At 43.5% G+C, this 142,942-nt stretch overlaps 4 protein-coding genes across 6 annotated transcripts; 2 read left to right on the top strand and 2 right to left on the bottom strand.

Annotated features, from left to right (window-relative positions):
• The first annotated feature begins 41,841 nt into the window (after positions 1-41,841).
• Positions 41,842-81,293, top strand: LOC121433280 (integral membrane protein GPR155-like). 2 transcript variants are annotated; one of them, XM_041631646.1, is made up of 17 exons: positions 41,842-42,032; positions 45,520-45,669; positions 46,153-46,637; positions 54,363-54,762; positions 57,026-57,191; positions 58,009-58,164; positions 59,880-59,963; positions 60,706-60,823; positions 64,361-64,445; positions 64,536-64,626; positions 65,838-66,048; positions 70,045-70,149; positions 71,081-71,217; positions 72,851-72,946; positions 75,087-75,151; positions 76,365-76,502; positions 78,993-81,293. In XM_041631646.1, the coding sequence occupies exons 3-17, from the start codon at positions 46,184-46,186 to the stop codon at positions 79,291-79,293; spliced, it is 2,607 nt and encodes an 868-aa protein (XP_041487580.1). In that variant the 5' UTR covers positions 41,842-42,032; positions 45,520-45,669; positions 46,153-46,183; the 3' UTR covers positions 79,294-81,293. The 2 variants fall into 2 exon arrangements, with proteins under 2 accessions (XP_041487580.1, XP_041487581.1); XM_041631647.1 differs by lacking the exon at positions 78,993-81,293 and adding an exon at positions 78,940-78,985.
• A 693-nt stretch (positions 81,294-81,986) lies between these two features.
• On the bottom strand, positions 81,987-106,787 carry LOC121433219 (secernin-3). 2 transcript variants are annotated; one of them, XM_041631563.1, is made up of 8 exons: positions 106,690-106,787; positions 104,193-104,353; positions 101,915-102,096; positions 100,318-100,514; positions 95,076-95,285; positions 88,631-88,793; positions 87,395-87,569; positions 81,987-84,027 (listed from the first exon to the last, which is right to left on the bottom strand). In XM_041631563.1, the coding sequence occupies exons 2-8, from the start codon at positions 104,349-104,351 to the stop codon at positions 83,857-83,859; spliced, it is 1,257 nt and encodes a 418-aa protein (XP_041487497.1). In that variant the 5' UTR covers positions 104,352-104,353; positions 106,690-106,787; the 3' UTR covers positions 81,987-83,856. The 2 variants fall into 2 exon arrangements, with proteins under 2 accessions (XP_041487497.1, XP_041487498.1); XM_041631564.1 differs by lacking the exon at positions 106,690-106,787 and adding an exon at positions 106,439-106,615.
• Positions 106,788-106,836: 49 nt separating this feature from the next.
• LOC121433218 (corepressor interacting with RBPJ 1) lies at positions 106,837-130,478 on the top strand. Its single transcript, XM_041631562.1, has 10 exons — positions 106,837-106,984; positions 108,926-109,020; positions 110,737-110,810; positions 111,346-111,356; positions 111,440-111,504; positions 111,932-111,980; positions 113,993-114,110; positions 126,996-127,102; positions 128,248-128,333; positions 129,543-130,478. Exons 1-10 carry the CDS (start codon positions 106,913-106,915, stop codon positions 130,144-130,146), a joined length of 1,281 nt encoding a protein of 426 aa, XP_041487496.1. The 5' UTR covers positions 106,837-106,912; the 3' UTR covers positions 130,147-130,478.
• Positions 130,479-139,078: 8,600 nt separating this feature from the next.
• LOC121433242 (transcription factor Sp9) lies at positions 139,079-142,667 on the bottom strand. The gene is made up of 2 exons (XM_041631602.1): positions 142,525-142,667; positions 139,079-141,528 (listed from the first exon to the last, which is right to left on the bottom strand). The coding sequence occupies exons 1-2, from the start codon at positions 142,543-142,545 to the stop codon at positions 140,092-140,094; spliced, it is 1,458 nt and encodes a 485-aa protein (XP_041487536.1). The 5' UTR covers positions 142,546-142,667; the 3' UTR covers positions 139,079-140,091.
• Between the last annotated feature and the right edge of the window lie 275 nt (positions 142,668-142,942).

The raw sequence follows: 142,942 nt of genomic DNA, 5'->3' as shown, positions 1-142,942 counted from the left end.
TGCATGCAGGCTTCTCAGCCCAGCCCAGCAACTGAGCACATAGGAAGACCTGGCCTAATCTCTTTGTTTGAAGTCGTTGCTCTAACTCCGTGCTGTAGGTACAAAGTGAGGAACTGTCTATTAACACGTGTTAGACAAGGTGAAACACTCGGTGCAGATTTACCAGAGCAATGAGGTCTCCACCCTCCACCGGCAGTGCCGAGTAGGCAGCAAGCACTTCCGCGGCGATCCGAAATTACTGGAATGCCGTCAGCTAGAGGAGGATTTACTGCTGTGACTAAAGGAAACCAACACTAGCAGAGAAATAGCTCCCACCAGGAGCACACGCTCTGGACTCACAGTTTGAGTATATGGGTCATCATGTCAGGGAAAGCCTGACAGCAGGCTGGTCCCTGTGCCTCTGCAAGCCAGAAGGGGAGAGAATCAGTACTGGTTCCCAGCTGGCTCGCTCCTTCCTGTTCAGGCTGGGAACCCGAGACCATGGAATAACGCTGCCCACAGCTAGGGTGCAACACACACATACACACACACACACACACACACACACACACACCTTAATTAAAAGACTCTAGAAACTTGACAGTCATTCCCTGAGGCTTGTCTCCTAGGTGATCCGGGTTCTGCAGACAATATTAACCATCACTATCATGTTACCAGTCAGTTGGGTTCAATCTGAAGTCACAGAAAGTCAGAGCCAGAAAGAACCTTCTAGATTAGGGCAGCCACAGAACTCAGTGTCTTCTCCAGTGGGATACTTCTGAGTAGAAAGTGACGATAGGCTTCCATGGCACAGCAGGTAGCCACTGAGGCTGCCTCACAAACTGGGCCTTGTGGTGTTCCCTCTCTGAAGTCATTCGGTCACCTCTCAGATAGGCAATTTAATGTCCATCAGATGGCATGCTGCGGACACACAGACACACCGTGGGGTGATGAAAATCCTCCCTGCCCTTACACTGGTCCATAGTCTCACATTTGTTGCCAAGGAAAGCCGATGAAGAGGCCACAGCGTCAGCATGCTTACACGCACTTGCGCATGTGCACACACACATAAGCACACACCCGTGCACAGGGCACGCGCATGCGCGCAATTGGATCCTGACTTAACCATATGCCCTGTGAGCCCAAAGGTGGGTCATTTAAACCTGTGTTCCTCCACTGTACAATGCTGACAACAATGCAGACACAAACATCAGTCAAAACAGCAGGCACTTGTTGCGCAGTAACAGTCAATTCTAGATCATTTCTGGTCCTGCAGCAAACATCACCTATAGCAGGAAAAAATCTGCCACACCAAGAGGTCTGATGGAATTTAATTCCAGAAAGGTTAGAATTAAAAATTCATTTCAAAACTGGCCTCACTTGCTAAACTGAAGTTGCTTATCTGTTTATCTATTCAGTAAGACTTCAGTGAACACTTGGTGTGTGCTAGTTCAACAAGAGCGGCCCACCATGCCTATTGTCAGTGGCGTGACCTCAGAGTGCCAGGGAGGAGGCCACCATCGGTGTTGTGACTTCACCCAGCCAGCAGGGGGCTTTCTACAATAGTAAACACTTCAGTGCCCATCGACACGCCCCATTAAGTCATGTATTTGGTTCCTTTGTTCCTGTCATATCAATGGGTAAATTACATCAATTTTCTCTTTAATTTTTAACCTACGGGAAAACTGGGAGGAAAAAAGAAGGCATTTAGTAAGATTTTTGATGGCCAATTGGTGTGGGCAGGGGTTGTTTTGATTCATTTGAAAAGTAAATTCTGGCTTTCTGGATTTATAATGTCACCCGTTCACATACAGTAGCCCTTTCTTTCCCATCATCCTCACAGCCTTGCTCTGCCCCAGTTGGGACCTGTTGCTCCATGTCTAGCTAGGGACTTATATTTAACATATTGCTGTGATTCTTTTGCTGGTGAGTATTTAGAAATGCCCTACCCCTCAGCATCACAACACAGAGCCCTTTGTCTTAAAATACTGCTTCTGTTAGTACACAGGTGTGTTTTTTCTCACAGCTAACTAAACTCAAGCTTTGAGGACCCCACATACACACGTACGGCAAGAGGAGCCCACTACTTAAGGAGGTTTTTAATGTTTGGGTTCTTGTTGTTTGTTTTGAGAACCTCACTGTGTCCACCAGTCCCGCCTTATGCTCACAGAGATCCACCTGCTCCTGCCTCCTGAGTGCTGGGATTAAAGGCGTGCATCACCAAGCCTGGCCAGGACTTTGATATCTAAGTTTTAGAAGGTATTTTATGCTTTGTGCCTGATGAGACCCAGGTCAGTCACTGAGTTGTCATTCCCCTTAGCTTCTGGTGCAGAACTCAGCCAAAGAGAATGTCCTAATAACTTTCCTAAGTTACCAGTTTCCCAGAGTGATGAGGAGGCTGGCAGACGGGAGACAGCAGCGGTTTGTCCCCTCCATACCCCCGGAAACACAGGTAATTTGCTTTCTGAGCTGCCCACATCAATTTGGGATCAAAAGCCCCACAACGTGACTTCTTTAGGGAGATGCATTTGACCTGTGAGGTGCCTGGGAAAAAGCCTGGATATTCTCAGCTTAAAGCAATGGTTCTCAGCCTTCCTAATGCTGTGACCTTTCAATGCAGTTCCCAATGTGATGATTTCCCAACCATAGTTATTTTCACTGCTACTTCATGACTGTAATTTTGCTACTGTTATGAATCATACTGTAGAGAACTGATATGTAAGATATTTGACATGTGACCCCTGAGAAAGGGTCATTTGACTTCTAAAGGGGTCTTGACCCACAGGTTGAGAAACACTGGCCTAAATTTTGAGCCTTGAACCTACTGAACACCTGGAATACACATCATAGATGTCAGTGTGCTTCAGCCAGGAGCTCCTCCCCCACTTCCTGTTTACAGTCTTTCCTAAGAGAAGTCATGCATCAAGATGGTGTCAGCTTCCAACAGACCCAGAACCAAGCAGCAGCAGGCCATATGGGAAGACCCAAGAGCTTCAAGAAGCTTTTTTATGTGTCTCCTCGCTCATTCACATCCTCCCTCACTGGGGAAGAATGATTCCTAGACCTTGGGAGTAAGAAGGCGAGTATTCTACAGTCTCGTAAGTATCGGTCTTAATATCAAGTGAACAGCCAACAAAACTTCAGCCAGTAGGCACAACCCCACTCGACCACTGGTGTGGAACATTCTTCACCATCAACACAGGGCTGTTTGGTTGACTGTGTTCATGAAAGGGCTATTTTCTCTTATGCTTGTTCCTTAATGGTTTACTCTTGGAACAAAGGCCTGAGAAGTCTCCAAATGGGGCCAGGAAGCAGGGAACACTGGAGCCCTGTAGTAAAGGCAATGACATACCATCAAATTCTGCCTACTTTATTTACCTAATAAATACTTGCATGTTGTGCTAATTTTTCATGTAATCACACTACTTATCATCTACTATATACTGTAAGCTTGAACTAGGGTCTTTGCATATTGTTATTGCTATTCTTTGAATCTTTACACATAGAAAAATCCAGGCCAGGAGACACATCTCAGTGATTCAAAGCACTTGTTGTACGAGCATGAAGACCTGAGTTTTTTAATCCCCAGCATCCACATAAACAGCTGTGCATGCCTGTAACCCCAGAGACAGGTGAATTCTGAGAGCTTGCTGGTCTGCCAGTTAGCTGAAGTAGTGAGCTTCTGGTTCAAAAAGAGAACATGTCTCAAAGCTATAACATAGAGAGCGATAAAGGAAGACACCCAGCCTCCAACCCTGACCTTTAGAATGGCAACCATAGGCCCAACTGAACTCCCACTCCACCCACACCCATACACCCACCACACACAAACAGAATCAAAAATATTTTTTCTTTTTTTTTTTTTAAAGGAGAGCAAAATCATGGCCCAAATTTGCCTCAAGACAGTTGCTTCTTGTGGATGCAGGATTCAAATGCAAAAATACTGCTATTCCATAAAGATAGGAGGTGCAGGTGACCAGCACAGCTTAACAAGAAAAGCTTTATGCTGTTCTTATTTTACTCAGTGGACCATGGATGAACTGACTCTGTCCCTATGCCAATGTTGATCACCTGAGACACATTGCTACCTCCTCCACCCCCATCTCCTCCTCCTCCATCATCATCACCCTCCTCCCCATCCTCATCCTCTTTCTCCTCCTTCTTCCTCCTCTCCAGGTATTGATACATAGCCCAAACTGGCCTGGGTACTGGGAATGCAGGCAGGGCTAATGTGCTTGCCTGGTGGCTGTTCCTTGGATGTGATCTAACTTCCAGCCCCTCTTCCATTCTTAACTCTCACAAGTGGCTATAACGCGTGCCTTGAGGTTTTAAGAGGAACATGTACACCTGTGCCTTCAGCTTCCAGCTGGCAGAGACCCGTACCATTTCAAAGTGGCCTCAGAGACGCTGTTAAAATGTAGCTATTGTTTCATTCAGTGTTCTCAGATTTCTGGAACTCTCCATGGTGGAGTCAAAGTGTAATGTGAAGAGTTAACCTCTCTTCCTTTTGACTACCCAGTACTTGTGGGGCATGTTTGTGGGGTCGAATTTATCTTCTGTTCTCCTTGGAGTTGGAAAACGATGTGGCTCAGTCAAATACCAAGTAATAGGAATCACTTTCCATAAAAGTTTAGAACAGACTCTGCTTCAGTCATACAGCCCCACACATATTCAGAGGGAAAGTAAGGTTACAGCAGAACGACAGGCTTGTGTCTGACAAGATTGAGACGGTGCCATCGGTCTCAAAGGCTTTCCCCAGGCATTACCTCACTGAACCCAGGCAGGGGGAAGAAACTCGTCCCCATTTTGCACAGAGCTAGCAGCACTGGGAAGTGGCAAGTCAGTCAGCGTTTCCTGGAGTTCTGTAGGTTGGCTGGCATAGTTGAGACCAGGACTGGTTAGGTAGCCCACACAGACCTGGAACTCATGACCCTCCTCTCTTGTATTCTGGCAAATCTCACAGCACTTGTGCTGAGTAAAAGGGGGCCAGGCCAGGTGTTGCGCTGAGCCCTGCTGTGTGGGAGGCTTCGCAAGGCCTGCCTGGGTAACTTAGCAGCACCCTGTCTTAAACTTTTAAAAAAAATTCATAAAGGCCTGAGATGTGGAGGGCTTGCTTCGCTATATATACCAAACTCTTAAGTTCAGTCCACAATACTATAAGGGAGGAGGGGGGAGGGGGCATTGCACTGCTATGACCTTTTCAGTCATACTGTCTTCTGGCATTTTTATCATAATTGTCCTAACTTATTTGGCAAATATTACTGACTGAGCACTGTTTCAATAATCAGAATATTAAGGGTCAGAGCAGCTGAAGAAGTGAGGTCTGTATTACACATACCGATGCCTCAGGGAGTCTATGGAGCAAGCCTGTAACCCCAGAACTAGGCAGGGTCCGCCACTGCTCTGAGTCCTGTGAAGCTGGGTTGAGCCATGTTGGGTCACGCTCACGTGGTTGGCCTCACCGCCCTGGCCTAGCTGCAGCCCTCCCTGTCCCAGGAGCACTGAAGAGCTTGCCAAATGCATATGCCAGGAGTCACCTGGGACTCACCAAAACAAAAGTCCTCAGAACTTAAGGGGCAAGCTTCAAGGGCATCACACAGTCGGATTTCAGAGTCACTGTCCTTTGGATTTTGCCCTTGCCTTGCGTCTTTAAAACAACATTCCGGTCTAGAAGATATCTGAAATAACAAGAAACCAAACCACCATGATAGCCTCGCTCTTTATCATAGCCACTGCCCACGCTGCACGCAGCCCCCGTGTGCTGACTCATTGGGTGGGTGATATTGTCTCTAAAACAACCACCTTAAAAGTAATATTGGGGTGGTGAGATGGTTTAGAGGGTGTCTTGGTTCCTTTTCTATTGCTGTGAAGAGACACCATGACCAAGGCAACTTATAAAAGAGAGCATTTAATTGGAGGCTTGCTCACAGTTTCAGAGGGTGAGTTCATTGTAACAGGGAGCAGGCAGCAGTCAGGCAATGTGTTTTTGAAGCAGTAGCTGAGAACTTATATGTTAAAATTTTGTTGTTTTGTTTGTTTGGTTTCTTTGTGTAGCTTTGGAGCCTGTCCTGGAACTAGCTCTTGTAGACCAGGCTGGCCTTGAACTCAGAGCTTCACCTGCCTCTGCCTCTGTGCTGGGATTAAAGGCGTGCGCCACTACTGCCCAGGTTCAAAAGCTTATATGTTAAAACAACAACATGAGGCACAAAGAGAGCCTAACTGGGAATGGCATGGGCTTTTGAAACCTTGGCGCGTACCCCCCCCCCCCAACACACCTCCTCCGTCAAGGCCATGCCTCCCAGGCCTTCACCAACATCTAAACCAACTGGGGACTAAGTATTTAAATATACGAGCCTATGGGGACCAGTCTCATTCAAACAGAAGATAAAAGGAACTTACCTAGAGAGCCTGGCAACTAGGGGACACACCCAGAACGGTGTCCTGAAAGCCTGGCTTCTACACACACACATACATACATTGTGACATGTGCGGGCACACACCACATGCACTGTTTACATGCAAGAATGATCAAACTGTCTAATGGCAGACCTAGCATGATGGGCACCCTTGTAATTTTAGCCACTTAGGAGGTAGAGACAGGCGAATCAGGAGTGTGGGCTACAATAAGACCGTGTTTAAAACAAAAACAAGATGGCTACAAGGAAATGGTCCGGTACTGAAGGGCAATGATCACCAGGTTTGTGGTGGTGTAAGTTTTTTGACATGAAGGTTATCATGGCATAATCCCCACCCCCGCCACCAGCAATGATGGACTAGCCAGTGTGAAGCACCTTCAATGGTCCTGTCTAGTACCCTAAATGCTCACGAATGTAATAATTAAACGGCTTTATTCACATTTAACTACTGTTGTCCACAGTTTCCACCAGCTTAGCCGATTAAAGGAGAAAGCCAGCCGGTCTGGCGTTGCTGTGCTCAGAAGGTAATTACACCTCACAACCAGCCCATCCGCGCTCTCTCTGACCGTTAGTCTTATTTGCTCGTCTTTCTTTCTTGTTGTTTTCCCTTTGCCCGCGTATCATGGCGCTCCTAGTGGAATCCAAAAATGTTAATAGATGTTAATTATGGATTTTTAAAAATCAAATCAAAACAGCAAAAATCATGAGAAAAGCTGACAAGCCTCCACCCTTAATCATCTCGGGGTTAAATAATGATCAGGATTCTTTCCGTTAAAGCGGCTGTGCTGCATCTCGATGCTGACTGTCATAAATATAACTGAGCTATTAGGCTCTATTTTTCATTGCAGATGAAATTGCTGCATCTTTGTGTGGTGTAGCCTGACATGGTAAAATTGTTACTCTCTAGGTAGGATATTCATAAAAATGTAATTATCGTAATCAGAACAGTCTTTAGGCTCATGAGCAGGGACTGCCAGCTTCATGATTGGCAGTTTTCAATCACCTCCCGTAGAACAGAGAAACGTCTTAAAGCAGTCTTGGGATCATTAATGTTCCGTGGAGAGACGCTATTCCAACCAAATGACCAAGGGTACCAGGGATGCTGACAAGAGCTCCAGAAAGCCTCCTCTGCTAGCCTTGGCAGAGCTGGCTCAAGGTTTTTAATGCATTCCACTGTTTCTTTACCAACAGCAGTGCTACCTGCTGGGAGAGAAGGAAGAGCTCTTTGGTGTAACTCCGGAACCATCGCTAACTACGGATACTCTGCACTTAGCATTTGCCTCCTTGAGTTAACAACTAAACCAAAGACCAGCTCGGGCACTGCGAACACACTGTGCCAGCCGAGGAGAAGGTAGCAGGCCCTGGTCTGTCAGAATGTCAGCGTACTTGCCATCCCAAATGCTAGTTCAGGCATCACACTTCCTAGATTCAGAGCTTGGTTTTATTACTTAGAGACATAGAAGTCAACAAAGTGAAGTGAATTGGCCTTTCAGCTCACAGAGAAAGCCATCCTTTCAAACGGGGCCGCCACAGCGCCTCTTTTCACAGTGCTTAGCAGGGGAGCAGCGCCCCTCTGACTCCTGCAAGAACTCTTCCAACATCCTATGACTTAGCCATCTTAGTAAGAAAAAAAATCCTACAGCCACGTTCTGTCTCCATAGTTTCCATTGGAACCTCTCTGTGTGCTCAGATGAGGCCTTCTGCTGCCAGGAAGCCAGGGAATGGGACTTGCCTGCTCTTCTTTGCCTCCAGCTTTATGCCCCACTCCATGGATGATGGTCACCTAGGGGCGCAGGTAGGAGGATCTGAATTAACCAGCCATCTCATGCAGTGGCTTCTCTCTTTCCATGCGACACTATGACAATTAAAGTTGTCCCTTCCTTGACTGGGATGATCTCATGGGTTCTTCATAGACACTGCCACCCATCATCATGACTGTTTCTGGGGTCTTGTCACCTGACACACACACCCCCATCGCCTCCCATCATCCAAACTCCCTTAGCTCTGCAGAAAAACTCTAGCTTTCCCATGATGGAGCCTCACAACCCCTCTAGGTGGCCCTATTGGACAGCAGCTGAGCTTCTCCCGTGTCCATTCCACCCAACCTGGCTTTCTTTTGCTGTTACCTGAGTAAGAAGTGTCTTTGCAGGGAAACTTCCAGACAGAGAGCACACAGTAGCCTCCAGCATTGCCTAGTTGTCCCCTCCACACGGAGGCAGACTGGAGTGGCCCTGAGCTTTTAGCCTGTCTTTAGAGAAAGACCCCTCACGTGTCATCCCTCCAGATCTCTACTCAGCTGAGGTTTGGTTGTGGAAAGGGGGTATGAAGAATCCTGTCCACGAACTACCAAACACTTAACCGACGACATTCAGTAAACACCAATACCACTTACAGAAAACACGGCCCAGCCCTTTGCTTCCTCCTCCCGGCCTGTCTCGGTTACAACCTTAGCTGTGACGCTCCACTCTGCTAAGAAGCTGGCTAGCCTAAACCTAAAGCACAGCCAACACTCCTCTGGGTTGGCACACCAAGCCTGACCTTCACCTTGGTCTCACTCAGTAATAAAGATAATATTTATTTTGCCCTACCTGCTATCTTTCATTTCCTTTTCCAATTTGCTTCTTTTTATGATTATTTTATTTTTATTTTTATTTTTGTGTGCATCAGTGTTTTGCCTGTGTGTCTGTGTAAGGGTGTCAGGTCTCCTGGAACTGGAGTTACAGACAGTTGTGAGTGGCCATGTGGGTGCTGGGAATTGAACCCCAGATCCTGTGGAAGAGCAGTTCGTGCTCTTGACCACTGAGCCCCTCCTTTTTTGATCTGTTTAAAACCAGAAATGGGAAGAGACATCTCCTCAGAAGTCCAGCATCTTCTCACCTTGAAGAAGGCAGGGAAGCCAGGCATGGTGGGAGCACTGGGGGGTGGAGGAAGGAGGATCCTTGGCTACATAGCAAGGCCAGTCTGGGTAATAGGAGACCCTGTTGAGGAGGAGGAGGAAAGGGAGAAAGGGGAGGGGAGCAAAGAGGAGAGTAGGCAAGAAAGATTTGAGTCATGTTTTTTTTTTCATTCTTTTTATACCTTCTTTTTTAAAGTGTTCTTTTTCTGATCCTCTTTTTGGCTTGTCATGTATGTCCTACCTTGGTAACGCCATGAGAATGTCTTACTTAATATTCTGACATGTGTCATATGGAAAATAACTAGCTAAAAGCTTCTAGAGTTTTCTTGAGAAGGAACTGATTATGACAACTATCTGAGGACATATATAGCAATGAAATGAGGACATTTTAGATAAAATTTGAAAATATTTCAAAGAGAAAAAATTACTTTCAAAAAGATGCAATTTTTTTGTCTCGGCTTTGCCAGAGACTAGTAAACCCCTTCATTTGGTCAGACCCTCGTTTTGTCATTTATGATATAAAGGGTTTAGCCTAAATAATCCCTCAGGTCCCTTTCCATCCCTTTCATGACTGTGTAAGACCTGGAAAGGAAGCAGGAGTCTGTTTCCGTCCAAAACTGGACAAGGCTGCTGATACGGGCACCAAGACCAACACTACTTGACCCCGTTAACACGCAGGAACATGGGCCTTCCTCCGCACCAATGTTCAGCATCTCGGTTAAGGGTATGAATGTTTGCATAGTAAGAACACCTGAGGACACGAGAGGTAACACTTGGCCCAAGGAACTCGGAAACAGGAAGAAGGCAGACATCATAAATATTGCTATTGCTAACTAAGCAGGATGCTTTGTTTACCCAGCAAACATTTTGGAAGCTCTCCCATTCTGTGCACAAACCACTGTGGAAGGGCCACTGGAATTGGGCCTGGGGTGAGGTGGGTATAGCAGCTATGGGACAGTTCTAAACAGAACTCACCACTGGGAGGGTGGAAAGCACAGAGGATAGATACCGTGTGACAGTCAACGTACCAAAGAAGTTCCTGTATCCACGGCCCCGTGCATCTGAAAACAACAGGCATTTCTGTTGGAAAATGATGGTTCTATTTTTCTTCCACTTTCTGTCTATCTTTCCTTTTTTTTTAAGATGCTATTATCTATCAGGATTCCTTATTTATAGTTTGACTGCTTCATAGAAAACCATGTCTGTAACACACCTGGTAGCTGTAAAAAGGCTTGGGTAAGACCCAGAGAGCCAGATAAATATACAGTATTTATTCAGCTGGTCCAGGTCAAATTCCTTACACCTTACATTGTCAAATCTGCTCTCTCATCAATTTTGTACCTCACACCATTCCTACAAGGTTAGAAAAGAAAACACCCAGAAAAATCAAAGCCCTGTCCTCATGAAAATTATCCTCAAAGACAAACACTCTTCCTGGCATTGAAGACATGCCTTCCACTGGGCTAGAGACGGTGCAAACGCACTGATCACGTGCCATCTGCCAAAATGGGTCCACAAGGACCACCTGACTTCCATGGTGCCCGTGCATACCTACCTGCACTTAGCGGCATTAGAAAACACCGGTGATGCTGGCACATTGTCCACACTTGGCCTCGGAGCCACAGTAACAGTGAGCTTACCACCGGCAGAGAGCAAGCTGCCCCAGTGGGCTCCGAAGTTACTCTTTACATTTCTCTGTTCTCCCAGGCTGAACCTAACCTGCCACCTTCTTTTCAATGGCTTTCCCAAGACAAGCGTAATCCATCTGCGTGAGTACATCACTCTATGCATTTGTAAAGACTTTAAACTGCGTTATGACCACAGACATGTCTTTCATTCAGAACTCTGATCCGGTAGCTTTTCATAAGGAGTTTGACTCCTGGCTTACTTTGTCTAATTTTAATATCTAATATTGACTAAGTTGGAATCCCTTCTCGTCAGGATCCCTGAAGTGGAGGTCTTTCTACTAAAGACACAAAGGGAACTTTGCCTGTAGGACTCAGGAGACGGCTTCCTCCTGCAGAGATTTCCAAAGCCATGAGCATGTGGGGGACCCTACAAGGGAGTAGAGAAGCTGGGAGTCTCAGTACTATAGTCATGTGGGGAGACCCTCCAAGGGAGTAGAGAAGCTGGGAGTCTCAGACTTTCCGAATGAGACTCCAGGGCAGGTGGGTTGACCCACAGTTTGACAGTAGGGCAGATCGTTCGATATCTGGAGTTTCTGGTCACCTTCTTCACAGTGAATGAAGGCAGCAAGCGCCAGTAAGTGTTCAGAGTGAAAGTCACCAACAATGGGTCTTTGTGAAGGAGCAGAGGGGCGGGTGGGGGCCTCACTGATGTCATCCGTTTATGAGCCAGTGCTTCCTCGCCCCACACAAAGAGGGTTTGTTACCAAGGGTTTCCTGGAACCAGTGCTGTCATCGGCTTGCTATCTGCAGGGACAGAGGTGTAATCTACTGACCGCAGTACAATGAAGCTTTGCTTCCAGACAGCTCAGCTCAGGAAGGCAAAACTCAAGAAACCAGAGCAAGAATGGGCAGATAGATCATCAGCTGTGCTAGTCGTGTTTGACTCTAAGGCTGCTTTTAGAGTCCAAACCTCACACCACACACACACACACACACCATACACCATACACACACACACACACACCACACCACACCATACACACACACACACACACATCACACCATACACCACACACACACACACCACACCACACACACACACACCACACCACACACACACCACACCACACACACACCACACCATACACACACCACACCATACACACACACACACCACACCACACACACCACACCACACACACACCACACCACACACACACCACACCATACACACACCACACCATACACACACACACACCACACCACACCATACTCATACACACACACACCACACCATACACACACACACCACACCACACACACACACACACACCACACCATACTCACACACACACACCATACACCATACACAGTTACACACACAGAGAGATACACACACATACTCACACATACACACACACCACACCATACACCATACACAGTTACACACACAGAGAGATACACACACATACACACACAGATACATACACAGAGATGCACACACACACACACCACATACAACCACACATATACACCACACACATACACCACACACACACATACACACAGATACACACACCACACATATATACCACACACAGAGATACACACACACACCATACACCATACACAGTTACACACACACACACACCATACACAGTTACACACACACACACACACCACACCACACCATACTCATACACACACCATACACCATACACAGTTACACACACAGAGAGATACACACACATACTCACACAGATACATACACAGATACATACACAGAGATGCACACACACACACCACATACAACCACAAATATACACCACACACACACACAGAGATACACACACACACCAAATACACACCACACATATACACCACACACATACACCACACACACACATACACACAGATACCACACACACCATACACACACCACACCATACACACACACACACCACACCACACCATACTCATACACACACACACCACACCATACACACACACACCACACCACACACACACACACACACCACACCATACTCACACACACACACCATACACCATACACAGTTACCACACATATATACCACACACAGAGATACACACACACACCACCTACACACCACACATATACACCACACACATACACCACACACACACATACACACAGATACACACACCACACATATATACCACACACAGAGATACACACACACACCACCTACACACCACACATATACACCACACACATACACCACACACACACATACACACAGATACACACACCACACATATTATATACCACACACAGAGATACACACACACACCACCTACACACCACACATATACACCACACACACAGATACACACAGACACACATAGACACAGATACACACACACCATACACACACACAGAAACACATAGACACAGATACACACACATACTCATACATACACAGACACACATATGTGCATCCAAGGCTCCATCACTGAGTTGCATGCAAAGCCCACACCATGTACTTTCTAATTAAGTCTTCATCTCTCAGTGACTCTTGAGCATTTGGTTTAAAACTCAGGCTGCTTCATTACAAAGGAGATTCAGAAAGTCGCCTACTCAACGAGGACATTTGTCCAGCCGAATGCAACTGGACAGAGTTTTCCCATCCTCACCAACACTCAAATACAGCTCTGTGATGTACTTGGAGAAAAATCCTTGAAAATATTTTGATTCTAATATTTATTGCCTAACATAGAAAATGATGTTAAGCTGCCATCTTTACTTAAGTTCCTATGTATTTTGAAATCTGTATTTCACTCAAAGCTGATTTTATTAATATAAGTATCACAAGGTTAATTGTGATAATTCAATACTTGATTATAATAGGAAGCTTTCTTTTTTTCCCATGTGTAGGGGTATGCATCCATGTGGATACTCTGTGTATGTGTTCTTTCAATGTGCATGTGCAGTGTGCATGCAACAGTACATGCGCATCCATGTGGAGGCCCACAGTTGATATTAAGAATCTTTCTTGATTACTCTTCCATCTTATTCTTTGAGGAAGGGCCTCTCAGCCAAACCTAGAGCTCACCAGTATGGCCAGTCTCACTCGCCAGCTTGCTCTGGGGATATGGTCTCCACTTTCTAAGTCTGGGATTACTGGAGGGAGCATTTATGTGGCTTACACCCTCACAGCATTTATGTGGGTTCTAGACTACAGCCTTCTTGCTTGTGTAGAAAGCACTTTAACCACTGAACCATCTCCCCAGCCTGCTTGCTTCTTTTTGCAGAGCTGGTGACTGAACCCACGGCCTTGGGCAAGTTAGGCAAATACTCTCTCCATCAGTTACTTAGAAACTCCAAAGAAATATCCATGGACTTTCTCTTCAAGTGCTCAGGTTTCACTAAGGTTCAACACTAAAGAGATGTATTTGAGACAGGCAGTAGTGGCGCACACCTTTAATCCCTGCACTCCGTACGCAGAGACAGGCAGGTCTCTGAGTTCAAGGTCAGCCTGGTCTAGAGAGCTAGTTCCAGGACATTAGGGATACAAAGAGAAACTCTGTCTCGAAAATCGAAGAGAGAGAAATTTGGATATCCCTCCTCATGTGTTTGTTGGTTTGGTTGTGTCCATGGGTGATCACCTAAAATTGGATTAAACTCATAATATTCCTCAATACAAAGAGGTGTTTGCAGGCTGGTGCTGCCTGGTAATCTTGTAAAAGCAATTTGCAATCTGGAGACTATTTTTTCACAAAGGGGACTTGGGCCCAGAAGTCTGAACAATCTTAATTTGCAATTTTGTTTGTTTGTTGTTTGGGGGTTTTGTTTGTTTGAGACAGGGTTTCTCTGTGTACCCTTTATTGTCTCGGAACTTGCTCTGTAGACCAGGCTGATCTAGAATTCAGAGATCCACCGGCCCCTGCCCCTGTCTTTGTAGCTCTGGGGTTAAAGGTGTGTGCCATCTCCACCACCGAGTTTTAACAATCGTAGTTAATAATTCTATCTTTTCACGTCACCATCCTGACACATTGATTTCAATCCTCAAGTTTGCCCACTATGGTCAAGATGGCTGCTGCACCTCCAGATTTTCCCCACAGACCATCTACACTACATGGACAAGATTTGTATACTCCTGATAAGAACAGGGGAGGCTTTCTGGAAACCATCAGGGCTTCAAAGAGCGAGAACTGGGGGACCAGGCTGGGAAATGGGATTTTCCAGAAAAAAAAAAAATGTGTGGGGGAGAGCAGGGAGTAGTTAAATAAACACAACTAACAACATCTACCTGGAGTAGGAACTTAGACAAATTCTACTTAGATAAATGAAGGGTTAAAAAAGCCTTCTTACTGTTTTCCAATGAGATTATCTGGAAAACAAGCTTACTAACCCAGGAACCATTTTCTCCTGTTACAATACAAGAAGAAGGTGTGTGAGAAAAGGCGGACTGGGGAGGGGGCTGTGATTGATCAGACTGAAGGTGGGCAGCAGGAAAGGAAGAATATGTGATGCTAATTAGTTGTGGCAAACATCACACAAGACAAGTATGCAAATGCCATTTGCTGTTGTGTGAAAGCCCAACATGTCACCTGTGAAGGACTCTTGCCAAGCCCCACCCCATCCCCAATCAGATGAAACTTCTACATCTTTGCAAAGCCAGCCTAGAGGCAGCATAGGAAACAAGGGAACTCACTAAACAGCATCCCAGAGACAGTGAGCGAAGGTCAAACTCCACATGAGCCGCGCCTGACAGAGGCCATCACGCCTCTCTTCCCAGACCCTGTGCTGGTCAGGTGTTTGCTGGTCTACAGAAGCAGGGGAGGCCTCCAGTGCAGGAGAATGGAAAACGGGAAACACAGTTAGGATTCTAAGCGTGGCAAATAGCTAACTTTGTCTGCCATAAGGTTGGTAGCAAGTCTGGGCTGACTTGGCTAGAGAAACTAGTCTTTGATTCCTTGTGGTGATGTTAGAGGGTAGCAGTGGGCCCCAGTGTGTGGGACAGGGGCAGTAACCAGTGTCCCTGCTTTTATTCTATGGGACACTTATTGATAGAAGGGAAATGTGATTTCCTCTTCTTTTTCTTACTGGAAAGAAGCCTTAGCCCCATTCACATGCTTAGACAGAAGGATTTCAAGTGTGTCTATGCTCCAAGACCTATCTTGGAAAAGCCTGAACTAGGAACTGTGAAAGTTCTTGGATCTTCTTAAAAACAAACGAACAAAAAACAAAAAATCCTAAGAAGGAAGATACAGCAGTCAACTACAATGCTTCCATGGGGAGGGGGGGGCAAGAAACAGACACACCCCAGAAAAGGGATCCCTAAGTGTGCAGGGAGGCATAGACTTCCTGCACCCAGCATGTAAGGCAACCTAGGCGTGTTCCCTTCTCCACAGCTGCACAGGGCTGAGGAAAGAGCCACCCTTGCTCGGCTCCAGCCAGTGGTCATCCCAGCTTACAATCTGACTCATGGGAACCACAGCAAGACAAAGGGTGCACCCAATCCCCGCACACCTGTAATGTTCCACAGTACTGCTTTCCCCGGGGCCTGGGAGTCCCCAGAACTTCTGGGGGTGTCAAGCAGATGACAGCCCTGCCCAGTCTGGTTTTTCTCCCTGTCTCCATCTGTCACTGACGGCCAAGAGGCACTTGAATCCAGTGTCTTTGGGGTCAACACTAGCGGGTCTTAGCTCTTTATTCCAGGGTTTGGTCATCTGTTAACATATTGCTGGCCTGTTGAGCCTTGTAAATAAGAAAACAAAACATGCCAGGATGAGTGAAAGAAACCAAACAGGAAGCAGCATAAACTCTGTTCCACTTACATAAAGTCTGAAAACAAACTAAACCCAGGGCTGGAGGGTAGCTCAGCAATTGAGAGAACTTGCTCTTGCCGAGGACCTGGGTTGAATTCCCAGCACCCACATGATGGTTCACAGCCATCTGTAATGGCAATTCCAGGGGATTCAATGCCCTCTTCTGGCCTCTGAGGGCACCGAGCACGCAATAGTACACATATATACACACAGTCAAAATGCACATAAAATAAAATGAATATATCTTAAAAATAAAACAAACTAAATTCGTCTTTGCCTGAGTATTGAGTGAGAGCAGGCCCAAGGGAGCCTTGCGAGGAAGTTTTATCTCATGACTATGGATACCTCAGACCAGGTATCCTTAGGTTACTACCTGGGAACATCCCATCTTGGACTTGTCAGGAAAAAGAGGGACATTTTTAAATTTACGAGGCAGCCACGCTTGAGGAGATACATCCAAGACCTGAATCCCTTCTCCCCACAGTCTGGGGTTGTTTATGGGACGGAGTAAACACAGTGGTCAAGGTATGAGAAAAGGTTATTAGAGGTGAGGTGGTATAGCCGGTGGTCTGTCAGCGTAAACAATGTGGCTCTCCACTTCAGAAAACCGCAGCATTAACGTGATTGACCAGCGTATTCTTGCCCCTCTGACATCAGAGTGTTACCCACAGAACACGCTCTGCTCTGTGGTTTCAACCGGTTTGAACCATCCAAGGCCTGTTCCCTGAGTTGCTTTCAAAAGGCCTAAGACAAGTCTCACACTACAGGCCTGGAGTTACAGCTGAGGCAGGAGGATGACTTGGGCTCAAGAGTGCGCAGCCCACCTGGGGAGCATGTTCGGACTGCACCTGAGAAAGCAGGCAGTTGCTACCCAGGTGAGCACCCCTCTGAGCTGGCAGGGTCCACTCTGGTGCTTCCTGGGTTGGTGTTTGCTTTGGCTTTGTTGAGTCGAGAGTCTTGGCCTTGAGCTTCGGTCCTTCTGCCATGGCCTCCCAATGCTGGGGTTGCAGGCACGGCCACCGTGGCAACTCCCTGACTTAATTTTAAAAGCAAGGATACAATGAAAAAGAAATTTTTTTAACTGGGAAGGGAGAATGACTGGAGCCTCTTGAAATAGGAAAAAGCAGGGCTGGAGAGATGGCTCAGCTGTTAAGAGCACTGCCTTGTCTGCTCTTCCAGAGGATCTGGGTTCAATTCTCAGCACGCACAAGACAGCTCACAAAGGAGGATCTGACACCCTCACACAGATATACAGGAAGGCAAAATGCAAATGCACATAAAATATAAATAAATCATAAAAAAGAAAAATGTAAACTTCATTATAGGAACAGTCGCACAGGTGCACGCATGTGTGAGAATCCATTGAGCTCACCCACACTTAAGATCTGTTCTCCTTGGTGTTATGGAAATGTTACCTTCGCTAAAGCAAACATATCGTAAAAGAAAGCAAAACAATGACCAAACACAGACTCTAACTAGCAACAGACCTGCTGGCTCCAGCTTGCCCACTCGTGGGGCCACTTATCCCCCTCTGCTGATTCGATTTCATTTCAACTCTGGAGATGAATCTGGCAATGCCCTGCAAAAACTGCATGGGAAAATGGCTGGAGGAGCACACTTAGCAGGAGAGGGCTCCTGCACAGGGAGAGGAGCAGGCCGCATGGTGATAGTGTGCAGAAACGACAGCCAGGCTCCTGGGGTCCAAGTTCCTGCCACTAACAGCCCTAATGCTAAGCAGCTTACTTCACTCTCCCCTCTTCAATGTCCTGAGCTATGTAATAGGATTAATGATGAGGATTAAACAAAATGAATCCATGTAAGTGCTCTCGGGAAACATCCAAGAACAATATATGTCAAGCTGGTGTGGCACTTGCTGGTATCGACTCTGTCATCCTTGCAGGTGACCTGATAGATGCCGTCACCGCCACCCCCCCCCCAATCCCACAGTTGGAGAAACTGAAGCTCAGAGCCCAAGCATACATAGTTGACAATGGGCAAAAATCAAGATTTGAACTCAAATCCATCTTGTCTTTTCCTCTTGAAAGGCTTCGCTGGTACTAGAGAGGTGGCTCAGTTGCCAAAATGCTTGTCACAAAAGCACGTGGACCTGAGTTCAGAGGCCTCAAATCCATGTAAGAGCCAAGTATGGTGGTTTGTACCTATAATCCCAGCACTGGAGATGTAAAGACAGGAGAATCCCTGGGGTTTGCTCGGCACCAGTCTGGCTGAGTCAATGAGCTCCCGGGTCAAAAACTGAAGTGGAGAACGTATTGTATATCAACCCCTGGCCTCCATACACACATGCACATGAACACAGCACACAACCCTCACATAAACACACAAAGGCTTCCCGAAGGAGAACTCAGATCCTCCCAAACCTCTGCTTCCTTTGGTTGCCCCAGTGCTAGCTGGTTGACTGAGACCAGCTCACAAGATCCACTCTGGTGGCAATGGTCTATTCCTTCACATCTGTATGAGAACAAGCAGTTTGAATAACAAACAGTTGCCTCAAGATAGTGAACCAAGATTGTGTCCCCTTCCATCCTCAGGTTTTTTTTTTTTTTGTTGTTTTGTTTTGTTTTAAAGTGATATGGGGGAAAGAGTTGGTTTTAAATCCCAGCACTGGGGAACAGGAATGAGTGTCGCTACCAGGAAAATTTGAAGTATCTGGTAGATAAAAGTTAAATGCAGCCAACATCAGCAACAGTGGAGGGAAAGAAACCTACATCCGAGGCTCAACAGACGAAAATGGGTCTAATGAATGATTACCCTAACCCCAGCACTCAGGAGGCGGAGGCAGGAGGATTATGAGTTTGAAGCCACCTTACACAATGAGACTCTGTCTTTAAAAGGAAAATAAAAGGGAAAAAAGATTAAGCTAATGGGAAGTAAAAACAGATCCAGAGTGGATCCAAACTCAGAAAGGTCCTTCTAGGGACCCGAAGAAGGGTCTGGCTCAGCCAGGGGAGCATTAGTATGAGGAGTTTGTGTCCATGATCTCCTAAACCAGGTAGATGACGTCTGAGCAGGGAAAGAGGCCTTGGGAGGCAAAACACAAGAAGGAATATTTGGAGAAGCCAAGGGTAGTTCGCAAGTAAGGGCATGCGCGGTGGGCTCTTCAGCATCCCGGCCAGGGAAGCCCACAGATGCGCCAACGTTCACTATCTGTCACTGCAGGGACGAGTGTAGGGGCTTTCAACAACACAATTTGTTTTCTTTTTTTTTTTCTTTTTGGTTTTTCAAGACAGGGTTTCTCTGTGGCTTTGGAGCCTGTCCTGGAACTAGCTCTTGTAGACCAGGCTGGTCTCGAACTCACAGAGATCCGCCCGCCTCTGCCTCCCGAGTGCTGGGATTAAAGGCGTGCGCCACCACCACCCAGCTCACAATTTGTTTTCTTATAGCCCGGGAGGCTAGAATCGGCATCAGAAAGAGCATTCTTCCCTGAAGTTTCCAAGAGACTTTTCCATGCGCCACTTCTCTTCTTGCCCCAAACCCAGCAGCCCTGTGGTTCTCTGATGCTCTCCCTGGTCAGCTGGGGAAGTCCTCTGTACTTGTATAACCACGGATATTCTCTTCGTCTCAAATTCTTCAACAGTCACATCTTCAAAATCCCTTTACCAAGCATAGGAATGTCTTTACAGGCTTATGGGCTTAGGGCCATTACCTCGCCCAGCTTCTGTGGTGGCGGGTGTCGTACCGAGGACCCCACATCGCGGCTCGGAGGCTGTTTCTGTACAGCAGCCTGACTGGTTTCTTTGGCTCTTGCTCAGTGGTTCTCTTCGACCTCTTTGGGGTTCACATGTCAGATATTGACATTCTGGGTCATAACAGTAGCAAAATTAGAGTTACAAAGTAGCAATGAAATCATTTTATGACTGGGAGTCACCACAACATGAAGAACTGGATTAAAGGGCTTCAGCATTAGGAAGGCTGGGAACCACTCTTCTTAACGGTTTTCTAAGCCTGATTCTCCACCTTCCGGTCAAGTTGGTGACCAACCCAAAACCTGCCAACAAATTGTCTGCATAAACTAACAGGAATCAGTTTCTGTTGCTTATTACCGAGAATTCTGACTAATCTTCTGTTTGTTCCACACCTATTTATCTGTACATGAATCCTTCCTATGGGCATCCCCATACACCCTCTGCTGGAAACCTGCTTACAGACAGAAGGTTACACACCCACAGGATATAAAAAGTCTCTGACACTGATCTCCAATCTTCAGCCTGTCTTTATTTGCAAATCTAGCTCTTCATTTGTAGTCAGGATTACCAGATACTCTGTGTGTGTGTGTGTGTGTGTGTGTGTGTGTGTGTGTGTGTGTGTGTGTAGGGGACCAAAACCCAAAAGCAGCTCCATGAGCATCGTGGAACAGACAACCTGACTTGGTAGGAAAAAAAAAGAATCAAAACAAAAACCTTATCTTAACAATAACAAAAAACCCAGGTGCACCAAGCAGATTTTGTCCACATTCAAAAATACATAGGTCATAAGAAAGTTCTGTAGCTCAGTGAGAGAGCAATTGCATAGCAAATGAGGCCCTGGGGAGGAAGGAGGGAAGAGGTGGCAAGGGAATTTTTTTTAGAAAATAAAAACCCAATAAGAAAACCTTGTTCACCACCAAATATCCACTGTAATGGTAAAAATAAAATGGCGCCGTTCCCCGAGGGGCAGCAGGCAGCAGGCCACGAGAGGCAGGTGGTGGCACCAGGCAGTGAGCCACACAGTTGGAGAGAGACCTTGGTGGGTAAGAGACAGAGACAGATAGGCATGCCATGCCGAGTGGGCGGGGCTTGTCTGTTAAAGGGACAGGACGGACCATTACAGCCATACTTGAAATTATATTTGGCCTGTCACTTATCAGAAGCTCACTAGGTATTTGTTGAATGAATGAATGAAGAATAGATCTTATACAACTGAAAGCTCAATTGGTGATCTGAAAAAATAAAGACAAGAAACTCACAAAACTTAAAAGAAGGGAAAAGCAAATGGGAAATGTAAGAAAACCCTTAAGTGAAATGGAGAATTAACCCAGATAAACATGTATCTCCTAGCAGCTCAAGAAAGAACACACAGAACGTTAAACGCTTTAGATAAAACATCCTGGAGTCGAAGAAATAATGCATTTCATCTTATTTTATTGACTCTTATTTCTTTGAGACAGGGTTTTAAGTAGTCCAGACTGACCTCAAAGTCACTACATAGCTAAAGATGACCTTGAACTTCTGAGTCACCTGTCCGGACCCCTGTCGTCCCCACCTCCCCCTCCCCCCCTCCCCCCGCCCCTTCCTAGTGCTAGATTACAGGTGAGAGTCACCACAGCTGGTTTACACGGTGCTGGAGATCCAGTCCAGGGCTTTGTGTATACTAGCAAGCACTCTACAAGGCAAATACATCTCCCTGAAAGGAAAAAATGGATTGAAAGGGTCCTTTGACATATCCTACTGAAATTTAAAAATCTAACCCCCATAAATAAATAAATGAACTCTAACCCCTGATGGGAAACAAAGGGAACAAACCCAAACTTATCAATTTTTTAAAAAAGGAAAAATGAAAAAGAAACAAAAGAAAATTGAATGGAAAATATGTATCAACAGAAATATATTTAAACATACTCAGTAAAAAAAAAAAAAGGTGCAATGAATTAAGTTCCCTAGTTTGAGTTTAAAAGGGCCTAGCTATATGCTGCTAATTAAATAGGCACCTAAAATGTCCAAAGGAAAGCTGGCTATTTCCAAATGATAAAGCCAGCCACAAGTCACCAAGATATGAAAATCAAGAGCGTATACTGAATGCAATGGTACATATCTACACATACCTACACATAGTGGCACATGTAATTCTAGCAGTCAAGGGGAAAATGTAGTCAATTTTTTCTTTGGGCCAGGGAAAGCTTGTCACACAAAGAGGCTGTTACCGTGGTCCATGGTGATGAGGCAACCATGTACCTGTGTGGAAACACAAATAGCACAGGGTTCTGAAGGGCTTTGTTATGCCAAGGACTCTTCGACCTTTGTTCATTATGTAAATGAAAGGAGAGAGAACCAAGATCCTGTTCTGCTGTGACTGCTCAATACCGCCCTGTTGATGTCTCTTGGCAACTTAAGAGGTAGCTCCAACGTCACTGCCAGGCAACAAGTCAGCAACCTTGCATCAGAATGGCAGGAGTCACTAAGGGTTGCGCTCGCACGCCACCACAGCCGTTTCTAAAACTGCCATAGTCCAAGAGCCTCAACTGTACCCGGCTTTTTCTTTTGGGTTACCAACCGGCTCCCAAATCATGACTCAGAGACTTATTATTAATTATGAATACTCAGCCTTAGCTTAGGCTTGGTTCTTGCTTGCTCTTATAACCTATTTCTCTTCATCTCTGTTTTGCCTTGGGGCTTTTATACCTTTCTTTCCTTCTGTATTTTCACTGATCCTTGTGTATGGCTGGCAGGTGGCTTCTGGCCCCAGGCATGTCCCTCTCTTTCTCCCTCATTCTCTCCTCCTTCTCTCTCATTCTCTTTTTTTTCTCCTACTTATTCTCTCTGCCTGCCAACCCTGCCTATCCCTTTGCCATTCAGCTTTTTATTAGTCCAATCAGGTGCCTTAGGCAGGCAAGGCGAAACAGACGCAACACATAGTTACATAAGTAAATGCACATCCTTATGTGGTTAAACAAATTCAGCATAAATAAATAAATGTAACACATCTTTACATAGTTAAAGTAATTTCCACAACACTCACATGTTCATCTCAGTGGTGGACACCCAGACTAGAAGGAGCTGGTATCAGCTGTGAATAGTTGCACAAGACTCCCTAACACGGGGGAAATAAGGCCAGTGTGTGTGTGGGGGGGGGAGGTGAGCCTTCACGCCTATCTCACTGGGCGCTTCTCTAAGCCTGAAGATGCAGAAGGAGCTCTCTCCGCACATTCTGTGGAGAGGGAACTCCACCTCCTCCGCCTCTCTATTAAACTTGAATAAAATAGTGAAGTTCTGTATTTTCAGAGCCAGGTTCTGAAATGTCATTCATTAACATTAAAAATAGAATGTTGGGGGTGGGGCTTAATTTTAGAAACAGAAAATGGAGTGTTTGGCTTTGACTTGGTAAAATAGAAATCGTCTCCTGGCTTCTGAAAAGGCAGTCTGATGGCCTCCAGGAGTGGACCAGAGCCGAGGGTTGAAGCCCTCCACTGTTGAACAGCCTGCTGGTAACCAGAACAGTCGGTGGATAAAGGGCTTCAGACGCATGCCCATTTGAGGAAGTTGCTTGAAAGGATTGTGCAGCAAAACACAAGAAACCTCAGAAGGGGGAAGAGAAGTGGGCCAGGAAACAGCTAAGCAAACCACAAAGCAAGAAGTTCTGGCCTGATTTAATGTGTGGAGAGAGGAAACAGTCCCCAGTGGAGCTTGGTGGCAACTGGGATACCTCTAGGTAAGAAAGGGAGCCCGGAGAAGAACGGTAGGGACAGGATGACGAGGTGCAAAGAAACGCCTGGAAAATGGTAGAGGTGTTATCAAAGAAAATGGCCCAAAGATACAGGAAAACAAAAAAAACCAAACAACCAACCAAACAAACAAACAAAAAACACTACCCAAAACAAAATGTAAAAAACACCAGAAGGAGCAGGGCGGTGGTGGCACATGTCTTTAATTCTAGAAGTCGGAGGTAGAGGCAGGTGGGTCTCTATGAGTTTGAGACCATCCTCTACGGGACAGCCGGGTGTGTTACATAGAGAAACATGTCTCAACACACCAAAACCAAACAACAAAACAACAAGAAGGAAATCCCCCCAATTTAAAACAGAAATGAAAGCTTGTCTCTAGTGTCTCTAAGTGTAAGGCTTAGTCTTGGAAGGGGGTGGGTGTGGTGAGAGACCTGGCCGAGACCAGCGGGGATGAACAGTTTGAGTGGTGGTGGGAGGTCCCGAGAGTCAGATTCCAACCCCTAGACACCGTCTGATGAGCCCTGAGAGCTCACAAGTTCTTCAGGAAAAGGAAAAAAAACTGAAGGCAGCTTTAGAGTCAGCCTGTGGTGGGAGAGGGCCAGGGAACCGACAACAGTCCCGGAGGCGTCTGCGGAAGGGTGGGGATGTGCCCAAAGATGGGGCGAAGATTTATCTGGTCCCGTCATACATAGCAGAGAGACTAAAGCTCGTGCGCCTTTTTTCACCGCCGTACCCGTCCTGCAGCAGGCACCGCCTAGTGCTGCTGAGTTGTTTCTGTGCGGTAACCAGGCGGAGCTCCACGCAAAACAGTGATGGAGCTCGCTGGCTGGAAGAAATTCTGAAAGGGCTACCGACATCTTCCTCCACCCACCAAACACCCTGCAGGCTTCTTCCTTCAACATCCTCTATGTAGCGCAGACCCCAGCAGAACTGGGAGGGCTGAGTGGACTCAAGTTAGATCACGTGTACGTTCTGGTCCGAAGCTTCTTTGACGGGAAACAAACATCCGCTTTTAGAAAATGACTGCTCAACCCCTCTCTGGTCTGGGAGTCTTCAACTTTCCGAAGGGGGAAAATGTCATTTTCAAAGAAAGCACTAGATGGCAGTTGTGATGTGTTCAATAGTTGCCTCTGCTCCCTTTTGGAAAAGGCTTGATGGGGGGGGGGGGGGGGGATGCAATAAATATTAAAATGGGAAAATCATCATTACAATAATGAAGATCAGTATCTTATGATTGTGTTTACCATGTTACTATGTATGAGCGGTATCTTTATGCAGTGTTTGCATTTAAAATCTGGGCTCCACTTTATGAGACCTTCAAGAGGAAACTAACATCTCTATAATATATGGAAGCCCTTCATCACTAAAATAATAAAGTGAAAATAATGTTTGATTTATAAGGAGATTCACTACTGGGTGGTTGTGTTTTTAGTGGCTGCCCCCCTCCACTTGTAATATTTCAATTTGTAAAAATGAGTTACAAAATGTGTTTCCCATGTCCATCTACCGTGGAAAGCAAAATAAGTTATCGTTACCATTAATTTAAAATAAGGCATTGCAGTTGAAAGGATCTCTGGGTACTATTAACAAAAAGAAAAGAAGGGGGAAGAGAGGGGAAGGGAAGGGAAACAGCAGATGCCTCCCAAGCTTCCCCATCCTTTCGGCACTAACAAAGGCTCGAGGCAGATCATTCTTTTGTGTAGTTCTTACTCAGTTCACTAGGCCGGTTACTTAATGATCTCATGGTCCCACTTTAATGTAGCGATCGTAAGCTTTTAACACAAATGCAGGTGGAAATGGTTCCTATTTAAAGTACAAAATGTTGCCAGATACCATGGCAACAAGTGTAGCCTGCAGCCCCCATTGTGGCATCTTGCCTCTACCTGTTGTGGAGCCTTTGCAGACTCTGGTGGCTCTTTCTTGCTTTTCTAGCCTTATTTTCCCTGTGTCTTCATTTTGTGGTGGTTGTTTCTTATTTTAAATGTCCTTTATCTTGCTATAGCATTGGAGGATGATTCGATACAATGAAATTCTTTGGAAGCAAGATGGGTCCTAAATGAATTAATAATTGTGATGATGTGGTTTGTAATTGCATTAATTTGTAGGTCCGGGAAGACACTGACATCCTGAAAGTGGTATCTCATGTCATAGTAAACTCAAGGTGTCAGAACTCAGAGCTAAATATGCAAAGCGGTGACAAGGCTGAAAAACACTTTAGGTTTGAGAAAATCAATTTCTTTGGATACAGGTGACAGAAATGGGTTCTGGATAACTTAGGCACAAAGGGACTTCACTTGTGTGCTAGCAAGAAAGGCATGGGAGAGATGGGATCCTGGGTCCAAGGTTAGACCCGCCTGAATTCCAGGCAGCAAGAGCAACTCCAGGATCCTGTCTGGACACTGTTGCCCCAGGTCCCCAACCTTGTGTGCCTCTCTTCAAGATGAAGAGTGTGGCCACAGAGATGCTTCTGAAATGGCTTAAGAAAGATCAATCTGCCCTGACCCCACACTGCCTCGCCTGGCCTTTCTTATGCTAGTTAAGCCACTTCAGTGAATTCTGTTTATTCACAGGTTTACAGTCCCCTCCCCCAAATATAGGGGATTTGTTACCAAATAAGAGGCATCTCTTGAAAGGTTGCCAAGCTTAAAGTAATACAAATCTATAAAAAGAAACAACCCCAAAGGTCCATTGTCTTAAGTTGTGAGATGCAACTCTTTAACCGTACAATGAGAAATACCAACTTTCACACACATCAAGTCTACCTGTAAAAGGGAAAGGGAATTGAAAGCCACTGAAAAAGGTTTGGGGAGTTCTGTTACCCTAAAAACAGCTATGGGCACAGGCGCACCAGGGTAGGTTGCATGCTTCTGTGCTGAGCTGCAGAGCTAGAGTGATCGCACACACACCCTGAAGACTTGGCACTGCGGTGTGGTTTCGTTTGGAAAGAGCTCCCGCAGATGTAATCAGTCCAGGTTCAAAATGAGCTCTTACCGTATCAAGCAAGGGGAACAGCAGATCCTGTGCACATCCAGGAAGAGACAAGAGCACACACATAGACACCTGGAGGAACGAGCTACTGAAGCTGAGTGGAGACTGGAGCAAGTTATCTTAAGCTAAGGAGTACCAAGGATGGCTGGCAGCCACTAGAAGCTAAGAGGAAGGTGAGTCACTGTTTCCCTGAGAGTCTACAAAGTAACTAACTCCCCCGCTCACTCTTTGGTTTTAGACTTCCCGTCTCTTGAGTGGTAAGAGAATATTTATCATTTAACCTACCCAGTCTATGGGTTTTCATTGTTGTCATCCTGGATAACTAATACAACTGTTAAGAGGTTTCTTTGTGTAAAGCCCTAACTGATAAATCCATGGAAATAGGCACTTGAATCTTAGTACATTTTAGGTGCTGTAACCAAATGAATCTTGGAAGTTTAATATTTAGAGACTCCCTATTCTCACGGCTGAGGGTCTGGTAAGGACAGTTCCATCCCATCCCATCCCCTAGACTACATCACATCATGAGATAGAAATAAAAAAGGAAATGGCCACATATGGAAGAGCCGAGCTTGTTGAGTGGCCTCACTTTGTAACATCATGTTTTGCAAAGAGCTACCAGTTACATAGTCCCTGTCCCACTCCTGCAAGATGGCATCGATCCATTCCCGAGGATGGCCCTCGTGATTTGGCCCCGTGTTTGCAAGATTCCTTCACCTAGCACAGCCGCCATGCTGGGGACCATATTTCTAACACATAGTCATATCCAAACCATCATACTTAAGTGTACTTTTATGAAAGCAGGAAGTTTTTCTATTTCAAAGAAAGTAACTATGGATCATTTAATTCATTTATTCCACAAGGGCTCTTGAGATCTCCTTGGACCTGGACACACAGTGTGAGCACAGTGTGGACCAGGTAGCTGCTCTCATGGAAGAGGCAAGTGAGATGCATTGAGGTTGAGATGGGGTCTTTGGAAAAGCATAAGAGGTGATGTGATCTAGAGTCACAGAGCGTGGGGAAGTCTGTCTGGAGCGAGAGGTAAAACAAAGAGACGAGAGATGAGCTCTGAGTCATGAGGAGACATTCATGACCTGGGGGAAGAACATTCCAGGCAGCGGAAACTCAGAGGACCAGAGTGAAGACGGAGAAGGGAAGGAGCCACTCTGAGATTTAAGGAGAGGCAGGCCATTGTGTGCATTTGGAGGAGGGTAAGCAGGAGAGCAGACATGTTGTCTGGTTTGAACGTGGTGTCAGTGATACTGTTCAGGCAAAGGGGGGCAGAGAGGTACAGGGTGCTTAGGCCAGATGGCAGGAAGTACAGATGTGATGCTTTTGGTGCAGCTGTGGAGAAGTGGGTAGTTTTGGTATGTGGGAGGCAGAGTTTGACAGGACTAGTAGGTGTTAGATATGAGCCCTCTCTTGGTTCATTGTTATTCAAAATTTTACTAAAGCAACACACACACACACATGCATGTGCGCACACGCTTCTCTAACAAAGGTGCTTGGGCCCAGGAACATTGCACTCAACAGAGAAGCTGCTGTCATGTGCTTCTAACACAGATTCACAGTGCCTCCTAATACCAATAGAGGATGAATGTAGGAAACGAAGACCCAGCGCTGTGAACATGGGGAAGTCTCTGCGAGCAGGAGGAGGGTCTTTGGAGATACATAGGGTTGGAGAGCTGCACTCCAGGTTGTATAAAGAAAGCCTGTTTATTCAGAGAAAGCTGGATGAGGAAGTACAATATTTACATGACTAAACTCATCTGAATGGATTATAGCGTGAACATAAAGTGAAAATGTCCATCAAGTTATTAGCTCAGCAAAGTCAATGTGGATGGATGGATGATAGAGGACTTCAAAGTCCAACGTTGTTTGTTTGTCTTCTGAAACAGGGTCTTACCGTGTAACCCAGGCTAGCTTTGAATGCACAGGGATCCACTTACCTCTGCTTCCTGAGTGCTGGGATTAAAGGTCTGAAACACAGGCCAGCAAACATTTCCTGAATGGGTCAGAAAGCTTAAGGGTTTTGTTCTGTTCTGTTCCATTGAGACAAAGTCTCACTCTAGCCCTAGAAGTCACTACATAGCCTAGGCTAACTTTTAGCTACGGAACCGGGCAGTGGTGGCGCACGCCTTTAATCCCAGCACTCAGGAGGCAGAGCAGGCAGATCTCTGTGAGTTCGAGGCCAGTCTGGTCTACAGAGTGAGTTCTAGACCTGGATCCATAGCTACTGAGAAACCCTGTCTCGAAAAACAAACAAACAAACCAACCCAAACTTTCAGCTACAGCAATCCTCCTGCCTCATGGAGGATTAAGATTATAGGTGTGTACTACCACACTGGCTGTAAAAAGTTTTACAGACATGCACATTCTCGAGTTATTCATTGTATCACGAAAGCATAATATGTATTATGAAATACATAATACTCTTAGAATGAGCATAGTTGTTTCATTTAAACTTTATAAGAACATGAGCAGACTGGATTTGGACCTGAGGCAAGACAAGTCGGACAACCCAATAAACGTCTTGCTAGGGTTTATGAAGAAGCCGGGGACAGGCAGTGTGCTTTGTCTGACTCCTCAGCCCAGCTCCACATCCCTGTTCTGCCTCCTTCTGAGTTACAGGCTTTCAGTCTGATACTCGCGTCTCTCATGTGAACAGGGAGGAGAAGCATCCCAGAACCAAGAGTCATCTCTGCCTGGGTCATCAGGTTCGCGGATTCTTGGCGCAGCAACTGCGCGTTCACTCTGGTCTCAGTCAGCTGCGCATGGCGTTTCTCAGGCACACACATCCATTCCGGGAAGGTATGTGGCCTGGTTCAAGTCCCAGGTTCACTGTAGCATCTAAGAAAGAGGTCTCTTCACTTTTCTTCACTTGCCTTTGAGAGCCAGTGAACAGTTCCAGAGCTTGGATTTCTGGATTCATTTTTGCTGTTTCTAGAGGAGCCGTGTTCAGCATGAAGCTTCTAAGACTGAAGGCAGAGCAGAAAATGGAAAAGCTAACATTTTTCTTTTGTTTGAACTATTGACAAACCAACGTAAGATGGTCATTTTATTTTGATTTATTTATTTTACTTTATGAGTATGAATGTTTTGCCTGCATTTATGTGTGCCACGTCTGTGCCTGGTGTCCACCAGGGTCAGTAGAGGGCAGTGGATGCTCTGGAACTGAAGTAAAGCTGGTTGTGAACTGCCATGTAGATGCTGAGAATCGAACCTGTGTCCTCTGTGAGAGCAACAAGTACTCCAAACCACGGAGCCGTCTCTCCAACCCTAAGATGTTTAGCTTTGTCAAGTTGACACAGTCTAGAATCACCCGAGAAGAGGAGGGATTGGCCAGATCAGGTTGGCCTGTGGATATGTCTGTGGGGCCTATCATGATCATGTTGATTGACGTGGGGAAACTCAGTCCACTGTGGGCATCACCATCCCCCAGACTTCAGTCCTACAATACTATGAATGGAGAAAGTGAGCTGAGTTGTAAGCACATGTGCATTAATTCTCTGTTCTTGACTGTTGGATGTAACTGGCTGTTTCAAGTTCCTGCCCTGACTTTCCCTTCGTGGTAGATTAAAACCTAGAATTATAAACAGACACCTACAACAGAAACAAAACTAAAACACATCCTCAGGGCTGAGCTGCCTCAATGGTTAAAATGGTCACCATACAAGTATGAGGACTGGTGTTTGGATCCCAAATTCTGGGTGGTTGTGGTGGCCTGTCTGTAATTCCAGCCTCTGAAGTTAAGGGATCCCTAGAGCAAGCTGGCTAGCAAGACTAGACATATTGGTGATTTCTGGGTTTAACTGAGGGACCTTACTTTAATTAATGAGGTAGAAGAGTAATTGAGGATTATTCCTAACATCAACTGCAGCCTATACATGCACACGGACATACATCCACACATACATGCCATAAAAAAAATGGAAAGGAAAACAAATATAACCCTAACACCTATCTGAACTTGGACTTTCAGTTCTGTTACTTCAAAATTAAATATTTGACTGTCCCTGAAAAATAATATGGAATGAGCAGACAGGGGGCTTGGTGAAGACTAACCAGGTCTGAAGTGAGAAGGCTGGCAGTAGGAAGAGAGAGTCTCAAAGGTCTGGATTATCAGAAAGCGAGATTTCAAGTGGGAGGCTTCCCTACATCTGTCTGGCCAGCATTTCATACACTGAAAGTGAAACAAAGGAACAGGGCATGGGGAAGTTGAGTCCACCCACAAGCAAATCTGGCTAAGAGTCAACCCAAAATGTTACAGACAAAACAGATATTTACTTGAAGGTTTATGCAATCCTAGTCCAACAGATGATCTCACACTTAGGAGGAATTGAAGTGGAATAGCTCACCACAACGTATGTAACAAGGCCCTGAAGACAGCATGTAAAATTGGAAGGATACTGAAAAGAGACAGACTAAATGTCTGTGAGGAGAGGATGGCCCGGGAGAACTTGTGGCTGATAGCTCGGGGTGGAGGAGGTACTGGATTAGAACAAGAAAGGGAGAGTGAGGGTCCTGGATGATGGATCAAGCTCTTCTCAGCGGTCATGGTTGAACTGACTGAGCCAGTTTGTGGACATGAAACTTCTGGGCATCCCAGAGGACAACCCTGCAGGGGACACAGGTGGGGGCTGCTGGAAGAAAGGCCAGCCACAGTTAACACAGACTGGTTGAGGTTCTTCTGATGTCCCTGGTAAGGAAGATGAGGATGACTGGAAAGAGGAGTGAAGATGGAAAGGGAGAGGCGAACAAATAAGGAAGAGGCAGCTGTGGAGAGGAAGAAGTCTGAAATGGCGAGAGGAAAGCCACAGATGGTTTCCAGAAGAAGTAAGGAAGATTCAGATGTGTAGGAAGGCCATTTCTCAGGATACAAGGGTGGGCGGGGACGAAATAATGGAGAGGACCTCATTTCCTGCATGTCTGTCTCTATCATATACCCAATTAGACATAGTAGATTAGTTACTTTTAAATTATCACAACTAGGCAATAAGGTATTGTTATTTTAAGAAATGGGATAACATGCATGGAATTTCACAAGTTTAGAGTATCTCAAATGTCATAATGAAAAAGTGTGGACAGAAAGAGATTAAAACCAGAAATTTTCAAATGTGAAAAGGCTATGAAGCACAAATGTGGCTGCGGGAAGCCTGAATTAACGCCCTGCTTTGAGCTTCTTTTTTTTTTTTTTTTTTGGTTTTTCGAGACAGGGTTTCTCTGTGGTTTTGGAGCCTGTCCTGGAACTAGCTCTTGTAGACCAGGCTGGTCTCGAACTCACAGAGATCCGCCTGCCTCTGCCTCCCGAGTGCTGGGATTAAAGGCGTGCGCCACCATCGCCCGGCTGCTTTGAGCTTCTGAACACAATGCAATGAGAGGTGAAACACTGATAAAAGGGCAGCTGGAGATGCCTGGTTCCTTTCAACAAATAAGTAAGGAGGTTGGAAGTCCCACCGTGAGGAGTGAAAAAAGATGCATAAACCGAAAAATGATCAACTTCACTAGATCCATCGGAGGAAGAGAGTCGTGGCAGAGACAGACAGCTGGGGACAGGAAAGAGCTTACGAGGACAGAACCCACTGTGCGTGTGTGATGAGTCTCCAGAGTTAGTGATTTACACGACAAGGTGACTCAGAAGAACGGAACGTTCTCGAAGAGGAGTGATTAAATCCGGAACCTTGAGATGGAGTGTTTGGGATGACCCAGGTGAACTCAACCTAATCACAGAAAGTGGAGAAAATGTAGAAATCACAACCACAGGAAGATAATTCCATGGAAGAAAGACCAGAGAGCTATAACCTGGCTGGTTTTGAAAATTGAGGAAGAGGGTCAAAGGCCTCTTCCCACACGTGGGTGGCTAGAACCTGGGCTGGAATGCTTCCCTAAAACCTTCGGAAGAATGCAGCCCTGCTCAGACGTTCACTTTAACCCAGATGTGGGGCGCTAACATGCAGAGCTGTAAGAGCATATGTTTAAAGTCACCATGGTCTTTGTAATCCTTCATGTCAACCACAGAAACTAAGCAAACACAATATGCCTTAAGATTTTCTTAGGACCCCACCCCCCCAACCTTGCAGCAGACCTGAAGAGTATATAGGGGCTACCTGAAGCCAACATATACAGGATATACACCATCCAGGAATCCTCAGTGGGTGCTCCGCTAGAGTTGACAAGTTTTCCAGGCAGGCAGACGGCCCGTACATCTGGGTCCTGGGCACGAGCTGGCTCCTGGCCTAAGATGTGTAAAACTACTGAAGAGGTCCCAGACTGAGTTTGCCACTCCTAAGTAATGCCATGCATCTGCTCAGGATGGACTGCAAACTGTGGCTGCAGTGACCTCAACTCGGAAAAGCGCAACTCGGGCTGGCTGGGTTCAGGTTTACCTAAAAAGAAGGGGCCCTGAGTAGTCCCCTGGGGCAGTGAAGAAAGTGGAAGAAAACTCCAGACCTACAATCAATCCTTCCTTCCTTCCTTCCTTCCTTCCTTCCTTCCTTCCTTCCACAAGGTCTTATGGTCGCTCCGTAGCCAATGATGACCTCTGAACGTCTAATCTTCCTGCCTTTGCCTCCCAACTGATGAGGTTGAAGGTGTACACCACTACACCCAATTAATGCAGTCCTGGGGATGGAACCCAGAGCTTCATGTATGTGAGTGAGGTCAAAACTACTAAATGAGTGACAGCCCTGCCCCAGCCACACAATTTTTGATGCTGTTTGAGGCACTTCTGTTGTGGTCAGGACGCTGACAGGAGGGCTCCTGACGACCTGAGAGCTTTCAGATCACAAACCTTGCCCCCGTGTAGAATACTGCTGCAAAGGGGTTCTGAGTGCAGAGGAGAGGCAGGCAGGTGTGTAGAAGCCAAGAGCCGGGGGCAGAGGAGCCCTGGGCTGGTCCCCCGTGCACAGATGGGAAGTGGCAGGAAGATGTATCAGTCTGTGCTTTAACTGAGGAAGCTGACTTGGAGAAAAGAGCACAGGTTAGAGAGGCAGGAAAGAGCCACCTGCCTTTTGCCAGCAGCCAAGGCAGCCCTTTCCACCTCAAGTTCAGGCCACTTCCTGCCCACTTCCTCTGGGAGGGGTAGAGTGGCACTTCTTATAGCAGGCAGAAGGGAAGGTGCGGGCAGGAAATCATCACTTGGGCCTACCCAGCTACCAGAGTCACCAGGAAAGAGGAAAACAGGCCCAGGGCTAGGCTGGTATTGAACATAGGTGATTTCACTTCCGGGGAGACAGCTCTTTTGCTAGGATGATTGTGGGTCAGACGGTTGAAGAGTACTGTATGCCTGGCTGTGAGGGTTTGTGATGGTCTCCAGAAGGCAATAGCCGGAAAGTTATAGCTGGCAGGTGATTTTTGCCAGCTTGAGAGGGGACGGAGGAGCTGACACAACCCTCTGCTTCTGATGGGTTGGAGCCCAGAGCGTGAGTGAGCCAAGCCAGTAACAGGTGGGCACAGCAGGGATCTGAAGCCATCCGTGGCAGAAGGTAGAAGATGGCAGGGAGAAAAAGACCACAAAGCTTTTTGAGAACCGGAGCCCCAGTCCAACAACTAACTCCAAATCTGAGCCAAATCTGGGGAGAGCAGGCGGATGTGAGATGTCAGAACAGCTGTGGGAACACCTTCCAGGAATTTCATCCAAGGATTTCATTCTGGGTGGCAGTTGTTTTCTCGTTGGATCTAAAATGGACCTGTGGAGTGGCTTGTACAAGGGCATCTTCAAGGCCCTGACAGACATTAAATATAGGGTAAGCATTATAGGAGACATTTGACAAACACATAAGTCACCTACCCTTAGTGGGAGTGATTGCTAGCCTTTGGGTCAGGCATGCTATTGGCCTTATCTTTCCAGTATGGGAGAAAATATATTGACTTTAAGAGAACTTGTATTTCCAGTAGCTGATACCACTCTGTTATCTTACTTGAATGCCTTTTGTAGATTCTTAAATCTCTTAGGTACATTTCTATTACTTGATTTTTTTTTTTTTTTGTTGCTGGACTTTGATGTAGATTGTATCAGGAGTCCTGAAGTGGCTCCTGAGTGTGAAGGAACTTTCTAAGCTTTGGGTCTCCAGTGGGGCTCCAGTGACAGATGGGAATTTGAACAATGGCACCAGGTGTAACAATTTTTAGAGGCACAACTTTAAAAGGGAAAAATAATGTAAGTGAAGGCTATTGTAACTTTATACAGAAAGAATTTCTTACATAAAACAACAAAATCACAAGCCACAAAGGAGATTAGTCAAGAGCCATATTTAAAAAAAATCTCTGGGGAAAAATAAATTATAACTATTTCTTAAAAGCCAATGCTTTCCCAGCACTCGGGAGGCAGAGGTAGGCGGATCTCTGTGAGTTCGAGACCAGCCTGGTCTACAGAGCTAGTTCCAGGACAGGCTCCAAAGCCACAGAGAAACCCTGTCTCGAAAAACCAAAAAAAAAAAAAAAAAAAAAAAAAAAAGCCAATGCTTTAAGAGCTGGCAAAGTGATTGCACTGAATTCTTGCTACATGGCCCACAGTACACCCCATGGATCAGAACATGACTTCACCCAGTTGCTTCCTGAGCGGGAGTTAGAAGTGGCACCGCAGTGAAGATGCGCTCTAGACTACAAGGACTGGGGGCAGCAGTTGTTTTGTTTTGCTTTTCCACACAAAGGAAAAACCAAACCTAAGTAGCAACAGCCACTGATACGGAATTCTGAAGGAAGGTGCCAGATTCAGTGTGCCTGCTTCCTGTCATGATAAGGTTTCTCCCCCAGAGTCTGATGCCCTAGGAAAACCTTCTACCTTCTTCTTATACAAACAGTCCTGCTTACCCATGAGCATTTTGTGATTTCTAGAATCTGCACAAGACCCATCTGTAGAAGCTCAAGTACATTATATATAAATATATGTATATGTATTATGTATGTGTGTACACATAGCACATCCTGGACATGATGTCAATGACATTGATTTAGAAAGTCTGCCTGGGGCCTTGGTATCTGCATTTTTGAGAAATTATGTTCTAAAAGTGATCTTGGTCCAAAGGCTTGGATGAGGACCAGCAGGATAGATTTTTGGGTTTCTGGCTGTGATTAAGAGTCCTGTTTAATTGTCCACCTTGATCCTTATGACTGCTCACCACCCCCACTACGTTCTTATTTCTCTTCATTAATTTGACTTTTCTAGGTGTTGATTAAACCAACACACTAGAATTGTTTCAAACAAATCATGTGGGGAACGGGTAACCTGTTTATACCAAATTGCTCCCAGCATGCAACAATAACGAAATAAGAAAACTGACATAGGGGGAACAAAGGAAGCCCCGAGGGAGTGAAGTCCTGAGTGTATTGTAGACATGGGCATTAGCCATAATGAGGACCAAGGTCTTGGGCCCATGGGGAATTGGCAAAGCCTTTCCCCATATGGGTCAAGCTCAAAATTGGTAAAGCCTTCTTCTTCTAGACCAAGTATGAATGTTTATGAACAATTGATCAGTATATGCAACCGCAGCTTCTCCCTGCCAGATGTTTATAGTCTGAGATTGCATGTCTACAGACATCTCCAATGGAGACTAGCCATGCGTGCTTTTGGTAATAAACACCACAAGGTTCCAGCTTGCTTGCCACAGTAGGTTCTCTCCATCAGAGTGCACACACTCAACCCGACCCCAGCTTTTCTGAATGTGGACCTGTGTATCTACAATTTCTTCATTCCTTCAATGTCCCTTGTCAGGGTTCCGGATCCAAGCCTTGTGGGTCACAGGACTGAGACATGAAAAAAAAAAAAAAAACCACTGAGAAAGAGAAACAATGGTAGAAAGACCGCAAGCTCATCAAGACTGAGATGTGTGGAGGAAACAACAGGAGAGCTGCTTGCTTGGGAAAGCCGTCCCTGTGAGCATGAGCTACACCCTGTCCCGGCTGGCTATTTACAGAGCTTCCTGTGGGTAGCTGCACTCCAGTGAGGCTGGCCCAAAGCTCTCTTTCCCTTTCCAGAGGCTGAGGAGACAGACTTCTCCTGCGTTGTTTTGTAATTATTTTCAATGATGTGCCCTACCCCTTGAAGTGTCTAGCTAGCTCCATGACAACTTCCTCCTCTCCAGTCTCCTCATAGGCTAGGCACCCTGTACTAGGAGACATGCGCCTTCTTGGCTTTGCTCTTCTAACAGGAGCAGAGGATTGCTACACAGACTAGAAATGTGACGCTTCTCTCTGTGATCAGAAACCTCACGCTGAATAGGTGAAGAGAAAGGGAAAGAGGAGGCCTCCTTTTTTTTTTTTAAATCGCTGCTTGTAGTTTGAAAATAAATAGCTTGCATCATCCCCAATTCTCACCATACCATGAGTGATGAACTTCCAGAACATACATAGATGGAATGCCCCGATTCAGTTAACAATCTACCTCTAGTCTCCAGCACCTTTCTCTGACTGTAAGTCAGTGCTGGATAAGATTATATGCAACTAGGGGTTGGTGTGAAGGTCCAGGGCAGGGGCATGACTGTGATCTCAGATGAAGGTCAATGACCCTTCCCTCCCCATTCCTTCCACCAGAGAATGTTGAGCTCAGCGTTGTGAAGGTTTGGGTAATCATATCTTCTCTGATTTTGAGACAGCCATGTCATACCCAGAGAACAGAGTTCCAGAGCAGATTTCTTCATCATCTGTTTTCTGTGTCACAGCCAGCGATGAGTTCTCATTTATTGTTTCAGCTATCGTGAGCTCCAGAAAACGTCTAGTTACTCTTCTGCCAAACAGAGAGTCAGGTTTGGAAAACTCCCCCTCTGTTACTCTCGTTTACAGTGAAGAAGGCAGCCCATGAGAGAGCAGGTGCTTCCGTTTTTAGATGACTAAGTATAGAGCAGCCACAGTCTTGTCTAGGTTGTACCCCATGAGTCAGAATGCAAGCGAGTATTGATCAAGTGCTATTGTATGGCAAGTACTTCCCGGTGAGAGAGATGTGGACACATCTACCTGAGAGAGAGCAGGGCCTTCCCCTTCTAGCAGAGGAGACTGGATGCCCTAAAATATATTCTTACATTTTTGTTTGTTTGATTGATTTGTTTTTCAAGACAGGGCTTCTCTGTATATAGCCCTGACTGTCCTGGAACTCACTCTGTAGACCAGACTGGCCTTGAACTCACAGAGATATGCTGGCCTCTGCCTTTCAAGTGCTGAATTAAAGGCATGCACCACCACTGCCCAGCAACATTCTTGATTAGGCAAATAATTCTGGGGTTTGAGTAAGATAAGATGGAGGTATTGAGGGTATGAAATCTCCCTCCCTCCCTCCTTCGTTTCCTGTGCTGTTTACTGAGCAGATCTACCTAGAAGCTGTCAAATAAAAAAAAAATTTTAAAATCTTACTCCAAAGTAAAGGTTAAAATCCAAAGTTTCCTCCACTGACCCTTTCTAGTATACAACGCTGGCTAGTTTTAGTGGACACCATCCAAACTTAAAGATGCTCCGCAGATTTTTTTAGAACTGCCTATTTAATTAGTTGGTGAGCCCCGTGCATGCTGGAAGAGGAGACAAGTGCATTTCTTCCTTCCTCATGTTCTTTCAAAATAAAGTGGTCAAAAGAAAACCACAATTATGGAGAAGCTAAACCTTGAAACAGATCGTCTGCACCCCCAAGGTTCTAGTTTATGATTTCTACATCCTGTCTTATCTAATTCACTGATTTTACTTGTAATTTCACACCCCAACTCTGTTTTCACGCTTGACTTGTTAAATTCTGGTCCAGACAATGGCCCCTGCTCATTTTTCCATGTTCAAACCTTACCTGTGCTCAATAACAAGATTGACAGCCAGGTGAGATGGTCAGGCTCCACGTCTTCTCATTGCTCTTGTGTGAGTGTTTCAGTTCCAGCTTGGAAGGGAGAGGGGAAAAATAGCCTCCTGGGTGCTTGTCAAAGCACACACTCCTGTAAGCATAGGCAAAGATAATTTTCAGAGCCTTAAAATGACCTGAAATTAAGTTCAGTTACAATATTACAACAAAGAAGTAAACCATTTAGACGACTCTTAAAACTAGGCTACAAAACTAAGCCAATGAAAAGCAGGGGAAAAATAAGAAATCAGTTACTGAAACAAGAAATCAGTTATTGTTTAGCTACATGGCAGTTCTTTATAGCAAAGAACTCATATTGAATAGAACATTTCAACCTCCTGGTTAGCTGGTAGGCAAGGTAGACAATTGTAATTTATTCAGTCATTCAAAACCCGTTTGTAGAATGCCTGTCATATGTCACAGAAAGCACTGGTCTAAGTTAAAAAACACAGGCCTTTGTCTTCTCTAAGTTTATATACTGCACTGTATTAATGCTCTTACGTTGTTCTAGTTTATGGTGAATTTTCATGCTTTCCTGTTTTAGCGAATAGTGGTTGAATAAAAGAGTTATTGTTGAGCCTTATGCACGATTTCCTGGTAACCAAAATACGTATCTTACGACTTATTGTAGATTTTCTTCTCTTTTTAAGTTTTATTTTAAAGTGTAATTTTAATTCAGATTGAATGAACAAGAAGAAAAGTGAGAGCAAACTATAAGAAGACACTGCTGTATCAAATGTAAATAATGGATTGTGAACATACTCATAGGCAAATGACCCTCCTCCAGCACTCTTGCACAGTCATAGGTACGTGTGCTGATGCAGCCTTGAGTACTATCAGCTCCCAAGACCATGAAGGGTTTTTCATTCTTTCACCCAGAGGTGGCATCTGAAGCCTGGGGTTCTTTAAACCGAATATCTAAACTCCCAGGGCCTCAGAGGGAAAGAAACGAGAGTATTACAGAGAATGTCTCAAGGATTCAGATTGTAGGTCTTGAACTAGATTCGCTCTGTAACTTCTTCCTCTTTTGTAAATGCATTGAAATAGTTCTTCCTTTCATCTCCAGAAAGCAGATTTTTAGAGCTGAAAAACATATTAGAAACGCTCTTTTCTGATTCCTTTTCTTTATTTCAGTGAATGAGGAAAGACTTACTATTCACCAGACTTACTTCTTTGCCACTACCAGCAATCAAGTGCCACAGTTCTTTTGAAACACTTCCCAAACCTTTACTGCCACCAGGCCAGAGTAGGTTATTCCTTATGTCTTGACCGGTCCCAAAGTCACCATACTGTTTTTCTTGCCTTTCATCTTTTAACTTATCCTGGGAAAGCATCCAGATCATATAGCATGAAATACACTGACATGTTCCCATGTGGGGAAAACGTACCAATCTTACTGTGTGGTCAAAGGATAAGGTTCAAAACCCAGATAAGGTGAGGAATTCCTACAGGTTGGCCCTAACTTACCTTTTTAGGCCTATCTTTTAGTAGTCCTCTAACAGTCAAAGTTCATTAAATACTTAACTAATGTTCATTTTTTCTAAGCAGAAGTCTAGCCTTGAGATAACTGAAGTGTTTTTTTTTTTGTAGCTAGGTTCATGCAAGGTTAAAAGTGAAAAAGACAAAAAATGAACAGAAAGAGGTGAGTAGGCTGCAATTAAAAAAATTCAATTCTGTTCACCTTCTTTTAATTTTCATATCCTTAAGCCTACTCTTGGCTCACTGTGATTTTTCCTAGTAAACCATATAGTATTGCACTTTTGCACTAAAATCGCACAGACTATAGGCGCTGTAGTTGCCAGACAAAACCGTTAAATTGGCAAAGCAAGATTTTTTTTTGTAAATTTTTTTTTTTTTTTTTTTTTTTTTTGGTTTTTCGAGACAGGGTTTCTCTGTGGTTTTGGAGCCTGTCCTGGAACTAGCTCTTGTAGACCAGGCTGGTCTCGAACTCACAGAAATCCGCCTGCCTCTGCCTCCCGAGTGCTGGGATTAAAGGCGTGCGCCACCACCGCCCGGCTAAGATTTTTTTTTTAAGGACAATGAGATCAGGCTTTAAATTTGAAATAATTTGGGCTCCAGAAAGTGGAGAGCCTCTTCAGTTTCACACACTGCCTTCAAGAAGCTTCGGGAGATTTCCTCTCAGTAAACTAAGAGAATATGCCCAGAGTTTCCTCCACAGTAGAAATAGAAGCAGTCATCGCTGACAACCTATTCTAAATCCACCACACAACTGAAGCTTACATTTTAATCTCTTGATTTAGGAGGGTCAAGGTCATGCTACTTTGGGAAAGGCAGAAGGCAGGGTTGGACTCACAGACTTAAGCCCTAACTTGTATATTCTATTCTATGAGATGACGAAACTAACCAAGAGGAGAATTGACAGGATTACTGGAGGCTGAGGTTAACCAAGAGGATGATAGGCTTCCCTGATGCCGAACAGAGGCGGAGGAAAGCAACACTGGCAAACCCCAGCCGGACGGCCATCTTGCGGGAGGAGGGAAGCCGGAAGTACCCAGTCTGGACGAGGCTTGAGGGCGGCGAAGGGGCCGTGTGGGAGGGACTCGGGAACCTGAGGGCGGGGCGGAGCGGTGTCGCCCGGGCTTGGGGGCGGGGCCTGGAGACGGGGTGGAGCCTGCCGCGAGCTTGGGGGCGGGGCCTCTGCAGGGTGGAGATCTGCATCTCCGACCTTCAGGCCAGGGGCGGGGTCTCTGCCTCGCCGACCTCCAGGCCGGGGCGGGGCCTGGGGCGGGGCGTTGCCGTGCAGCGAGTTTGGGGGCGGGGCCTCTGCAGGGTGGAGACCAGCATCACCGACCTTCAGGCCGGGGGCGGGGCCTGAGGGCGGGGCCGAGGCGGGGCGGAGACCCCCGGCTGCGGACGGCCAAGGTAGCTGACAGGGCGGCAGCGGCTCGCCCCTCCCTTTCTCGGAACGTGGTTGGGCAGCTGCAGCTAGCCCACGCCGCGGTGAGAAGAGGGCTGGGGGCGGGAGATGCCGGCGTTGTGCTCGCTGCTCGGCCCTCTGCGAGCACCGGCAGCCGTCTCCTCGCAGCCCGGGCTGCAGACCTAGCAGGTGAGATGAGCGCCGGTAGGATGGACCTGCTGGATCTTTCTCCTGCCCCTTCCCTGGGGTCCTGACCAGTGGGCCGCGCCAGGCTCCGGTGTCCCCGGCCTCGGCCCGTTGCAACGCCTATTCCCCTCTGCCCCGCATCGTCTACGCCTGAAACCTGCGGGGACACTCGGGATGGTCTGCGCAGAAGGGGCGACTTGTCCCATCTGCTGCCAGAGCTGCGTCCCCAGGGTGCGGAGCGCCCCGTTGCACGTGGGACCACCCTGTCATCTCGGACTTTTCACTTTATCTCAAGGGGGGGCCCAGTATCTGCCCCTCCTGAGCGTCTCTGCCGAGGTACCTGGTGCTTTGCGCCAAATTTTCTCCTTCTTTTACGGAGCACCTGACGTGACTCCTATGCCCTGGCTTTCCATTTTCACGGATGCCAGCTGCCCTCGGGGCCATCTATTCGCTTAGGGACTCTGCACTCTTTATCTTGGCGGGCCAAAGTCTGTCCCTGGCAGACAGACGGGGAAACAGGCTGTGGATAGGGTGCCTGTTGATGTTTAAGAGTTCTTTTATAGCTCCACAAGGCACTAGGTTTTTCTCATAGAGAAAGGATATTGGGTGTTTGAGAAAAGAACAGCCCAAGAGTTTAAAGCTTTCTCTTTCAAGTTAACAATGCACCACATTTTAACTCAGTAGCAATTTAATCTACAATTCCAGTGCTTTGGTGATGCTATCTAAGGCAAATATAAAGTGACTAGACGTTTGTATACTTCATTTTCAAGTGTCTGCCTCAGTATACTGGCTTGCATAGCGGCAATTCAACTTGTGTGTTCTGTAACAAGCTTTGTTTTTGTAGATTAAAGAACTGGATGTCATTTTTTTTAAACTTCCTTTGTTGTGGTTCTTGTTCATCTTAAAATGTGCCTTAGAAGCATTTTTTTGGTTTTGTTTTGTTTTTCATGTTTAAAGTGGTATGAGATAAAACTTCAGACTTATTTTTAATTTCCCCTTCCTTATTTTGGAACAAGTGCTACTGTTAAGTCCTGACTGGCTTTATTTTGTAGCTGAGGCGAGGCTTGAGCTCTTCCTGCCTCTGCCTCCCTAATGCTGGAGTTAAAGTGTGTGCCATCATGTCAGGCTAGTTTTAATTTTCATTTGCTTCGGGAACTGTTGCTTTTATAACACTGGAAAAATTAAAAGCGGGGGGAAAAACAGATTACTTTTTAAAGTTTTTTTTTTAAATTTTCAATTAATCGAAAGTTGAACCTGGGTCTTTCTTTACCTATTGGCATCACCTCGATGAAGAGGTCTTTGTTCATTGTCAGCAGCCACTTAAGATCAAACTGAATTCAACTCTTCCGTAATGGGTGGGTCTAAATCAGAGACTGGTAACTTTATGACACATCCCAAACTGGTAACTTTTTGGACTATCCAGTACTTCTGTTATTGGTGATCTGTAATGGCAGGTGTGTCTGCAGAGCTACTTAGGACAATGGATGCTCTTTACTTGGTTACCACTCTAATCCTTTCCATGAGGTCTACAATCCCTCTGCCCTCTCTCTCACCCTCTTTTGGTTTTCTTTGATGGTTAGGGATTTTTGTTTGTTTGTGTGTTTGTTTTGTTTTGATTTTTGAGACAGGCTCTCAGTGTGCAGCCCCGGCTAGCTTTGAGCTTGTGGTCCTTCTGCCTGTCTTCCAGTGCTGGGTTTCTAGCGTGGGACACCACACTTGGTACTAGGACTGTTGTTGCCATTTCTTGAAGGCCTATTCTGTGATAAGCTGTGAACTAAATATCTTTTCTATATAGTATCTCCCTCAGGACGTTTCCCTGCTCATTTTGCAGTTAAGGAAACCGACTGAGGGAGGCAAAGTATTGATCCAGGTTAAGGCTCAAAGTCTGTTAGTCTTTTCACTTAACTATTGCTAATTAAGATTGATATTTTAAAAAATATACAGCTACACTGTTGTTCTTATGTGGTCCAAATAGGGATTATGGATTATCCAAGTAAAGAAATATAGGAAACTTGGAGAAAGCATCAAAAGTCTAGGCCAGATTCTCACCGCCTTTCCAAAGTACACACTGCAAAGTACACATTTCTTAAGGGCTCCATTGTCTAATACTCAAATCTGATTGCTGATCAAATCCTTCAAGGGTTACCATGTGTAACAACCAGAATCTGTCTATGTGTCCCAACTAATACCTGGCTATGTGTCCCAACCAGAACCTGGCTATGTGTACCAACCAGAACCTGGCTATGTGACCAGCCAGAACCTGGCTATGTGTCCCAACCAGAACCTGGCATATGTACAAACTAGAACTTCTCTATGTATACCAACCAATGCCTGGCTATGTATACCAACCAGAACCTCTCTGTACCAATCAGTGTAATTCGGTAAAACTCAAAATTTGGTGAACATTGTAGGACTGATTTCTATTGATTACTCTTGTTTAATCCTGGCAGAAAAAAAGAAATGCTTGTCTTAGTCCCAGTGAGATGTAAGGTTTTTCCAAGGGTTTGGCTTATAGGGAGCAGCACAGGAAATATTCTCTTACACAACCCGGGTATCAATTGATGATCTTTGCTCTGTCACCCCAGTGTTTTGAATGTGATGTGGGTGTTCAAGAATTTAGCCAAGCTTTGTAAATTGCAGGAGACACCAGATGTTCCCCTGTCTTTACATGGGAAACCTAGAATAATCACTTAGAAATTGGCAATTACCATCATATTAATTCCAAATTACTATAAAAAAAAACGAGTCATCTGAGAATTATCTAAAGTTTGTGCGCATTGTGTCCCTGGCAGCAAGAGGAGGGGAGTCTATCAGCTGCCACCTTAGCCCACAGAAGTTGGTCCTTAAAAACCTCATGAACATCTTTATAACGTTTTAGGAAACAGTCTGTGTTCGGGGCTGTTGCTGCTGTGAAAAGCATTTATCACGTGGAAAGAGAGATTGTTCACTCATGGACTTGATAGTACCCAAGAGAGAACGGGCAATGAGAGAAGAGGTTGATGTAAGAACAGGTTGTTGTTTAATGAATTTAGTGGAATTTTCAATGAATCTAGCCCCTCTCCCCCAGTGCTTCCTATGTGCCAGATATTAGGGACACAAGAGTGTGGAGAGACATGTGTGGTCTTTGCTTCTGTGACATTTCAAGTTTGGTAAAGGAGACAGTCGTTGCGAGGCATTGGGATAAACAAGCCGAGAAAAGCAGACTAAGGGAAGGACCATGATTTTATTTGAGAAAAAAAAAATATGCCTAACTATGTTATTAAAGACACCTCACCCGACGAAATGATTCCTGAACCGTATGGTTGAGTTGGAGAGTGGTTAAGTGTTCATTATGTGGGCAGTGCAAATGTCAGAGCACATTTTAGAGCGAGCTACGTGTGTAAAGCCCCCTGTGGCCCCGAGGAACTGTAGGTCAGTGTGTGTGCTTACGTAAAACGAACTAAGGGGAGCCTGGTGCGCTGACGTCTTCTAATCACTTTCTCTCTCAAAGGTTCCCTCGTACTCTACCGAAAGTGATATTCAGCTTTGGTTAAGCGATTGCCGGATACCGGATGTGATTGGAGCCAAAGGACTCTCCTGATATTGCCGCTTCACAGATGATAAAGTGAAGTGGAAGACGTTAAGTTTCGGGTTCAAGTTGGTAAGTGCTGCCCTGCGATGATTCTCCCTAAGGCTCAAGCGGGACCACAGGTTAGAAGAGACTTCTGGTTCCAGTGTGACTCCTTCATCTACCCGTGAGGACGTCCGAAGTTTCTAGAGACTCTGGGTGCAAGTCGGTCCTTTGTAGACACTGAGTCTGCTCCTCTTGGCCACTAGATGGAGGTGGACTGTGGATGCCCGCAGAGAACCACAGGGCGTGACTGCAGCTGTAACGTTTGTGGGCACTGAAAAGCAGAATGGTAACACGAATGTTTTGAACTGACCTACCTTTGAGAGTGAAGTACCTCCCCTGCCTCTTTTCTCTTGTCTTCTCTGCCCCCCACGCATCCCGTTGGATTTGAAGAGAGTGTGGACATTTATTTGGCTATTTAATATGTAAATAAGCCCAGGTTTGCAGCGTTCCATTTCATTCTCTACTCTGGTTAGTTGTAGCACTGAATTTTCTTTTCTTTTTTCCCCCCAGAGACCTAGTTGGAGGTGAAAGGAGAGAGAAAATGGATTCTCATTTTTCAGCAGAGAACTCAACCCTTGCCATTAACGAGACTCTGTCTGCAACGGCAGCTCATGGATTCAATTCCACCAATGACCCACCTTCGATGTCAATCACAAGGCTTTTCCCAGCCTTGCTGGAATGCTTTGGCATAGTCCTTTGTGGCTACATAGCAGGGAGGGCCAATGTCATCACATCGACACAGGCCAAAGGCCTGGGAAATTTCGTCTCCAGATTTGCCCTGCCAGCTTTACTATTCAAAAATATGGTTGTACTTAATTTTTCCAATGTGGATTGGGCTTTCCTCTATAGTATCTTAATTGGAAAAGCCTCTGTGTTTTTCATCGTATGCATATTGACCTTATTGGTTGCCAGTCCCGAGAGCCGGTTTAGCAAAGCTGGACTGTTCCCTATTTTTGCTACACAAAGTAATGACTTTGCATTGGGATATCCTATAGGTAAGTTATTTTTATTCTTAAATTAAAAAAAATTCAAGCATTTTATGTGGTAACATAAGCATCTAAGCATTTGTTAGTAACATATTCTTATTCTTGTCTTTAGGAAATCTTTCATTGTTTGTTTAATTGAAATTTTTCACACAATATATTCTCATTACAATTTTCCCCTGCCACAATTCCTCACAGACCCTCCCACCAACCCACCATTTTTTTCTTAAAGCTGTCTAAAATTAGAATATTTTTTCTTTAATTTTAGAGTTTTAAGGATCACTTAATTATCTACCTAAAATAAATTGCTATATTCTAATACCGTAGGGGATAATCTTTCTAGTAGTATTCTATTTCTTCTCAATTATCTCATATAAAGAAATATAGTTTCTTGAAGGGATCGCAGTCTGATTTAAATTATGTTTTAAAAACTTCTTATTTTCCTAAAGTACTCATCACAACATGCCAGCAGTGGGGATTTATGCCGTCAGTGGCTTTCCCACACCATTCTTGTTCTTATGCTTTAGAATATATAGGTTATTTTACAGTAAAATTTGTTTTGAGTTTGTTATTTGAGTTTCCAGTATATTTATGCTGAAGTTCAATTCTTGTTTAAGGACCAAAGTGGTAAAAACACATTGAGTCTGCAGATCTGTACACAACCCAATTTTATATTGTCTGGTAAAATAGTAAGCACACTAATTTGGGATGCTGTGGTTTCTTGAGAGGAAATATATTTTGTTTTCCAGGATATACCCCCATTCCTAGACACTAGTTGTTAATATTTAAGAATGCAAGTTGCATTGCTTTTGACACGCAGCACAGCGTGGGCACTGTTGTGTCCGTATCCACTCAGTTTCTTGTGCGCGGGTGCAACACGCCAATGCTAGGAAGTGGCCTGGGAGCAAAGTTCTCAAACATGCTGAGTTCATATTTTAATGGAGAAATAAAGTTATCGTTGAAACTAAGATCATACCAAACGTTGGCAGGGACCGGCAGAATAAATAAGGGCCGGGTGTGAGGAGATTGTCCCGTGGCAGAGTGATGAGTTAAGGCTTCTCTGATGATATACCTTCAGAGCAGAGATCCAGTGGAATATTAAATTGTACAATTGAAACCTTCTGTGAACTCTCAGGTCTCAGTCATTTTACCCCATCCTCCTCCCCAAAGCCATTTCATCACTGACACCAAAAAGTCTGTAGAGAACTATACCGTTCACCTCTCCTGACTTTAGCCATGGAAAAATACCAAAGCCATCAAACATCACGGAGTAACCAGGAGCCTGAAGAGAGGTAAAACAAGACTCTTAGCCAATGGGTCTTTAAGTAGGAGCCCTATAGACATCCCTTTACAGTTACTAAAGTTTAAGTTGAAATCACACCGCAGAAGTTAATGTTTGTCCATGTCCTTCAGAGCACTAAGAATGAAGTCTGGTCACGGATTTGTAGGCTAAAGACTCCAGGAGTGGCTTGTCGCGATAGTGCTAAGTATTCGATAAATATTGTTCTTATTTTAGACATGAACTAGACGTATATAGTTTCATGCTTTTATAGACTAGTGAGTTTATAAAGAGAACTAACATTTGTAATTTTAGACTTTACAGGGGACTTTATTATTTGAAGAGGGTGGATGTTATCACTTTCAACTAAGGAGACAGGGTTACAGGATTGTTTTAAGCTGGGTCACACAGCTAACACGTGCCTGAGACCCAGCTCTAGGCTTTCTGGTTCTAAATCCCAGGCACTCTCTCATGCCACACTGTTACATAACAGGCTAAGTCTATCTTAGAAGACCTGACCAACCTTTGTAATTTAGTAGTTTCAGAACAGAATCAGATGTTTTTGCCTTTACAGTCTGTTCGGGGTGGGGGGCAGGGCTAGAGAGGTAGCTTAGTAAGAGAGCGTGCTGCAAAAGCGGGGAGACCTGAGTTCAAACCCCGAGCATCCACTCAAAGACCAGGTACGAGGGTCTAGCTTCCTATACCCTCTTCTTTGTGAAAGGTCTTCCAGTCTGTGTGCTTGCTCTATGTGTGTGTTTCCTCGCCCTTAATAAACATGATTCTTTACCAGCTTGAAGAAATAAAAAAAGTCAGACAGGACTTTCCTACCTAGAACCCCAGTGCTGGGAGGCAGGACCAGGTGGGCTCTGGAACTCACTGGCCACTCAGCCTAACTGAAAGGAGCCTCAGGTTTAGTGAGAGACCTGTCTCTAAAATATGGTGGAGAGAGATGGAGAAGGACTCCAGACTTCCTCCTCTGGTCTCTGAATGCACACACAGATACATGAACCCACAAAGGGGAAAGAAAGAGTAGACATGGAAAAAAGCTACTGGATGACTTACTTTTCCTACTAAGACGCTTTCCAAATTAAAAATATATTTACCCAGCCATTTCATTACGGCTTTTCTTACCTTCCACTTTATATAGTAAATGTGGTACTAGTGAAGTTCCTCGAAGCATAGCAGCCTGAGTTTCCTTGATGAATGTGTTGTGCAATTTGGGATTTTAATCTCTGTTTGCTTTACTCACAGATAATAGCTCTTGTAACACCAGGCTGTGGACTATAGCTTTATTAAAAACCAGTCATATAGACGTTTTCTCATCTACTTGTAAAATGGGAGATGTGTACAGAGAGAACATTACGTCATGTGTCTGCTCCCCAGTGGGGTATTTGTGAGTGCAGTCTGTATCCATCTGTCTTCCGCTCTTGTCCATGGTGAGCAGACAACAGTCACCCGGGAGACCTTTCTTCTTCTCCTAGGAATTCCCACTGTCGTGTTCAAAGAGAAGTGTTGCTAATGAATTAGATGAAACACTCTGCTTAGGGCTGCATTTGTTCCTCATCTGCCCAGTTTACAGGGGAGATGCTGGCGTGGAGAGCAGACAGATGAGTTAGTGAATAAAGAGGAGATGACTGTATCTCTTCTCTGTACAATGACCATGGTGTTTAGGAAATAAATAATGCTGTATTGCTGTGTCGTTTCTAACACTAGAGTCAAGTGGATTGGAGACGAGAAAAAGCTTACTGTCTTTTAGGACAGTTCTTTCCAAAAGTGCTCTTAAAAATCCAGGTGTGAGAAGAAACCAGGAATCCACCAAGGGGAAAGGCTGGTTCCAGCAGATCAGAATGACTCCCTGCCTCTGTCATTAAAAGATACTAATAGGGCATAGTTAAGTCCTATAATTTATTCTTCAAACAATGCTGATAGCATAAGTACCCTGACTAATCGTAATTATGCCCTGGTGCTTGAGCTGTAAACACAATGGAGATGAAGCCATTTAGCTCTACGCCATTAAATAATGGGATGGTCTTGTCAGGGTCTGTGTGTTATTTGCTAGAGATTGAAACCCTGCAGGAATCAAAATAGGAGTCACAGTGGGTGGCTAATTTTATCTTAGTTCTTCCAAGCCATATAATAACTCCTCATAATGGGATTCCCCCTCCCTCTAAGAGCCTTATTTATAATCATTAATTAATTAGGACTTAATAGTTGATGTAGTGATTATAAATCTAATTTTAGCTGCTATAGGTCACTGTATTCATGTGTATTTCCCTTTCCGATTTGAAAGATTGTCTTCAGGTTGCTAACAAAAGGTTGCTAACTGCCAGTTTGTGAAGATGGAATGTTAAGTAATTATGGAAATGAGTGGCAAAAGAGACTAAAATTCCCATGCCGAACCCCTTTCTCCTGGTAAATTAATAAGTATTGATTTAATCACGATGATTTGCTCTCCCACTAGACATTACTTCTCCTGTCCTTACACACTCATTCAGCTGAGTTAGAAGACGCTCATTGTGACCTGCTTTATAAATATTCTCAATGCGTAAAAAGGGAAAAAAAAAACATGGAATTTCAGTTAGGTAGAAGGAGTAACTTCAAGAGACCTATTGTACAACGTAGTGAATACAGTTAATAACAATATAAGAATTCACATCATTAAAAATTACGTAAGGAAATATGTATGCGGGTGAGCTTAGTTTAACCGTTCCAAAACATGTACATTTCAAAGTAACATGTATGTAACACATGTGATTTCTATTGGCCAATTTAAAATAATTTGATAATCCTGTTATTCAGGAGGCTGAAGCAAGAGGGACTGCTGGGAGTTCAAAGGCAGCATGAAAATGTACACACACCACATGCATCAAAAAAAGGCTAATTAAGGTGATAATTTTTAAAATAAAATATGGATCCACAAAGAACTAGATTATCCAACAACAGATGTAAATTGCTGTGTGATGCAAAATACGTTTTTACTGTATCTGAAACCCTTAGCATTCGTTGATGTATCAGCTAATTCTGTTCATCGGATCTGTTCAGCTCCGTGTTGGGTGGGGTATGTGTGTTATAGAACAATGCCTTCTGGCACTTTCTTGAGGTGTCGTTGATATAAAGCAGAGTATCGGAGTGTTCCGGAGAGGGTGAGATTTAATAATGTAGGTTGAAGACTTGGCAGAATGAGTCCCAGAGACTGTCCTTAAATAGAAGGCAAGAGGCATGGTCTACAAGTGAAGCTTGTGTTTATGGATATAGTGTTTGTCGACTGTACCTGTGCTATGGCTCTGGTAGATGTAGTCTTTGCTTTATGGAGTAATAAAAGATGTGTTGGTTAAGTAGGAAGACCATTATGGGGACTGGTTGTGCTCATTAAAAGAAAGCCATGATGAGTGACAGAAATGATAGAAAAATACTAATTTTTTTGAAAGCTCTGCACATTTGAGATTTATTTTTTTATATTTATTATTTATTTATTTTGTATACAATATTCTTTCTGTGTGTATGCCTGCAGGCCAGAAGAGGGCACCAGACCCCATTACAGATGGTTGTGAGCCACCATGTGGTTGCTGGGAATTGAACTCAGGACCTTTGGAAGAACAGGCAATGCTCTTAACCTCTGAGCCATCTCTCCAGCCCCCACATTTGAGATTTGATGGCACTTTCTGGAGTTAATAATATAGATGAAAGGAGTGGTTGAGAAAACACTAAAGAACACTGGTTAGTGGATATACCAATAACCTAATTTTCAGACTTTTAACTAATAGGAGTAAGAATCAAGAGGAGAGAATTCAAAAGACCCTGTAGGAAGGAAGGGCAGTAGTCCCCCGTATCTGACAGAGCATGTCAAGATTCCTCTTCCGACTCCTATATATAGTAGGCCATAAACTCCCAGCAGCAGCTCTTGCCTCAGCATCCTGAGTAATAAGATTCTCAACTATGTACATATATGTAATGTTGTCTTATCCATATCTACCTATGATCGGGTTTAATGTATAAAGTCGGCACGCCGAGAGCTTGACAGCAGCTAGTAAGACAGACTAGTCATGCCCTGTAGAAATGATGAGGTTGCTTAACTGTTCTTGTTACCCATGGATAACTGGATGGGCCTGTAAGGAGCCAGAGGAACAGAGGAAGGAAGGGGGTGCTGCTGTATTGATGGGCCTAGCAATAGCAATGGAAGATTGCTGCTCAGACTTGCATTGCATTCTTGAGAGAGAGGGAAGGATGGAGAGAGGGAGGGAGCGAGGGAGAGAAAGATGGTAGCCATCAGTGATGTGTCAGGAATGGAAATTTCTAGACATAAGCAATCAGTCAGTATAACGGGCTTTGAGTAGAGTGTGAAGCTAAAGATGGAGGTTGCCACAGAAAACACTTTTGCATTGCATTGTGGCCACTCAGGAAAAATTCTTAGACCCAGGTTGAAAGTGCAGAGCATTCTCCAAATATATACTCCTCTTAAGAAACCAAAGTGGTGGGCAGGTACGGACACCTTTTTTCTAGAGACGGGATTACCTAAGAAGTGTAGCTTCCCAAGAGTAATTATCAAGATGGGGCTTTTCACTTAAACAAGCCCCAGGAAACAGGGGAGGCAGCCTCCGAGTCGTAAACCGGCGCATCTCATATAGAAATCAGCGAAGAGAACCGATGGGGTTTTTATGCAATCAAACGCGTTTAACCTCTGCTCTATTTTGGAGACGTTCAGACCTATGTGTGTGCTTCACTGGGAGAAAAATGATTTGAGTCTTATAAAAAGTAAGTGTAGCTAATGAGATCAAGGTGAGGTTCTGTGGTTATATAATCTATTACATAACTTCAGCGGGGCATGTGTCTGACATTAACTGAACTTAGGAATGCTGAGGAGGTAAACAAATATGTTTTCCTACTTGTGTTACTTTATCTTAGTGTAAATGAAGAAACTCGATCTACGTTATTTTCACATGATTGCCTCTCTCCTTGGAATGATTGTGGCTGTTTATTTCTCAACTTCGCATCCATTAGGAATGAGCTCTTATATACTTCCAGCTGGATAGGTCCTCAGTCTTCGCCTTCTGGAACTGCTAGAAGTGTAACCTCCACCAACTTCCCCCACCAAGAAAGCATCTTCTGTGGCAGCTAAGTTCCCGAGTCATCATGTCTTCTCAGACTCTCTAAAAGCCCCTCATGTCACCCTCCAAATATAGCACGAGTTAATCTCACAGCGGGTTTTGTTTTGTTTTTGTTTTATACAGCCTCGTTCTTCAGTGAGTAACAGGCTCTTTGGGAACATGCTGAGAAAAAGTGATGCTTTGTTTTCTTAAGAATGTGTAGTTACTAGCCAGGTGGTGGTGGTACAGGCCTTTAATCCCAGCACTCAGGAGGCAGAGGCAGGTGGATCTCTGTGAGTTCAAGGCCAGCATGGTCTACAGAGTGAGTTCCAGGACTGCTCCGACCACTGAGAAACCCTGTCTCTAAAGGCAAAACCAAGCAGACAAAAACATGTACTTACACATTGTGTGGTAACCCTCCAAAAGCTTTCCAGGTCCAGCCTTCTGTCCTGGCTTTAGCGGCTTCTCTGGTCTTTCTGGAAGCATTCCCTGCTTTCATTTCCTCACAGCCTACCTGCCCCATATGGCAAGGGCATCGCTGGCTGATGTCTTGCTGACGACTGTTGAAGTGGATGTCAATCATTGCTCTCCATTCTCGTCATTCCCTCCCACCCCCTGCAGACTTTAATGTCTGACTCTCATCTCCATTACCAAGTTTGCCTTTTTCACGTGACATTAGCGTCCTCCTCGGCTACCCACTGGATTCTCTGCCCTCTCAATTCTCTGGCCTCCTCATCTCCAGGGAAGTCTTTTCTCCCTGTCAGCTGCCAGCTCACATGGCCATGTCCTAGACCACATCTGGAAAATATAAACTTGATCGTTCACATCTGACTAGAAACTTCGAACTTCCAGCTGTAATTCAGAGGTGCCTCAGGCCCCTGCCCTATTCTGTCAGCTGCCTCACGTCTCTCCATCTTTCCCCGTGGAGTGTGGACTCCAGTGCTGTGGAGTTTCTGAGCATGCTCTCTCCCCACCTACTGCCATCTGACTCCTGCCATAGCACACCAATGAAGATGCTTGCTCCACTGAGTTCAAGCAAATACCTTATACAGATTTATCTTTGCATTGCTCTTTTAAAAATTTTACAGCTCTTGCCTTAGAGATTCATTTTAAATCCCTGTATTGAAAAATAGTTAAGTTTTTATAAAACATAATTTAAAGTTGTTATTTTATAAACTGGATGGTACTTAATGTAGTGAGTTTTTCTTCCTTGTCAGTTTTATTACTAAAATTTGCCTTTCTAAAAATAAGTGAATGGGGTTGTTCATTACTATTTAGACGAATTTTCAATATAATAAACAAGCACAGAAATGATATGCGCATATTTATATAATTCTGTAGTAATATTTTAAAACCAGTATTCTTTTTTTACAGTTGAAGCTCTGTATCAAACTACATACCCAGAATATCTCCAGTACATTTATTTGGTGGCACCAATATCTCTTATGATGTTAAACCCCATAGGGTTTATCTTCTGTGAAATCCAGAAGTCAAAAGACACTCAGAATGCTTCTCAAAATAAAGTAAAAATTGTGGGACTAGGATTTCTACATGTGTTACAGAACCCGATCGTATTTATGGTCTTTGTCGGCATTGCCTTCAATTTTATTCTTGATAAAAAGATCCCTGTGTATATGGAGAACTTTCTGGATGGACTTGCCAATTCTTTCTCTGGATCGGCCTTGTTCTACCTTGGTCTGACAATGGTGGGGAAGATAAAGCGGCTGAAGAAATCGGCGTTTGTGGTGCTTACCGTTCTCATCACAGCCAAACTGTAAGTTTTGCTTATTGATTCTGGAAATTCTAGTTTGGGAACAAACAAACTCTTTAGCCAATTCATTGGGTTGTCTTGCACCTATTTTTCCCTTTAAACGTTGATTCTTACTTTTATGGTTGTGATTTAAAGGGAAATGGGCTATTTGGGTATTGTAAAAAAAATATTTCCTTCCTAAGGCATGCAGTTTATTTTTTTCTACTTTACTGTCAGAATACAAAGATTATCAGTTTTACTTTGGGCTTTTCCCCCCTGTTTTACTTTTGGGTAAGGTTTACTTAATAATTTCAATGTCTCAGTAAAATCATACTTAATCAATTTTTATAATTTCAGGACATCAAACCCAGAGCCTTGTACATGCTAGGTAACTGTTCTACCACTGGGCTGTACCACCTTCTGAGATCATGATTTCAAAATAATTTTGCAAAATTTCTAAGTCCATTAAAAATCATAAAGTAAAAGCATCTTATTGTTTAAGAATAATTTTTAACATACACCTTTTTTAAAGAATTTGGGAATCTATTCAGTAATAGTGAGTTTGATTGAATGTTCTCAGTATAGGTAAGCCAATATAAACATTTTTAGACATATTATCATTGGAACAACATTATGGTAGAAATACTTTTTAGTTAATAGTTCTTCAGTTTATTGGCTTGTCAGCCATGGAGTTGACATAATTTTACTGCAATATTACCCAAAATGCTTAGAGCATGCTTAAATTTTTTATATAAAAAACTATGAGTTGAATTCATAGGACTAGGATGATGTTATACTTTTATATTTCCAAAATAAATAAAAATAAATAGTTCTGGAAAATATTTTTGGTAGTAATATATTCTTCAGAGTATATGAGTATTTCTACTGTACTATTGTTTCAATAATGATAATATTGTAATTTCAGTGTTAATTACATTTTCAAGGTCTCTTATTCTTATTAGATATTTGATTCTTTTTGAAAATTAAAAAAAAAATTAGGAACTAGAGAGATGTCTCAGACTCTTCTTTCAGACAACCAGGGTTTGATCTCCAGGACCCACATGGTAGCCTACAACCATCTGTAACTCCAATTCCAGGGAGATCTAACTCCCTCTTCTGGACTCTGTGGGCAATGCATGCACACGATGAGCAGAAATACAAGCAGGCAATACAACCATACACATAAAATAAATACATACATATATCAATTTATAAAAAGGAATTACAGTGCCTTCGCTGCATGACAACAAACAGCTAGGGCTTATTCATGAGTTCAGTTTGTAAAGTGTTTGTTATACAAGCATGCACGAGAACATGAGTTTGGTCCTGTAGCAGGTATGTAAAAACCTACACAGCGGTTCGTGCCTGTAATTCCAGCCCTGGGAGGGTGGGAACAGGAAGATTCCCTGGGCTTCCTGGCCGGCCAGCCTAGCCAGAGTGGTGCATTGCAGGGTCAGTGAGTGATCTTTTCTCAAAAATAAGGTAGCAAGCAAATGAGGATGACAGCCAGTGTCAACCTTTGGCCTCCACAGGCACACCTGTGCACGTACACGCATGCGTAATCCCAGCGGACCTCTCTAGGCTCTGCTGTGACAATGTACCAGCTTGTTTTTTCTGAAGGCAAGCCTAGTGCCTAGGTGACTGTGCTATCTTTTCCACAGAACTGTGAGGACACTAATAATAGCGTCCCCTGCCCCCAGACCGGGCTTTCCTTTGTGTTCTGCTCCAGGGAGTTGTTTCAGTTCCCCTTCCCCCTCAGCTGAGTCTTTCCTTTTGTTTACAATCTCAAGAACTAATTATTAAGATACTTTTCTATTGATTTTTAGAATTTTATTGGGCTACATTGTTGTCATTAATTGAACCATTCAACACTCAATTACAAAGTTTAGCTTTTTTTACCCCCAAAGTTTAGAAATTTTCTTAAGGGGAGTTCCGAAGATTTTCAACCTCTTTTTCATTTCACGTTTCAATTAACCAATAGAAAAAGCAAGGAAGTAGCTATAATTAAAATGCTTTTTTTTTTGCAAAAATATTTGTAAAAATCTGTTTTCCCCTTGATATTCCCTAATGTTTGAAATATTACGGGGCATTGTTCTTGAAATGGCTCCTAGCTGAACTCCTGACTTTCAACAAAATGTCCAACAGCAATAGGATATATGCATGAAAAAATAAATGCCTTTTGGGCAGGAAGAAGATAATGACAAAATTGCAAATTCACTAGTGCAGTTACTAGCAGGGACAGACAGGCACTGATGTTTAGTACATTCTGTATCCCTTCTTTCTCCAGCCTGGTGCTGCCCCTTCTGTGCAGAGAGATGGTGGAACTCCTGGACAAGGGAGACAGTGTAGTGAACCATACGAGTTTGTCGAATTACGCCTTTCTCTATGGCGTCTTCCCCGTAGCCCCAGGCGTGGCTATCTTTGCAACCCAGTTCAACATGGAAGTAGAGATTGTATGTATGCACTGTTTTCTTCTAAGCTGGGCGGTTTCTGTGGTGAAGAGCAAAGGGAAGCTGTAAAATGCAGAAGGCAACATTCTTCTAATGAGAATTGGAGCTTTCTAAGCTGCTGCCCCGTAAATAAAGCCTATTCCGTAACATTATATAACCATAGTTATTAATATGGGAACCTTAATCATCTATGCTGTTCTTCTTTTTCTTAAACCCAGACTTTTTTTTTATTAGTCTTTGTTTTGTTTTGTTTCAAATACTTTGCAGCTATGCTTATAATTAAGCTTCAAAGTTATTTATAGGGAGTGACTTTTGGGATTTTGAGGAGAAAAAATCATTCATTGTAATCCAGTCACCACAAGAAAATATCCCACAATACACTAGAGAAAGTTGGTAAATTAATGGTGTCTATGTATATTGTATTTAGGGGTTCTGAAATGTAACATGAGGGACAGTCCCATTAATTAATTAATCAATATCATGTTTGGTAATTATTTTTTGTTGACTTTTTCCCATAGTCTGTGAAGTAGCATGGAAGAAAGCTGTTCATAGATTTAGACCATTGGAAGGGTGCTCTTTCCAGAGCCTAGAATATAATCAACAACATAAGTTATAGTATTTGAACCTAGATTAGAAAGAGGTCAATAGGGCATGTTCTTAGAAAGGAGAAGTATGGCGTCAGATGGCGTGCTGGATTCTAAAATGTCCTTACTGGTTGTCATTTTCCATTTAGGATGCGTTAGTGTATTATGGGCATTTAAATTTTTAAGTAATTTTTTAGGTAAGATTATGACTCCTCAATTTGATCTCATGTTTGCAGATAACCTCAGGAATGGTAATAAGTACATTTGTGTCTGCTCCAATCATGTATGTTTCTGCCTGGCTATTGACCTTTCCCACCATGGATGCTAAGCCGCTGGCATATGCCATTCAGAATGTCAGTTTTGATATAAGTATTATCAGCCTGGTCTCCCTGGTAAGTATGTTTCAGTGTCAGATTGAATAGAAGCCACAAGATAAGTTTGGCAATAACTACTAAATGGGAAAATCATTTTTTAAATTTTTTTAAAAGATAAAATAGAAAACTAAAGCCTATCTGAAAGAAATGCAATATTAGTTTCCTAATTAACTAAGCTTGTCTTTCCAGTGGGGAGTTTTGAGTTGTTCGGTGGGAAGGCGTGTGACTTAGTCAAGCTTGGGTTTGATTCCTTGTCTATTGCAAGTTACCGAAAAAAAAAAAAAAGAGACCAAAGTCTCTTTGGAGTTACTTAACACCCTTTCTGCTTAATTTTCTTAGCTATAATGATAATCATTTCACTTGTTTTAAGGTTTGTGATAATGAAATAAGCATCTGTGAACGATAATCACCATGCACATATTAGCTATTCTGAATCTTAAGATCAGCAAAGGTCTTTGGGAGCAAGATTAACAAGTTATTTAAATGAAACCAGATAACTGTTTGAATTTGATCCTGCCAACTCAGATATATAAGCTTTAACAACTAGAGTATCACGTAAGTCAGATTGCCTGCTGAATTCAGTCAGAATTCTAGATTGGAAAAAGAAAATGTTTATTCTTAAAAGGAATGGATGTGTATATTAACAAAAAATAAATACACAATTAATGTGATATTTAGGAAATCCCATATCTATCACATCCTCTTTTTTTTGAGACAGGGTTTCTCTGTATGTAATCTTGTAGACCATACTGGCCTGGAACTCACAGGGATCCATCTGCCTCTGCTTCCCAAGTGCTGGGATTAAATGTGTGTGCCTCCACTGCCCAGCCCACCACATACTCTTTAAAAAAAAAAAATCTATGTTCCTTAATAAGAAGGTAGTTTGGGGAGACAGAAGGTATCAACATCTATTGGCAATTAGGGACAAGAAGAAAATTAACCAGCATACTTTCCTGTGCAGTTGAAGGTAGAATAGAAACTCAGTCCTGGGGCTGGGCTGTAACCTAGTTTAAGCATGCCTGAGGCCCTGGGTTCAATCCCAGTACTAGCCAGAAAAGAAGGAAGAGGAAGAGGAGAAACTCAATCCTTGTAAATACTAGGAATACAAGATTAATCTTGGTGCAGGAGGTATGTGTTGTTTGAAATAATACCATCTGGAATTTAGACTCCTCAGAAGCTAGTGCCATAAAAATCAGAAAAGAAAACAAAATAGCAAAGCTCTTTCCCTAACCAATTGACTGTGACATTGTGTCCTACCCCAGCCACTGAAGGTAGGCGAACTTAGAATGTGGCCCTGGTCAAACCACAGCTCTTAAAGAACTAATTTGTTAACCATGGGTCTCCTTATGCTTTATTTCACCTTGGATATAGTAATTTATATTAATAACATGCAATTTCAATGAAACCTTAAAATTTCTTCTGGAATGCGGATAAAGAGAATTCTCTAAAAATACTAATCATGGGGACCAGATGTAGGGACATATACCCATTATCCTAAACCTTGGGAGGCTCAGACAGGAGGATCTGAGTTCAAGGTAAGCCTGAGTTCTACAGTAAGATCCTGTCTCAAAGAACCAGGGGCTAGGAGGCAGCGCAGTGACTGAATGCTTGTCTAGTACATACGGGGCCCTGAGTTCAATCCAGCCCCACAATAAAAAAGACTTCTAATATGCTATCTAGTAAGTAATCATAAAGACTGAGAAACGTAAATAACTTGACCTTTTATCTTCAAGATCTGGTCCCTGGCTATTCTTCTCTTGAGTAAGAAGTACAAGCAGCTTCCACATATGCTCACCACCAACTTACTCATTGCTCAGGTTAGTATACCTGTGGATACGGAAGCAGGGCTTTCCCCAGCTTTCCTGCGCTGCATGAGAGAAAATTACTTCGCTAGGCTTTGTATTCAGTTACAGAGTCAGAATTATTAGCAGTGATATCAATTATACCTTAATTCCAGCTACTTTATGCTTGATGTATTACATGCTGCAGTAGGTCTCAAGCTTTAAGATTGACAATGGCAATTAGTGATAAGCTTGCATTTTCAATTACAAACAACTGAGCCATTAAACGCTGACCTCTCACCCAGGTGTGAGTCACACTTGCAGTTCTGAGCATGTAGCAGGCTGAAGCAGGAGGGCGGCTGGGAGTTCGAAAGCAGCCCGTGTCACAGAGTAAGACTCCCATCCTGAAGAGTAAACCAATAACAAGAGGAGAGCTCCCGCGATCTGACGTTACAGTTAGGTCCTGGCATGTGAAATTTTACATTTTCTATGTAAATCATTACTAAATAAGGCTAGAATTTTATGGTCATTATTTTCTTTTAATATGTACATTGTTCAAGGCTCTATGGAAAAGAGGTTTTTAATCATAAAGCTTGAAATCTTAGTAAAGCCAGTATATAAAAGTTATGGTCAGTGGCAGTTTTGAATGGGAGATTATTTTCTGGGAATAAAGCTTCAGTGGGTATGGTTAGATTCATAGTTTTCTTCTGTTATATATAGTGAATCATACAATTTATTTTTAGCTACTTACAAAATCTCTTAATAATTTTTTCTTTAGTCTATTGTTTGTGCTGGAATGATGATATGGAATTTTGTTAAAGAAAAAAATTTTGTTGGACAAATTTTGGTGTTTGTTCTATTGTACAGCTCCCTGTACAGCACCTATTTGTGGACAGGTAAGTTGACTCGCGAAAGGACTGCTAAAGTCTGCCCCCCTCCTCTCCCTCTAAAAGACCTCAGCATCTACTGATCCATTTGAAGTGTGTTAGCACAGGTCAGGGTGTTTACTCAGTTTGTTACACACATACGCGCGCACACACACACACATGCACACACGTCTCCAAAGCTGAGTTATCTGCTGAGTACTCTGTTTCTGCCAGGCTCAAAGCCCTCCTAAGTCACATGGTCCTTTTCATTGGGGGTCGTTGGCTCTGGGCCAGTGTCAATGGAGCACCCCTTTGGAGATACCAGGTAGGAAAGGACAGAGGTTAGAGTGTCCCAGCGCTCACCTCTGGGATCCTATTGAACTGCCAACTGTTTTGCCTCATACAAATTAACTAGCTTTGGGTCTTCTGGGTTTTTTTTTGTTTGTTTGTTTGTTTTATGTTCATTGGTGTTTTGCCTGCGTGTATGTCTCTGAGGGTGTCAGGACCCCTGGAACTGGAGTTAAAGACAGTAGTGAGCTGGCATGTAGGTACTAGAAATTGAACCCGTGTCCTCTGGAAAAATAGTCAGTGCTCTTAACCTTTGAGCCACCTCTCCAGCCCCCAGGTCTTCTGTTTTATTACTTCTAAAGCTGGCTTGCAGCACATTACACAGATGTTCTGAGGATGAAGTGCAGTATAGGTGTTTACATCTGGTACACAGCAAACATTCAAGAAATGGGAATCTATTAATCGTTTATTATTATAGAGGGAGAAAGAGGCAGTAGGAGAATAAGAAAAGTGGGCAAGCGGACGTGGAGAGGCTGCGGAGATGACTTACAGTGGCTAAGAGAACTGACCTAGGTTCGATTCCCAGCACCCACATGGAGGCTCACAACCGTCTGTAGCTCTAGTTACAGGGAATCCAAAGTCCTCTCTTGGCCTCCATAGGCACCAGTCATGCCTGTAGTGCATAGACGCACGTGCGAGCACAACACCCATATAGATAAAATAAGATAATTTTAGTAGAGGACCCAATGATAAAGAATACTCTTTTAATTGACGCCGAAAACTATGACAAAATGTTTAACCTAACATTGCCAATTTGAAATGTACCATTCGTTCAGAAGCAGACATTCTGTTTGTGAAAAGTACTGTCTGGTTTGCTTGTTTCTGTGTTGGTACCGCAATTTGAAATTGTAAAATGGTTCCAGAAGGGAGTTTGCACAGTGGTTAATAAGTAAGGGCCAGTAAGAGACCATGGTGGGAAGGCCTTTGATTTCATGCCCTAAGGATCAAAAGCTGGTCCCACCTGAGTCCATAGCCTTTTGAAGAGAAGCAGCAATGTGGAGAGGAATGGCAGAATGACAGATTCACAAACACGAGATTGGTTGTGCTTCTGTGAGGCAAGCATACCTGTCATAGCATGAGCCTTGTCATGAGATGTCAAACTAAAAGAACCAAGAGACTGTAATCCCAAATATAGGTGGCCCAAACTGATGTCTGGTACCTAAGTTCATTGAGATGGGATTTACAATGGGAGTAAAGAGTAGCAAACAGACCAGTCTGTCAGAAAGCCCGGACCATCTCCAAAACCATCAAACATATATGCTGAGACCTATCTAAAGAATTCCCTGTACAATAAAGGTGCCCTGTGATCATCAGATCATTATAAATATAGCACGAATTTGCGGTTCAGTTGCCAAAGGCTAGGCTTACAACCCAAAAGAAAAATTTACAGATCCATTCGGTGTATTTTACAATCTCATGTTCGGTCATTTTCAGGTTGGTTTACAAACCGCCTTCACCATGTCTGTCCTGTTTCACAACCACTTGCTTTGCTTTTCCTTTAAAATCAATTTCTTTTTAACACGTCCGCTAAATCCAATACCAGGGAAGCCCCAAGCTTCACGTGCTAATCAAACAATTTCAAATGTACATTGATTGTGTAAATCGTCCATTTCTCTGCCTTTTTCCTGGTCCAGTTTAAATATTTCACTTTGCAAATTGTGAAAGCAAGAGCGGAATCAGCATAAGCAGATAGTCCCAGCTGTTACCTCACCGCTCTGGCTCTTCCCGGAGCAAGGGGAATCAGAATTTCAGAGCGAGGGGAATAAGAATTTCAGAGTACCAAACCCTTCTCAAGGACTCAGTATCTGTTTATGTTAATTCTAGTTTAAAGTGTTAATTATCCGTGTCCGTTTCTGTCCGTTCTGACTGAAAGTGTTAATTAGAGGGAAGGATCTTAGTTTGCTAACATAGTTCACAGCTTGCAGTGTAAACTGGAACTCCACTCCCTGTCCTCTTAGGTCATCTTCAGTTGCTCACACACAGGGTTATGATCTGCTTTATCTCATTGCCTTTCTTTCTTCAAGCCCCTGTGGAGTCTTCATTTGGCAGTAAGCTGTAACATTATGTGGCCTTCACTTGGCCCAAACTTACTATATAAACTGAAACCTAAGTTCCGCTTAATTATAAGGTGGACACAGTGATTATCATGGAAAATATGCCAAAGAGACTGGAAATTCCTTATACTATTTCCAGGTTCTAAAAATACATTGTAGGAACCCCAGAACAGTTTCAGGACTTCTCCTTATGCTCCTCAGAAGGCTGGGTCTCTCCACCACTCCGTCCCTGTCCCTGTTTCTTCCTTACCTATGGAATTCTAGTGTTAATCTGAAATAGTGGTTCCTCCCACCTGCGGTACTCAGAGCCTGTAGTCCTGTGGAGTTTATTAACTGCCACAGGTGTGAGTAACCGCATCAGGCATAAGGAAAGGCTCAAGAACTTGAAAACAAGCTGGATGTCGTGGCACCTGTCTCATTCCAGCAATCAGAAGGCTGAGGCAGGAGGATTGAGGTTTAAGGACAGCTGGGCTATGTAGCAACCCAATCTCAAAGACAAACCAAACAAAAATAACAACAAAACCCTTGAACTACTTACATCTGTATAAGGTTTGTACCACACTTGTGTTACGTTTGGGTCAGTTTTCTATGAGGCGTGAGTCCTACATTTTGGGGCATTTTCCAAAGCTAACCTGAGAAATATATATGCTTCTTAGCACCAACAAAATGGAGTCAGTCTCAGAAACGTTCTATATGCAGTTAACTTTTCCAACTCTACTTAATTCTAATCACATAAATGAAAAAAAATAAAAATAAAAATTAAGAAAAAAACCCGCTAAGGCTTTTGAAAAGAAATCCTCCAGGAAAATAAGATTTGAATAAACAAATGAGTCTAGGAAGGAAAACAAAGTGATTTTTAATTTAGAAAAAATTGTTTCAAACAACAATTGTTTATAAGGAGGAAAATTTGGAGCTAAAGCCAGACAACTATTAAACAAAAAAAAAAAAAAAAAAAAACAACTAGCAAGGTGGTGCACACATGTCACCCCAGGACTTGGGAAGCGGAGGACAGGGATCGGGGTCCTGATACGGAAAGAGTCACAAAGCAAAGCGAAACCTGGACCACTAGGGTACCAAAACAAGCTGGTGTTGGAGAAAGTGCTGCAACTCCTGTCCAATGTCAAGAGTAACCAACTCTTTTATAAACCCCGTTTCTTGTTTCTAGGCCTTCTAGCGGTTTCTTTGTTTCTTTTAAAAAAGCGGGAGAGCATGCAGATCCCTGTGGGACTCATCATAATATCCGGCTGGGGGTGAGTGGCCTTTTCCTGTTGGCTTGCGGGTTTCCACACACAGCTACTGCTGGTCACTGACGCTTTCTTTCATGATGGCATTTGCTGCAGAATCCCTGCCCTCCTTGTTGGTGTGCTTCTGATAACTGGGAAACACAATGGAGACAGCATTGACTCCGCCTTCTTTTATGGAAAAGAGCAGGTGGGAAGTTATTGGCAGTTCCCTTCTTGAGAATGTCTTGTTAGTTGATGCACCTTGATATTCTTATACTAAAGTTAAATTTAAATATATTTTCATTTACTGTATACAACTTTGGTGATTTTAACACCTAATGGCACCTCATGATACGAATGTTTTTAGCTGAAGATTTTTAAATACTTATAAATTAATTTTTATTTTGCTTTTTTAAAGATTTATTTAATTTTATTTTGTTATGAGTGTTTTGCCTGAAGGTACAGACATACAATGTGTTTGCAGATCTGTGGGGGCCAGCAGAGGGAGTTGGATCCCTGGAACTGGAGTTACAGACTGTTCTGAGCTGGCCTGGGGGATCTAGGAATCCAACCAAGTCAGGACCTCTGTAGGAGCAGAAAGTGATATCTCCGGCCTCCTTAATTGATTTTATTGAAGATATATTCATAAACTATGTTTTCTCTACTGAAGGGAAAAAAGTAAACAACTTAGCAGTAATAGTAAATGTCAAATATGTTACTCTTATGGGAAGTACGAATTCCAGAGTAAAATATATCTAAGCAAAGTAGACTTGCAAAGCTATAGACCAGGAGGCCTGTGGGACTTGCTGGATTCTTCAGGGGTAGGATCCACTTTCACCAAAGATTTTTAAATTTTTACCTTTTGTTTTGTAATTTTAAACTTAATTCAGTTTTATGAAAATAAATAAGATTATATATAAAAGGGCTTGTACAAATACATCCAGTTGGTGCTCATAAATATCAGCTATAATTTTTATAATCATTACTGTAAGAAAGTCTACATTTGCTGAAGGATGGTTGAATTACATGCAGCATTTAAAATAACTTAAGGAAACCACTTGCTGTACATGAAACATACAAGAAACTTGTGTGATTAAAGACAAACCATGATTTCTTTACAAATAAATCAATACGCCTACCCATTTTGAAGAAACATTGTTCTGCAGTGTTTAAAGCTATACGGACATATATGCTATCAAGAAAGTGGTCTTTAATTTTTTTAAAAATGACTTATTTTTATATACATTGGTGTTTTGCCTGCATATATGTCTGTGTGAGTATGTCAGATCTCCTGGAACTAATTACAGGCAGGTGTGAGCCATGTGGGTGCTGGGAATTGAACCCAGGTCCTCTGGAAGAACAGTCAGTGCTCTTAACCGCTGAGCCATCTCTCCTGATATCTGTTTCTGTCGCTGGCAGATGATCACCACAGCGGTCACCCTGTTCTGCAGCATTCTGATAGCTGGTGTGTCACTCATGTGCATGAACCGTACCACCCAAGCTGGTCACTATGAAGGTTTCGGCCAATCTCAGGACCACAAGCCAGCAGAGCCTAGAAGCACTGCATTTGAGGAGAGCCCAGCACCAACAAATGAGCCAGAACTCTTCCCAGCTTCTCTCCCAGAAACAAGTAAGGTGTGTGTGTGTGTGTGTGTGTGTGTGTGTGTGTGTGTGATTTTATTTTTGATTTTTCAAGACAGGGTTTCACTGTAGCCCTGTGCTGTCCTGGAACTCGCTTTGTAGACCAGGCTGTCCTCGAACTCACAGAGATCTGCCTGCCTCTGCCTCCTGAGTGCTGGGATTAAAGGCCTGCGCCTCCACTGTCCAACCTCCCTACATATACTTTAAAACAAACAAACAAGCAAAAACTGTCACTTGTATTCTAGATGTTTTTGTTCAATGTAAATTCACTACGCCACTCTGAATACTATAGGCATTTGTCAATCGAACAACTTGATTAACTCATTAGAACTTCATTCTCCTAAGCACTTCATCCATCAATCTGAGGTTAATGTTTTGCTGACTTCTGAGACTTCCAAGAGAAGCTGGTTAGTTGGCTGTTTGCTTGGCTGTTTTGAAACAGGGTCTTACTCTGTATCCAAGGCTGGCCTCACACTGTTGGTCCTCCTGCCTCAGCCTCATGAGCCACTATGCCAGTTTTCAGTGCTGGGGATTGAACCCAAAACCTCACACACATTCTGTACGTCCCCAGCTTTGACCTGAGAATTTTGGAAGAAGCCAAAGGGAAGGAAGGTCCATCCTCAGAAACTAAACACTTGTATTTCCTGCTTTGGCAGCATTTCATCGGGCAAGGGCCATCAATAAGATAAATTTTAAGGAGAGACCTAACTGAGTTTAAGGTTAAATCATAGAACTTATCCGTCTACAAACTATAGCCCACAAGTCTAGTCAGACTTAATACCTGATTTGTGTACAGTTTCTCAGTTCAGATCTTTTATTTTTTATGTTTTTAGAAGATTGAAGTTAAGTGGCTTTTTAAAAAAAATGATTTTAAAGTTCTGTGAAACTTGAATTTCCCATGCACAGTGTTGTAGATCACAGCTACAACCATTCACATACGTGTCATCAGTGGCTGTGTTCGTCCTGGAATGGCAGGGCTGAATCATTGCCACAGAGCCCAAATGGCTTTTATGAAAAATGCTTGGTTATTTCATCTTACAGCTTGTAGGTCATCAGCTTCCAATCACCTCAGCATCCGGTCGAGCTTATGTGAAATGGCTCAATTAACTCTCCCCAGGGAGCTGACCGCATCAGGTTCCTGCTGCAGTACAGGCCAAGACTCTCAAGTCCCTCTAATGCCGGATGGTTCCTGCTTCACCCCCGTTCTTCCGCCTCTTCCTGCCTACACTACCAGACTCTCCATGCCTTGCCCCAGACTGGCATGCATACCATCCCACCTCTCTTCTGCTTTTGCTGCCAAGCCCTTCAACGTGGGCTTGCTGCCAATTTGTGATGACATCATCAGAATTTTATTCTTTCAAGTTTCTTGACCGTGTTCCTTTTAAAATTGAAGTTCAGCAATGCCTTTGCTAAAATATTAGACTCTGCTTTCCACAAGCCCAGGATAGGTCTCAGATCCCACCTGCCCTCCTCCCTTCCTCACTGTCTGCTATACTGCAGTTATACTGTAAACCAGTCTGCTTTGCGGCAGCCGCGGGAGATCACCACCGGCAGGCAGCCTGCCCTGCCTTCCTCCCTGAATGTTTAAATGGCTGCTACAAGGGTAGCCTCTCTAGGAAGCACCGAGCAAGGGACGTGAGACCCTTGGGAGACTTCCGCATTCACCTTTCACCTGACTCTTAGAAACAGCAAAAAACTGAGCCATAGGCTTTAATCCCTCTTGATACTATCCACAGCAAGAAAGCTAGTTTGAATCAATGTTATCAACAGGACAGCTCTCTGCTTTGTCCACAAGAAACCCGAAGTATTTATGCTTTTGTCTCCTTTTTTACAACCCTAATTTCACTGCTGTTTTTTGTTTTGTTTTGTTTTGTTTTGTTTTGTTTTTGTGAGGCCGAAATTGAACCCAGGGCCTCTTGAACGCTCGGGGAGAGCTCTCCCCTTGCACTGTATCCACAGCCTCTTCCCTCAACTCGCTTTTTGATAACTGTTGTTGTTCATTTGGCCCAGAAGCCTGTAAATACCATTTCTGATTTGTCTTTTAGCCTTAGTTCCTAGTGAGGTATCAGACTTATCTTACATACTTAGTAATATTATTTTTATATGGAATATAGTTGGATGAGTGCCATGATTCTCTGATACTATCACAGAGAGTGCTTGAGTGAAATACTTAAGTCCCTGTTTACACATGTTGCGAAGGAAAAAGGTCTGGTTACATTTCTCTCCTAAATCCTGCTTTCTTCTGCTTTACTAGAAGTGAAAGTACATGACACCTCAGATGGCCATTCTGGCCTCTTCTCTAGTTTGGTAACTCAACATAGTTACTCTACCTCTGCCCCTTGTTGCACATTTGTTAGAGGTCTAGGACTTTTGTGTTATAAATACTGTGAAATTCGGATCACATTTTATTATGTGGTCAAGAGTTCAGCTAATATGGCTGGAGAGATGGCTCAGTAGTTAAGAACACTTATTACTCTCGCAGTGGGCCTAGATTCAGTTCCCAGTGCCCACATTGTGGCTCACATTCCAGGTCCAGGGGATCAGATGCCCCCTTGAGCACCAGGCACACACATGGTGCACATACACACATGTAGGTAAAACACTCGTGTACACAAAACAGAAATATATAAATCTTAAAAATAAATAAACCAGCCAGGCGGTTGTGGTGCATGCTTTTAATCCCAGCACTCTGGAGGCAGAGGCAGGCGGATCTCTGTGAGTTGGAGGCCAGCCTGGTGTACAAGAGCTAATTCCAGGACAGGCACCAAAGCTACAGAGAAACCCTGTCTCGAAACACCAAACAAATAATCTTGAAAATAAATAAAAACAGTTTGTTTAACAAAAAATGTTTGTCTAATAAAGAGAAAGCTGACAATCACTGATGAACCCTTATGTTTGAGGAAGAAACTGCCAAGTAATTTTTCCCAGAGGCCATAACTGCTTATTTGTATGCACATCCGTGCGCATGCAGGTGCTCATTCCCGGGAACTATGTTATTTGAATGTTCTGGCCTCTCATGGTTCCTTAATTTTTATGTCTTTTTATGTAATTTTATTATTTAAATTTTCATATTTCTGAAGAGAACTAGACAAGATAATTTATTTTCTGTTATTCTGTGGTTCTGTTTTTAACCTTGAGATGGCATTATTACCTTAAAATTAAAAAGACATTTGTAATGGTTTATAGATAATAGCTTTTGTACTTTGAAATCCTTTCATTTTTAAGAATATTACCTAAGAACTTAAGTACATTATCAAGGAGAGGTTAAGTCTAAGTATTACTCATATCCTAGCATGTACATTTTAATAGTTTATCACTGAAGTTATTCTTCTATTCATTTTGCAATCCATATCAGGAAGTCCCATGCCTATATAACTGTAAAAAATATTTAAAGGTCACTGTGTGCAGTTACCCGAGGAAATAAACATTTAAATAAACAAATATATAAATAAACAGCACAGAGGAAAATTACAGCTATGCAGCCTGGCTCACTGTGGCTTGAATAGAGCATCCTGCCTATAAACCAGCTGGAGGCTCAGCCGTGTGTGCTTGTAAAGAAAAAGGTAGAGCTGCTTCAGCCAAATCTTCCAGACTTGTGAGATAGAAGGGCTTGGAAGAAGGGACTGCTGAGATGAGCCTAGAAGAGGATTCTGTAGCCGTGTCCAGACGGGGCTTCCGGGAAGAAGGGGATGCCTGTTGTCCAATAGCTAGGGCAGGCAGCTAGCTAGTCCAAGTCACAGGCAAGCGGGCTCATGTAGGCCACATTTCTCCCTGTCTCATCGAGTGAGGGGACTCTAAGGGAGCTGATCACTTGTCTGACCCCGTTTACTGCTCACCGCTGTATAGGCACACGTAGATACGGGCCCGGACAGAAAACGTTTTCACGGAGACATCCTGAGTGGCTCGGGCATTGTTGGCATCGTTTGAACTTGTGCGTTTCTTCTGTGGTTGGGCTCTACCTTCATAGACTGTTTCCTCTGTCTAGGTTGCTGCTCTTGCTCCTTGGGAAATGGAGACTTACGCTGTCCATCAATAGAGCCAGTAACAGACACAAGTGCCAGTGGGCCTATGCCTTCTTCCTTCGAGAAAAGTAAGTGCCCTGGGACTATACATGGCTTGAGAATATGTTTCCAATAAGACGGGAGAAAGTGATAATAAGATCATGATGATAGAAATAGAACACTCGTTTAAAAAATAAAATTCTTAGCCGGGCGGTGGTGGCGCACGCCTTTAATCCCAGCACTCGGGAGGCAGAGGCAGGCGGATCTCTGTGAGTTCGAGACCAGCCTGGTCTACAAGAGCTAGTTCCAGGACAGGCTCCAAAACCACAGAGAAACCCTGTCTCGAAAAATCAAAAAAAAAAAAAAATAAAATAAAATAAAATTCTTAAAGATAGTATTAAAATAGATTTCCCAATAAATTTAACCCACATGCCTGAGGGTATAGCTCGGTGGTACTTGCCCAACATCATGAAACGCTAGGTTCAATCCTGAATACTTTTCAAAATAAAAAACAAAGGTTAATTGAAGTGGGAAATTCATGAAACACTGAACTTTGGCCTTTTTTCTTCTTCTAAAAGCTGAGACTGTTCCCCCTAGCTTTGTTCTCTAGAATCAGGACTAATTAATTAGTTGAGCTCTTTCATGAAATGTAAGAGGTAATAGGACATTTATTTCATGCTTTGTCAGACTAGGACACAATAGAGTCTTTGTGGCTTTAGCACAGATAAAACTTTATTAGTTCAGCCTTTAAAAGTATATGTAAACTATATGAAGTATGTCTAGATTATGTCATTATTTATTATATAACATAAATTTTGTAGACGGAAACCCTTGTTAAGTGTGTGGTAGGAACTGCCACACGCTGCTTCTGCATCCTCAGAGAGACTCTCCAACATAACGTGAGGGCCTTCTCCAGGGTCGCTGACAGTTCGATCCCGCGTCTTAACCGAGCGAGCTTCTGTGCTGTCGCTCCTGGGACGTCACCATGGAATAATTACACCTGTGCTCACTGTTTTGCAGCGGACCACTGTGTGAGTCGCTGTGACTCCCAGAGCTGCATCCTAGCCCAGGAGGAGGAGCGGTACCTGCAGACTGGAGACCCACAACTGACTCGTCATGTCCTGCTGTGTTTGCTTCTCATCATCGGCCTGTTTGCTGTAACGGCTTCTTCTGCTTCTGGCTGGGCTTGTTTCTTTAAATATTTGCCTTCTCTCAAAGGAACCTCATTGCTACTTTGCAGAAGTATGGTGGCTAGGTCATTTGAATTTTAACATTTAGCCCGATTGCTGGGCGGTGGTGGCGCACGCCTTTAATCCCAGCACTCGGGAGGCAGAGGCAGGCGGATCTCTGTGAGTTCGAGACCAGCCTGGTCTACAAGAGCTAGTTCCAGGACAGGCTCCAAAACCACAGAGAAACCCTGTATCGAAAAACCAAAAAAAAAAAAAAAAAAAAAATTTAGCTCGATGTTTGAGGCACAAGGATGAGGGACAAGGAATGAGTCGCTCGCTCTGTTGCCCAATCGCCCAGACGGTCTGTTCTCTGGTCTGTTCCCCGTATAGACTTTTGTGCTCTTGAATCTGGAGTTTGTCAGAACAAAGTATTTCCATGATGTATACAAGACCACTTACTCCTGAAAGTGGACAGATAGTTAAATTATCTCTCTAAAGATATTTTTCAAATAAACTTTTAAAAATAATTTCCCGGGGCTAGAGAGATGGCTCAGCAGTTAAGAGCACTTGCTGCCCTTGTAAAGGACAAAAGCTGCTCAGCAGCTCCAACCACCGGGGATCTGACGCCCTCTCCTGGCCTCTGTGGGCACCAGGCAAACACATACACAGGAAAACACCCAGGCTTCGATGTTGCTTTTTTTTCACCCCTGTCTAACGAGGCTACTTGACTGAAGTGTTCAAAGCCATTGTTTTAAATTACCTTCCAGTAACCACAGAAAAGCAACATCATAATTTATTCAATAAAGAACGAAGAGCACTTCCTTATGAATTGTTCATAATTTTTCAAAATGCCCTGATAAACACTTCCAGGCATTGTCTTTTCTACTGGTAGATTCCCAAAGTTGAGCAGTCCGCACCAAAGTCTAGAAGCATTTCGGTGACACAGGTGCACTCTACTGATCCTTTCCCAAAGGAGTCATGTGTATTCATATATTCATAGAGGCCTCCGGCTGCGATTCAGTATTGAAGGATTCCCAGTGTTATGATTTATAAGCTCAATACTTTTCTGTGTACATTTCTTTAACTACAGAAGGGCTTTTATTTGTTGCCCTCATTTGTGTGTTATCAGTTGTTCCACTTAATCCCTAAGATGGTTCAAGTGTGCCTCCCTAGAGATGGGAGAGGGGCCAACAGCCTCTGCGGTCTTTGTGCACTTGGATGCTCGCAACATTTAATGGCCATCCAAGAGCAAAAGTCGAAAAATAAGACCTGCTGCCAAGAACTGCTGCTTAGTGATATAATTGTTTTATTGTGTCAAGCTAATTTTAAAATCCATGCTGTGTAGGCTAGTCGGCAGTCCTGATACATTATGTAAGCTCCTGTATTATGGCTCCTGTCTTCCTGCTGTGGATTTGTTCAGAATAGACAGTTTGAATGGCATCTGTCAAGAGGAGAGGTGGAAACCTCTTGTTGGAAAGACAAGTGTAGATTCTCTCCGTGTTTTTCTCCTTTAATCTTTTTTCCCCTAATTATCAGCTAGAGAAGTTATCATAGCGTGTGCTGGATGGAGAGAAATGATTCTCATGCTTAATTTTGAAGTACCTGTCTCTTCCCTTTACAGAATCTCTCTAGCTGTTTGTGGTGGCTGTTCAACCACGAGACGGGGCGGCTCTATATTGAACTGCAGTTTTTCTGTGCCGTGTTTAACTTCGGCCAGGTATTTATTTACTGAGCACTGAGGGGGCTCTGTTTTCTTGGGTGAGTGGATGGGGGGATGCAGACGTTGTTTTCTTTTCTATCCAAAGGGTTCCATTTGTTTATCAGCTGCTGGTGTGTATGACAGCTGACAGCTGCCGCCTGTCTCCCAGTAGAGATGAATTAGGATATTGGTTGAAGTCATCAGAATGTACGCTGAGTGTTTCAATCAGAAATACCAAAGACTTTTTTTTTTTTTGCTTTGGCATTGAGATGAAGAATAATGATTTAAGTAGGAACAAGATGTCCCCAAATTCTTCTTAAACTTCTCATAATCTTCATAACTCACTTGGAAAATAGCAGGCTTCTCTGAGCCTTTGAGTTTGGCCACTACAGTACTAAACATTGCCTGCTTTTGGGATGGCAGGCACTTAAATCAGTATTTCAAAAATCATGTGACAAAATAAATACATTTTAGCAGGCACAGTAGTAGCCTTCCTCTAGTATCTACCATGTACCAACCCTTGTTAAGGATTTTATGTTCATTATCTCACGTAAACACTAAAATGCCTATACAATAGATACTATCATTTCCCTCTCAGCTTACTATTAAAATTGATATTTAATGTCTGGCATCTTGAAGGCTCTGGGTTTAATCCCTAGCACTGGAACAAAAAAAGGACTATTTAAGGAAAAATAACATTTTAAATTCTGGCAAATATCTGCAAAAAAAAATTTCATCTTTTCATCTACCCGCTTTGCTTACCACTTCCTTTTGAAGGTGCTGGAGATTGAATTTTCTCTTATACATGCTAGGCGAACCAGTTACATGTGGCGCATGTAACTACACTGAACTTCATCCCCAACTCAAACCCTTACTTTTTGATTAGAGAATATTCGTGCATAAACTGAATGTCAATTTGAAAAATGCCTGTGTTGGAAATCATCACCTATTAAATTTGAAATATTTTGCCATATTAGGTAGTTAGAGCTTTGTGAGTTTCTGCTCCTACGTGGTTTTGCCTTCCACTCGAAGAGTTTCCTGTTTGTTTTGACATTGTTATTGGAAGAAAACCAGCAAAGTATTAAGAAACACATTATGTAATCGTCCATTAGGGACAAACATGGGCGCCTAGAGCCATCTGATACCAGTCTCACTTTGTGATACTATTTAAGAGCTGACATTATCCAACCATGGAATTCTGGGCTGTAAATCCACAGCCCCCCTCAGCATTTTGCACTCAGAAAGCCCACTCCAGACTGAGCCACTCTAGGACGGGAACCAAGCAGGCTCCGTTGCACAGGGCTTTTTCCAGAACTATGGCAGGAATGTGCTCCACACTCTGCCTACACAGCTTCTGTCTCAAGTGGCTCAAAGGCAGGAGACAGAGTCTCATTCCAGTCCTGTTTCCCTTTCAGGACTTGATGTGGTGAGATGCTCCCTTCTGACACTCTGTAGCTTAAGACAATCAAGTCCTTCATGTAATATTTTGTGTTTAAAATGTTCTAATTACGTGTATGTCTGTCATACAGCGTGTCTGGGGGAGATGGGGTGTGTTCACGTGAGTGCAGTGCCCTGTGGAGGCTGGAAGAGGGCGTCAGATCCTCCAGAACTCAGTCACACTCAGCATGTGTGCTGGGACCACGCTCAGCTTTTCCAGAAGGCTGCTGTGTCCACCCCACCTCTGGGCCTACCTGTAACAGTGCCTGAAAGCCCATGCTTGCAATGCATAAGTCTTTGGGGACCTTTTCTATCTACAACATAATACTAACTGTATTACAATTAGATATTACAGCCCTTGTTAGTTAAATTTATGAAGTTTCAACGGAAAAATAATAAGTAGTTAGGCACACATGGAGAGATTTTCTTTTCAGAAAGGGGGAAACCAAAACATGTAGCTTCAGGGAGCTGTCATGCAAATGCAGTACTTCAGCACCGGCTTTTAGCACCTATCATAATTACTAGGACAGAATGATTGGGAAGAGGCAACAAGCAGGGTGTCAGGTGTGCCTGCAGGCACTGAACTTAAGTCTGCTTTGTATGCAGAATTTAAAATGTTGCTCTAATCACTATCAGCTGCTTCCCCGTGCACTAAATGTCTTCATTTCTGTCTTAAGGTTTTGTGGTTGAATTCAAACAGAATGACTGTTTTCTCCCCTAGGGATTTATTTCCTTCGGAATCTTTGGGTTGGATAAACATTTAATCATCCTACCTTTCAAAAGAAGGTAAATTCAGTTTTGAAATAATACTATGTACCTAAAGGTGATGACAAGGTCATTCTATTAAAATATCGATACCTTTATACTTTTATATCTGCTAAGAAACCACTAATACCACACAAAGGTAATCTGTGGAATCACATGTTTGTTGCAAATAATTGCAGAGAAAGTATTAGAAGTATTACAAATCCAGCGATGTAATTTGTATTTTAATAAGAACTGATGGGCACTAACTTTTACCTGCGCTATTAACTACACACAGTTAAAGGAAACTTGGCAGGGGAGTAGTAGGTGGTGTGCTCTCCGCCAGAGTCTACGTCTGACTGTTTTTGTCCTTGACAGTGGGCTTTCTCTTTTTTTAAATCTGAGAGTTTACAGAGAATTCAAGGATTCTCTCAACTTTGGGGGTTTTGTCAGCTTCCAGGAAGGTTTCTCTTAACTAAGATCAAGGTTTCTTTGTGAAGAATAACAAGGTAAAAGTTTCAACAGAGGGTGGGAAGAGAGGCAGGGGAAATGTTTGTTCTTCATGTGCTCTTGGGAAAATTCATAGATGCTAGCAGTGCTAAAGGGATCCAACCTACCTGCTCTGTAAAGAGCGCCAGTCAACAGGGTCTGCCCGTTCTCCATCACCACCATCATTGTCGTCATTAAGATGTCATTGCTAAGGGTCATAATCATTTCTAAAAGAAAAGTATAACAGAAAAGCCACTGACCTTAGTTGTCAGCTTCATAATGCCGGCCAAGTCAATTGTCAACAGCTGTATTGCCTGGATAGACAGAACGGATTCTTTATACCCCAAATCCTGGCATTTGTTTCTGTGCTACTAATGTTGGAAATGGTACAATAAAATGCGTACTCCATAAGTTACCTTGGTTCATTTAGTTTTGGTTTTAGTTTCTGAGGCAGTCTGAGACATCCGGCTTGGTTTCTAAGTTATCTGTGCTTCAAAAGGTCAAACACAGAACAAATGTCTTAGGAGAAACTGAAGTGGGACAAACACGTCTGAAGAGAGTATGAAGTGGGTCACTCCTCACCCCAGCCTGCTCAAAGAGCAGATGCAGGACAAGGGCATTTCTGGTGCAGAGATGAATGCCATCTGGGTGTTGATAGCAGAGCTTTGGTGACTGGTTTGGAATCGCCCCTTGGTGAGACAGGTTGGATCTTCTCACGCTTGTTTTCTTTCCCTAAGAAACAGCCTGCTTAAATTTTGCTTTTCAGGCTTGAATTCCTGTGGACCAATAAGGAAGCAGCAGAAAACAGGGAGTCCCCTGTTTCTGAAGAAATCAAAATGACCTGTCAGCAGTTCGTCCATTACCACCGTGACCTGTGCATCCGAAACATCGTCAGAGAGAGAAGGTAAGCCGGTGCAGGCTTCAGAAGTGTAGACAACAGGTTGTTAACATCAGGGTCTCACAAGCTAATTGTTGTGGGTGAGTTTATAGTGTAAGGAATAAGATATAAAAATGGCATATCATTTTTATTTTTATGTTTCATGTCGGGTAGCTTCTCCGGTGTGGTAGAGGATGAACATTCTCTTCTATGGTGCCTCTCATAGCGCAGTGGAAAACGCTAGATTTAGAAGGGATTTTCTATTCTCATCTCCTAGTGCTAATGTCACTTCATATTGCTAACGATGCTGTCAAGAGAATGAAGTGAAATTCCTGCCTCTTAATTTATTCTCTGATATTTACTTCACCTCCAGTCCTGTCGCTATTTTGTGGCATTTTATTTAGTCCCCTAATCCCGAAGGTCCAGAATATGCTGCAGCTGGAAACGATAAACTATGAATAATCAAATGTAACAGCGCTGATAGTTTTAGTTGTCGTGAAAGAGGAAGTAAAACAAAGCAAAAAATCAGGAACCTAGTACCTTCAGGTGCATGTCTAAAAGTGTGGAGGTTAGTATTCAGGACGGCTCGTTTCTAAGCACTGTGCCACCCTGTTCAACCTGGCTCAGCAGTTGAAAGCCCTTGTCCTTTCAGTGACCCAGCTCAGTCCTCAGCATCCAGTGGTGGCTCAGGACCCTTCTGTCACTCCAGTTTCAGGGGATCTGACTCCTTCTTCCGGCCTCTTTGGGCACCAGGCACACACATGGTGCACAGACATACATGTAGACAAAACACTCACATACGTAAAATAATAAACCGTAGAGGAAAGAGCTTACTTTGACGGCCCAGTGTCTGTGATGAGCCTTGCCCACTCACTTACAATGATAAACTGGAGAAAAGTGACTTTTCTACCTTGGAAGGCTGAGCACAGCTTCAGGATACTGCGGATAGTCTGAACAGTTTAACATTGCTCTAAAACTTTCTTATAAGAAAACTCACAGGATCTGCCAGGTTACTGTGCTTGCCAACTGCCAGGAAGCAGAACTCCTAGCATTTGCTGAGCTACCAGGTCCCAGATGGCTGAATGGGCACCAGCTGGTAGGAAGCAGCTGATTCCTGCTCCTTTCCAGGATCTGCAGCCTGTCCCAGTCACATTCTCTGACACGCTGTTCTATCGCATAGGCTCTGTGACAGCTGCCTGGTCACCGCAGTCGAGAAACAGACACCTCCAGCTAGTGCCTGGGACAGAAAGTACACCTCTGCATTAAAAAGACCCAGACAGTGACTCCAACATTGATAGTTTAGATATTTGAGAAAAATTCTGTTATTAACTTTTTCCTCATTCTTACATGTGAAACTTTGTATGTACGGGTAAAATGCTTTAAAGTCTTTGATATCTATTTGTCATTTCATCTTGTTCTTCACCCCCTACTTCCTGTTGTCAAGCACTCTAGACTTCACAGCTTGATTGACGCTTGTGGAACTTCTTGCTGTCTAGTGCACATTTGTAGGAAAATGTTCGTAATTCATGTAATTGGTTCTCTTGTTTTGCATTTCTTTCTCCTTATCTGCTCATACTTAAGCAATCCACATTTGCATTAGGAAGACAAATATTAAACAGTCCAGAAGCAAATAAAAATCAAAGCACGCTTCCTAAAGAAGCTTGATTTTTATTATCTTATGACTGTGCGCATGTGTGCATGCCTGTGTGTCTGTGTGTGTGTGTGCTAAATACAGGTGAAACCTCCATACACATAGAAAAAAATTTTAAGACTATTGTCAAAAGTTGTTTTACTGTACACCGCTCAATATAGTATCCACATACCTTACATAGCTGTTTATATTCTTGAAAATTAAAGTTCTCACAAAAAACAGGCAAACTTTTGTTTGAGGGGCTAGGAATATGGCTCAGTAGATAATGTGCTTATCTCACAAGCACGAAGACTGGATCTGGGATCCCCAGAGTCCACATAGAAGCTGGGCAGGAGTGGCGGCCTGTGCGGTGGCCCTGCCTGTAATCCCAACAGTAGGTAGACAGCGGCAGGGGATCAGTCTGGGGCCACTGGCAAACTAACCAGCTGGACTGGGTGAGCTCCAGGTTCAGTAAGAGACCCTGCCTGCATAAATAAAATAAGGAGGAATCAAAGCCACCCAGTCAAATTCAGGCTTCCGCATATATGCGTCCCCCACACAGTACATTCAAACATGCATAAACACAGGGACGAGCCACACACACACACATGCTCCCCCTCCAGAAAGAACTTCTCTCAGGCCATATACTTATCTGTGTCATTGTAAGAGGTGTTTGTTTTCACAAGCATTACTGGCTTATTTTATCTTTCACCAGGGCCAGGAAGAGTAGCCGCTCTGTAGCGTTTAGAACACTTCCGTTTCTGTCATGCTCCTGTCATTGCTGTCCGTCCTCACTTCCTTTTGGTTTTCCTTTGCTCGTCTTCCGTCGCGCAGCGCTGATACCAGAGTCACAGAACATACGGCTGAATCATTCCTTTGACACACAGGTGTGGTGCAAAGTCCTCTGCCGGGACCTTCTGTGGCTGTGACCTGGTGAACTGGCTAATTGAAGTGGGCCTTGCCTCTGACCGCGGTGAGGCTGTGATCTACGGAGACAGACTGGTGCAGGGGGGCGTCATCCAACACATCACCAAAGAATATGAGTTCCGCGATGAGTATTTGTTTTACCGATTTCTTCAGAAGAGTCCTGAACAGAGTCCTCCTGCTGTGGCCGTAAGCACCCCCCGACAGGAAAGCTATAAAGAAATCTGCCACTCATCTCCAGCTTCACTTTCCCCTAAGACTTAAATTACAAAGGCAAGAACCCCACTTGGACTCGTACCCTCTAGTCTCACACCTGGGACTTTTCGCTGTGGGATCTGGGACAGGTTACCTTTCTGAGCCTCTGTCGTCTCTCCTGTGCGTGGCAAATGCATTCCTACCCTGTCCTGACATGCTGTGGCCTCGTGTGCTGGGAAAAGCACATAGGAAACCGGCCAGAGAAAGCCTGGAGTCAGTCGTTCTGATGATAGGTGTGATGGTCGCTATAGGCACCACTGTTCCAACACTTTAAAATCTTCTTCTGCAAATGTTCGCTATAATTTCAAAGTCAGTATTCAACTGGCTGTTATTTTTAAATTGCCAAATTTGGCAGGTTTGCTGCTCTAAAAATGAACCTTAAGACAACTTTACATTTATCGATAACACTTCCCCCAAACAGATTTTTATTTGTTCTAGTAAGAGCTTTTATTTTTCTTTCCACTTCTTTGACAAATACTACCCATTTGGAACTTAAAACTACTGTTTTGATTTTAAGATAAGACCTCATGAAGTCAGGCTGGCCTCAAATTCCCTACGTCACCAAGGATGGCTTTGAACTCCTGATCTTCCTGCCTCTGCCTCCTGAGTTCAGGGCCTCTTGGTGTGTGCACCATGCCTGGCTAATCCTACTATTTTTTAAAGTAATTTTTAAATTTAGTTTTGATAAAATACCAATTTTAAAGCTTTGCCTTTTCTTGTCTTTTATCTAAAGTACTAATGTGTGCCAATAAGAGAAGAGTAAGAACATTAATATTATCTCTATAATCTTTCAAGCTAAAGTTTTAAGCAATTTGAGCATTTTGATTTAAATGTTATCAAAAGTATTGCCATAATGCATACTACTTCTGGGACTTTCAGAGTATCCTGTTGTAGAAGGAAAATCCGTTTTATTCCCTGAACTGAAAAAGTGTAGTCAGAAATTTAAAATTCTAGCATCTTACCTTTAGTCTTTAATGTGTCCCTGTCTAAAAATACCAGGTGTTGCTTAGTCCACTAAGGCCTTTTTTAAAAAAATGACATGAATGAGATAGCCCACAGGCAAGAGGAAGTCTTCCTTACAGTGAGATAGCCCACAGGCAAGAGGAAGTAAGTAGTAAGAGTAAGTGCTAGATCAAGGCAGCACACTCAGCATCCGGTAAGGCCTTGGTTCAGGTTCACAGATCACCGGTGCCGCACCCACGAGAGGGAAGGGCTCTGGTCTCTTCACCCTTAGAAGGGCAAATCCCATTTCAACACCTCTTCTCTCAGGAGACACACTCCTCCAGGGTCCCCATGCCAGAACATAACACCTTCAGATAAAGCTTTACCTTCAGATAATTTGCACAGTCTTTGAACAACTACTTGATTAATAGATAGCAGTGATGGTTTAACTTATTTTAAACGTTATTTATCTCATAGTGTTTCATATACAAGAGCCACCTAGAAAATTATTTATGGGGTTAGTGCCCTGACCCTTTTAATGTAGCAAATGCATAATTAAAAAAAAAAAACTTGCATGGAAGCCTACTGTATTTAAAAAGAAATGATACTTAGTTATGTTATGATCATGGAAATAGGATGTTTTAGGCAGAAAAACATCACTCTAAAACTTAGGGGGATAAAAGACACGGCCAACTGTCACTCCCCACGCCTAGGAGTGTGTGGAAACATCTGCTCCAGCAGCCTCTTGTGACACCAGACAGAATCCACACACCTGCAAGCAACGCGAATCCAAGTGCAGGAGTCTGTTTTGTTTGTGAGCGAACCGCATTAAGTCTGCTCCTTTGTTTGCAGATGGTGGGATCTGAAACATTATTTTCTATGGGAGGTTCTAAAAGAAAACCATAGGTCAGAGTGATTTGCTGTTTCAGATGACGGAGGCCTTCAAGGGATGTTTCCAGGACTAATCCTAGGATTAAGGATAAGCTAATTTTATTAGATGAACATATTTGTATGTTCCCTTCTCACTGACAGCACGTTTCTCAATAAAATACTTATTTTAACTGGCACTGTCAACATCTCTTCCTTGGATGATCCAAATAATGCTGACCATACCACCCAAGTCTTGACTGTAAATTCTCGGAGCTTTCTGGACTGAGTTTCCTGGGACTGTCTCATGACCTTCTGGCTCTGCGGAGTTCGGAGCAAGCAGGCTGTCAGTAGACATCTTTATAAGTGGTCAGGTGATGAGTGACACCGGAAGCAGAGTCCAAGATCATAGGGTGCTCTCCAGGAAAAGGTGGCCTTTACATTTCTGCAGTTGTTTATCAAGACAGGGTCTCTCTGTGCAGCCCTGACTGTCCTGGAACTTGCTCTGTAGACCAGGCTGGCCTCGAACTCACAGTTCCCACTGCCTCAGCCTCCTGAGTGCTAGGATTAAAGGTGTGGGCCAACATTGCAAAAGTATTTTGTAAAATTCTGTTTAGAATTAGTCAGGTGGTGGTGGCACATGCCTTTAATTCCAACACTCAGGAGGCAGAGTCAGGCAGATCTCTTGAGTTCGAGTCCAGCCTGGACTACAATGAGTTCCAAGACAACCAAGGCTACACAGAGAAACTCTTGTCTCAAAAAACCCAGCCAACAAATACTTTTACAAAGAGAAACTCTGCTTCCAAACTTTCACTCTGTGTAATTATTTTTAAGGAAATGTATTAGAGATTAATATATACGCTTATATTTTCATCAAAGATCAAATAAGCCAATTTTATGTAAAATAACTAAGTTTATTATTTTTACTCTTACAACAGATGAAATTTAAGAAAATACTAAAATTTCTAATATACACAAGGCATTAATTACCAACATGAGCGCTCACATCTCAAATATCCTGTTATATATACACAATAACAATCTCTATACAACAACTCGCATAGCCTTATAATCCTTGAATTTTTCTAGGGTTCAAACTTATGAGGCTACCAAGTTATACAGATAAATAACTTTACATTTCTGTAGAAAGGTCTGTATACATTCTTTTCACCAATATTTGAATGTTCCTTTAATAAGTATTATATAATACCAAAGCATCCAAACATAATATTGAACAATGGGCCTTCATAGAACTTTTTCTGTGAAATAATTAAATGTATGATTAATTTGGATTAATTTAAATGTATGATTAATATAGTTAATGTATAATTAATTAATATAATCCTAAGAAGCTCATTTGCCAGCAAGCTCTAAGGATGAAGAGAACTACTCACGGAAATGGGAGGAGCAAGCAGAAAGTGCAGCCATAGGGCAGGAATGCGCAACTGGGCACATGTAAGAACCTGAAAGACCACCATCATTGGAACAAAAATCAATAGCAAACGTGCAATAATATATAAAAAGGGCAGGCATGTTAAGGATTGGGGCTTTACCCTAAGAACAACGAACTTTAAGAGTTTTAGACTTGAGCGGTTAAGAGTTGCTTGTTGTTCTTGCAGAGGACCTGGGTTTGGTCCCCAGCACCCACATGGCGGCTCACAGCCATCTGAAACTCCAGTTGCAGAGGATCTCATACTGTCTGATGACACCAGGCATGTGCCTGGTACACAGACATACATGGAACAAAACACTCATACATATAAAATAAAAATTTAAAGGCTAAGAAAAAGGGTAGACTCCCAAGTAAAATAAGTAAATCAGAAGCATCTGATTATAGAATGGGCCAAGACCCAGATACCCCATCAAATGTACAAATGGAAATAAGCATTTGAAATGTAACTCAGCGTCATACACCATTTGGAATTACAAATTCAACTGAAAAAGGAAGTACAAGGTCATAGGATCAATCCCTGTTACCTAAATAAGTGAAAAACCGTACACTTATTAGAATGACCAAAATCCCACACACTGACAACTGGCTGGAACAGGGACAATGGGCTCAAGGGGGCAGAAATGGCAGCATCTGGAAGACAGCGTGGCGGTTCCTCAGTCACGCCGTAGGCTCTGCAGTTACCTCGGCCCTAACCTGAATGGCTGAACACTCAGAACTATACAGCCACTTGCACACTTCACTCTCAATTGCCCAAGTCTGGAAACAACCAAGATGCCCTTCAGTGGTGACACACCCACAGAAAGGCAGATTCCATGCTCAGAAGAAATGAGCTACGACAGCAGAGGCATGGAGAAAGCTGTGTTGAAGGAGCCAATCTGAAAAGACTAATGCCTGTAAGACTCCAACTGCACAGAATTCTGAGAAAGGAAAATGTCCCAGAGAACAAAAAGACAGTTCTGAGGGGATGCGGCATTAGACTTAAGACAGTTTTCTAATTTTTCTAAGGCTGGTTTATTATTTGCCTAAAGGACAAAAACTCATTTGACATACTTTCCATTGCTTTTTTTTTCTTAATAAGAAGTTCTGAGCTTTCTTAGCTGAGAAAATGACTGAAGGGCACTATAGAATATAATAAACATAGCCTATGTATCATGTTAATGTTTTGTGTTTTTTGCAACTGAATACTAATTACTGTGACTTTAACAGTCAGAATATCACTTAGTATTATGAAGAAAAGATCAGATCTCCTTAAAGTACCTTTGTATCATTTATCAGGGCAATGGGGAAGATTTTTGACCATGTATATATTATTAAGAGCTAATATTTGACTGATAAATTTTAATTTCATCTTTTACACATTGAGAAAAAAGATTAACAGTTTTATCCACATCAAGATGTTTGCTTTGGAGAACTGATTCCATCTCCTCAAACACTTCTTTTTCCAGCTTCCTCATGTTGTCCAGCATTGTCTTGCTTTTTTCCTAATTAAAATGATAAAAGTAAATACACATACACGAATCTAACAAAATTCCAATCCTCTGACAAGGTTTATTTATTCTGGTTTCTACTTGTTTGGTTATTTTTCTATTCTGTAGACACAAAAGTAATAAAAAAAAAAAAAGAAGAAGAAAAAGAATGGTTTTCTTTGGGAAAAATCATTGCTCCAGGTTCAGGTATCTATTTGTGTGCATTTGTGTACGTGTGTGTATGTATGTGTGTGTGTACGTGTGTGTATGTGTGTATGTGTGTGTGTGTGTACGTGTGTGTATGTGTATGTGTGTATGTGTGTGTACGTGTGTGTGTACGTGTGTGTGTATGTGTGTGTATGTGTGTGTGTGTACGTGTGTGTATGTGTATGTGTGTATGTGTGTGTACGTGTGTGTGTATGTGTGTGTATGTGTGTATGTGTGTGTGTACGTGTGTGTATGTGTGTATGTGTATGTGTGTATGTGTGTGTATGTGTGTGTGTGTATGTGTGTGTGTGTGTGTGTGTGTGTGTGTATGTGTGTGTGTGTGTGTTGATGTGCCACGACCCTTTGCCTGGAAGTCAGAGGACAGCTTGTAGGAGTTGATTTTTTCCGTTACCACGTATGTCCTGGAACTGAACCCAAACCATTAGTCTTGGGGGTAGATGCCTTCACCTGCTGAGCCATTTTAACCAGTCCTAGAGAATTAAGGTTTTTTGTTTGTTTTTCGAGACAGGGTTTCTCTGTAGCTTTGGAGCCTGTCCTGGAACTAGCTCTTGTAGACCAGCCTGGTCTTGAACTCACAGAGATCCACCTGTCTCTGCCTCCCGAATGCTGGGGTTAAAGGCGTGCGCCACCACCGCCTGGCAGAGAATTAAGGATTTTTTTAAAGCACACATATGTTGGCTTAGTGGGTAAAGGTCCTTGCCACCAAGCCTGATGACCTGAGCTTCTATCCCCAGGACCTATGTAGTCAAGGGTGAGAACCAACTCCTGAAAACTGACTCTGGCTTAACACAGAAAGACAGACAGACAGACACACTGTAGCATATGTATGCCCATATGCATATTTATATACATACACACAAAAAATTAAAACATTTAAAAACCATATATAACAGAAATAAAATACAGAAAAATGATTTGTTATGAGGCAAAGCAGGTGCTTTAAAGCACGAAAACAAACACAACTGACTAAATTAAAATGTTTAACGTCAGCTAACTGACATGGAAAGAAGAGGTATGAGCTGGGTATGGCGGTCTTCACCTGCAGTCCACTGCTTGGAGACCGAGGCAGGAGAGTCACTTAGACTCAAGAGTGGGTATGGCGGTCTTCACCTGCAGTCCACTGCTTGGAGACCGAGGCAGGAGAATCACTTAGACTCAAGAGTGGGAGTCCAACTTGGGCAATACGGTAAGAGTCTATCTTTAATATATATACTCTTTTACATATATATATTAGTTAATATTCATATTTTTGCCACTTGACTAAAAACAGAAGACATTCAAAATCAATTGAGAAATAAACCAAGGGAAAAGAAACAGTGAAATCACTGAGGAGAAACTGTGCCAGTAAGAAGAGTTCCAGTCTCTCTGGTAATCAAGATGTGCAAAGGAAAGGTGTCGCCTTAGTGACTCTCCTTACAGCCCTGAAGTAGCTGCTTAAAGAGGCAGACGCAGACCCCAGCTCTATGACATGTCCCTCAAGCTCCACCATCTTCCATTTCTTTATAATGTCAACCAATAATGTTCATTAGAGCCTAAACCAGTAGGAGATTTTAAACCAATTCAACTTCGTTTACCAAATATTTAATTCTGTCATAAAGCCTACCTCCTAGAAGCAGTTTATGGGGAAAGGCTGCAAACACACCAGTGCTATCAGGAACAGCAAGGGATACATGCGGGTGGATCGAGGGACCGGACGGACACTCCAGCAAGTATTGCTAAGTGAGTGCTATCATGAGCAGTGAGGGATACATGCGGGTGGATCAAGGGACCAGATGGACACTCCAGCAAGTATTGCTAAGGAGAATGAAGAAAGCATAAAAGGCCAGACGGTCTGTAATTTCAGTGGCTCTGGAGATGAGGCGGGAGGATGAAAACTTCAAGCTCTGCCTAGGTTGTAGAGACTTCAAGACCAGTATGGACAACTGAATGAGCCCTTATCTTGGAAAGTCCAAAGAGGTTGGGGTCACCTTAGTGGTGGAGAGGACAGTCAACAGGTAGTAGGGACAGATGAGAAACACACAGGATAGCTGATCTTCCCACTGGGATGACTGGATGCCTGCCTTTAGACAGCGTGTCCATTCACTTTTTAATCTGTCTTTTTTTTCTCTCTCCAGATTTGGGAGGAAAGGCTAAGGAGAAGTGAAGCGGTATGGCCTATTATAAAATTATCTTTTAATCTGTTTCAATTTAAATGTGTGTCAATTTCTGGACATGCTATTTCAAGTGATATATTGCTTTTCTATAATGCTTCAAGTTTTAAAATAATGAGCATCTATTATTCTTGTAACAACAACAACAACAAAACAAACTAAGACAAAACACTAGCTGGGCGTGGCAGCACTTGCCTTTAATCCCAGCACTTGGGAGGCAGAGGCAGCTGGATCCCTGTGAGTTCAAGGCCAGCCTGGTCTACACTGCAAATTCCAGGCTAGTCAGAAATATACAGTGAGCTCCTGTCTCTAAGCAAAACAATAAACCAAAACCCAAACAAAAAACCCAGCTCATAATTTTACATCTATAAAATCTTAATCACTTTTTCTAGTTGTATTTTGTTTCTGGCACTACGAGGCATTGGGTCTGGGGACTTACACATGCCAGGTGACCAAAGACCTTAAATCACTTTCAGTTCTGTGTGGGGCCGCAGGAGTCAGGCATTATATAAAAAGACCAGATTAGCTGCCCTTCAGAGACCTTTCTCGTGTGGAGTATGTACTAAGAAAATTATGCCACTTCTCTGGGTCTCAGAATCTTGTCAGAATAATATTATCTTCCTCATAAAGTGGTTGTACTTATATATAATAAGTGTTCTGTAACTGTTAGCTTTTGTTATGTTCTGAATTAAAAATTTTTCTAAAAGAGTCTTTGTTTTTTGAGACAGAATTTCTCTGTGTAGTCCAGGCTGTCCTGAGACTGTCTCTATAGATCAGGTTGGGCCTCAAACTCACGGAGAGCCGCGTCCCAAGTGCTGGGATTAACAGTGTACAACACCGGTATCCGGCCTACAACATATACATTACAACCAAAGGTCAAACCTAGTCGCTGTTTCTAACCCAATTCTTTACATTAAGGAAAGAAACCTAATACTCCAAATATGAATTGAATTATACCTTAAACTATCCTTGATGTGACAACAGAGAATATAACCCAACCATACCTTATTGTGACTTATCACTTCCAAGGCCTGTTGATGTTTTTGGTAGAGTGGGTGTCTTCTATCGGGCTTGACATATGGCTTCCTTGCCAGGGGCCTTTCAAGTTCAAATGTTGGTGACTGCGTATCGAACAGTTGTGAAATATGTGGTACAAATATGAAAGGCTTAAAAACAGACCTAGAAGAAAGGGTTTTTATTGAATTTGCATGTCAAAAAAAAACTAACAATTATTGTGTCTTCCTAGATTTCTTCTAATTGAGGTTTCTAATAATAATGCATATACTCTAATTGGTTCCTGCCTGTTGTAGAATATTATTTTAAGATGTGTTACATTCTTTTAAGCTGTGGGATATTTATTTAATGATGCAAATATGTGTTGCATTCTTTTATATTGCATTTATTTAACTCTGTGAAGCTGTGTTACTTGGCCTGCCTAAAACACCTGATTGGTCTAACAAAGAGCTGAACGATCAATAGTTAGGCAGGAGAGGGATAGGTGGGGCTGCCAGGCAGCAAGAATAAATAGGAGAAATCTAGGCTCAAAAGAAACAAAGAAAGAGTTATAGAATAGAGAAAGATAAAAGCCCAGAGGCAAAAAGTAGACAGGATAATTTAAGAAAAGTTGGCTAGAAACAAGTCAAGCTAAGGTCAGGCACTCAATAAGTCTCTGTGTATTTATTTGAAAGCTGGGTGACAGGCCCCCAAAGAGCTGGCTGGTGACTCTCTGACTCTGTCCTTCTCCTGCCTGGCTACTGGCCAATCAGCATTTTATTAAACCAATTCAAGTGACAAATCTTTACAGTGCACAAGAGTATTATCCCACAGCAAATCAGGATAACCACATACAAGAACCGTTAACCTTCTGTAAAAATGAGAACCATTATATACACAGAGAGACTGGAAACTAAAATCCACACAGACAATGCATTATTATAGTTAAAGCCTCAAGAGATGACTCAGTGTAAGACACACACTCAGTTCCCAACCTATCGGGCAGCTCACAACCACCTGCAAATCCAGCTCCAGGGATCCAATGCTTCAGGTCTCTACAGTCACCTACACGTTCCTCTCTCTCTCTCTCTCTCTCTCTCTCTCTCTCACACACACACACACACACACACACACACACAATGAAAAATTTAAAAAGAAGTAATTGCTTAAACAAATTCATCTACACACTAATGACTGTGCCCTACCCCATGACCTCTTGGTGGTTTGCGGTATTTGGGGGACCTCACCTCTCAGGATGTGGAGTCCCCGTAAAGAAGTGAATGCAAGGCAGGCTGGAATCTCGAGGTAAAACAGAAACCATGCTTGCGGTGCTCAGGAATTCTCCCTTCATATTGATGCCACTTGGTTCATCTCTAAGAATCCCCATCATTGTTTCGAAAGTTATGTTTCCTGAGGAAATAAGTGTAAAACCCATCAAATAATGCATATATCTTATAAACAAAAGCTTTTCTCTATTAATAAAATAATACACACTGGTATTGATTCTCTAGCGCCAAAATGGGGGTGAAGAGTATGTTCATCACACTACCTCTAAAGTATTACACAGGACGTTGGATTGTTGGGCTAGGATGTATCTCAGTGTCTAACAGGCGCAAGGTCCTGGATTCACTATCTAAAATGAAAGAATGAAAAGCAAGGGAAAGAAAAGGTTCACCCAAAGCCTTAGAATGGTCTTTTCTTAACCGTCTTCATCTAAGCTGTTTGGGGGTGCTGATTCATGCCGTTAAGCAGTGGACTTGCAGTCTAAAGCCAGGCACTTATCTCCAGCCAGCAGTAAGCCTTTAACCCGTCCCACCAACATACTTCTTGTTTATCAGATAAGTCAGCCTCCTGTTACCCAAGAGCCGCAGACTAACAAAAACCCCATTCCAGTAACAGGTAGGAGAGACCTGCTTTCAAGTTGTTTTTAGAGGATTACAAGAGATTCCCCCCAAGCAATCCAGCCTACTGTTGCTGCCAGTGATTGCCGCCCAGAAATCGAAGATCAAGTCCCTATTGCTGAAGACAACACACATTTTGGACAAAGGACTCAGCATATTTGAGCTGGAGCTAACTCAAAAGCCTCCTCCCTGAGACGAGCTTTCTTTCATATTACCAGAAGCTACTCTGCAAACGGCTAAGGGAGCAAAGCAATCAGAAGTCTTACCCGGCTACGTGGCAACTGTCTAATTAGACTCAAACCTCCTCAGCAGGAGGGAAATTGTGCTAACTCCACGGCTAGCAGCTAGCAAGGCAGCAGACGCCAGAGACCCCAGTGCCCCCACTTTCCTAACCCAGCATAAACCTCAACTGCACTCTACACGCGTACCTTTCTATCCACCATAAGAATAGATTTCAGCAAGAGACCGTTACAGAAAGATACTCAAAATGCAGAGAACAGCAGAATGGGTGATGCGCTGTAGGGTGCCCAGCCACAGCTGATAGAGCTACAACACGGCTCTGGTATCCAAGGCGCAGGGAACATCACGAAAGTGGAAGAAAGATTGCAAAGCAGAGGACCAGGAAGTCTACGGTGAGACTGTGCCCTCTATCAACAACATGGCTGCCTAAACAAGACCTGAATAATTCCAACAACAGTTGACCCTGATATAGACGGGGGGAATCTCATGGGATCCCATCCCCTAGATAAAGAGCTACAGGTAACTAAGGACTGCCAAGTCTTAGGCAGGGATGAGCCCCAGCTGGTTACCCAACAGAAGGTGGGCAGTCCTAGAAACAGATACACGTAGGCAACACTGAATGAGCTCGGCAGGTTATATTGTTACCTACATTTATGTGCAACAACGATTAAAGAAGAGGAGGCCATACATAGGAGGGGCAGGAGACAAATAATAAAATTAAATTTTAATTAAATTGGAAAAAGGTAAAATATAATTTCTGCCATTAGATACATTAGGATATGTTAGTTGGAAATGTTTAATTATTGTATTAAAATTGTATTAGTTCTAAAGAAACAAATAATCTTCATTTACCTATGGGCGTCTGACAACAGGTTTTTCTTTTCTCACGAAACCCTACGGTAATTGGGACTGAAAGCATATTTTAATTTTAATATGGTGTGTGTGCTTAGTATACACCCAGTATAACCCCGGCTCTGGGTTAACTCATAGACAATCTAAAAGGTCAGCACCCCCCCCATATGGGGATCAAAAAACAAAGTTCACAGCAAGTCTGGATCCAAATTATGACTTCTGATGCTTCATTGAAAAAGGAAATTCTTTCATAGGAAAGAATCTAATGGCCTGCTGTTAAAGATGCCACGACCAGCCGTTTTATATTAATGGCAATGGGTTTTATGCACACATGCATCGCTCTTACCTAGTTCCTTCATCACAGAGCCATGATTTCAAGTTCAAAAAATACCTGGCTGAACTTACAGAAACTTGTTAGAGAAGCTGTGCTGGACCGTTTTCAGTGAATCCTGAATAACACTGGGGAGAAGAGAGGGGCACAGCTACACTCAGCCCTTGATATTAAACTCAACAATAAAGCAAAACCCTACCATTCACACCCATCTATCAGGCACAATGCTTCAGCATCTAGTGAGATTTAAAAATGATTCGGGTCTAAATTCCTCTAAATGGCAAGTTTTAATTAAAAAAAAAACCCACAATGTCAGAGCTGTAACACTGTGATAATATAGGTATTATAGAAATGTTTTCAGGATTCAAAACCTACAATTCTCAAAATGAAAGGAGGATTTGCATGGCCACTCGAGCAGGACGGCTGTAAGTAACCCACTAGCAGGCATTGAATAAGTACCGAGCCAGCGGCGGAAGGTGTAGCAAAGTGAACGCAAAGCGCAGGGTGCAATTTCACAGCAATTTAGATTGGTTACTTAAAACACACGTGTGAATAGAGATACAATTTGGGTATACATGCAGCACACTTAATAGCCATCAGGTAGGGACGGATGGAAAGAAGGGAAGTAGGCTCTTTTATCTAGAAAAATCATAGCAAATTTTAAACATAATATCCCAGTGGACAATTTCGTATGGAACTACTGGAAAGACATTTACTCTTTTGACAAAGCGTAGAAAACTGGGTGGATTGCACATCACACTTGACGGGATTGAAGTCTGTGTCGGATGCATCCGTTGCTATATTCACACGTGCATTTCGGGTCTGTGATTCCATTATTTTATAGTTCAGTATGGCAGTTACTTCAGTGTGGTAGCTAATTAATTTTTAACATTAATTATTTGGTTTTTCTTCGTTGTGTCCAGTTACCCTCAACCTTGGGAGTCTTGACATTTTCCTTCTGCCATGTTTCTCTGAGACACAGTTTCACTGTACAGGACAGGGTGGTATGGAACTTGTCTGGATCTTCCCGCCTCAGCTACCAAACGCTGAGTCCTCAGGGCTTATTCAGGCCTCACACCTGGTTCATTCCTTTCCGTTCTGATGATATATAGTCATCCCCATTCTGTGAGGCTGGGTGGCTGTGCACTAGCAGGGGTGCACGTGTGCATGCGGAGGAGGCCAGAGGTGAACATCAGGTATCTTCCTCTGTTCTGAGACTGATCCAGCTGGACCAGCTAGCCACTGAGCCCCAAGACCTCCACCATTGGGATTATAGGCACATACTGCCACATCCGTTTTTCATGTAGGTGCTGGGGATCTCAATCCATGCCCTCATGAATTTGCCAAGCACTTTACCAACAAGGTCATCTCGTCAGCACACACACACACATGCACACACCCACGCACACACATGCACACACACACGCACACACATGCACACACACGCGCACACACGTACACACGCACGCACACACATGCACACACACACACACACACACACACACACACAACTTTGAGACAGGGTCCAGACTGGCCTTGAGTTAATGATGACCCTCCTGCTTCTATTTCCCAACTGCTGGAGTTAGGCAAGTATCACATGGTTTTATGTGGGACTGGGGATCGAACCCAGGGTCTTGTGCATGCAGGGAAAGCGCTTTATCAGTAAGCCCCACCCCATCCCCTGTCTTCATTGTTTTAAGATTAGCCATTAATTTTCAGGTTCTTTAAAATTATTCCCAGAAAAAGTATAAAATAATAAACCATTTGTTAAATGATTGACAAGTTGCAAATAATTCAACACTTCCTAATCTTTTACGTTCACACAACTGACTCGTAGAAAACAATGAATTTTTAAAAACTAAGAGCAAGTAGGAAGCTTCGTTTTTACCCAGTTTCACAGAGAAGATAAATGAAGGCACAGTTTTCTCACTTATAAAATGAATATGCTGTCAAACTTACACCAAAAACTTTATAGGAAACCTTAAATTAGAAGACATTCTTTTGGATATTAAAGTACCCTAAGATAATAAATACCCTGAAAAGAAAGTTAAGTTGTTTCAAGAATGTTCTGCCACAAACTATTTTGCCATACCAAATAGCTAACAAAAGGTTAATTGATTTAATGAATAGCTAAAGGCAAATGCCAATCACTGATCCATCTCTCAGTAATTGCTTCCTGACTACTTAGAGACACATTTTATACGGGTTGGGCATGGTGGTCCAGGCCTTTAATCCCAGCACTTGGGAGAAAGAGGCAGGCGGATCTCTGTGAGGTCCAGACTAGCCCGGTCTACAGACCAACTTCTAGAGCAGCTGGAGATACACAGTGAGACCCCACCTCAAAAAAAAAATCATTATTACTATTCTCCAAGTGAAGAAAGTAGATCAGTTACATATTCTCATTGCAATCACCCTTTTGGGAAATTATCTGCACTTAGTAATGTAAATTAAAAGCACTTTGCTGAAATTACTTGGTAACAAGTAAAGAAAGGTATATTGAAAGTTCTTTTGGTTTTTGTTTCATTTTGTTTTTGGAGACAGAGTCTCATTGTGTAGCCCTAGTTGGCCTGGAACTCAGATCATATTGTTGTCAAAAGCAGAGATCCTCGGTTTCTCTCTGTCTCTCAGCACTAAGCTTAAAAGATTGCACAACCACGCCTCACTAGAGGTTATTTTTTAAGAGTCAGTAGTAATCCAAAATAAAAACGGGGGGAAAAATAATATAATAAATAAGCAATTTATAGAAAATCACACATTTTTGATAAATATAAAAGTGTCTAATCGCATTAATAAATGATATATCTAATCATTTATTAGAGATAATATGCTAATTTTGCCTGTAAATTTGTGTGGGTAGAAAAAAGGAATGTTCTAAATTGATAAGCATATTAGAAATTGGCATTCAAATATTGCTGGTGGAAATCCGAATTAATGAAGATTTCTGACTTTCCCACCATGTTTCAGGTCTTAAAATGTATATGATCAATGAATAAATACATAATACACATAGATTTCCAACCTCACGGTCTTCCTGCAGAAACTCATTCCAGGATGGAAACCACAGTGTAATATAAACAAGCTACAAACAGGCTACATAATTTCCAGTAATGAAAAACTAAATCCGACTTTAAAAACAGGGTTGGCTAAAGTCTGATTCAGGCAGCCTTAACTATATAGATCCCTGTGAATGAACTGCTTGGAAAGGATTAGGAGGCATTTGGAGTGGGCACTGAGGTTTCAAACGCCCACGCCAGTCCCAGTCTTTCTCTGTTTCCTACCTGGGGATTAGGATGTAAAACTCAGCCACTTCTCCAGCATCACACCTGCCTGCATGCCACCTCGCTGCCCACCATGATGACCATGGACTGACCCCTCTGAAACTGTAAGCCAGTCCCCAGTTAAATGCTTTCTTCTGTAAGAATTGCCTTGGTCGTGGTCTCTGCACAGCCACAGAACGCTGACTGAGACACATGGGTTGGGGAAATGGCTCTCTGGGAAAGCACTTGTTGCAAGCTTTGAGTTTGGATCCCCAGCACCCAGATTAAAGCCAGGGGTGGCAGCTCACACCAGTAACCCCAGCTCTCAGGAGCTTTCTGGCCAGCCAGCTTAGCTAAAAAGGTAAGCTCCAGGTTCAATGAGAGACTTTATCTAAAACAGCCAGGTGAAGAGCAACTGAGAAAGACATTAAACATCAAACCTCAGGCCTCCAAATGCACAACCATGGGTGTGCACACCTGAACACAGATGTGAGCATATAGAAAGCCACACACAAGCAAAATAAGACAAAACATATAAACAAACAGAAATACTACCGTTAAAAATAATTATGGCCAGGTGTGATGGCCCAGCACTCGGAAGACAGAGGCACGCAGATCTCTGTGAGTTCCAAGATCAGTCTGGTCTATAGAGTGAATACTAGGCCAGTCAGAGATGTATAGTGAAATCCTGGTTCAAATAGTTTTTTTAAAAGAAAAATGTGGGGGCTGGAGAGATGGCTCAGAGGTTAAGAGCACTGATTATTCTTCCAGAAATCCCGAGTTCAATTCCCAGCAACCACATGGTGGCTCACAACTATCTGTAATGAAATCTGGTGCCTTCTTCTGGCCTGCAGGCATACATGCAGACAGAACACTGTAAACAAAATAAATAAATAAAACTTTAAAAAAAAATGTTTCTGAAGATTGGGAATCTGAACTTGACCCTCAGAAAGAATCAGTGTGTTCTCACAATGGTTTACTACTTCACACATATCAAAAAATAGCTTACATTATCCTGATGCTGTTTTATTCAAACTATTTCTTATTAAGTATAAGATTATATTATATCTTCATAAAATTCATTTTTTCATTATTTAAATGCTATAGTTACCTTTGTGCTTATTCAGAAGCTTGTAGCCCTGACAGTATCTGCTCGGTGACGTCATCATTGAAGCTGTGTCGATATAAGAGTAAGCTGCAGCAAAATCAAAGTCCTCCTGGCCATCCCACCAGCCTCTCTGCTTAGCATAGTTCCTCATGTCCGGATGCTCCCGGTCGACCCTGGTTGTTATGGAGAGCTGATTGGAAATATTACGAATTCCTGTTTCGAAGGATGAGAAGGAGAAGAAAAGTTACCTTGAACAGGAAGAATCTCTCTCTACATTTATGATTTTTAAATCGCTGTTTAAACTTAATGTAAGTTTTCTGCCATGGACATCTCCTGCACAGTCTAAACAATTGAATTTTAAAATGAAACTCTGAGGTCACTGTAGACTCAGATGCAGTTATGTGAAGTAAGCCGGAGAGACTATACACTCATTATGGTTCCAGTTCCACTCAATACATTTTATAAAAGTATAGAATGCGATCATAACCACAACATTGGTATTGGTAATGTCAAGAAAAAGAATATTTATACCCTGTTACTCTTTCATATCAAAGCCATGAATCTCCTAATTCTCATAATTCATTACCTCTGGGCACCTAGTACTTTTCTACTCTAGTATAACTCAGTGTCACATATTACATAGGGCTGGGGACGTAGCCCCGTGGGTAGACACTTGCCACAAGCCTGACCATCTGACATGCTGGAAACAGGCAACTGATTCTCAAAAGGTGTCCTCTGACCTCCACACGTGTGTCACAGCACCCATGTCCACATACACACAAACAACATTTTTAAAGAATGTTACCTAAGTGGAATATACAGTAAATAGCCTTATGTTTTTTTTTAATTATTAAACTTTTTTAAATGTACATTTGCTTTCTTATGTGTCTGTGCACACAGGCACCCTTTACCCTGTGCTCCGGGGATCAAACACAGGTTGTCAGGGCTGGCGGCAAGCACTCTGACTTGCTGGGCCATCCTGCTGCCCTGCCTTTTGGTCTTTCTACCTACCTCAGGATAATTCAACTCAACACGCTATCAACACTTCATCATTTCCTGATTACTAGTAGTATCTCACGGTATGACGTGTGACACTTTGGTCAGCAGTTCAACACACGCATATTCTATGCAATGGCCAGAAGGATGTACCACGTCTGTGCTGTGGATACTCGAAAGAACCATCTAGTTCTTGAGATCATGCAGTAAGAGAAAGAGAAGGCAGCAGCAAGGTGATCTCAGCAGGCTAATCAGACCCAGGAAGGCGTTCGTTTTCCATGGCCAGGTAAGGCCGTTTTCAATACTATTCATCCCTTTGTTTTTCCATAGCTTGTTTAATAAAAGAAAAAGTGGTCAATGATACAATCAGTTCAGTTAGCATTATTATTTATAATAATAAAATACATTAAGTATAATTTTATATATTTCTTTAAAGCATAGAAAATGTCAAACATAAAAATATACAAACTACTTTTGAAGTCCATGAAAATAACTGGCAATGGCCTATTTTGAAAAAGAACAGACGGATCGTCCACAGCAGGCTCCTTCCTGAAGTCTTTCTGGACTCCTCCGGAAGTTCACAGTGACTTTTCCTTTCTTTCATGTTCACAGCACCCATGGATCAACATCATCCACTCAATTAACTAGTTACCTGATTTTTTTTAAATTCATTTATTTATTAAAGATTTGTCTCTTCCCCGCCACCGCCTCCCATTTCCCTCCCCCTCCCCCAATTAAGTCCCCCCCCCTCAGCCCGAAAAGCAATCAGGGTTCCCTGTCCTGTGGGAAGTCCAAGGAACCCCCACCTCCATCCAGGTCTAGTAAGTTGAGCATCCAAACTGCCTAGGCTCCCACAAAGCCAGTACATGCAGTAGGATCAGAAACCCATTGCCATTGTTCTTGAGTTCTCAGTAGTCCTCATTGTCTGCTATGTTCAGAGAGTCTGGTTTTATCCCAGGCTTTTCCAGACCCAGGCCAGCTGGCCTTGGTGAGTTCCCAGTAGAACATCCCCATTGTCTCAGTGTGTGGGTGCACCCCTTGCGGTCCTGAGTTCCTTGCCTGTGCTTTCTCTCCTTCTGCTCCTGATTTGGACCTTGAGGTTTATGTTCAGTGCTCCAATGTGGGTCTCTGTCTCTGTCTCCTTTCATCGCCTGCTGAAGGTTAATATTCAGGAGGATGCCTATATGTTTTTCTTTGGGTTCTCCTTATTTAGCTTCTCTAGGATCCCTAATTATAGGCTCAATGTCCTTGGTTTATGGCTAGAAACCAAATATGAGTGAGTACATCCCATGTTCCTCTTTTTGGGTCTGGCTTACCTCACTCAGGATAGTGTTTTCTATTTCCATCCATTTGCATGCAAAATTCAAGAAGCCCTTGTTTTTTACTGCTGAGTAGTACTCTAAAATGTATATATTCCATACTTTCTTCATCCATTCTTCTATTGAAGGGCATCTAGGTTGTTTCTAGGTTCTGGCTATCACAAACAATGCTGCTATGAACATCGTAGAGCATATACTTTTGTTGTATGATAAGGCCTCTCTTGGGTATATTCCCAAGAGTGGTATTGTTGGGTCCAGGGGTAAGTTGATCCCGAATTTCCTGAGAAACCGCCACACTGCTTTCCAAAGTGGTTGCACAAGTTTGCATTCCCACCAGCAATGGATGAGTGTACCCCTTTCTCCACAACCTCTCCAACAAAGGCTATCATTGGTGTTTTTTATTTTAGCCATTCTGACAGGTGTAAGATGGTATCTTAAAGTTGTCTTGATTTGCATTTCCCTGATCGCTAAGGAAGTTGAGCATGACCTTAAGTGTCTTTTGGCCATTTGAAGTTCTTCTGTTGAGAATTCTCTGTTCAGCTCAATGCCCCATTTTTATAATTGGGTTGATTAGCCTTTTACGGTCTAGTTTCTTGAGATCTTTATATATTTTAGAGATCAGACCTTTGTCAGTTGCGGGGTTGGTGAAGATCTTCTCCCAGTCAGTGGGTTGCCTTTGTGTCTTAGCGATAGTGTCCTTTGCTTTACAGAAGCTTCTCAGTCTCAGGAGGTCCCATTTATTCAATGAGGTCCTTAATGTCTGTGCTGCTGGGGTTATACGTAGGAAGTGGTCTCCTGTGTCCATGTGTTGTAGAGTACTTCCCACTTTCTCTTCTATCAGGTTCAGTGTGTTCGGACTGATATTGAGGTCTTTAATCCATTTGGACTTGAGTTTTGTGCATGGTGATAGATATGGATCTATTTTCATTCTTCTACAGGTTGACATCCAGTTTTGCCAGCACAATTTGTTGAAGATGCTCTCTTTTTTCCATTGTATACTTTTAGCTCTTTTATCGAAAATCAGGTGTTCACAGGTTTGTGGGTTAATGTCAGGGTCTTCTATTCGATACCATTGGTCGACTTCTCTGTTTTTATGCCAATACCAAGCTGTTTTCAATACTGTAGCTCTGTAGTAGAGTTTGAAGTCAGGGATGGTAATGCCTCCAGACAATCCTTTGTTGTATAAGATTGTTTTGGCTATCCTGGGTTTTTTGTTTTTCCATATAAAGTTGATTATTGTCTTCTCCAGATCTGTGAAGAATTTTGATGGGATTTTGATGGGGATTGCATTGAATCTATAGATTGCTTTTGGTAGAATTGCCATTTTTACTATGTTGATCCTCCCAATCCAGGAGCAAGGGAGATCCTTCCATTTTCTGGTGTCCTCTTCAATTTCTTTCTTCAAAGACTTAAAGTTCTTGTCAAATAGATCTTTCACATCCTTGGTCAGAGTTACCCCAAGATATTTTATGCTATTTGTGGCTATCGTGAAAGGTGATGCTTCTCTAATTTCCCTCTCTGTTTCCTTATCCTTAGTGTATAGGAAGGCGATACCTAAATGATTAATTGAGGCAGATTACCTAAAGCTGAGGCTGGACTCAAAGTATGTATGAAGTAGACAATCATCTATTTTTTTGTTTATTTGTTTTACTTTTTCCCGACAGGGTTTCTCTGTGTTGCCCTGGTTATCCTAGAACTTGCTGTGTAGACCAGGCTGGCTTTGAACTCAGAGGTCTGCTTGCCTCTGCCTCCTGAGGGCTGAGGTTAAAGGTATGCACCACCACCTCAGAGCGGCAGTCATCTTGAACTTCTGAGCCCCCTACCTCTATGCCTCCCAGATGTTGGGATTACAGGAATAGGCTACCATTCTCAGCTTTGTGCAATGCTGGTGATTAACCAGGACTTGCTTTATGCCAGACAAGCACAATACAACTGAGCTAACCTCCATTTAGTATTTTTACATGCGGCTCTCATCTCTTCTGTAAAACTAGGAAATCAATATAGAAGCACACAAGAAGCATGCGACTATGTCCTCTATCCACAAAACAGCGCACTGAGAATGGGGTGAAGAGACTTCCACTCGCTGCTTTAAATTGCTTTCCATCTCTGGATTTCTTCCCTTGAAATGAAGAGAACTGGCTGCAGGGAGAGCTTAATGGGTTATCTGAATTCATATCCCCAGGGCTCATGTAAAGTTGTGGGCGGTAGCAGTGTTTTTTATCCCAGAGTTTCTGTGGTGATACGGAAGATAATATAGGAAAATCACCAGATCACATGGATCAGCTAGCCAGGCATGCGCAGGAGCAGCAAACAATAGGGACCCTACCACAAGAGGACACTGAGTCACCAGAGGTTGTCCTCTGACCTTCACTTGTACAGAGTGGCCATGTGTACCCGCCCCACACACATATAGACTTGTATGCATATCGCACACACACAGAGACACAGAAATAAGAGGGATATCTGAGCACAAATAAATCATGGGGGACAGTCAGCTCCAAAGCCATCAGACTACACTGATACAGTCAAGGGCATCATTTTGTCTTACTGCTGTGTCCATACACTCTAAACACTGGCCCAGAGTCACCCATGCCCAGACCAACCCCCTCCTCTTTACCTCTGTACTTACATATGGTACAGTTCTGGAATTCAGTCCAAAGTTAGGAAAGTAGTTGTCAAAAAGAGAAAAAAAAAAACCACTACAAACAGCCAAAAGCTGCTGCGTAGACAATGTTGCGTGCTTATTTTTTTGTAAGACTTCTCATCATAGTTCTCTCTCCCTTTATGTTCTTCCTAATTTTAACTTTGCTCTGTGGCTTATCCTTTAATGCAGCGGATTATAATTCTTGAAAAGCAAATAAATGCTTTAGCTACGGTTAAAGATCTATTTTATTAATTATATAAACCAAATTACAAATAGTTGTTCATACCTTGGACTTTCTCTGCTGCCCAGTACTTCCCTGATGTCTCCAGAATCCAAGCTTCATTCCTATCCGCTATCAGGAAACTGTTATAATAGCTAAATTCTTCACCCTCTGCACAATTTCCACCTTGGCCATATTTTTCTAATAAGTCGACAATGACATCGAGAGCTTTTTCGGCTGTATCAGCTCTTTCAAGGCCAAGTCTAAAATAAAAATATTAAGGATCTCAAATTAAAAATAATTTCCTTTATTCATCTTAACTTCATGTTCAAGAAACACCATGTTTGCTACATTCAAAGTTAAAAAAAAAAGAACAAGTTAATACGTAAAGTAAAACCTTTAAAGTCGTACTTTTGAAGGCAGTTTGGGACAGTAAAAACATTTTTGGAGTCAACTTTCATCTCAGTAACTTATTGCAAAGCTATTTTATGTCTAAGACTGATATGTCTCTTTATAAAGTGAAGGAATTAGTCAACCATGTAATAAAGCAATTCAGGCATTTCTGATTAATTATAACTTCTAATTTTGGCTCCTCACCAATTTATGATGTGCATAGGTGTGCATAAGTGTCAGCAGGCATTTGTGTAGTGCATATACATGTTTACGTGGGTGTGTGCCTAGGGTATGCATTCATGCAAGCATGCACTGAGAAGCCAGACTAGGGTATGCATTCATGCAAGCATGCACTGAGAAGCCAGACTAGGGTATGCATTCATGCAAGCATGCACTGAGAAGCCAGACTAGGGTATGCATTCATGCAAGCATGCACTGAGAAGCCAGACTAGGGTATGCTTTCATGCAAGCATGCACTGAGAAGCCAGACTAGGGTATGCATTCATGCAAGCATGCACTGAGGAGCCAGACTAGGGTATGCTTTCATGCAAGCATGCACTGAGAAGCCAGAGGCTGATGTCCAACAGCTTTCTCAATTGCATTCCACCTTATTTTATGAGGCAGGGCTTCTCAGTGAACTGGAATTTACCAATGAAGCTAGACTAGCGACCCAGCAAGCCCAGGAATCTGCCTGCTTCTGCTTCTCCAGTGCAGGATTACAGGCACACATAAGTGCCAGAGATCAAACTGAGGTCCTCACGCTTCTTCAGTAAACAATGTATGGATTGAGCCATCCACCCTAGATGGATTAGTGATATTTAAGAGTCATGAAATTGCATGCTGGTGTGAAAATAAATGTGACTGGTATTCAGTTATTTCTTACATAATCTGTTGCTGTGGATACTGTAAAGATTTGTCACTCATATTGGTTTAATAAAATGCTGATCAGCCAGTAGCCAGGAGGGAAGTATAGGAGAGGCAACCAGACAAGGAGAATTCTGGGAAGAGGAAAGGCAGAGAGTCAGTCACCAGCCAGCTGCAGAGGGAGCAAGAATGCTGCACTGAGGAAAGGTACCAAGCCATGTGGCTAAACACAGACAAGAATTATGGGTTGATTTAAGTTGTAAGAGCTAGCTAATAATAAGCCTGAGCTAATAGGCCAAACAGCTTGTAATTAATATAAGCCTCTGTGTGTTTCTCTGGGACTGAATGGCTGCAGGGCTGGGCGGGACAGAAACTACACGTAGTAAGGAAGCAGCATACCAGTTACCTGACAAGGTCCATGCCCAAAAGTGCTTCCTCCTTAGAAATGGCCTCTCTTCCCCATACAGCTTCATTCCCAATGCAGACTCCATGCTCATTGGCTCCCATTTCTGCCCCCCACAGCCAAGCTGGGCGACTAAGGACAACAGCATATGTTTCAGGAACCTGGTCAATTTCTATGTAAGTACACTGTAAAAAAAAAAAAAAAAGTCATGTAACTATGAAATCCAAAGTGGAGAGTTACCAAATTCCAGAATTTAAAACACCGTTGAGAAGACATGATCATGATGAAGGTGGATGACATGGAATCAAGTTGAAATTTTCAATAATAAAAGCACTAACTTCAAAATTCATTCAGAATCGACTCTAAAGCATTTATTGCTTAAATACTTTCTGAGGATGTTCTTTATAATTCATTCTGCTAAGGCAAGTCGGTTACAAAGATACAGGAACACAAAGCTTCACTTAAGAAACAGAGACTTGTCCATAAACTAAGATGAAACAAATCTGAAGTATGAAGGACAGGAAGAGCGTTGCCCTAGCAGCTCAGAAGTGATAGTTATTAATCTTCAAACCGTTTCATGGAGAGTAATTAAGATGAGCTGAAGATTAAGAAAGCGGTTCTCAAGTTCATGGTCTAGTACATCCTGACCGGTGATCTTCGCACTCATAGGTACCTGAGACCCTTAGGTAGAGAGGATGACTACCACAGAGGCCCACATGTCGTGTGGAAGAGACCCAGGAGGACTCCTCACAGCGCTGGGAAGCTGACTTACACGATGGGCTAGATCTAAACACGCTTGTATAGAATAGGAACGATGCCCCAGGAGGATCAACATGTACAGCAAAAGAAAACTACAGCCTAAGATACAAAAAGCCTTATATTTAAGTTAATAGTGCTAGAACATCAAAGATCCAGAAAGTTCATAACAACAGAAAATAATATAAACCTTTGAGTTCCACGTAAATAGACTGTTTAAATAAAAAATTTAAAGGCAATTTTATTTAATGTGCATGTAGGAGGTGAGGGAAATACATAAAATTTATGTTGATGGCATTATCAGATACCTTGATGGACTACAAAACATATTTATAGGGCTGAGAATGTGGCTCAATTGGCAGGTTATGTGCCTAATATACAAGAGGCCCTTGGTTTGTTCTCAGCACCATAGGACAAAAACAAAAAAACTTGTTATTTATAAAATCTGAAATATTTTTTTCTTATTCTCTACCAAGAAGAATCCTTTTGATCTGTCAGCTGAAGCCCCAGCTCTAACTAAATCATTCTTTTTTTATTTATTTTGTTTTATGAATGTTTGCTTGCATGCATTTCTATGCATATGTGTGCCTGTTGCCCACAGAGGTCAGAAGAGAGCATCAGATACAATGAAACTGGAGTTATGTTAGGGATGGCTGTGACTCACCCACCATGTGGGTGCTGGGAATGAAACCCGGGGCCTCTGCGAGAACAGCAAGTGCTCTTAAGCACTAAACCAACACGCCATTCCCACTCTTTAAGCCCTAATTTAATCTAGATGTTCCTTCTCTGCTGCCACAGCCTGCTACTCTTCCCTAAGGCCAGCATTTAAGCCGCCGTACTATTCTGTGCCCTTAGTGCAGCCACCATCCACTCACTACTCTCAGCCTAAGGTCGCGTCCAGGTTTTAATAGTTGACTTGAAATCCCTCATCACAACCAACACATACAACATATAAAAAGCATTCAGGCAGGCGGATTTCTGTGAGTTCGAGACCAGCCTGGTCTACAGAGCTAGTTCCAGGACAGGCTCCAAAGCCACAGAGAAACCCTGTCTCGAAAAACCAAAAAAAAAAAAAAAAAAAAAAGCATTCAGATATTTAATCAGAGAGATAATATTTATTATTTTAGCAGCTTCTTCTAAATTACTGAAATAAGAGATCAGAAGTCTATTTTCGATTCAAACCATTTCTAAACTTAAATTCTTGAATTTTAACTTCAGTGGTCGCTAGAGAGAGAAAGAACCATTTACGGGTCTGGAGAAATGGCTCAGTGGTTAAGAGCACCTGCGGTTCTTGTAGAGAACCAGGGCTCAGTTCCTGGCACCCACAGGGCATCTCACGGCTCCCCATAGTTACAAGGGATCCTACACCCTCTTCTGACCTCTATGGGCACTAGGCACACCAACATACATACAGGTAAAATATTCATACACATAAAATAAAATAAAATTTTTTAAAAAGAAGTACTCATTATTGATATGTTTAAAGATAGATATTCCTAACACAACATATTTTTTTTTAACCTACCTTAAGACGTTTGCTTAAATCATTGTGCACTGCAGCTGGGAAGTAAATTACTTCTTGGACTTCGTCGAAGAGTCTGTCTGAATTTTTCCCAAAAATGACCCTATTACCAACTGTGGCTGGAGGTAAGGCCACAAAAGTGTCACAGGAATAGGGCTCCATCTCTTTAAGAAAAAAAAAAGGCATAATATAGAAGTTTCAAAATAAAAAGAGCAAACATTTTTAAGCACACATAAAGCAAAGAGCTTTTTTCTACGACCGAGGGATATACCTAAGACGGGTACATAGCAGAGTTTTCAATATCATATCACTTTTGTGCACTCCAGGGCAGCCAGGATTATATATTAAGACCTGTCTTAAAGAAACAACAGACTATAAAAATTAGAATAAGATTTAGGAATTAACCATGTGCTACTACAATACAATGGCAACGAGAACCACTTTCTCCTAGTGCACAGGTCAAATGTTTATAGAGGTTTCTTCTGCAAACCTCTCTCCTAAATTTCCCCAATTCTTTTTACTCTGCCCATAGCTACTACACGTGCCTTAGTCTGCAGTATCAGTGTTTGCATGAGGTCCTTTACTAGACAGGGAGATCTGAGGACGTCGTGTTTATCTACAGGAAATCACGTAAGACTGGGCATAGTGGGGCACACACCTTTAATCCTAGCACTTGGGAGGCAGAAGAAGGAGGATCTCTGTGAGTTTGAGGTCAGCCTGATCTAGCAAGTGAGTTCCAGGACAGCCAGGCTGTTACACAGAGAAAACCCATCTGGAAAAATCAGAAAACAGACAAATAAACAAAGTCACTACTGTTAAGGTTTCCGGGAGGAAGTTCATAAATCCCAGTAGTAGGACTGACTAACATACAAATTGTCTTCATTTGTGATGGGGAAAATCTTAAATCCTCACTTTTAGGACAATTCAAGATCTTACATTTTCATTTTGCTTTCAGAACATAGTTTCAGTTTCCTTTTATTTTAAATTTCTTAAGATTTGTCTTTACTATTCATGTGTATGGATTATGTGTCTGCCTGCCGAAAGTATGGGTGCCCAAGAAGGTCAGAAACGGGCCTCAAGCCCGCTGAAGCTGGAGTCAGGGAAGGTCGCGAAGCATCTCAAGCCTGTGTTGGGAACTGAACTCAGGTCTTCAGGAAAAGTGGCGAGCTATCTTAACCGCTGAGCTACCTTTCCAGTCCAGTTTCCTTCTTTTATAAGAACCAAATCTTAGCATAATTTTTTAGACACGTGCATTCTAACCACTTTAAAACAGAATAAAAATATAATAAATATAAATAAAATAAATATGAATTAATAAATGTTTTGCTGAAAGGAAAACTAAGCAGGGTATGGTAGCACGCCTATAATCTTAGCACTGGGCAGGATAAGCTAGAGTTTGAAGCTAGCCTGTGTTACCATAATTCAAGAACATAGCAAAACCCCGCTTCAAAACAAACAAAATGACTCAAGAAACAAGTTCACCATGGAACACACTTTAAAATAAAGGTTCTTCTGTTCTCAAAGATGGGAAGAAGTGATCACTGCTTTTCTCTTGTGTCTCCTCTCTGCAAGTTTTGATCTCCTACCTACAGGGCTCCAAAGTTAGCTAGCCCAATACATAACTTAGTCAGGCTATTAATTCTCTTTCTCTTTTCTTCCAGGTTCAGCAGTAAAATAAAATAAAACACCATCTAGTACTGCTGTTTTGAGGCTTGATTCAGTATGACCCTGAAGGTGAAAGTTCAGCTAGGAGGCGCATGCCTGTGATTGAAGTTTGAGAGTTACATGGTCCGGGTCACAAATAAAACAATTCAAAAACCTGCAACACACCCGACCCTCAAACAAAAGCTGTCACCTGTTTTAAGCTGGCTTATTCTTATCCTTGCTAGAGGCCAGTGGACTAACAGCCATACCCACACCAAACCCTCGGATGATCAAGTCCCAGTGAGTGACGCACTAACTGGGATAGCGGCAGCAACTAAGAAAACAGCACAGGGGAGGAAAGCCCTTGGCCCTAACGTGTTGTCCTCATTCACGGTGTTTGTTGAATATCTTTCTGCATAGCTGGAAATAACCGAAGGACGCCGCGTATAGTGGCTCACGCCTTTATTAGCAGCTCTTGGGAGGCAAAGGCAGGAAGATCTGTGAATTCAAAGACAGCCAACGCTAGGGAGATTCTGTACATAACAACTGGAAGGGAAGAGCCTCGGTCTCTAACAGTCTATCCCAGTGCTTGCGACAACACCAACCTTTTGGGTTTCACAAACGTCCTACAGCGCGAGGTTTACTGTCTCCGTTAACTACATGAGAACTGCGCTGCAAAAGCAAACAAAAAATTTTGCAACTGGAGCCGGCGTTGCCAGAAAGTGCTGGGCTCGAACTTCAAGACCTCGCCCGCTCCCGATGCCCGCGTTCGGAGCGAGGCCCGCGCAGCAGAGCGAACGGCTGCCCGCGACCCCGCCATCAGCGAACGGCGCGCAGAGCCCGCTCCCGAGCTTACCTCTGCTGCGCACGCGCGGACGCCGAGCACGCACCACCCGCAGCCACCAGAGCAATCACCGGAAACGGAGGGGCTGGGCCAGGACTAATCGTCGGAAGTAGTCCCCTTCGACCTCCGACGTTCTCGCCCACGCTCGCCTTACAGTTCCGGTGACGCTCCCTGAGTTTTGTTTACGTCCCTCGCAGACCGAGCGGCTGAGTAGTTCTGCGTCTCGTACTCCAAGATGGGGAAGTCGTTCGCTAATTTCATGTGCAAAAAGGACTTTCATCCTGCGTCCAAATCCAACATCAAGAAGGTAAGTAGAGGGATCCGGAGAGGGCAGCGATGTGCCGCGCTCCCTGGGACGGTCGTGTCCTCTGCGGGCCTGGAGACCTCGTCGCTTTCTCCATGCTAACCCGACAGACCGGATGGTCCCCCAAGTCCGGTCCTGTCGGTCACTGGGAGACTGACGCCGTAGCTCATTTCGGGTCCGTCTTCTACCCGGGAGCGCTGCTTCCCTGAGTGGAGACTCGGTCCTTAACAGAGCTTCCCAGAGAAAGCCACCCTGTTTTCACTCTTCAGCCCACATCTCCATCCAGTAGTGTGGCGTCTGATGGCCGCATTCAAGTTCAAGCGTTTCTTTTAAAAAAAATTACAGGTCAGTCAACTGCTGGACACAGGACCGAATGAATGGCGACGGAGAGAGTCAGACAGAATTCTTGTTAGTTCAGTACAGTCACATTTAGCCCCGAAGCCTCGCAGAAAATGTTTAATGGAGTGATCGTTAGCCTCCTACTCTGCTAATTAAGGATGACAATGTCAGTTGCCGTCATGTGTAAATTTGTTAGGAAGATTAATTGAGATAGTGTGGGGAAAGAATAGAAAGGGGGAGCCAGGCATTGGTGGAGCACGCCTTTGATCCCAGCACTCGGGAGGCAGAGGCAGGAGGATCTCTGAGTTCGAGGCCATCCTTTTATGCATCACGAAAAGTACTCAGAAGTACACAGGCTTGTGAGAATATATTAAGCTTTTAGTTGTTTCTAAGCCAGTTATGGATCCTGTATGTTGCCATGAATATGAAGAATGTTATGTGTATATGAGCATATATATATACATTAGAATATCTGTGGAAGAAAATACAAGTAGTGTTAACACCGTTTATCTGCGAATATAGTTACTTAATTTTTTTTTCCCGAGGCAGGGTTTTTCTGTTAGACCTGGCTGCCCTCGAACTTCCAGAGATTCACCTGTCTCTGCCTCCCAAGTGCTACGGTTAAGCCACTCCCCACCCCCAAGAAAACCGCCTTGCTTGGTCTTTCTATCTCTGCCTTATTCCTTGGCCCCCTCCAAAGTCTTGTTCTATTTATTTTGTACATACTCTCCACGTCTTTTACACATTTCATGGCCTCTTTTTTGAGGTGGAGTCTCCTGTAATCTAGGCAGGCTTCAAACTTACTATCCAGGGAGGATAGCCCTGAATTCCTGATCCTCCTGTCTCTGCCTCCAAGATGCTGAAATTGCAGGTGTAAGCCACTGCACTTGACTCTTAGTTTTCCCTTTTAAGTCATGAAATACTTTATAATAGTCATGAAATAGTATATAATCTGCAGAAGAGTCATTGTGAGCTCTTCGGCAATGGACCTCTGTTTTACTTTTACCTCAGTTCTTGCTCCATTGAGACTAGTTAACTGTAAAATCTAAAGCTTGACATACATGGTAATTTTTCTGGTTGGGGGGGGTTGCTTTTGGACAGGGTCTCCCTGTGTAGCTCTGAATGACCTGGAACACCTAGTACCCCTACCTCAGCCTCCTGAGTTCTGGGATTGCAGACGTGAGCCAGCACGCCTGGCTAACCGGGTGTGGCTGATTACAGAAGACGAGCCAGCTTCTAGGGCTGTCAGGATATGACTTAGCGGATAAAGCACCTGGTGCATGAGTGTGAGGGCAGAGTTTGGATCCTCAGCACCTACATGAAAGCCAGGTCGCCATGGTGGCCCGTTTGTGATCCTCGCCCTCTGGGGATGAAGACAGGAGATCCTCCATGCAAGCAGGTAGCTAGACTAGTGGACTTGTCGAACTCTGGGTTCGGTGAGAGACCCTGCCTCAGTAAGAAAGTGACTGAAGAAGACAGTTTGTTTTAAACCCTTGACTCCATACTCACATGCACGTACCACACACATGTGTACATGCATTTATATACACACGAAGCAGACTGTTTAATCCTGTTGTTAAATTATATTTTGTTTCACTGTTGTAGGTATGGATGGCAGAGCAGAAAATATCATATGATAAAAAGAAACAAGAAGAATTAATGCAGCAGTACCTTAAAGAGCAAGAGTCATATGATAACAGGTAAGCGCCACCTTATTGGTGCTTTCAGAAGAGTCAGTAGCGAGTCGGCGGCTCTCCCGTAATCACACATGGTCACCGTTCCTGTCTTTAGCTATTCTTCACCTAAAGAACAGTTGCATTTGATTCATCAGACTGTGAGCAAGTCCTAAATGAGGCCGAGCTTGCAGACATCATAAACCCTGCATGTTAACCACTGATAGTGATTAGAAAGCTTCCTCTTCAATACACCGAAATGAGAGATGCCCAGGACTCTTAGAGGAGAAGCTGGTGTCTTTGGCCTGTGCGTGGTGGCTGGGGTCCATTGGCTTCTTTCAGGATAATAATGCCTGCCTTTTAATTGCTTTCATTGTGTTTGTATTTGATTAATGAGCTGAGTACGGGTGTTTTGGTTAAATAGACTGTACTCTGAAGCAGCATTTATTTTTGAAATTTTTATATTTGAAACTTGAGACATCAGTATTGATAATTGGATTGTGCTGTTAACATTGGCATAGAGGTATCTGTTCAAGACTGTTGTCATCTGCTTTGTTTGTGTGCTTAGGAGCAGAATTGGTAGCTCTTACAGTAATTCTTCGGTTGCCTTTTTAAAGAGCCACCAAACTTCTCCCTAGCCTAAGCTGGTCTTGAACTTCCTTCCTATGAAGTTGAGGATGACCTAAAACTCCTTGATTCTCCTGCCTTGAATTCCCAAGTGCTGGCCTGTGCTACTATACCTAGTGTATATGATGTTAGGAATCAAACCCAGGGCTTCCTGTGTGCCAGGCCAGCCCTCTACCAGCTGGGTTACATCTCGGCTCACTTACTAATAACCATGCTCGTAAGTATGAAGCAGTAGCTCGTTGCAGTTTTGATTTGTTATTTCTCGATGTCTAGTGAAGCTCAGCTTTTCATGTACTTGATTTACAGTTTTTAAATGGTGTTAAGACAAAATTTACAGATCTGTTTAAAATATACGTAGGTTTTTAAGTTTGCTTAGTGTTGCTAAGCCATAACCATAGCGAATTTCAAAACATTCGTCACCTGACAAGACAATGTTGTGTTCATTAGTATCATTCCCCATTTTCTAATTTATCCCATTACTGCTTCTCACAAGTCATGACCATTTTACTGTCTACCTATGAATTTCTTAGAATTATGGACACAAAGGGTAGATGATTAAATGGTCTTTTGTGATTGGTTAACTTTTTAATTTTAACAAGTATATTGATTTATTTGTGTGTATGTATATATGTCGGGAGCATATGAGGACCTTGCTGCACATGTGGAAGTCAGAGGCCTGCTTGGTGGGAGGCAGAGGCAGGCGGATCTCGGTGAGTTCGAGACCAGCCTGGGCTACAGAGTGAGTTCTAAGACAGCCAGGGCTACACAGAGAAACCCTGCCTGGAAAAACCAAGAAGAAAAGATCTGAAATTATTTTAAAAAGAAAAGGTTGTGGCACCAAAATGCCTGGTAGCACATAGGATTTCAAAAGTGACTGTTTGAGCAGCATTTCACAGGTTTTTAAGACAGTTCTGTAAGAGTCACCATATCATCTTTCCTTCCTTTCTTCCTGGGAGAACTAGAGGGAAGAAGTTACAAGTCTCTCTTTCTAATAAGGCAGCACTTTTCCGGCTTTACCGCTGATAAAATATCTTAATTCCTTTAGGGTTATTCTTTGAGAGCTGGTGTGCTGTCACATCGTCCTTTTATCTAAAATTGTACTGTTATTTCCTTTAGATTGCTTATGGGAGACGAGCGTGTAAAGAACGGCCTGAATTTCATGTACGAGGCCCCACCGGGAGTTAAAAAAGGTACTTGCCTCATTTCCTGTAAGCTTGAATGTGATTGTGTATGAAGATGCATTATGTTGAGAGGAGCAGACAGTATACTAAAGGTTATCTTCATCTTTTCCTTCACTGTTACTCTGATGACAGCAGCTCAAATGCTGTCATCAACACAGTAGAAGAAAAACAAAATATTTTTCTAATGTAGTAGCTTATGTCCTTTGGAGGAGGGGGATGCTTAATATTGTGGAAGTACATTTATCCTTTTACAGTGTGCACACATCTGTAGTCCTCACTAAATACATTTTCAAATGGAAAGTCTATTCACTGCCAGTGAAAAGCATAAAGACTTAAAAATTACAAGTTAACATACCTATTCCGGACTCTAGTGCAAGGTTGTATTTTATCTCTCAGTGATCTGGAGTTTTATTTCATGATAAAAGAAAAACCAGTTAATTCTTACAGGTTACAGTTAAATAATACAGCGTAATAATAAGTAGACTTTTCCACTGGCACTGCTAACTTGTCCTGCTTCTCCCTGTGCGGTGAATATGCAATCAAGAAAACAAAGAGGTAAGTGCTCTTCTCTGTTTGAACTGATTTATGGTTGCTTGTGATTTTATGAGAAATTCAAGAATTTCTCCTGCCTTTTGTAGAAGGAAGAAACGGAAGGAGAGACAGAATACAAATTTGAGTGGCAGAAAGGTGCTCCGAGAGAAAAGTGAGTACTAGGAGAAACCGTGTGACTACTGTGACCTACCTTAGACAACCAGGATGCATCATTTTAGCCTGGACTTACGAACTTGTTCGATTTTTAAAACTACATTCTCAACCTGTAAATCACAACCTCCAAAGGACTATGGAAAAACACATATATTTACATTAGGACTCATAACAGTAGCAAAATTACAGTTATGAAGTAGCAACTAAGAAAGTCTTATGGTTGGGGTCACTACAACATGAGAAACTGTATAAAAGGGCTGCAGAGTTAGGATGGTTGAGAACCACTGCTGTATACATTTTAAAATTGATGCTGGTAGCAATGCATTTTATAATGTTTTAAGAATGATAAATTTTTTTCACGTTAACTGCCATTGAATTAAGTTGTTCTTAATATTATAGTCTTAGCATTTTTTTGTATTTAACAGATATGCCAAAGATGACATGAACATCAGAGATCAGCCCTTTGGTATCCAGGCAAGTGACACGTATTTTGCTCTTTGAGAATAATTTTTATTTAGTACATATAGCTTTAAATTATTTTCCAAAACATGTTTGTATTAGAATTCTCTAAAGGAACGGAGCTGATAGGATGAATATATGCTAGCCTAGAGGATGTGGTTCAGGTATAGATGAATATATGCTAGAGGATGTGGTTCAGATATAGGATGAATATATGCTAGCCTAGAGGATGTGGTTCAGATATAGGGTGAATATATGCTAGAGGATATGGTTCAGATATAGGGTGAATATATGCTAGCTAGAGGATGTGGTTCAGATATAGGGTGAATATATGCTAGCTAGAGGATGTGGTTCAGGTATAGGTGAATATATGCTAGCCTAGAGGATGTGTGTGGTTCAGGTAGTCCAACAGTGGCTGTCTCACAGTAGAAAGGCTGAGAATCTAGTAACTGTTCAGTCCACGAGGCTGGTTGTCTCTGGAGTCCTGGAGGATTCCTGCAAAGCTGCTGCTCTTCAGTCTGCATTAGACTCTTGAAGTCAGGTAGGATTTAATACATGCAGCAACAGGATAGGTAGAGGAACTTGAACTTGCCGGTGAGGAAGAGCAAGCAGCAAACAGCAAAGCTTCCTTCTTCGAGCTCCATTTATGCGGGCTGTCACCAGGAGGTGTGGCCAGATTTCGTAACTTGATCCAGAAAATCCCTCACAGGAGTGTCTTCGGTAGGGTTTTATTGCTGTGAAGAGATGTCATAACCATGGCAACTCTTACAGAGGAAAACATTTCATTGGGGCTGGCTTAGAGGTCAGAGGTTTAGTCCATTATCATCCTGGCGGGAAGTATGGTGGCGCGTGGGCAGACCTGGTGCTGGGGAAGACACCGAGAGTTCTGCTTCTGGATCCCCAGGCATCAGGAGGAGACAGCCACACTGGGCTAGACTGAGCATCTAACAGCTCCGTGCCCGCCCCAGTGCACACACTTCTTCCAGTGCCACCTGCTGCAGCAAGGCCCCACCTCTAATAGCACCACTCCCGTGAGCCTGTGGGGGCCACTTCCTTTAAAACCACTACATAGGAGTAGCAACTTGGGTTTTAGTTGATTCCAGCTGAAATTAGCTTCGCAGTTAAACAGCTAAGTTAAAACAGCTTAGATGGAAGGAGAGAGCCAAGTGTTCCAGTGAGGGTGGTGGTCACTACAGTTTCCTTACAATTTAGAAAATGTTCCTGAATTAGAAACAGTCAACTGTCACTCCAGAGCTAACCCTTGTGAAAAACATTGCCTGCTCACTGCATTGTCTGTGGCAGCTCTCCTGCACATCCCTTCACGACAGCAGACACAAGCATAAAATAAAACCTGAAATACCCCTTTTACCTCACAGAATAAGTTCACTAACCCCTGGTTTAGAAATGTGGAACTTGAGGCAGGGCTAGGGAGAGCTCGGTGAAAAAGCGCTCGCACTGAGTGTTGTGAGCGCCTGGTTGCAGTCGGGAGAAAAGTAGCTGGTGTCGTGGCCTAGCCTGGGTGTCAGCATGTGGACAGTAGGGGCGGGGCAAGACCCTACAGAGAAAGGGGTGGGGGTATTAGGTTAATGTGTTAAAATTAGGGAACCTAAAATTAAACCTTGACATAATTCTTTGATATTTTACTATTTCTTTTCGGATGACATTGTTTTATTGTAGGCGGCACAGATAGGATTCACTTTGGATTTTAGGCAAATTTATAATAGAAGGGCTTAGTTTTTGTATTGACTTACCCATTGCAACTATAGAATCTCTTTCCCTGGTGATCATTTTACAAAAGAACTTAGCCAAGTATGGTGATATGTTTTAATACTAGCCCTCTGGAAGCAGAAGCTGGTGGATCTCTGTGAGTTCAAGGCCAACCTGATCTATATAGCAAGTTCCAGACTAGCCAAAGCTATAGTGAGGCCCTGTCTTAAAAAAAAAGAAAGAAAAGAAAAAGAAGAAAAGGGGGCAGGACCTAAATAAAAATGCTGAGTTGAATGTTAGAAATAATGTTTATTTCTCAGGTTCGGAATGTGAGGTGTATCAAGTGTCACAAGTGGGGTCACGTGAACACAGATCGAGAATGTCCCTTGTTTGGTCTTTCTGGAATCAATGCAAGTTCAGTTCCTACTGATGGCTCAGGTAAGCAAAGACAAAATTTTATCAAACAAGGAAAGATAAAGTAACATTTTTATTTAAACTGAACTCTTTTGTTGCACTTGAATTTAGTCTTTGTGGACTAAGATGTATTCCCAGATGGGATGGTAGAGCTAGTGGTGTCTCAGTGTAGAGCACCTTGCCTGCCAAGTGCATTTGAGGCCCCGGATTCAGTCTCTAGCACCTCACTTTCTCTCTGCCTCCCCCAAAAGGTGATAGATAAGTGGGAAACCTTCATTATCTGTGTTAAATTTGAATGTACTAAAATAGAGTTTAACTTTTCTAGTCAAGTTTCTGTGAATTTTTTAAATTCATTTTTTGTTTTGTTTTATTTGTTTAAAACGAGGTCTCATAAAGCCAAACTGGTTCCAAACTTGCTGTGTAGCCAGAGATGACCTCTACCTCTAAGATTACAGCTGTGTGGGTCTGACTCTGTAGCCCTGGCTGACCTGGAACACGCTGTGTAGATCAGGCTGGTCTTGAAGTCCCAGAGACCGACCTGCCTGCCTCTGCCTCTGCCTCTGAAAGCACTGAACACTGATTAAGTGGAGATAAAAATAGACCGGCGCATTTTACCATCTGTGCTCCTGATGTATAAGCGAAGGCAAGTCCCCAGTGTAGTCAGGCCTGTCCTTCAGAAGTGACGCAAAAAGATTAAAGTCCTGATCTATAGCAGATGCACCGTCAAGGCTGAGAGTCATCTGCTTAAGCAGAAGAATAACCGAGCTTCAGCAGGATGGTGCTTATTTGTGTTCGCTTAAATTGTGGAGTTTATGAAAGTCATAATTTTTATCATAAGGAAATAATTATGGGTATGTTGTTAAAGGACAAAAAATGCCTAAATATCTAATAAAAAGGTATTAAATGAATAATAAGTATGGACATTGTTACCAAGGCATATTTCGTGCTGCAGTATTAAATTGATAGGAAGAAACCTGTCTAGATATCAGTACTTACGGGGGAGAGGTAATCACATCTCAACCGTGAGACCTGTCTCAATAAATAAACAAGATGGTAGGAAGATTCCTTAGTGATATGGATGTTGTTTACAACATTTAGTCAAATAAAAAGTCAGGTTCTAACACATTAAGACCAGAGCTCAGTGGTAGAGACTTTGTCTACAGCGTACAAGGCCCTGGATTTGAGCTCCAACACCGCAGCACATAATTAATCATAATTAATTAAGCAGTAGCTGGACAGGTGTTTCTCTTTATCTTTAGGTAGACTTAGAGCAAAACACATACTTGAGGAAAGGTGTTGTAAAGAAACAGACCAAAATGTTAACAGTGCTTTGATTTGACTGGTAGGATTGCCTTTGCCTGGTATTTTTACTTATTTATATCTCCAACAGTGAGACTAAATCACTTTTCAATTTTTTAGTGAGCATTGTTTTAGAAGAACTGAAATTGTATGTGGTATCAGGTATTTTAAATCATGTTGCTCCATTAGCAGGGCCTTCAAAGCCCGACCTGAGTCTAACTAGCACTTAATGAAAGCTAAGGGGAACGCCTAAAAGCTTCTCAAAAACAAAATCAAAACACTGCTGTATCAAATAGGAAAGCAAACAATGGCAGTGTATTCTGAATTTGAATGCAGTAAAAAATAAACTGACCAATTTCCTAATCCACTTGCTGATTCAAGCTAAAAACGTCTTTTCATTTAAAAAAAAAAATCACCTATTGAATAATGTCCTGCCAGTGAATAGAGATTATTTTTGCAATAAGGCAATTTCAGTGGATGTGGTTATCATGGGATAATCACACCCCTGGGGTACAGCCTTGTGCCTGTAATCTCCCAGGAGTGTAATTATTTCATGATAACCACACCCCCTGGGGTTACATTATTTCTATTATGAAATTCTGAGTATAGTATATAAAGTAACTTACTTTGATCACTGGGAACTGCAAGGTGCTGTTAGACTAGTCCAGCTGTGAGGTTTACAGAGACCAGCTATAAGATTTACTTCTCCTTTACAGAGTTAAATTAGGCAATCAAAATGCTTCTTTGGGCTAAGCTGGTTTAGAATATCTTTTCTGCTGATGAGATCATCTTAAGTTTGTAAGTTTCCATCCACTCCAGACACATCAAAATTACCTCCAAAACTTGTAAGCCTCAGCCATGAATGAATTTTTATAAACTATTTTCCCTGCGGTGTAATTAAATGGCAGCCCACATGCCTTTTCTATACTGGGTAGCTTTTCTTTTTTTTCCCCCCTTTCTAAACATTATGTTATGTGGTCTGAGCCTAGCTTTACTGCAAAGTAGCCAAGGATTTCCTTGAACTCTGATCCTTCTGCCTCCATCTCCTGAGTGCTGGGATTACAGGTAAAAGCTACCACTCCTGGTGTGTGTGTGCGGTGCTAGGGATCAGACTCAGGGCTTCCTGCATCCTGGGAGACACTGGACATCTGAAGCTCCGTCCCTAGCCCTGCCACCTTTATTACTACTGACTCTTAACTTTATGTTACATTAAACTCTTTTGAGAAAGTAGAGTGGGAAATTTCAAGTGTTTTTTCATCAGTGTTATTGAGCTATAATTTCAAATGAACAGTTCAGTTCTGTGGGTTTTTTTGTATACCCTCGACTGCCCTAGAACTCTCTTTGTAGACTAGGCTGGTCTTGAACTCACAGAGATCCTCCTGCCTCTGCCTCCTGAGTGCTGGGATTAAAGGCATCCGCCACCACCACCTGGGTACATTGAGTTTTTTAACAGACTGGATTCAGAATTTATTTTGGAGTGCTGACTAATCTCAGACTTTGGATTCTCTTGCCTCAGATCCCAAACACTGGGATTACAGGTGCATACCACAGCTACACAAATTGATTTTCAGATTCTGAACCAGCCTTGCATATCTGGATTAAACTCCACTTGGCTGTGGTGTAAATTGTTTTTATATATTATTGGAATCAGTTTGCTAATACATTGTCAAGGATTTCTACATCTGTTCATGAGAGATACTGGCCTGCAGTTTTTCTATCCTTTTATATCTATTTATATTTTCCCTTTATATGTTTAATAGATTTAGCTAGTAAATCCCTCTGGGGGCCTGAAGCTTTCTGTCTTCAAAAGTCATTATTTTTATTAAATTTCTTTAATTATGTGAGTGTTCTTATATTTTTATCTTTTTGGTGTTCAGTTCATTTTATATAAATAAAACTCCAAAAACAGAATTATTTATCATGTACCTATATTACCTTTTTAATACCCGTAGGGTCTGTAGTGGTGTCTCTTCATTCTTTCCTATTATTAGTCATTTGTCTCCTCTCTTTTCTTGATTATTTGGCTAATGCTTTTTCAGGTTTTTTTATATAAGATTTATTCATTTATTATATATACAGTGTTCTGCTTGAATATATCCCTGCAGGCCAGAAGAGAGCACCATATCTCAGTACAGATGGTTGTGAGCCACCATGTGGTTGCTGGGAATTGAACTCAGGACCTCTGGAAGACCAGCCAGTGCTCTTAACTTCTGAGCCATCTCTCCAGCCCTGCTGTTTCAGTTTTAGTGATCTGTGCAGAGAAGTAGCTTTCAGGGTGGTGAATTTTTCTCTCCTCTTTACCATTTTCTTTCTTCTTGGGTTTACTTGGTTGTTCCTTAAGGTAAAGATTGGTTTTGATTTGACAATGGGCTTTCTTGAGATGTACGGATCAAACCGTAACTTTAACACATGCTAGCCAACATTACCATTGAGCTATACCTCTAGCCCCAGAATTGATGTTTTTCTACATTCATTCATTTTGTGTGCGTGCACACGCGCACACACATGTGCAGGTCAGAGGCCAACTCTAGAGAGTCAGCTGTCTCCTACCCTGTGGATCATGGGGTGAACCTGGGTCGTTAGGCTGCAAGGGCCTTTACCCACAGAGTCATCTCACTGCCTCATAGAATTCATTTTAAATCTTTCTTATTTCTAGAATCTGTGGCTCTGCTTTTGTTAAAGACATGCCTGATACTAATGGAGGGTGCAGCTCTCAATCTCAAAGGGAATCGTGAGTGTCGGGTCACAGTCATATCTCTGTGTTGGGTGAGCCGCACAGACCCTCTTCTCTCCTCCCTGGTACTGGGATTCCAGGCATTTAACACCACACCTCAGCTTTTTACCTGTGTTCTGGAGATCTGGAATCATGTCCAGGTGCATGCCGACAAGCCCTTTCCTGGCTGAGCCGTCTCCCCAGCCCCACTAAGTCTCCTTTGTGTGACTCTCATTACCTTGTTCATCTACTTCTGTCAGTTTTAAGAGGAAATTAGCTTGTGGCTGTCCAGGTAAAGGAGGAAATTTAGTTTATCTTGTAAATACTAATTCTTCTGCCCAAATCAAACTTGGGGAAGAATGTGACCCTTCGTCATGTTCCGCTTAGGATACTTTGCTTTCGCCCTTCCCTAGACCGCTGAAAGTGTAAAAATGATAACCACCGTCTAGTTTTCTCCTGGAAACTGTTTCTGAAGCAGGGACTTCATCTTAACATTTTCTATCCCCGTTGCCTGGTGCAATGTATGTGTTTAGCAGATAATAGTTTGTTTAGCGACTGTGGGACTGGAAGAGCTTCCCTCGCATTTCAAAACAGCAAAGTTATCAGTTCTTCTAAACAGTTTATAATAGGAGTTATACTTTGCCTGTGAACTAATTCTCTCAAAAATATTCCAAGCCTGAAGACAAAAACAAGACTCCTAAAGTCTTAGTAAGACAGATCTTAAAAACTATTTTCTAGGACTGGAGAGATGGCTCAGAAGATAAGAGCACTGACTGCTCTTCCAGAAGACCTGAGTTCTATTCCCAGCAAACACATGGTGGTTCACAACCATCTACAATAGAATCTGGTGCCCCCTTTTGGTCTGTAGGCATACAGACAGACAGCACACTGTATACATAATAAAATAAATCTTTTTTAAAAAATCATTTTTTATATTGTATCCAAAGTTCAAATACTCCATGAGTCTCTCCCCTTATAGTAAGATATATAATGAATAGATATATTTTGGAGTCTATAGTACCCACACACAGCAATCAGTATTGACATGTTGGCTAAATGTATTGTTACAACTTTTTTCTGAGACAGGGTCTCACTATATAGTCCTGACTGACCTGGAACTCACTCTGTAGACCAGGCTGGCCTCTAACTCAACAGAGATCCTCCTGCCTCTGCCTCCTAAGTGCTGTAATTAAAGGTGTGCACCACACCCAGCCTCCTACAACTTTTTAAAGTTAAAATACACTACTCTTTTTGGTTTTTCAAGACAGGGTTTCTCTGTAGCTTTGATGTTTGTCCTGGAACTAGCTCTGTAGACCAGGATGGCCTCAAACTCACAGAGACCCGCCTGCCTCTGCCTCCTGAGTGCTGGGATTAAAGGTGTGCACTACCACTGCCTGGCTAAAATGCACTACTCTGAAGTGTAGGGTTTGAGTTTGACAGATGTGTGTACTTGCTACCCACACCCTTGACAAGGTGGAGACAATTACCTTCACTCTAGAGAATGCCTGGCTGCCTTCCAGTTGGCCCTGCTCCCATAACACTAACTTCTGATTTAACTTGTTCCTGAACTTCATGTATAGTATAGTCTCCTCCCCACCCCCACTGTTTGGGGTTTGTTTTTTTTTTTTTTTTTTTTTTGAGAGAAGTTCTCATGTAGCCCAGGCTGGCCTCAAATTCACTGTGTAGCCATAGATAACCCTGAATTGATCCCTTCAGCATCCAAATGCTGGGATTACAGGCATACACCATGCCCAGTTTGTGGCATGCTAGGAGTCAGACCACACATGCCAACTGAGTTACATCCCCAGCCCTCAGTGTCTTTGAGGCTCACGGATAGCCAGAGCGTTTATATTTCTGTAACTAATTACAGTGAATAGCGAGTTCTGATGCTTTGTGGTCTCAGCACAGAGGAGTCTCAGAGTCCCCGAGGCAGATGAATTAGCTTTATTGTTGTATCACCACTTTACATGTAAATGAAGTTGGGAACATAAGTAATAAAGATATAATCAAATATGTCATAGATCTTTATTGATTCTGTAAGACGAAGTTGTTTTTAGCAAACAGTAATTTTGACTAGCATACAATAAGTATAGTTTCATATTTCCTTGCCTTTGTATTTTTCAGCCACATAGATGAAAATAAAATGTTTTATTTTCCTTTACGTTCTGTGTCTTAATAGAGACCAACTGGCTGTCTTTAGCGTGAAGTTGGGGTAAGGACAGTAAGGGGCCCTATTGTCTTCAGCTCCACTAAGGATGAACTGGCGCTGTGTTAGGAAATCCTGAGCATGACACAATTCAATAGAGTTAGTACGGTCTGATCTTGCATAACCTCTAGAAAAATCTTCCATAGAACATTCCCATCTTTATAAATAAACATCACCCACACGCTTTATTAATAGCCATGTTCACTTTTTCCTGGGACTCACGTTACATGTCCCCTTCCCTGCTTTTCCTTTTCTCCTTCCTTCCTTCCTTCCTCCCTCCCTCCCTCCCTCCCTCCCTCCCTTCCAATTCCTCATACAGAGTAATGGCTTTTATTATGGCATTTTGTAATATATGTCATTATACCTTGTTTTTCTTCAATCTGTTTCCTTTTTTTAGTCTTCTTTTGAGATGGGGTTTCTCTGTATAGTCCTCGCTGTTCTGAAACTTTCTCGGTAGACTAGCTGGCTCCAAACTCAGAGATCCGTCTGCCTCTGCCTCACAAGTGCTGTGATTAAAGGCGTGCGTCATCACGTCCAGCTTCCATTTTAGTCTTTTTAAAAAACTTTTGATAAGCTTTCTAGGTAAAAGTGTGCATGCGTGAGTGCCTGCGTGTATATATGTGTACCACGTTCGTGCCTAGTGCCCATGGAAGCCAGAAGAGTGTTTCAAGCCTATTGTAAGCCTCCATGTCGTCTGCAAGAGCAGCAAGTTCTCTGAACAGCTAAGCCAACTTTCCAGCCCCTCCGTAAGCTTTCTTTAAAGCACTCATTCTGGTCCAGTAAGGAATTGGATGTAGGTATGAGGGAGTTTTTGATGATTCCCACTAGCTCTTTTTGAGTAGTGTACTGTAACTCGTATCCCTATGTGTCAAACAGTGGTTCCCTAGACACATGGTCAGTTTAACCTTAGGAAAGGACAAAAGGATGTCCAGGTGCCTGTAATCCCAGTACTTGGGAGATAGAAGCCAGAGGAGCAGGAGTTCCAGGTCATTCTCAGCTACACAGCAGGTTCAAGACCAGCCTGGGCTATATGAGGCCTTGTCTCAGTGTCCCTACCACCTCCCCCAAAAGGTTCTGCTTTTGGAAATGGTGGGGCTATGTGTTAAACTGGGAAAGGAAAGAAGGAACGAACGAATGAACGAACGACTTTTTTCTCGTGTGTGTGTGTGTGTGTGTGTGTGTGTGTTGTGTGTGTGTGTGTGTTGTGTTATGTGTTTGTGTGTGTTTACACCACACAACAATTTCGGATGTCATTCCTTGGGTGCCATCCTCTTGGCCTGGAACTTGCCAGGTAGGCTGGGCTGACTGGTGAGTTAGCTCCAGTTATCAACCTATCTCAGTGTCCTCGGTACTGGGGTTCCAAACAGATGCTACTAGGCCAGGCATTGTGGCTCATGCCTTTAATCCCAGCACTCGGGAGGCATTGCCAGGATATCCAGAGGTATATAATTAGACTCTGACTCAAAAAATAAAAACAAAATAAACAAAAACCAAAAAACCCAAATGCATGCTACCACACCTGGCTTTTTCTTTTCCGTGGGTTCTGGGATTGACTTCAGGCTCTCATGTAACTGAGCTGTCTCCCTGGCCCAGGAAAGGCTTTCACTCCACTTTACCTACCCACCGCTCACTCCTCTTCTTCATTCAGTGCCGTGAATCATAGACAGAGATGTTCATCTGACCCAGTACTCAGGGGGCTGAAGCGAGACTATTCCAAGTTCAAAACCATATTTGGGATGCACACTGACTTCTCTCTCAAGGAGGAAAAAAAGGACCCTTTTTTTGCAAAGAGTGCTGACTTGCTGTGAATTGAGCCCGTTTAGCTAGTGCTCGTGGTAAAATACAGATGCATGCCCCAGCATTTGTTGGGGACTGCTGTCCCTAACTGCTTTACTGTTAGGTTTTGTCTTTGGCTTTTTGAGACAGAGTTTTTCTTGGGTTACTCAGGCTGATGCTAACTTTAGCTAAGGGAGACTCCTCGGTCTCCACTTCCTGTGTGCTGGGATTTACAGGCATGCGTCATGCATCCAGCTGAAAACTTTTGATCTCTATGACTCTGTAATGAAATACCTGTTCTGTAGAGCACTTTACCTCCCGTTGAGTTTTGTCTATTTATAAAAAATAACAACCTTTAATAAGTAGATTAAGCCCTTTGCAGATGTAATCTGCACAATATATTTGACCTTTTTGGGTTTTCTTCTCTGAGATGCCTGAGTAGTGTTCCTAGGAGAAAAGTGTGGCTTTTGTTGGGACATAAACTGAATAAACACCATCATGAAAACGAGGCTTTTGACACCTCCTGTATTATAGTTAAGGACATCTGAGAATATGGATGCGTAGAGCTTGGGCTGACTTTTTTCACGTCGAGTATGGTTTTGTCCTGCTGTGGAGGCCAAACCAGTTAACTCAGATGCTCTGAAGCCCTCACAGACACACACTTTAGGACGGACACCTAGATTGAAGATGTCGTTCAGTTGGCAGAGGGCTTGCCTAGCATGCAGAAGCCCGGGTTTGCTGGTGACGTGTGGCGTGCATACTTTCAGTCCCAGCTCTCAGGAGGTGGAGGTAAGAAGATCAGGAGTCCAAGTCCTTGGCTACATGAGACCTTGTCTTGAAAACAGGTGAACAGCACAACTGGCCTTTTAAAAACTTCTTCAGTGAATTCTGGCATTGTGAATTCATGAAAGAGTCAAGCATTGCTGTGACCCATATCCAGCTATACCAGACATTTAAAGGTGCTTATTTTAAATTTGAACATACTTGTTGTGCAGTCTGTTTTACTGATGTACCTGTTTTGCCAGGGGTGATATCTCACACCTTTGCTGCCTGTTCAGCATCCTGAGCTGCGGTGTTGAGACCCTATCTAGAGAGTGGTCAATGGAGAGAACCCTGTTATACACACACAGATTTATATGTTTATTCTATATGCACATATATGCAAATATATTTATTGTGTCTGTTTTGACTTTTCAAAGAGCTGGAATTAACTTTGTCAGCATAATTCTACATGGCCTCTGTCACAGTGACATGGAAATGTCTTACTAAATACCTCTTAATAAAACCTGGAGAGATGGCTCAGCCGTTAAAGGCTGAGCTCCCAACCAAAAACCTGCCTCGTCACATCTTCTAGTCCAAGGACTTCAAACCATAAGCTTTTGATGGCATGAGATTAAAGTTCAAAAATATGGGAACAAAACTTGACTCTGGATTGGTGAGATATGCACAGCTGCAGAGTGGTTGATTAGCAAGTATCAGGGTTTAATTTTAGTAAAAATGACTGGGGTGCCCGGGTGCCACTAAACCTGGTGGCTTGAGTTTGATCCGCAGAGCCCACATGCTGGAAGGAGAGCACTAGCTCTCACAGCCGTCCTCTGCGTCCATGCCCATACACACACCTGTACATAATGCCATAAGACTGTTTAAAGAGCCCTTTTTAAGATTTATTTATTTATTATGTAGACAGTGTTCTGGCATGTGGAGAGGGAGCCAAATCTCATGATAGATGGTTGTGAGCCACCACGTGGTTGCTGGGAATTGAGCTCAGGACCTCTGGAAGAGCAGCCAGTGCTTTTAACCTCTGAGCCTTCTTTCCAACCCTAAAGAGCACTTTTTGAAAGATATCCTACAATAGTCGTGAAAGTAGCCTGGATGCTGTTGATTATGGTGACTTTTGTCAGGCATGTCACTGAACACTGTACTTGCAGTCCCTACGAAAGGAAGCTCGTGCTAAAACAGGACCATTTATTTCATAATTTTATTATCTGCCACACAGGAAAGATCATTTTAAAGTCATTAGAATTAGTGTAAAGACATTGTTTTTTTTTTGTTTTTTTTTTTTTGTTTTTTTTTTGGTTTTTCAAGACAGGGTTTCTCTGTGGTTTTGGAAGACATTATTTTTAAAATATTGCCCATCCTGTGATGAAGATAATGAAATTAAAAGTAGCCTCTCACTCTAAGAACCAGGCTCCTCATCCTTACCGTGTTTGACTTGGGGCATGTGTTTCTGGGGACCCAACACAGAACCCTGTTCAGTCTAGTCAGGTGCTCTAGCCCTGAGCTCCAGCCCTAGTCATAGCATGTGTGCTTTCTGAGTTTGTCTGGTTTCAATTAACGTTGTTAATAATAAGGCCCATTTTCCTCTTTATAAAATTTTTTCCTACATATGAAACTTGGAAAACCACCGAAGTGACCTTTGTTACTACTTTTATGTCATTCAGAGGCAACTAATACTTAAAATTCAAATATTATTTAAGGTTTTATTAATGTTAGGATTATTATGTAAAATAATCCATAGAAATTAATTTTAACCCCCATGCTCCCATCATGGGCAATTCCCCCTGCCATGTGTGTCTCATACCTAGAACATGGAACAGCAGGTATATAGTTGTTCTTGGCGATTTTAACAGAATAGTAAGGCTTGGAAAATTCAGTAAGTTATTAGTCTAATGCCTAAATTTTTTTTCACCAAAGCTGCTGTTGACAAGTGAAGAGGCTTGAACAGCATGACTTGTGATGTTCAGAGTAGTATGTAGTAGTATGTAGTATGTAGTAGTATGTAGTAGTATGTAGTAGTATGTAGTATGTAGTAGTATGTAGTAGTATGTAGCGAAACACTCAGATAAGGGGAGAGGACAAAAAAGCAGAGGGAGAGAAATAAACTTTTTGATGAGCAAACTAGAAATCCTCTTCTGGATCTGTCTTCTCTACCCCCGTCTCCTCACAGGAAGTCTGGATCTGTCTTCTCTACCCCCCGTCTCCTCACAGGAAGTCTGGATCTGTCTTCTTCTCTACCCCCCCCCCCCCCCCCCCCCCCGTCTCCTCACAGGAAGTCTGGATCTGTCTTCTTCTCTATCCCCGTCTCCTCACAGGAAGTCTGGATCTGTCTTCTTCTCTATCCCCGTCTCCTCACAGGAAGTCTGGATCTGTCTTCTTCTCTATCCCCGTCTCCTCACAGGAAGTCTGGATCTGTCTTCTTCTCTACCCCCGTCTCCTCACAGGAAGTCTGGATCTGTCTTCTTCTCTACCCCCATCTCCTCACAGGAAGTCTGGATCTGTCTTCTCTACCCCCGTCTCCTCACAGGAAGTCTGGATCTGTCTTCTTCTCTACCCCCGTCTCCTCACAGGAAGTCTGGATCTGTCTTCTTCTCTACCCCTGTCTCCTCACAGGAAGTCTGGATCTGTCTTCTCTATCCCCGTCTCCTCACAGGAAGTCTGGATCTGTCTTCTTCTCTACCCCCGTCTCCTCACAGGAAGTCTGGATCTGTCTTCTCTATCCCCATCTCCTCACAGGAAGTCTGGATCTGTCTTCTTCTCTATCCCCGTCTCCTCACAGGATTCTGGATCTGTCTTCTTCTCTACCCCCATCTCCTCACAGGAAGTCTGGATCTGTCTTCTCTACCCCTGTCTCCTCACAGGAAGTCTGGATCTGTCTTCTCTACCCCCGTCTCCTCACAGGAAGTCTGGATCTGTCTTCTTCTCTACCCCTGTCTCCTCACAGGAAGTCTGGATCTGTCTTCTCTACCCCCGTCTCCTCACAGGAAGTCTGGATCTGTCTTCTTCTCTACCCCCGTCTCCTCACAGGAAGTCTGGATCTGTCTTCTTCTCTACCCCTGTCTCCTCACAGGAAGTCTGGATCTGTCTTCTCTACCCCCGTCTCCTCACAGGAAGTCTGGATCTGTCTTCTCTACCCCCATCTCCTCACAGGAAGTCTGGATCTGTCTTCTTCTCTACCCCCGTCTCCTCACAGGAAGTCTGGATCTGTCTTCTTCTCTACCCCTGTCTCCTCACAGGAAGTCTGGATCTGTCTTCTCTACCCCCATCTCCTCACAGGAAGTCTGGATCTGTCTTCTTCTCTACCCCCGTCTCCTCACAGGAAGTCTGCTGGCAGCGGCTCTCTCCTACCACACTGTAGTATAGATGCATCACCTGAGGTCATGTGTTGTCGCCTAGTTTCTGACCTTCAGAGAAAGCAAAAATGCGACAAGATTATGTAGCTGGGGAAGAAAGATTCTCCTAACCTGAGTAGGTCCCATGATGAGGACAGGGAGCAGACCTTTAAATATTTGCTAGTACATACTGTGAGACCAGAAAGCAGCTCAGTTTGCAGCTTAGGATAAAGTAAAAACAACAGTTGTGGGAAGTAGAAAGTATGCATACCTGTAGCTAGTCTGTGATAGAATAAATATGCACACCTATCGCTAGCCTCAATCTGCTTGTCACTAACCCCAGTAATTACAAGTTTCACGTTCCGGGTACATATATAAATGCAATTAGTAACTGAAGTGCCTGAGTATGTGTGTGTGGTGTTGGTAGTTAGTATATTCAGTATTGGTATTTGGTTAAAAAAAATAAAGTGGATTTTTACTGAGAATAACAATTAAAATTTAATTGTAGTTTTTTTATTATTTTGTTTTTATTTTATACTAAAAACTTCCAAGTAGACATTTCAATATGACAGAGTTACATAAGCTGAGCATCCCCTTGCACGTAAGGAAAAATGCAATTATTTTCTATTCTGAATCTCCAGACTGCTGTTTTAGAAAATCATATCTGATTATTTGCTCAGCAGAAGATTATTGAGTTGATTTAGCTGTGATTTTACTTAACAAAGCTTCAACTGCATTCCTACTGTGGAGTCCAAAAAGGTAGAGAGATATAAATGATACATTCAAACTGTGATTTTTGTGAACAGGGCCGTCGATGCACCCCTCGGAGCTAATAGCGGAGATGAGAAACAGTGGGTTTGCACTGAAACGAAATGTACTGGGGAGAAACTTGACCGCAAATGATCCATCACAGGTAATGATCTTTTTATCAGTAAGCTGAAAATATCTGGAAATCTAAATGTGATTGCTTGTGAATTGCTACTTAATGTTTTCCAATATGCATATATCCATAGGAAAGTAAGATAGAGCAAAGAAAATGCTTTAAATGTATTTCGATTTTGCTGCTTTATTACTTTAACCTAAATGAGAAATTGTTTATAAACCTATATTTTAATAAATGAAATGGCTCCTTTGGGTTTATGTGGATAAAATATCTAACTGAACTGGTGATGGGATTGTTTGTCCCTTCCTGCTAACACACCCTTGAAATGACATTAAACTGAGCCAATTGAAGTCTATAAACAGCTCCCTGGGTATTATAGAAAATGCTTTAAACTTATTTATTAAACTTCATACATTCAGAAAGTTAAGAGCTTTTAAACTTACTGCATTTTGTATGTGTAAGAGCTGTACGTGTGTGTGTACGAGTGTGCTGTATGTTTGTGAGTGCAGGCATGCATATGAGTACATGTGCTAGTGCAAATCAAGAGGAAAACTTGGAAGAGTCAATTCTCTCCACTATGTGGATTCCAGGGATTAAAATTCAGGTTGTCAGGCTTGGTGGCAGGTGCCTTTATACCCTGAGACATTATCCCTGCTTCAGTTTTAAAGGCTGTATTATTGCCTATTTTATAATAAAGTGTTATAAAGTTTAAAGTTACTGATATTTCTGATCTAAGTTCATGGTCTTTAGATTTTTATGTTTGTGCTGCTGGGACTTGCAGCCAGGCCATGTGCATATTAGGCAAGTGTTCTTTATGGAGCTGTAGTCCCTGCCCCTCATGATGCTCTTGGTTTTTGTAGTTCGTTAAACTAGAAATGCTGTATTTAGACAGTAAGTGTTTAAAGTGTGAGCACAGCAGCCTGCTGTAAAGCTTCTGTCTGTCCTTATCTTCCACGTTCTGATAGTCTCCAGGAGTTACAAAGCAGTAGTAATAACCTTTGGTCTAGCTTATCAGGCAGAGCATAATTTTAAATAGGCTAAGCCCACACACTTCAGTCCCAAGTACCACACTGTCTATGCATGTCCCTGACACAAAACTCAGCTGTAAGGGCTTTCTTTCCTATCTAGTAACTAGCCTGTCTAAAATCAAGCAATTGGATTCTTTGTTGACTCAGGACTATGTCGCGAGTGACGGTGAAGAAGACCCTGAGGTTGAATTCTTGAAGTCACTGACGACCAAGCAGAAACAGAAGCTCCTCAGGTAACTGAGGGGTGCATATGCGATGGATTCCCCCACTGTCTTGCCTGGGCCCTGCAAACTCCTACGCAAACTGTGGGTGGGTGGGTTGCTTGATTGATTGATTTTTTCAGTAATAAGAATTAGTGTTTGTTTCCTCAGATTATACTACCAAGCTCTTGTATCTTCTGAATATTTAATTTGGAAGTTTACTTTTCTTAATAAAACTGGATATATCTTTGCACACCACTTGTTCTTAGAAAGTATTTTATGTTTTCATCTTTTTTTACATTTTGTGAAGTTTCTTGAATATTCAAAGAATGTTTAAATTTATAGTAATGCTTAAATTTGTTAAACACACTCCCTGTGAGCTAGCTAAAGAATTCAAGATCTACCAAGTCCAATAGAGGGCGCTCACCATGTTTCAGTACATGGAGGATGACTGCAGAACCAAGAGGCTGGTATCTCAGTAACTCAGAACTCCCATCTAGACAATTTATGCTTCCCAGACTAAAATTCAGAAAGCAATGGAATTGTTTTATTTCTAAAATCAAACAATTGCTGAGAACTAGTAGATAATTGTTTTATATAATATCAAACTATATTCTAATCCTAAATTTTCATTTTTGGTTTGGTTTTGGTGGGTTTTTTTTTTTGTTTGTCGGTCAGTTTTGGTTTTTGTTTTTTCAAGATAGGGTTTCTCTGTGTTTCCCTGGCTGTCCTGGAACTTGCTCTGTAGACAAGACTGGTCTCAAACTCAGAGATCCACCTGCCTTTGTCTTTTGAGTCCTGGGATTGAAGGGGTGCACCACCACTGCCCAGTGATGATTGATATTAATGTTTCCACACTTAAAACATAGACATAAGACGAACCTTTCTTTTTCTAACTGTGCATAGGTCCAATTAATGCTACACATTTTTCCCAGGTTTTCTTTAAATCAAGAAAACCATTTTATTTAGAATGCTAGATAATTTTATATTCTGACTCATAGGACTGTTTTATCAAAAGAACAGTCATTCCCATTGAAGTATAGTTAGAAGTTGTCTTAATTTAAATTCCTATTCAGTGTCTATGTTCCTTAGTAATTTAAAGGGAAGCAAATGATTTATCATTAAATAAAGTAAATAATGTATTTAGATGTGGACAACATTTTCACTAGTGTCTAAGGGGATATATTGTCTATTGACAGTTTCTCTTTTGTTGACGAAAGAACTATTTCTTTCCAACTATAGGAAATTGGATAGACTTGAAAAGAAAAAAAAGAAAAAGAAAAGTGATAAGAAAAAGAAAAAGCTACAGAAGAGCAGAAGTAAACATAGAAAACATAAAAACAAATCCCCTTCCTCCTCCTCCTCCTCCTCCTCCTCCTCCTCCTCCTCCTCCTCCTCCTCCTCCTCCTCTGACTCTTCAGAAAGCAGCAGTGAGAGTGACAGCACAGAGAAGAGAAGAGAGAAGAGGAGGAAAAAGAAGAGAACCAAATGTTCAGGCAGTAAAGCCGGTGACTCTAAAGAGGATAAGTCTAAGAACAAGCTTCATGAAGAACTTTCTAGCAGTCACGGTGACAGGGGAAGAACCGTGGAAAAATTGAGGCTCCTAAAACAAGAGAGTTCTGGGGAGAATAGCAAGCAGATCCATTCTGGTTCTGACCGGAAGTCCAGAAGCCATCGTCCTAGTCCAGAGAAGAAAGGGTCTGACAGGAACGGGGGAATCAGAAGTCACAGCAGGGCTGAGAGCTGCAGGAGAAGCCGAAGCAGGAGCCCTCATGGAGACAGGGACAGAAGAAAGGACACCAGAAGCCATGGCCGTGGTGACTGTAGGAAAGCCAGTGCACGGTGAGCTCCGGAGACTAAGGAGCAGCGAAGGGACAGCTGTCTGCGAGTGAAGGACTCCATTTCTTACCGCATCTTCAGCAAGGGCTAACTTGCACATTATCTAATAAAGAAAAGTATTCTTAATTTTCCATCTCTCTAAACTATCATTTCAAGTATGAAAGCACTGAGTACCACAAGGTTGAGTTCGCAGATCTTTGTAGGGATTCTGTTTAAGGGATCGGAGTTTTGTTTCTGTTGGTAGCTGTTTCTTATGCCTTGTACTAAATTTAAAATATGTTAAGTCATTGTGATTTTGTTGTTGTTTTGAAATAGCATTAAAACAGTGACAATCGTGAATGATTATCAGTTCAAATTTGTTATTTTATGATTTGAATTTACTTGAAGCAAAATGTAAGTGATGGAATTTAGTAGGGCAAATAAAAACACTGGATATCGATCAGTATTTCCTTAAGGCTTTAAAACCCTGGATTTTTTTCTGCAGAGTATGGTATTTATTATTGAATGCCCTGTTATTTGTCCATGTTGGCATACGAAATTTCTTTAAACTTAATAGTTGTGAAAATCAGGATTCTTACACGGGTCTCAGGATAAAATGAAGGCATACGTGAAGTGGTCTTCCTTCTGAAACACCTGTGCCGCCCAGTCTTGGCGTCTGGCCCCCGTTCTGCAGTTCAAGGCTAGCAACGTGGAGGCAAGTCTTTTCTTCATCTGCTCACTCCAGCACTGATTCTGCACACCCCTCTTCCACTTGGTAAGGACCCCTGTAAACACAACAGGTCCATCCAGAATAATCTCCACATTTAAGTTGGCAGCTGATTGTCAACCTTAATTTATCTGCACCTGAAATCTTTCCTTCCCAGATAATGTAACATATTCACAGGTGCCAGGGTGTAGAGACGTGTTTATCTTTTGGGGACTGGTTATTCTGCCTGCCACAGTCCCCTTTCTAATATTACACATACCACTACAAGGTTTTTCTTCAAAACATAAAACATTTATATTACAAAATATAAAGAAACAATATAAGCTAGAAAGGGGTTCCTCTTCCTTGAAACGGGGTCTAACTCTCATTGGGTAGCCCTTGCTAGTCTGGAGCTCACTATGTGGACCAAGCCATTTATTAAGTGGTTTTTTTCTTTTTCTTTTATTTTTTAAATTTAGCTACGGGTTTTGCCATATGTTCCAAAGGACTAGTAAAGCTATGGAAAAATTTTATACAAATTACACATGGCATGCAGTTCAAAAATTTTTTCCTGTTGTGAATGGATTAAATATTTATTTGATCAGAGTTTCACTTTTTTAGAACATCTCTTACTTAGTACAAAAATTGATTTCCATGGCAGTCACAATTTCCAAGTTCTGAAGTAAATAAATTTTCAGAGTTAAAACTGCTCCCTGTCTACTGCACGTCTGCACACGCAGGCAGATGTCCTGTGATGTCGCGGTGCTGGCGCTGTAAACAGCCTTTGATTATGCAGATGAAGGAGACCCGAGAGCAACTGAGCCCCTTCACCACCTCCTTTCGTGCCTCCCAGCACACCTCAGATCCTACTCCTTCACTTTAAAAAGCTTGCATTTGAAATTGATAAAGGCTAATTTACACCCTGAGTTCATCAGTGTCGCTGTGATTATTTTCTACCGTACACCTTTTTAGACTTTATAATTTTGGTAATGTCAAAACCTATGCAATACTTACTGCCTTAAAAGAGGGTTCCACACCAATACAGTGCTCATGAAGAAAAATGTTGAAATGCATCCTATAATTAAGAGTGAATTAAATACTGTTTCTTACACTTTGGCTTTCACCAAAATGTGCTACCACCCCTTAACTTTATAAGGTAGCCCCTACAGTTTTTTTTAATCTTTGATTTAATCCTTCCTGTTGAGAATATTAAACTATAAGAGACTAATTTTTAAAGCTCTAATCTTACCCGCCCGGTTCCGAGGAAGATTTCCCAGTGGTTAAAGGTCACGTCCATCTTCAGTTTGGCTTTGGCCTTTGACGCTGAGGATGCCAGACAACCACAGTGAGCCAGTGTTCTAACTTTATTATTAACTTAGAGATGGAAGGGAGGCGTTTTCTCACACTAAAACACCGGAACGACAGCCTTCCCGGAGCTCACTCTGCGTGCCACGGTGATACTAGGGAATGGGACTGAAAATAATCTTATAAATAAAAATAGACTTCTAATAAGTACTGGAATAGTCCCGGTTCGATAAATGTAAAGTCAACAGTGACGTTTCCAGAAATCTAAACATGAAATATTCTTCCTACCCTAGATAGAAAAAAATATTTTTAAATTAGTCTGGGCACCCTTCAACATTTGTTACATGGGTAGGTCAAACTCTGGGACCATCCTTTCTCCCTATCTCCCTAGCCTCACTTAACTCAACACTGACGTATTCATTCCTGTAGGAGGCACTGTCGATTTACAAATGACCAGGAAAAAAAAATCGGGTTGTGAGGTCAGGGTTTGTTTATCTGGATATCTACATAGGAAATTAGTCATAATTTCCTTTAATAATTGCCCAAATAGGCAGAAGTTGCTACCATAGCGGCAGCAATGCTCGCTCACCTTGCAGTGTGACAGGAATCTTGCTTAAATCGCACACTTGTAATATGAAAAAAGCTTTTTATCTGACAGGTTATGGAGAGACATTTCTTCCAGATTCCTTCATGAGGCCACTGGCAGATAGCGAATCCGATCAGTCCTGCTGTTGGAGTAGGCGTTTCTCGGTTTCAGTCATAGAATTTCGTTTCCTTTAGCCTTGAAGATCGGAGTTCAAGGACTATTTGTTGCTTTCGACCTAATGGGCAAGACGCTGCTGGAAGCCTCTCTGGAAGGCCGTATCCTCCACTCTGTACCTAAGACCACACACACACACACACACACACACACACACACACAAACACCACACACTTTTATTTAGACTTTCTGAAAAGAGAAAGTCCACTACAGTTCTTGACAAGTGTTAACGGGCCTTCAGTGGCGGCCTTTGGAGCCCGTTCAGATCTGAAACGCTGTTTGTAAACGTGAGGAGCAAGGGCCCTGAGAACTGAACGCTTTCCTGACTTGAAGTTTCTGCTACCCGGTTCCTGCCGGCAGGAAATGAAGCAGAGAATTCTTACCACCCTCCCAGTTTTTCACACTTCACCTCCCACTTAGTACCAGAGAGCCCCACAGTGTACCCGGTACTGTAGAGCTGCCGACGGAGATGCGAAGGTCTGATTGCCATAAAAGCATCCGGCCGACTGAATTGTCCCCGGGTCGCCTACCCTCCACTGGAGACATAGAAAACCTCTGACCCTTCCCTGTCAATGACTCCCGGGGTGCCGAGCCTTCAGAATCGACCAGATCCCCACTTAAAAGTGCATCACATTGAACCCGAAGGAAAGGGCCGGGGAGAATGATGGAGTGAGTCCTGAACAGGTGTCGTGGGTCCTTCCGCAGATGCCGCGGCACCCTGCGCGTTCCCTGGGGCCTTTCCTGGATTCTCACCTGGCAACCTGGGGCACAGCACGTAGAAGCTGGAATTTAGGGGCGCACTCCCGCCCTTTCTGCTCACACGCGTTACGAGACAGGGACAGATTAACTCTTTGCATGGGTACCCACCCTGGCTCTGACCCGCCGTGGCCCAAACCCAGCCAGAAGACTCTTCCAGGTCCCTCCGCGAAGCTGCGGGCCAGGGCAGCTGCTCGGCGCTCCCGGGAGCCTGGCCCTTGCTTCCCTGTCCCCGCCAGAGCTCATCAGGCCTCCGGCACGTGTCCCCTGTGCGGGTCGCAGGGCGTCCTCGCCCGCCGTGGCTTGGAAGGCGAGAGAATTTTTCTGCACTCTGGAGAGCCACAGGTGAAGACTGAGCTTTAGGAAAGCCAATACTAATCTCTGGCTCCTGGCACGAAGAAGAAAATAGCAACTCTCACTAGCAACCTACCGGAAGAAAGCGGGCCGAGGGAGTCACACCCTATCACTCTGCCATTTCTTTCATCCATGAATCACCCCCGAGGTGGCAAGAGGCCTGTGAAACAATGCAAAATCCCCAGTGAATTTCCAAAGAAAAGGAAGGCTAAGTCTGGGGAAACCCGCAGCTCAAGCGCTAAGCTTTCCCGGATCCGGGCCAACTGACACTGGAGGAATGCGTCCCCACGGACATTCGGAAACCTTAACTCGAATTCAAACACCGTACATATTTATATCAATAATATACGGGGAGGCAAGTCTGTATGTATTTACCTCATACATATTTCTATAAACTCCAGCGTCTGGGAAGGGTGGGGGGTAAATAGCACTGAACGGTTAAAATTATGGAGAAGGGATAATAACTGATTACTAATTTGAAAGTAAATAAACAGGTGACTTTTTCAGATCAAATTCCTCCTTGGATCGTTACAATAAATATCTCTGAAGGAAGCGCTCTATTTATGTTGTCATTGATTAATTCTTCACTACCTCATTTGATTTCGATTTAGAACGATTTGATTCTAATTTAATTAGCATGTAATTTGGATGTACATAATTACTGTAATTATGACATTCAGGTAAGGCAGCTTTAGGCTGAAAGGCAATTTCAAATTTTCTAGCAACCTACTTTGTACTGGGAAATGGACAAGGACTTTGCGCCCTGCTATCCAAGTAGTAATTAGCACATCTTTGAAATAGGCAGTGCGGCGGGGTTTGTATTAAAACAGCAAATACAAACCCAGCCGAGTACCCGCTACAAAGGTGGCTGTTGAGTTCCCAGAAGCGCGCTGCGTTTCCATGGCTTGAGTTTGGGGAGCCCGGCACCCCTGCAGCTTCGGGTGACTGCATTTCTTTCCTCCTCCGGCAGGCGCGGGGTGGGAAGGTGTCGCTTTTTAAATTAAAATACAATAACTGCTGGGGGGGGGGGAGAAAGTCGCAGCGAGGCGTCGGAGGCTCCTGGGTGGGGGAGGGGTAGTGGACTAGGAAGAGGAGGGAAGGGGGCGGCGGGAGGCAGGACGAAGCACAGAGAAGAGAAAATTGGCCAACGCCCCCAACTGTTATCTCATTTCAGATTTGGGTTTCGAAAAGGCGAGGACAAAAGGGGTGGGTCTGCTCTGGGAGGGGGTGCGCACCCGTCGGGAGGGCCTGGGGCGAGGGCTCTGGCGGCTCCTAGTCGCCCTCTGGGGCCCCGCGCGCACGGCCCCGCCTCGGCCAGCCCAGATGCCCCCTGCGCCCCACTCGGGCAGTGGTCGCCTCCCAAAGCACCGAAGCCCTGCCGAGGGCTGCCGCGCTGGGCGCTGGGTCCAGGCTGGCCATAGCCTCGGGACCCTGGCTTTTCCCTCCTGTCCTAGGGATTCTGGGAACCTGAAGAGGGCTTGGTGACCTGGTTGAGTGCATCGCGTTCCCGCCCGTCCTGGGTAGTCCACGCAGACCCAATGGTCCCGCAGCCCTCCATCCCAGTGCTTCGGGGCGAAGTGTTCGAGGCAAGCTGTGCCCACCTCGGATCTCTATCCCGGGTCCCCGTCACTACAGCTCCCGACAGCGTTCGGCTTTCTCGTCGAGGAGAGCTGGAAGACCCTGAAATCGCCTAGGAAAGAATGCTAAATGAGACAATGAAAGAAAGCTAAGACCGGGCCAACCAGGGTGTTTGTTAGTCTGCTTTGCTTGGATTTTTCCAGTAAGCGTGTTCTAGAAATAATCCGCTTCCCTTAGAGCCACTGCTAGGCAATGCTCCCCCAAAACTGGACTTGTCCGCGACTGAAAACACAAAACCTCGCTTTTCTTTGCTTGATTTCCTTGGGCTGTGGGAGTTCGAGGCAGAAGCCGGTCTCCGCGCGCTAATAGCCAAGCGCCAGGCCGCCAGCGCGGACCTCCCAGGCAGGAGCTCTAGATGGCGCCAGAGAGCCACACTCGCCCTACGCCTCTTGGGGGAATCAAGAGCTACTGTCAAACATAAAAGCAAATCAGAGTTTTCAGTTTTTTTTAATGTGTTAAGAATGTTATTCCTTAAGAAAATTTGTAGCTAAATTATTCTCACTTAAAATAAACACTTAGTATACCAATTACACAAATGGGCGGGATTTATGTGAGATTTACTTCATCTGCATTTTTGTAGTGGAAGAGAGAGAGCCTTGGTGAATACAGATAATAGATGCAAATAAGATTAGAGTTAAAATAAATAAAGTTTCCATGTGAATAAAAAGAAATTCAATTTTACACGGCTGGTGACGATTTGACGGAATGTCCAGACACGCGGTTCAGGTGCTCAATCTAATCTCATCCAAATGTTTTCATTTTCAAACGTTCTTGAGGAAAGGAAATTTTTTTCTGCTCCTTTTTCCTCCTCAGGTAGGACCCTGTTTACTCCAGGAGGCACGCGGGGTGGGGGATGGGGGGGAAGACTACGCCAAGAAAGAAAAATACTGGAGAGAGTGTGGATTGGGGCCGGGTAGGCGCAGGCCCAGCAAACTTGATCTTGGTTCATCTACTGCGCGGAAGCTGGAAACAAGAAATCTCTGGAAACTCGCTGAAACGAAAATGCATTTCCCTCACCACGGCGGGGGTGGGATTCCTGGCCCCAGATCTCAGCCTTGGCTTCACAAAACCCACTTCCAGGTCGCTGCCCTTCTTCCCAGCGTGAACCCCAGCCGCGGCCTTCCCATCTACTCTACCCGGGAGGCCCAAGCCGCGGGAAAGCCGAGGTGGCCCCGGGGAGGCCCAGGGGCTCCTCAACTGGGGACCCTGCTGGTGGACCTCGCCTCTGGAGCACGCTCTCTGCAATCTGCTGGCTTTCTGTCGGTCGCCACCCACTGAGGTCAAGGCTCTCCGCGCCCCGGAGGACTCCTAGAGCTGGAGTTGGGGGGAGTGGGGCTGATGTGTTTCCCCTGCTGGGTTTCCGACAGGAGCCAGGGACCCGGTCCCTCTTGGCTCAGCTTCCTGAGCACTCGATGTCTGGCTGGACACTGGGGCCTGGGCTGCCACCCGCGGTTCACCGGAGCCGCCGCAGTGATGGACGTGGGCTGACCCGCGGGGCAGAGGCAGCGCGCAGAGGCCTTGATCACTGGCCTGCGGAGGGAGCCCCTCCGGGAGCGAGACCTGCACAGCAGGCCCTTTGATCTGCCTTTATTATCAACAAGAAACAAAGCTGCCGGGGACCGACGTCCCGGCGCCCTCATTCTCAGGAACCCCCAGCACACACTCACCTCCGCGCCTTCAACCCGCAGCCCCCAGACGCGCGGGACACCCTACGGGCCTGCAGAGCCTTTGCCCAAAGTGCCCAGAATATGCGCCCTCTACCAGCTTTTCCCCAAGACCAGACCCAAACCCGAAGACGCCTGGGGGGGTGGGGGAGCAATCCCAGGTAGGAGTGGAGGAGCCGGGAAAGAAAAGGACGGAAGAGAAGAAAAACTAGAGAAAGAAGAGTCTGGCAGCTGGGGCGGCAGGGGACCACAGGATGAAGAACCGCGTGCTGCAGATGCCCCGCTGGGAACCTTCCTGCTGTCTCCCCGCTACTTGAACTATTTGGCTTTTCAGAGCAGTTTCTGTTCACTGTTAATATCGATATTGTATTCTTTCCAAAGAATCAAAATCTTCATTTAAGTTCCCAAGGCCAGGAATGAAGAAAAAAAAAGAGGGAAAAATTTATTGATGCTGACTTCGCTTGTAGTTTCTATTGTGTGAGAAGCCTTTTAGAAATATTTTATTCTGTAAATATGTACTTTCTTTTCCAAACTAACATTTTTTTTCAAATTGCGAAATTGTCTCATTTACCAATTTTCCTTTCGTCATTCTCTCCGTTCTTCCTCTTTTAAACTGGGGCTGTTAAGTTGGTGGTCAGAAGACAAAGAGAGTGAAAATAATTTTCATTTCAATAATTGCCTTCTGGTCAATTTAACTGTGCCTTATTTTGAAAGAGACTGTCTAAATGAGATTCCTGTCCCAAATGTGTTCCCAGGCCTGATCCCAGCCTTTAATTATTCCTGAGTTTTTTTCTTCAGAATAAGACGCCGCACTGAGTAATCACAAAGAAGGCAGAGAGCATCCTTGAACCTTTTCAGAAGCAGCCACTGATATTCAAATAACCTGCGAGGGCCATTTGACGGCGAGGGGACCTAGGCTTTTCCAATTCACTATTTGCATAGATCAGCCGTCTTTGAAAAGGGAAGGAGCAGTTGTCTTCCCTAACATTAAAAAGCCTAGTTATCAAATCAAGTGCTTAGTTTGGGGCTTCTAAAACGTTTACATTTTATCTCAGGTTGCCCCTTACCGTTTGACATGCAAATTTGGTGCAGTTAATTTAGACAATTAAAAAGATCTTCAAGGGAGCTTTGTCACAGAGAATATTTGGAGTTTTCCCTGTGGACCAGCTGAGATAAAGTTGGCCAGAACAAATGATGTCTAGGAGATTAATTAGATATTTGATAAGACATGAATCCCTAATAAGGGAATACAAGGCACAGGGGGCTGCTGTGTGCTCTAAGTCAAAATTAATAACATTTAACAAGATTTTCATTTAGGCATGAAATGTCTTTTCCGGGGTATTGACTCTAGCGATTTATTCCCCAGAGATGCCTCCCAACGTAGAGGGCCTTGGAAACTAAGACTGATTTTTTTTTCCTAGAAAGATTTTTCTTTCACAAATTGTTTAAAAATCAGATTTAAAAAACAAATCCACCAGTTCTCTCTGAGCCCTCTGGGAGATGTAGGTACCTCCCTAGTTAAAACTGCCCAAAGACCTTGCTTTTTAAAAAGGCGATCCAAAGATTTAAAATGTCACCTTTTGCTAGCTCTCCCATTAAGGGATACAAGTACTCGGCCTTATAACCCAATTTAATTTATGCTGTTGGTATACAAATAAATAATTTTGACTTCCCAAAATGTATATGTTCTATGGCTTTTGCAGCCCATATAAACTTCATTGCCTACAACTAACATTAAGGAAATTTGTTTCCCACCACAAAAAAAATTGATCCCACATTAAAGATTATTGAGGGGGAAACAGAATATTTTTTAAGGGGAAAAAGTGTTCACAGTTCTTTAATAATACCAAAATGAAAATATGATGTCAAGGTTTTCTTCATACAGATAAACGCATTTAATTTCTTTAGATGACCTTAACTTACGTGTTCGAGTGAAATGGTAACTCAACATTTTAAATATCTTTTACATATATACTGACTTTCACAAAGTGCATCAGAAAATTAAAAAGAAACTCCCTGAATTTCAGGAATTCACAAAAAAAACTATTCGAATGAACATTTACAAGAAATTAAAAGAGAACACAATCCTTCGAACCCTATTTATACAGATGTTATAAAATACAGAGAAACTGTTGCTAGACTTCCCGTTGAATATCTCACCTTAAGCCTTTTTTGATGCTTCTTTTTTTTAGGAAAAAAAAAGTCTCATTGTAAGTAGACATCAAGCAGGACTTGGAGCATTTTATATATAATATAATCCACACAAAGGGTCTGTTTCTATAGGTTTCGTTTGTTCTCATTCGAAAGTTCTGACAGTCCTTTGCTGAGTGGTAGCTAGGTTTTTGTTTTTGTTTTTGAGAAAAGGACAGAGGATGGTGGAAGGAATGGGCAGTGGGGGAGGGGGCATTTCTGTGTATTGCTCTTCTCTGGAGAAGTTTGTGCGTGTGGTTGCGTGAGTGCGCGCGCGAGTGTGCGTTCTTGCAGTTGTGGGTCTCCGGGGTGTAAGCGTGTGTGTGCGTGTGTGTGTGTGTTTGTAATTTTGAACCTGTTTTTTGTCGGAGGATGGTTCGCTTTTGTTTCTGGACTTCGCGTTCGATTCTCGCCTGGGCATAGGGTGGAGGGGAACTCCGGCCACCGCCTGGGGATCCGCGCGGCTCCACCTCTTGCCCAACCTGGGCTCGGGGGCGTCACTGGAGCCCCTGCCCTCCCGTGCGCCCACTCGCTCGCCCTCCGAACCTCTCGCTCGCTCTGGGTGTCTCTACTTGCTCGCTCGCGCCTCTCCGCCAACCTCTAGGAGTCGTTGGGACCGGTTGCAGCTTCTTTGCCTCCAGCCGAGGCCGCCGCAGCCGCCGCCGCTGCTGCCGCCGCCGCTGCAGCCGCTGCAGCCGCCCGGGCTGCACTGACGCCGGAGTCGTGCAGGATGAGGTCTGGGGACTCGGAGCGGGGCGTCTCCAGGTTGCTGGCGTCCGTGTCACTGTCGCTGCCCTTTTTGCCCCCGCCGCCCCCGTTGTGCGTCTTAATGTGTTTGCTCAGGTGGTCGCTGCGCATAAAGCGCTTGTTGCACACTGGGCAGGCGAAGCGCTTCTCGCCCGTGTGAGTCCGCAGGTGCCGCTGCAGCTCGTCCGAGCGCGTGAAGCGCTTGCCGCAGAAGAGCCAGTTGCACACGAAGGGCCGCTCGCCCGTGTGCCAGCGCAGGTGCGCCTTCAGGTGCGACGTCTTGCCGTACACCTTGCCGCAGCCCGGGATGTGGCAGCTGTGCAGCCCCTTGCGTCGCAGGCTCGCCCCGGCCGGACCCAGCCGCTCGGCCTCCTGGCAGTTGGGGCAGTCGCAGGTGGCACGGCCAGAGTAGCGGCGGGCGGAGCGCGCAGAGCTGCCCCCGGCGGCGGCGGCCGCGGCACCCGAGATCATAGCGCTGGCGGCGGCCGCGGCCACCGCGGCGCTGGAGTCCGAGTAGGAGGGCAGCACTGGCTTGAAGCCGTCCTGGGCCAGGAGGTGCTGGCTGGTGGAGAGCAGGTGCGAGGCGGCGGCCGAGGAGCCGAGGCCGGTGGAGCTGAAGGCCGAGTGCGTGAGCGAGCTGAAGTCGGGGTTGTAGGTGCCCAGCTGCGAGTGCAGCGAGGCCTGGGGGGCGCCCGAGTGCAGCGAGCTCTGCAGCCCCCCGGCGGGGTTCTGCACCTCCAGCCAGGAGCCGGGGCTGCTGTGCACGTCCCACCATGACGACGCAGCGCCGTTGGTCACCTCGCCCGCCGCCAGCGTCGAGTGGAAGCCCGACTTGTACCACGACTCGTACGGGTGCGCCATGCCCACGCGCGGATACAGGCCGTCGGCAGCCGTCGTGTGCACCTTGGAGATGAAGGCCGACTGGCCGCCTGCCTCCTGCGGGGACACGCCGGCCGCGGCGGCAGCCGCCGCCGCTGAATTAGAGAAGAGGCCGCCATAGTCGCTGCTGAAGGCGGACGACGTGGGGGACGTGGAGGCCAGGCAGAAGGCGCTGTTGGCGGCTCCCGAGCTACCCGCCAGACCGCTCGAGCCGCGGCCGCCAGTGGCCACAGCGAAGCCGGAGAGGCTGGAGCCGAGGTTGCAGCTGGACGAAGAGCGCTTCCAGGGGTGGAAGCCGCCTTTGGCGAAGGCGCTGGACTCGGGCAGCGTCGTCAGAGGGCTGGTGTTGCCGATCTTGTTGCAGGTCGCAGCCAGCATGGCCAACGGGGTCGTTCCGAAGCGTGGCTCTTCCTGGAGTGGGTGGGGTGGGGGAGGGAGCAAGGAGGAGGAGGAGGAAGTGGGGGGAAGACACAAAGTGCACCCGTGAGCAGCTTTGTGGCCCGGTGCGGGTCCCAAAGCGCCCTGACACCCCGGCTCCCTGGCCGAGGACGTGCTGCGCACCGCGCAAGACAGAGGCGATCACAAGCGTGGAGGACCTGGCCCTGGAAAGTTGTTCTTCCGTGAGACTATAGATCAGAGATGCCTCGGTTTCCTTCACCTAGTTCGCTGCCACCCTTGTCTAGAATCAGACTTGGATTGACGCCATAAACCCACTGTTCTCCCAGGAGCCCCCAAGTCGTCCTTCCGGGTGTAGCACGAAGGTAAACACAGACAACAAACACGCGAGGACAGGGGGATGGCCGAAATAGCGGCCCAGGGCTGGGAGAAACTTAGAGCACTCCTCGCATGAGTGGCTTCGGCTTAGCTATTTTCTTTTATAGTTCATAAACGTGGTTTTAATATTTACACACACACACACACACACGCAGTTACAAAAATAATCCGAGTATAAACGGCCCGGTGACGGCTTTCAAAGTCAAGGGCAAACTGGGGAGCCACGCAAATGTAAATGTTTATTAATGTAACTGCATGGCCTGCAAAACAAGACTTTTCTGAAAGCACTGTCCTGTAATGCAACCCGAAAGCAAGGGGGTGGGGTAATGGCAAAGGGAGGAAAAGAAACCTTCAGCTTTGCTTTAAAACCAATTAAAAGGGAATTTGCTTAAATTCTTTGCTTGCAAAGGCAGTGCCCCAGGTTCCAATAACTTGAAAAGATCAGTTCCGGAAATGTGGAAAATGTTCAAAAGGAACCTGAGGCTGCGGTCCAGCAACAGTTTCATAGGAGCCGAGGACCCAGAGAAGCCATAAAGAAAAACATAACTCCAGTCAAAAAAACAAAAAAAAAAAAAAAACAAAAAACAAAAAACGAGCAACTGCGTTGCAGGGCTTTTTTTTTTTTTTACTTACCCCGAGTATAGACGTGGCCATAGCAGGTCTCTTGGCTGCGCGACGAGGCCGGGAGCGGTGCTAAGCCTGGCGGCTGCTGGGAAACACAGCTCGGGTCCCGCGCGGCTCCCGCGTCCCGCGCTCGCGCCGAGCGGACTCTGGGCTCCCGCCGGCAAAACTCAGCCTAAGTGCGAGGAGCGCCCGCTTTGAAGTGCCGCTGACTGCGCCTCTCGCCCAATGAGGGCGCAGGCAGAGCAGACGGGAGCTGCCCCGCAGCCAATCAGACGCGCCGAGGGGCCCGAGCCCGGGCTCCTGGCGCGTGCCAGTCAAGTCTGCGGGCGTGGGTGGGAGGGGGGCGGGCTGGGGACAGAAGAAATTACAGTGCAATTAAAAATTTACACACACTCACGTACCAAGCCAGGTTTAAGTACCGTTGAGA

This window comes from Microtus oregoni, unplaced genomic scaffold (assembly GCF_018167655.1).
Source record: "Microtus oregoni isolate MIOR12 unplaced genomic scaffold, Mior012 000037F_ref0000500, whole genome shotgun sequence".
In the NCBI taxonomy this organism is placed as follows: Eukaryota; Metazoa; Chordata; class Mammalia; order Rodentia; family Cricetidae; genus Microtus; species Microtus oregoni.
The sequence above is the reverse complement of the archived record's forward strand: the minus strand, read 5'-3'. Positions and strand labels throughout refer to the sequence as shown.

Bases quoted from the DNA above. Each gene is read 5' to 3' on its own strand.
- LOC121433280 (XM_041631646.1), top strand. From the start codon at position 46,184: ATGGATTCTCATTTTTCAGCAGAGAACTCAACCCTTGCCATTAACGAG. The intron at 60,824-64,360 runs GTAAGTTGACTC...TCTTGTTTCTAG, and splicing joins CAGCACCTATTTGTGGACAG to GCCTTCTAGCGGTTTCTTTG. The intron at 66,049-70,044 runs GTAAGGTGTGTG...TCCTCTGTCTAG, and splicing joins AGCTTCTCTCCCAGAAACAA to GTTGCTGCTCTTGCTCCTTG.
- LOC121433219 (XM_041631563.1), bottom strand. From the start codon at position 104,351: ATGGAGCCCTATTCCTGTGACACTTTTGTGGCCTTACCTCCAGCCACA. The intron at 102,097-104,192 runs GTAGGTTAAAAA...TTTTTTTTACAG, and splicing joins ATTTAAGCAAACGTCTTAAG to TGTACTTACATAGAAATTGA. The intron at 84,028-87,394 runs GTATGGTTGGGT...CATTTTAATTAG, and splicing joins AAGTGATAAGTCACAATAAG to GAAAAAAGCAAGACAATGCT.
- LOC121433218 (XM_041631562.1), top strand. From the start codon at position 106,913: ATGGGGAAGTCGTTCGCTAATTTCATGTGCAAAAAGGACTTTCATCCT. The intron at 111,981-113,992 runs GCAAGTGACACG...TTTATTTCTCAG, and splicing joins ATCAGCCCTTTGGTATCCAG to GTTCGGAATGTGAGGTGTAT. The intron at 114,111-126,995 runs GTAAGCAAAGAC...TTTTGTGAACAG, and splicing joins AGTTCCTACTGATGGCTCAG to GGCCGTCGATGCACCCCTCG.
- LOC121433242 (XM_041631602.1), bottom strand. From the start codon at position 142,545: ATGGCCACGTCTATACTCGGG. The intron at 141,529-142,524 runs GTAAGTAAAAAA...CACCCACTCCAG, and splicing joins TGGCCACGTCTATACTCGGG to GAAGAGCCACGCTTCGGAAC.